The following is a 144179-nucleotide window of genomic DNA, read 5'->3' on the forward strand; positions in this document are numbered from 1 at the left end:
CCTAAATTCATATCAATACATGACGTTATCTTGTTTCTCTCATATATACACTTATGAGCAAAAACAAAAAAAAATGGGCCAAGAGTGAAAGAAGGAAGAAATCGATTTTTCAATATTTTCCTATTAATTTTTTTTAATTTTAACTGAAAATTTCTATTTTGCAGATAATTATTATTACAGCATATAATAATAAGTGAAAAAATGAATCCTAAAAATGGTAAGACCGCATGTTGGTTGAAAATATATATAAAAACATTAATGAAACCGTATTGAAATTGCAATAGTAGAAAACATTTTATTTTACAAACAAATAAAAATAATTAGAAATATTAATGAAACGGTATTTAAACTAACAATAGGAAACAGTTGATTTTTTTTTTTTGACAAATTCCATTTCCATTCTTTTTTTAATTTTAAATAAACTAAAATGTTTCACTTTTTATAGCCAATCGAATTGTGTTACTTAAATATGATTTTAACTTTTTTTAAATTCTTTTACAATAATTATTTTTATACATATTTCAATATCGTTTCGTTAATATTTTTATATATATTCCAATATCATTTCATATTATCATTTCTATTTATCTTCATTTGTTTGTCATTTTATTTATAAAATTACGCGGAAGTGATTCAATAAAAAAACATCTAAACTGCTAAAAATCTCTTTTTTTAATTCCTGTATTTAATAAAAATTATTTAATAAAACAAACATTGTTTTCTAATAGTGTCAAGGTCTTTTTTCTGTTGTCCTTGGCCTTCGGGCTGGGATCAAAGTGTAGTATCTGTTCCGGCAGATACTGCACTTAAGATAATTTGTACCAGTCAATGGAGGGGAAACCCTCTATACTGGGACAATTATTATTTTTGGTAACCAGAGTGCCCCCTTTTTGCCTACTTTTAGGGGAGCTGGTTTTTACCTCACATTAAAAACGACCTTGTGCCTAATTTGCTCAGTGGGGGAGCAAATAAATACCATCTGTTCCGGCAGATACTGCAAGCTATGACTAGCAAAGACCAGATGTGGGGGCAACCCCACATGCCTGACCATTAACCAGCTCCCATTTCCCACCTCTCGGGAGCTGGTCCCCTTTTTCCCTTCCCCCTCCCTTCACTCCTCACATTAAAAATCGGCCTTGTGCCTAATTTGCTCGGTGGGGGAGCAAATAAATACCATCTGTTCTGCATATGCGGCACTTAAGATAATTTGTACCAGTCAATGGAGGGGAAACCCTCTATACTGGGACAATTATTATTTTTGGTAACCAGAGTGCCCCCTTTTTTCCTTCTTTTAGGGGAGCTGGTTTTTACCCCACATTAAAAACGGCCTTGTGCCTAATTTGCTTTGGTGGGGAAGCAAATAAATAGTTTTTTTTTTTCACTATCCAATCAAATGGCATTTTTGTTATCGGTGTCATACGATTTATGTCCCATTTTTTTTTTCTTCTCCATATTTTAGTTTCCTTAAACTGCAAGAGGGCCAAAAGATCTACAAGTTTTGACATCCAAACTACTTTTTAAATTAATTATAACTTTTTCTTAAATATTTATTTAGTAGTAATTATTAATCTAGAATGATCAGAAAAGGGCCAATTTTGAAGCCAAATTTGAAAAAAGGCCAAACTGTTTTAAAAAAATAAAGCCAAATTCGCGAAATTCGGCCTTAAAAAAGCCAACCTGGCAACCCAAGAACAAGAAGAAAAAAGTTCGTTCATCAAAATTTGTTGAAGCGACCGGCTCAAACAAAACGCTTGAACCTCACTTTGAGTCTCGGTGTTGTGTCATCATGATTTCAGATAGCCGATAAACGATTCTTTACAATAACCCCACCACGAAACAAGGTGCTATATATATATATATATATATATATATATATATATATATATATATATATATGAGCAAACAGTTAATGAAATATGTTAAAAAAACACTTTGAAATGAGTTAAAAACATATTTAATCTGGAAAGGAAACACTAGATAAATGGATAGTCCTTAATCCGCGGAGTTTCGAAGAAATACACTCCTTCTCATCAGAGGGTAGGAATTAGCAAAATGCGGGATCGGATTTTGCATGCAGAAGTATTTGATGAAACAACAAATAAGTCAAAGATCTTACTTGAAAACAAAATAAGTTAAGCAGAGGGAATATGGTAAAGAAAAAGGTGATTAAACATGAATGGATAGTCTGGTGGAAGATAAAAAATCCAGTGACGGTAAAATCCAAATGTAAAACTTCAAGGAAGTTAAAAGAATTTCCATTTGTACAAGTAAAGTCCAAGGAAATCCCGTAATTGGAAGAAGATGGTCCATATATATATAATGATGAAAATAATGGAAATAGTATTCCGACAAAATAGAGAAAATAAAAAGAAACAAACCGTATTATGTGTTCATCAACGTTTCGTCTTTATTTCAAAATAAAGACGAAACGTTGATGAACACATAATACGGTGTGTTTTCTTTATTTTCTCTATATATATATACATGTGTGTGTGTGTGTGTGTGTGTGTGTGTGTGTGTGTGTGTGTGTGTGTGTGTGTTGGGACGATTAATCGGAAAAATTGGAGCCTATTTTGACTCTCAAGTATACATCAGTTAATATCTTAGTTATGTTTTTAGATATAATGATGTTGTCCTCAATTGTTTAGCTGTATCTGTGTCGGATATGTACTCGAGTGTCAAAACAATAAGACTATTCTCTTGTCACAGCCCTAATGATTACGTATGAACACCCCCAAAAAAAATGATAATTTGAATTAATTAGTTTCGCATATCAATTAAACATAAAACGATCCTTCGTTTTTTGGGCTATCATAACTTTTTAGGGGAGTTAACTTTTTTTGAAAATAAACAAGCAACAAAACGTGGGTTTGTATTACTGTATACACAGATTCGAAAAAGTTGTCACAAAACAAATATATAACAAATAAATGTTATCAAAGGCAAGATAAGTTACTTTTCTACCCAACTGGATATGCTTTTAGTGTTTATATTTAATGTAACATGTTTATTCAGCTCGAAAAACAGTGTTTACCGATGTATGTATTGGAAAATTCAAAATGGCGGCCGACTCTCTCTGGGATATGGTAAGTTTGGAAAAATGAGTTATAAATAAAAAAAACAGTCAAAATACTGTTAAAAACCCGCCGAATATGTCAACCTATGTCACGGTAACATATATTGAGCGAGTTTCTAACAGTATTTTGTCTGGTTTTTTATTTATAACTCATTTTCCCAAACTTACCGCCTTTAATAGAGAGTCGGCTGCCATTAAAATTTTCCAATACATCGGTAAACACTGCATGTTTTTCGAGCTAAATAAACATGTTACATTAAATATAAACACTATAAACATATCCAGTTAAGTAGAAAAGTAACTTATCTTGTCTTTGATAACATTTATTTATTCTATATTTGTTTTGTGACAACTTTTTCGAATCTATGTGTACAGTAATAAAAACCTCAAAACGTAAATATGTTTGAAAAAATAAAACTTAAATATGCTTGCAAAAACAAAAAAAAACGTAAATATGTTTGAACAAAAATAAGACTTAAATATCTTTGAAAAAAACAAAAAAAAAAAAAAACATGTTTAAAATTAAAATATAACAAAAACATTTATTTTTATTTCAAGGGTCACATTATATACATTTTGTGCTTCCGTAACTGGGTGGACAGGCAGTAACGGCACCTATAGTTAAACGGATGAAACAGGCTCTCTCTTTCTTCCAGATTACCGAATAAATTCATGATTTAAATTTGTAAGTATATAAAAAAAAAAACAAAAAAAACATTTTATTTTCAGTTGCGTGCACTTATGTTACCGAACTAGCGGGTGTATTGTAACTATTCTGCACTTTCATCTAACAATTTAATGAAGTTCATTAAATGAACAATAAGTTATCGTAAAACTTGAAAACACTATTTAAAAAATAGCACGGTAACATAATTGCATAAACACCACTTTATTTTACATATTTCTTTTCCGAAGGACCGTTTGAATAAATTGATTTAAAGTGTTGTGTAATTATTTCTAAATAAATAAATAAAAAATAATGAGCCCTGTAAGTAGAAAGTAACTTTTATTAGTCGTGTGTGTGTGTGTGTGTGTGTGTGTGTGTGTGTGTGTGTGTTTTTGTGTGTGTGTTTTTGTGTATGTGTTTTTTTTTTTTTTTTTTACTTCTTTGCAATTCAATTCAAATAAAACAAACCAAATAAAACAAGAGTGTTAAATTATTTCAACAGAAAACATCTTAAATTTGAATGCACTCAATTCAAAGAATGAACCAGCAGTAAAATAATTTTCCGACAGACAATTTATCCACAAAAACAAACAACAAAAAAGAACACGTATTTAGTTAATTTATATTATAAAATTCTGCAATTTGCAATAAAATGTTGAAGATGTCGGTCTCTGTGCAAGTGTGCGACCGTATTGTTGTCGCCATATGTTATCGTGCTCTTTTTTTAAATAGTATTTTCAAGTTTTACAATATCTTTTTTGTTTGTTAAATTGTTAGGTGAAAGTACAGAATAGTTATAATACACTGTGTCTTCGGTAACATAAGTGCACGTAACTGAAACTAAAATTGTTTTTTTTAATTACAAATTTAAATCATGAATTTATTCAAACTGTCCTTTATCTCGCTAAGTCAACTCCCCCTCCATCTAAAAAATATATATAATAAAATGATTATATATATATAAATTCAAATTTTCGATATCTTGTTAGGTGAAAGTACAGAATAGTTACAAAACACTGGTAACATAAGTGCATAAGGATAAATAAAGTGATTTTTAATATCGTATTCAGCTAAATCCATAACAAGAATTACTTGAATGAATGGTTTATTTTATTGACGCTACATCGTAATCACGTGATTAAAAATTTAGCAGACGAAAAATTGGGAGACAAAAGAGTCCTAATGCTGTTAGAAACTCGCACAATACATGTTACCGTGGCATAGGCTGACATATATTCGGTGGGTTTTTAACAGTATTTTGTCTAAATATTTTTATTTTTAACTCCTTTTTCCAAACTTACCGTGTGAAAGAGAAAATCGAGCGACATTTTTAACTTTCCAATACATCGGTAAACACTGTGTGTTTTTCGAATTGAATAAACATGTTATATTAAATAAAAACACTAAAACACATCCAGTTAGGTAGAAAAGTAACTTATCTTGCCTTTGATAACATTTATTTTTATATATTTGTTTTTTTTTTTTTGACAACTTTTTCGAATCTATGTGTACAGTAATATAAACCCGAAGTTTTTATTTATTTATTTATTTAGAGAAATGGTAAATATAGAGACACGTTATAATAGAACACCGGTGTGTCTGAAACTTTGTGAAAAATATCGAATAATTCGACACCCTGTCTTTCCAAGCTTATAACTACTCGAAAAATGTAATTCAAACCCTAATTTTTTGTTTCAATTAAAGGAGCAAGGACCAAGGTTTCATTAAAAAAAAAAAAAGGTTTTAAACTTCGAACTTTACAGGTAAATTTCTAAAAAAACACTACTTTTTTGTTTTAAATTTTAATATATTATTTATTGATCTTTTATCTTCAATTTGTAACTAAATAAAACTATAAATAGTATATAAAACTTTGGTGAGTAAATTATTTATTTTTTAATAGACATTTCAAAATGTGGGGGGGGTGAATTAAAAAAAATCGTTTGTCTAAAATATTATATTCGGTTTATTGGAAACAGCATAACATTTCACATTGACCCTAAAAATATCGTAAAAATAGAATCAATAGAAAAATTGACAGATTTTTAATGTTTAAAAATTGAAAAATACTGAACTCGTTAAATTCAATTGATTTCATTACTGTTTTTCTTTTTTTTTAATAAAAAAATATTATTTCTATTACTTTTTATACAACTTTAATAGTTTATTTTGGAAGTATAATCTATAAAGAAAATAAACAACCCACTTTTAAAAGAGAAATTACGAGTTTTTTTATATTTTATTCGCAGTTTAGTGTTAGGGGTGTCAAAAATTCCTACAAAAATTCTGATACACCTAGAACACCGACCACTCTAATTTGTTTTTTTTTTATGGGTAATCGAGGTCGCTGACAACGAATCTGAAAATCAAACCCGTGGCAAATTTACCGTTTGCATGGTATTAACCCCTGAACCCACGAACTACTTTCCGCTATTTTACATTGGGGGGGGGGGGTAATGTCGGAAAGATTTTTTTTTCAGAACAGAATTAAAAAAAATTTTTGTTGTTTTCATTGGCGGACAATTTAAAATTAATTACCCATAAAAAAAAAAAAAATTAAAGTGGTCGGTGTTCTGTTGTAACGTATCCCTATATTTACCAGAAAAATTTATAGAAATTTTGTTAAACATGAAAAATTACTCCACCCTCGGAAATTCCTTTAAAATTACCACTCATATGGGTTTTCGGGGTCGCTGAAAAGGAAAATAATGTTTAAAATTATGGCAAACAAGTAGTTTCTAAGATATGAAGAAATTTTAGTTTTAAAAAGTAGGGGATCACTTTTCTATAATAATTTAACGTAAAATGATAACCCACTTTGCAGCCACGATATTTGGGGGGGGGGCTTCCTTTCTACCCTCGGAAAATTACCTGTTTACATTTGGCGGGAGACGATGGAGGGACCGCAAAAACACCCCCCTGCCCCTCCCACTAAATGTAAACAGAATTTTTGTAAAATATTCAACAGTTCTTCTGCTCGGTTAATGTCGGCAAGTTACTTATGTTACAACGGTTAATTAAACTGCATAAGCAGTGAAGCACCTGTTAAAAAGCTATACAAGTTCTATAATTGAACGAAAAACAAACCAGCAGTTAGTTCCCCCCTCCAAAAACAAAAAAATCATGAAGTGAATGCATTTCTACATATCTTGGAAACTATTTGTTTCCAGGAATTTTAAACGTTAGTGGTAATTTTAAAGGATTTTTCGAGGGTGAAAAGAAAGCCCTCTCCCCCCGAAAAAAATTTACGTTACATTATTATAGAAAAGTGATCCCCCACTTTTTTAACTAACATTTCTTCATATCTTGGAAACTACTCGTTTGCCGTAGTTTAAACGTTATTTTCATTTTCAGCGACCCCGAAAACCCATACTAGTGGTAATTTTGGTACTGGTCGCGGTAAGAGTTCCCTGCCGAACGCCCTAAAAAAACAATGACTTCTCCCCGCGCAGCCGCAAAGGACATGTTTTAGTTGCCATAGTAACAACTTTTTATCGACATTGTTTTACTGTTTATGAATATTGAAATAAAATACATTACTACACATTAATAATATCTCACTTTTAATCACTTTTATCGACTTTTTAAAACTTTTTTTTACTCTTTTTAAATGACAACGTTAATGTTTATGAATATTGAAATAAAATACATTACTAAACATTTATCTTTCTTTTTTTTTTACTGTTTATGTGTCAATTTTATCGACTTTTTCTTTTCTTATATTGAAATATTATATATATGAAATATTGAAATTATTCTTATATTGAACATTGAAATAAAAGACATTACTACACATTTATTAATAATATCTTCTTTTTTTTACTGTTTTACTGTTTGTGTCACTTTTATCGACTTTTTCTTTTCTGTTTTAAATGACTACGTTTTACACATTTATTAATAATATCTTCTTTTTTTTTTACTGTTTTACTGTTTATATCTCACTTTTATCGACTTTTTCTTTTTTAATAGCATTTTCTTAAAATGAATATTAAAATAATTTCCCAACTTTTTTCATTTCTGTGTTTTTAGTTTTGTGTGTTGAATGAAACTTTTTTTTCATTACAACAATAGTTATCGACCCCGGTTCTTTGGCTGACAAACGACATCTGTCGGCGGTTCTTGAAACTAAATTACACGCATTCGCTTCATGTTACTGACATGCAGAAGTGCCAATGGTGCCATAGGTGTTATTGTAAATTAACACTCTTAGCTAATTCCGTAAAATGAGATTCTACTTTTTTAGGCGAATTTGCACCCTCCCCATGTTAAGAATGGCTTTTTAAATAATAACGTTATTTCAGCACGAAAAAAACCCATTAAACTTTAAGCTTAGAAATACGATTAAAAATATAGCGCGGATCATAAGTGCACTAGCACCCATTTTCTTATTAATAAATGTTTAGTAATTATTTTTCTTTTAATATTCATAAACAGTAAAAACGTCGTCATTTAAAAAGAAAATGCTATTTAAAAAAGAAAATAACATTGATTAAACGTAAGTAAATTTATGGGTTTGTAATTACTGTACACATAGATTCGAAAAAGTTGTCAAAAAACAAATATATAACAAATAAATGTTATCAAAGCCAAGATAAGTTACTTTTCTACCTAACTGGATATAATTCACGTGTTTTTATTCAATGTAACATGTTTATTCAGCTCGAAAAACATGCAGTGTTTACCGATGTATTGGACAATTCAAAATGGCGGTCGACTGTCTTAAACACGGTAAGTTCGAGAAAAGGTGTTATAAATAATAAACTAGACAAAATACTATAAAAAAAAAAACACCGAATATATGTCAACCTATGTCACGGTAATATATATTGAGCAAATTTCTAACAGTATTTTGTCTAGTTTATTATTTATAACCCCTTTTCTCCGAACTTACCGTGTTTAAGAGAGAGTCAGCCGCCATTTTGAATTTTCCAATACATCGGTAAACACTGAATGGTTTTCGAGCTGAATAAACATGTTAAATTGAATAAAAACACGAAAATTATATCCAGTTTGGTAGAAAAATAACTTATCTTGCCTTTGATAACATTTATTTGTTATATATTTGTTTTTTGACAACTTTTTCGAATCTATGTGTACAGTAATACAAACCCAAATTTATTATTCTATCACCATTTTGTGGTAAGTAAATTTCAAGAACCGCTGACAGATGTCGTTTGTCAGCCAAAGAAGCGGGGTCGATAACTATTGTTGTAATGAAAAAAAAAAAAAAAAAGTTTCATTCAACACACAAAACTAAAAACACATAGAAATGAAAAAAGTTGGGAAATTATTTTAATATTCAAGAAGATATTATTAATAAATGTGTAGTAATGTCTTTTATTTCAATATTCAATATAAGAATAATTTCAATATTTCATATATATAATATTTCAATATAAGAAAAGAAAAAGTCGATAAAATTGACACATAAACAGTAAAAAAAAAGAAAGATATTAATAAATGTTTAGTAATGTATTTTATTTCAATGTTCATAAACATTAACGTTGTCATTTAAAAAGAGTAAAAACAAGTTTAATAAAGTCGATAAAAGTGATTAAAAGTGAGATATTATTAATGTGTAGTAATGTATTTTATTTCAATATTCATAAACAGTAAAACAATGTCGATAAAAAGTTGTTACTATGGCAACTAAAACATGTCCTTTGCGGCTGCGCGGGGAGAAGTCATTGTTTTTTTAGGGTGTTCGGCAGGGAACTCTTACCGCGACCAGTACCGTAATTTTAAAGGAATTTTCGAGGGGGGGGGGATAATTCTTTATATTTACCAAAATTTTTAATAATATATATATTTTTTTTTTCAATGCGTGACAGGATTTATCGACCCCTGTTCTACTGACGCATGGCCTTTATTGGTCGTTCTTGAAACTAAAATGCATACATTCTCCTCATGGCACTGTCATGCAGAAGTGCCAAAATAATATACCATTCGGTACAGACCCGACAATAGAAGATCAAATAATAAATAAACGTGGATTTATAAGATAAAAAAAAAACCTTGATCGCCCTCCGTGGCGCACTCTGCGGTTCCAGGTGAGCATTGTCTGAAGATAGCGGTTTCAATACTAGCCAAAGCCGGCCAGAGGCTTAGTTACCCAGAACGTGGGGAGACGACAACTTTGGAAAACAGTAATTGCTGAGAATGCAGTAAGATTCGGAGTTCCTATTCCGTCGCGGCAACCACCTGACGAAGGCCAGATGAGTAGTTGGCCGAAACGTCGTGAAACAACAACTAAAAAATGAGGATTATTGTCCGCAAGTATCCAGATAGGTAGAAATGTAACTTATCTTGCCTTTGGTAACATTTTTTTTTTTTTACTTTTTTACAATTTTTTCGTGCTTCTGTGGATTGTAATAAAACCCCAATTGCTAAACGGTTTCATTCACGTAAACATGTTTTTTTTTTTAAGGTTCATACGGTCAAGTACCGACTGGTATTGTTTTTTTGTTTGTTTGTTTTTTTTTTTTTGTTTGTTTTTTTTTTTGAATATATTAAATCTTCATTGTCTCCTGACAGATTAAGGAGGCGTGGCGATAAAAACTGGCAAGGGTAATTTTTCCCTTCCTCCTTTTTTTTTCTATACTTTGTTCGTTAATGTCTTGGTGGATGACCAATTGGATTACACTTCCTAAACCGGCGAAACCAATCATATGTCGTTATCACGATTGTGCGGTAGCTTTATAATCCCTCTGAAAGCTTTTTCTTCTTCTTTTTATTTTTTTAATCTCGCTGAAAGAGCCGGAAGTTGTTAGTAACTCAAGTCCGACGTGCTCACTCAGCGATTCATTCAGGACGCGTTTTTACTACGGATTTCGTTACCTTCAGTGGACAGTCTGGACTCGTTTTATTTCCTATTGGATTTTCATACATTGAATTTTTACGGGTTCTTTCATTTTACAAACAGTGTTTGTAAAAGAAAGAAAAAAAATTGTTATATTTTTTTAAACATAGTTTATTTAAAATTTTATATTGCAAAAAAAAAATTTTTTTTTTTTTTTTTTTTAGAGCCGCGTAAAAAAAAACAGTTTCTTGTTTGTTTTTTTTGTTTTTTTTTTGTTGTTTGTTTTTAAATATCAACACGGACAATTGGATATAATGCATGTTTAACAGGTGACCCCTTGGTTTAAAAAAAAAAAAAAGAGCGGTTGTAATTACCATGTCTTCACCCTCAACACACCCGTCTGTAAAAAGTGATACCGTACTAATGGCCACGTACTATCAAAAGGCTAACAATCTGTACCACCCCCATCATGCGTCGTACGGGGGTGCAACCGGTGCCGAAGTTCAACCGGCAACCTTCCACCACCAGATATCCCCGTACGGTTTGGATGCCACCACGACTTCCTATTCGCACACATACCAAACTCACCCGGTTGTACACCACGCACAATCGCATTATTCGCCGACTCTTCAAAACCAAATGAACTGGCCGCAAATCGCCGCTCACAGATACAGCCAGATGGCCGGACCCGCCAATATGACCGCTCATCTTGCCGATTATAATAATAGATTATTCAGCCATGGATCGAATTCGATTCTCCCTGCCAGTGCAGAGACGAGTACCAGTAACCCAAACACAAATCCTCATCGGAATATCCGTCAATCAATCAATCCGGTAACCACATATCCGGAATGGCTAACTACAGCTACGACGGGAAACAGCCACCAACAAGCTATCACCATAACGTCAACAAGCGGCTTAAGGACCGCAGACAGCACGCCAAACAATGATGCTCGTTTAATCGACGTCCACGGTGATTCCATGCAAACCACTCTAGTCTCCCAGCAAGATCACCAGGTGTTACCCGCCTCCCAAAAAAACCCAAACGGTATCCGCATAAACCATTCTCTCCACGCACACAGATACCCGTCCCCGGTTTTTCATCGGACATGCATGGACCAGTCACCACCACCCCCTCCGAATCCACACAATGATTACCTACCGCCAACGCCCAGCGGGACCGACCTGCAAAGTAACAGCTTGAGCAATTCTCCCGCTGAATCTTTTTCGGATATTTCCCTGTCGACGTCTGATCTGGTCCAAGCTCTCCCCCAGCAGCCATCCATCCATCCATCCCTGCAACATCACCCTAGTCTCCTCCACAATACCTGTCACCAACTTAACCGTTTGAACTCTCCGATCGTATCCACACCTTCGAACGGCGCCTATCTTCATCTGCCCCATCATCTGGCGCTGGATCGAAGTGGCAGTAATGATGAGGGACTTTGTTCTTCGGATCCCGATTCTTCGAGTCCCAATCCATCAATGAATGGGTGCCGAGCACCTTACGACTGGATGCGCTCAGCCCAAATGGACAATACATCAAAAATACGAAAAGCAGGTATGTAGCCAAATTTGGTCCTTTTTCATAAGAAAGCCGCATTTTTTTTTCTAATAAAAAGTAATATGAACTACTTTTTATGTTGGTGTGTATTACTGTACACATAGATTCGAAAAAGTTGTCACAAAACAAATATATAACAAATAAATGGGGTTTGTATAACTGTACACATAGATTCGAAAAAGTTGTCAAAAAACAAATATATAACAAATGTTATCAAAGGCAAGATAAATTACTTTTCTACCAAACTGGATATAATTTTCGTGTTTTTATTCAATTTAACATGTTTATTCAGCTCAAAAAGCATACAGTGTATTGGAAAATTCAAAATGGTGGCCGACTCTCTCTTTAACACGGTAAGTTCGGGAAAAGGTGTTATAAATAATAAACTAGACAAAATACTATTAAAAACCCACCGAATATATGTCAAGTTATGTCACGGTAACATATATTGAGCAAATTTCTAACAGTATTTTTTCTAGTTTATTATTTATTACACCTTTTTCCGAACTTACCGTGTTAAAGAGAGTCGGCCGCCATTTTAAATTTTCCAATACATCAGTAAACACTGTATGCTTTTCGAGCTGAATAAACACGTTAAATTGAATAAAAACACGAAAATGATATCCAGTTTGGTAGAAAAGTAACTTATCTTGCCTTTGATAACATTTATGTGTTATATATTTGTTTTTTGACAACTTTTTCGAATCTGTGTACAGTAATACAAACCCCCCCTTTTTTTTCTTTTTTTTTAACTTAGTTTTGGGGGTTTGCACACAGATTCGAAAAAATTTGTCAAAAACCAATATAACAAATGTTATCAAAGGCAAGATAAGTTATTTTTCTACCTACTTGGATATGTTTTTAGTGTTTTTATTTCATGTAGCACGTTTTTTGTTTGTTTTCATTTTTAAGTATTATAAATTTCACTAACATGCTGGAGAAATATTTCATAATTTTCCAGCCCGTTGTCAATTTATCGTACGCCTCCCGATACATTGCTTCGTCAACATGGGACTATTTCATATCTCCCGAAGACACTTCCGTATTTAGAAAAAAAAAAAAAAAAATGGAGGACCGATTTACCAGAACATTGTAACTAAAAATTGAGCACCCCTTTCAAATGTCGAAATGATTTTTTTTTTTTTTTCAATTTTTTCATAATCTAGTTAGTGTCCAATCAATAATAATCCAGTGAAAAAATTTAAAAAAAAACAAAAACTATCAGTATAGAAATTACACATGGGGGTGATGGTTGTACAACTCCGCCTTATAAACATCTCAACTTCCCCATGTTAAGAACGGCTTTTGGGATAAACATCCCCCAACCTCGAAAGTTAACATGGGTAGTTTGAGCGGTGTTTATTCAGAAAGCCGTTCTTAACATGGGGTGGTGGTACGTACGATGCTGGGGCAGGTCGTAAAAAAAAATACCAAACGTAATCTATCCAGAAATTGTTTTTATTTTTATTTTTTACGGCTGTACCCAGCGTAGTGTGAACACCCCCAACCTCCATGTTAAGAACGGCTTTCGGAATAAACACCCCAAATCTCCCCATCTTAAGAACTGCTTTCGAGGTTGGGTGTGTTTTTCAAAAGCTGTTCTTAATATGGAGGTTGGAGGATATTTATACTACGCTGGTTACGGTAATGTTGAAGATTCGCCTTCCTTTGTTTACAAAGCCATTTGGCGGAAGTGACGTCCGACATATTTTTATAACTACGGTTGTTTGTTTTATTTAAAGTCTTTATTTGAACTTGATGGACTTCTTTCTTTTCTTAGATTTATGAACTGTTTTTCCCCATTAATGTTTATGAACGGTTACCTAACTGGTAAAATCCCTTCAGAGCGTATGGTGGTTATGAGAAAATAAAGCTGTGTACGCATTATAAATGTTTCTTTTCTGTGCCTTATGTTATACATTAGAACATTAGGGGTCATTTCGAGTTAAAAGTTTATTTACTGCACCCATCTGAACTAGAGAAAATCATGATTAAAATGTGTATGTCTCGTGTAAATAGCTAACGATGAATATCTATGGCCGACCAGACGAGTGATTAAAAAGTCAGATCGAGCGTACCGGAAAACGAAATATGACCAAATTTACAATTGGCCTTTTTTCTTCTTTTTTTGCATGAACTTTGCGCTTTTCGGATTATTTTACGTTTTATTTTCTTGACGGATATTTTTCTTTGGGGGGGGGGCAGAGATTATAGTTATAGATAATTATGGGTTTGTTTTACTGTACACATAGATGCGAAAAAGTTGTCACAAAACAAATATATACTAAATAAATGTTATCAAAGGCAAGATAATAAGTTACTTTTCTACCTAACTGGATATGTTTTTGGTGTTTATATTGTAACATGTTTATTCAGCTCGAAAAACATAGTGTTTACAGATGTATTAGAAAATTTAGCCACGATTGTACACGGTTTTTTGTCCTCCGACCATCGGTAGCTAAAAATGTCGGACGTCACTTCCGCCAAAGGAAGGCGAATCTTCCACATTACCCTGGTTACGGCGGACCTGAAAGAGCTTGCCCCCAAGAGTAAATGATTTCCTTTTCAAATTTTAATCTTTTCTAAGAATTATCATCAGACTTAACTTCCTGGTTACCAAAAAAATTTGAAAATATTTGGGGTTGTTTTACTACACAAAGATTCGAAAAAGTTGTCAACAAAAAATATATCATATAAATGTTAGCAAAGGCAAGATAAGTTACTTTTCTACCTAACTGGATAATTTTTTAATGTTTTTATTTAATATAACATTTATTCAGCTGGAAAAACAGTGTTTACCGATGTATTGGAAAATTAAATATGGCGCCCGACTCCCTCTTTGACACGGTAAATTTGGGACAAGGAGTTAAAAATAAAAAATAGACAAAATATTGCTAGAAACTCGCTTAATGTTACCGTGACATAGGCGGACATATATTCGGTGGGTTTTTAACAGTATTTTGTCTAGTTTTTTATTTTGAACTCCTTTTCCCAAACTTACCGTGTCAAAGAGAGTCGGCCGCCATTTTAAATTTTCCAATACATCCGTAAACACTGTTTTTCGAGCTGAATAAACATGTTACATTAAATAAAAACACATAAAAATTATCCAGTTATGTAGAAAACTTATCTTGCTTTTGATAACATTTATTTGTTATATTTGTTTTTGGGTTTTTTTACAATTTTTTTTTCGAATCTGTACACTAATACAAACCTAGATAAGTTACTTTTCTACCTAACTGGATAAGTTTTTAGTGTTTTATTGGCTTACGTACACGGTTGCTACTCTAGCGAAATACGCATCGGCTCCGATGTTTTTACGCAGTTCGACAGGGAGCAATTATTTTTACAAGGAAAATTTTTGCGTGTGTGGTCTAGTTTTTTTGGGGGTTTTTTTTAAATTTATTTTGGTTTAAACTTTGCGCTTTGCTTTTTTTATGGATATTTTTTTAGCCGCAAATTATAGTTATAGGTAATTATTAAAAGGAAAATTCGTGTAAGTTCAAATTGGCGATAAACAAAACTTTAGCGTGTACGTACCTTTCATGGAATGTCGTCGATCGAAACACGGTGAAATGTTATTTTGTGCTAGTGCACTTACTGATCAGTGCTATTTGTAATTAGTATTTTCAAGTTAAATTAAAGTTTTACGATACCTGTTATTAAATTGTTAGGTGAAAGTACAGAATAGGTACTAAACACCCTCTCGTCCCCATGTTAAGAATGGCTTTCTAAATGTCATTATTTCAGCATGGCTCAATAAACGCATGAATAGGTGTCAGAATTTTGGGAATTTTTGACACTCTGAACACAAAACTGCGAATAAAATATACAAAACTCGTAATTTCTTTTAAAGTGGGTTGTTTAATTTCTTTATGGAATATACTTCCAAAATTAACTACGGTCTTTTTAAAAAATAGAAATATTTTTTATTTGAAAAAGAAAAAGTGTTTACACAGTGCAGGGGCGCGCGCGCTCATGCAGCCATTTTTTTTTTCCACGGAATGAAATGAATTGAATTTTACGAGTTAAATTTTTTTCATTTTTTTTTTCAATTAAAAATCCATCAAAATTTTTCTATTGGTTCAATTTTTAAGATATTTTCAGGTTAAATGTGAATTTTTATGCTCTTTCCAATAGACGGAATATAATATTGTAGACAAGCGAAAACAAAAACAATATTAATGTGCAAATTTACCTGTAAAGTCAAATGTTTAAAACCTTTTTAAAAACATGTTTTTTGTATGTGAAATCTCACATTTTGAGTATTTTGTCCTGTAAATATTGGACACGTACATCAATTCTTTCTATTTCATTCAATGTTGTTTTTTTTCTTTTAGATTTTTCTGAACGTTTGTATCAATTTTTATCATTTTGGTCGACCTAGACGAGAGGATCCAAAATGGCCGACCAGGACTGAGATATGACACGTGCCGTTGTTTCCTTAATAAATTATTTCAGTTAGAGCCGATGAATTGTCAGATATTTTTTTTTTTTTACTTCGTTTTGTTTTGGTAAGGTTTCATTATTATTTAACATTTATTTGTGTGTAAGTTGCTATTTATTAGTATAAGCTCGAGCCGTTGTTTCCTTAATAAATTATTTCAGCTAGAGCCGATGAATTGTGTGTAAGTTGCTATTTATTAGTATAAGCTCGAGCCGTTGTTTCCTTAATAAATTATTTCAGCTAGAGCCGATGAATTGTCAGATATTTTTTTTTTTTACTTCGTTTTGTTTTGGTAAGGTTTCATTATTATTTAACATTTATTAATACATGAGATATTTCTTCCTAACTGAAATAATTTATTAAGGAAACAACGGCACGTGTCATATCTCAGTCCTGGTCGGCCATTTTGGATCCTCTCGTCTAGGTCGACCATCATTTTTTAATTTCATTATTTTTATGTTCCTGTTTTTAAATTAATTTTTTAATTATTGTTCGAGATTATATAAAAATGTTACGCCAAAAGTTTCACATACTTGTGAGCAAGGAAATTATTAAAATCTTGCATATAAAAATTATGCGAAATCTGTAATTAAAAAAAAAATTTTGCTATGATAATTTTGTGTGAAAATATTAAACAATGCTTAATTCAATGGTAATTTCGGTAGTTCGAGCAATTCATGTTTCGAGTTATATCGAATTCATTAATACGGACTTCAGGAGCTTTTTTCTTATATAATGTTCTTGTAAAAATGTTATTTTTATCACGATGCTTTATTTATATAAAAAAGGGGGTTTGTATTACTGTACACATAGATTCGAAAAAGTTGTCAAAAAAACAAATATATAACAAATATATAACAAATAAATGTTATCAAAGGCAAGATAAGTTACTTTTCTGCCAAACTGGATATATTTTTTTTGTTTTTATTCAATGTAACATGTTTATTCAGCTCGAAAACTATACAGTGTTTACCGATGTATTCGACAATTGAAGATGGCGTCTCACACCCTCTTTAACACCGTAAGTTTGGAAAAAGGTGTTATAAATAAAAAACTATACAAAATACTATTAAAAACCCGCCGAATATGTCAACCTATGTCACGGTAACATATATTGAGCGAGTTTTTAATAGTATTTTATCCGGTTTTTTATTTATAACATCTTTTCCCACACTTACCGTGTTAAAGAGAGAATCAGACGCCATCTTGAATGTTCCAATACATCGGTAAACACTATGGTTTTCGAGCTGAATAAGCATGTTACATTGAATAAAAACACGAAAAATATATCCAGTTTGGTAGAAAAGTAAGTTATCTTGCCTTTGATAACATTTATTTGTTATATATTTGTTTTTTGACAACTTTTTCGAATCTGTGTACAGTAATACAAACCCGATTAATAATATTATAAACTTTTGTATATATATTAATACAAACCCCAAAATACATTTCCACTAAGATTTAATTTAAATCATTTAAATAAAAATAATTAGTTCATTATATTCCGCGATCATTATTTGATAAATACTGAAAATTTCATTAAAATTGGTTAATTTCCTGATTTTTTTTTTTTTTTATTCATTTATTTATTTTTTTAAGTAAAGGGAGGGTTCAAAATGTTTATACATTTTGAACATCGGCATTCATTTTGCACGTACCTAGACCTGGTAATTCATTCCCGTTCGTCTGTTCGTCACTTTTGTCAATAACCACGCTTTGTTTTTTTTTAAATTTTGCACGAACATTAGTCATGGTGAAAGTAAAATTTTCACTCGCTGAGGGGGACCTTTCATGCTTGGCTTTTTAATATATTAAACAGATGATTTAAAAAAAAAAAAAAAAAAAAAACGCAACTCTCGGTCTTGATCCAAATCGCTGCCAAAACGCAACTCAAAAACAAGAATCTCAAAGAATTCGTTTATACGAAACTAAAATATTGGGTTTGTATTACTTAGGCACCGCCAAAAATGGCCGCAAAATCAAGTTGTTTTTTAAAACTAAATTACATTTATTGAATGAAATCCATTATTTCTGAGTAACTTTTTTTTTCCAGTAAGATAAAACCCTGAATTTTATCATATAGAAAACAGAATAATGTAAAACTTTTTCTATTTTTAATTCAATTTTAAATGTTAAATTTTCCCAAAAAGTTAACAATTGACATTTTTTGTCTTGCACAAAAAACGTACTTAAATATTTAAAAAAAAAAGGGGTTTTGAAATAATTTATTTATTTATTGTCTAACTAAGATTTAGGATGATTTTCTAAGAGAATATGCAAAAATATTATAAGTACCTGAATTTCAAATAATTCCACTTATTCATATAGGTAACCAGATATTTCGCGTCGACGTAGAGTTCAGATCGACTCTGTTTACATTTTCGTTTGATGATAAGAAAACTATGGAAGACCAAACAGGCCAAAAAAACTTATTTTTCAGTGACGAAAATTTCAATGTATTATTAACGCTGAGGCTGGCCAGTACCAGATGGGTGACCATTTGTATGAGTTTGGTTTTTAATGTGTATGTGTGTGGGGGCCAGGCTCCCCAAAATGGGGGGGGGGGGTTTAAAGCAGAATAAAAAAAAAATATTTCAGCGCGTTTGGTCCACCGTAGTCGAAAGGCGGCAAACGTTTTCAAACGGGATCGAAAAAAATGATGCTATTTTTAACACAAAGGGCACAATATTTATCGAATTTTTTTTTGTATCGATTATTCAAAGCATGCCCTGTTTAATAATGATCATGCATTATTCGGCTCGCTAAAAAACAATTGTTAATTTATTTATCAAATATTTTAAAATGGCTTTTTTCGTATAAATATTTAAAAAAAAAAATTTTGTTTTGCTTAACTTAAATTAATTATTTTACTTAACATATTCACCGAATTTCACACTTCAAAACTCAAAAGCGGGATAATTAAACACAATCGAAGTTCTGATATTCAGACGTCAAAATAAGGTATGCAAACAATTTTTTTTTTTTTTTTTTTTTTTTGAATCTATAATTCTGTCCCTTACAACAACACAATGTTTTGTTCAGTTTCAGATGATTATTTTAAGCATATTTGTTCCCACTTCAAAACAGGGGGGGGGGGTTGTAAGCAAAAAGAAAAAATATATATATATAAATATCGTTTATGAAAAATAAGTAAACTGTTATAAAGTTCATTCTTCTAATAATTGCTGAAAATCTCGTATTGATCGGATAATTACCTGATTTTTGGTAGATTTTTAAAAAGACGGTCCGTCAAAAAGTACTGACCTGCCCCCCCCCCAGTTTTGGCGGTGCCTATTAGATTCGAGAAAGTTGTCAAAAAACAAATATATAACAAATAAATGTTATCAAAAGCAAGATAAGTTACTTTTCTCCCTAACTGGATAATTTTCTAGTATTTTTATTAAATGTAACATGTTTATTCAGCTCGAAAAACAGTGTTTACCGATGTATTGGAAAATTTAAAATAAAAACTAGACAAAATATTGTCAGAAATTCGCTTAATGTTACCGTAATATACGCTGACATATATTCGGTGGGTTTTTAACAGTATTTGGCATATTTTTTTAATTAACTCCTTTTCCCAAACTTACCATGTGAAAGAGTTGGGCGCCATTTTAAATTTTCCAATACACCAGTAAACACTGCTTTTCGAGCTGAATAAACATGTTACATTAAATAAAACACTAAAAACATATCCAGTTAGGTAGAAAAGTAACTTATGTTGTCTTTTGATAACATTTATTTCTTATATATTTGTTTTTTGACAACTTTTTCGAATCTGTGTACAGTAATACAAACCCAAAATATTTTATGTTCATTTTCTGAAAAAAAAGACATTTTTAATGAGCGTATCCAGCGTAGTATAAACATCCCCCAACCTCCCCATGTTAAGAACGGCTTTCGGAATAAATATTGCCAACCTCGACAGCTGTTCTGAACATGCGGAAGTTGGGTGTTTATACTACGACGGGTACTCGTAAAAAAAATGCCAATAGTTTAATGGGGAGGTTAAAACGAAGAATTTAGGAAAACTCGTCCCGGGAAAACTCGTCTCCGGAAAACTCGTCCCCTTTCGCTAGGTAGGAAAACTGGTCCCTTATTGAATAAATATCGATTGAAAACACATTTTATGATCGTTCTTGAAGGAGATATTTTTTTTTTAAATAAACTATAGCCCCCCCCCCATAATATTAAAAAAAAAATATTTTTACTTGTTTAATGTTTTTTAAATAAAATCGATTTTCTAAGTGTCCGTTTTCTACCTAACTGGATAAGTTCTTAGTGGTTTAACTTATTTTAAAGCGTTTATTATGTTCATACAAAGTTAATTACAAATTTTTTTTTGTTGTTATTTTAACGATGTTTTTTGGAGTCATAAAAACAATAAAAAAAACAAAACCCAAAAATTAAAAAACAGGGAGCGATTCGATTCTTCGTTACGCTTTTGGTTTTGTTTTTTAATTATGATAGTTTTTTGTTATGTTTTTGTTTTCTGTCATACAACATGCACGCACTCATGCGTTATTTAAAATTATGATTTTATCAATTATCAACATTTATTGTCGTCCTGTCAAATTTTGCAAAAATTAACTAATAAATTAAAAACGAAATATTTTTTTGGCGCGAGAGATGCCATGTGCTAACAATCTCTCGTTAACTCATTTTTAATTTTTTAAATTTTTACTTCAAAATTCTAAAATCAATAAGAAAGAGAGAAAGTAATCACTAAATAAATTTATTAATCAATTTTATTGAAAACTCCGCTATCGTTTATCAAGAATCTTTTTAATTTCATTTTTTGTTGGTTGCTTTTCGAAGGGAGATATAGGTTTTATCCCCCTCTCTCTCTAAATTATATTTTTTAAAATATTAAAATTTATTATTTTCTTTTTAAAACCAAATCTCGCTCAGTAATTTCTATTTTTTAGCGATTATCAAGACCCCCTAAGATGTGATTTACCGGGCATTATTTCTCGTTCTCCCGTAACACTCGACATGTTTTTTGTTTGTTTTCTGTTTTTTTTTTCTTTACCAAATAAACGATTCCAAATAAATTAAATAAACAACATAGTCGGCGAGGGAGAAAAATCGATTTTACCCTTTTATAAACAACAGTATATAAGTAAATTCTTTTTATATTAATACTAAAAAAAAATATGCGGTCTCGTTTATGAACATAATAAACGCTTTTATTAAAAACACAAAAAAAAACATTAAACAAGTAAAAATATTATTTAAAAAATATTGGGGGGGGCTATAGTTTATTTTAAAAAACAATATATCCTTCAAGAACGATCATAAAATGTTTTCAATCGATATTTATTCAATAAGGGACCAGTTTTCCTACCTAGCAAAAGGGGACGAGTTTTCCGGAGACGAGTTTTCCCGGCACCTAAAACGAAGAGAGGACGTAGGATACAAATAGATACTGAAGATAAAGTTGAGCTCAATGGTTAAACCTTAAGCTCAGAGCTAGGTGTATCAGAATTTTTGTAGGAATTTTTGACACCCCTAACACGAAACTGCGAATAAAATATTTTTAAAAAACTCGTAATTTCCCTTTTAAAAGTGGGTTATTTATTTTCTTTAATAGTTTATTTTGGAAGTATAATCCATAAAGTTGTTTTAAAAGTAATAGAAATAGTTTTTTTTTAAAACTAATGAATTTTCCTAACTCAATATTTTTCAATTTTTAAACTTTAAAAATCTATTGATTCTATTTTTACGAAATTTTCAGGGTCAATGTGAAATTTTATGTTCTTTCCAATAAACCGAATATAATATTTTAGACAAACGTTTTTTTTTTTTTTAATTCACGGCCCCCCCCCCATTTTCAAGTTTATATTAAAAAGTAAATAATTAATTTACTCACAAATTGAAGAGAAAAGGTCAATAAGTAATATATTCAAATTTAAAACAAAAAAAAAAACGTAGTGTTAGAATTTTACCTGTAAAGTTTGAAGTTTAAAACTTTTTTCTTTTTTTTAAACCACGTTATTTGTTGTTTTTTTTTTTTTTAATGGAACCTTGGTCCTTGCTCCTTTAATTGAAAATAAATTAGGGCTTGAATTACATTTTTCGAGGAGTTATAAGCTTGGAAAAACAGGGGGTCGAATAATTCACGCCTCCCATTTTGAAATGTCTATTAAAAAGTAAATAATTAATTTATGTAACAAAGTGTTATATATCACAAATTGAAGAGAAAAGGTCAATAAATATATTCAAATTTAAAACAAAATGTTTTTTTTTTTTTTTTTTTTTTTTTTTTTTTAGAAATTTACCTGTAAAGTCCGAAGTTTAAAACCTTTTTTTTTTTAAAAACTTTTTTTTTTTTTTAAATGAAATCTTGGTCCTTGCTCCTTTAATTGAAAAAGAAAATAGGGACTGAATTACATTTTTCGAGGAGTTATAAGCTTGGAAAGACGGGGTGGAATTATTCACTATTTTCACGAAATTTTGTACACACCTAGCTCAGAGCTCATATATAATTCGGTAGAATACAAAAATTGAGATATATATTTGGTAATTTATCCGAAAAAGTCAACGCCATTGTTGAATTTATCGTAGCATGATTACAAAATATAAAATGTCAGATTTTGTATTCTGAATTTTTTATGTAGGTTATCCCAAAAGAAGCTGACGGATTTGAAACGCAGCAAACTTCATCAGTATGTAGATGAACCCTTCCGTCACGTTTTCAGATATAATAGGATATCATCGTCCACTTATTCTAATTTTATTTACAAAACTTAATCTAGAGTACGTTTTCACGAAGTTTTAGTTATGAAAAATGTTACTCTAATGTCCACCATTTTGATTTCCATACTCTTGTGCCCTCTTTAGGGCATTGTCAAGCACATTACTTCATGTTTCAGGGATTATGACCGTAATTTCTTCCATGTTTTTTTTTTTTGGGGGGGGGAGCATTTGTTGTGCCTAGTTTGTTTGCGTATACCCGCTGTTTTATTTATTTTTTTATCTCCATTGGAGTATTCAAGCCTTTTGTAGGTCTCTTGGCTGAAGCTCTTGCACCAATTGGATTTTGTACAGATCCTTGATGATATTGAGCCACCATGTTTTTAATTGCATTTGGACTGTAGGAATTTCGGGTTTGTATTACTGTACACATAGATTCGAAAAGGTTGTCAAAAAACAAATATATAACAAATAAATGTTATCGAAGGCAAGATAAGTTAACTTTTCTACCAAACTGGATATATTTTTCGTGTTTTTATTCAATGTAACATGTTTATTCAGCTCGAAAACCATACAGTGTTTACCGATGTATTGGAACATTCAAGATGGCGTCTGATTCTCTCTTTAACACGGTAAGTTTGGGAAAAGGTGTTATAAATAAAAAACCGGATAAAATACTGTTAAAAACTCGCTCAATATATGTTACCGTGACATAGGTTGACATATATTCGGCGGGGTTTTAATAGTATTTTGTATAGTTTTTTATTTATAACACCTTTTCCCAAACTTACGGTGTTAAAGAGGGTGTGAGACGCCATCTTGAATTGTCGAATACATCAGTAAACACTATGTTTTTCGAGCTGAATAAATATGTTACATTGAAAAAAAACACAAAGAATATATCCAGTTTGGCAGAAAAGTAACTTATCTTGCCTTTGATAACATTTATTTGTTATATATTTGTTTTTTGACAACTTTTTCGAATCTGTGTACAGTAATACAAACCCGGAATTTCTTGCTTTTATATTGGCGCCTTCAACCGAAAGTACCACTCTACGATAAATATCCGCTCCTCTTTGGTAGGGTTACTCTATCTAGATGCTCTGAATAAAGAAAAATATTAAAAATAAAGGAAGTTATGAAACATTTTATCCATCAGCTTCTTTTGGGACTGTCTAGGGTCTGCCAAACGATTGTGAAGAACGAAGCGCATGATCCCGTGACGTCAGACTTGTTAACTATACGAAGTATGGAAAAGCAGAAGCGACTAAATGATTTTTTTTTAACTGCAATTAATTAATCTTTGTTATAATTTTGGGTATTTTTTTTAGATTAGGTCCACCTCCACCTCTGCAATTTTCTTTTAAATGACGACTTTTATAAGTTTTCTACTATGCTGAATACGGAATTCGCATTGAAATCTTGCATAAATAAATAGTTATCGAGATATAAAAAGTTGTATTATGCATTGTATTCTTTAGCAGCCATCGTTTTTACGCGCGTGCGATCGCACTCCATAAACAAATCTACGCGCGTAACAAAGATGGCCGAAAATAATACCATGCATAATTTTTTATATCTCGATAACTAATTATTTCTGCAAAATTTCAAGGCGATTTTCGCATTCAGCATGGCCGAAAACTTATAAAAGTCGTCATTTAAAAGAAAATTGTGGAGGGGGGCCTAATCTGAAAATTTACCGTTTTACTAAACTGTTCATTTGGTTAATTACAGGTTTCCATACTTTATTTACTAAAAGATATAAACTAGATATCGCAGTGGTCTACAAAATGTTTATTTGTGCAATCCGTTTTAATCTGGCAATAAAATAGCTGGTAAAAGTCATGTTTATATTATAACTAAATATTTTTAAAATCTATGTTGTTCTAAATGGAATTTAATCATTTTAATTTTTAAAAAATTAATTTTTAGGAAGTTTCTTTTTCTTTGTAATTCAACTGATAAATAGTTTATATTGATTAGAGAAAAAAAATCTATTTAAAAAAACAAGTTTATATCAATTTTTTAATTGCAATTTCAAGGCAAGTTTTTGTTCAATTCGTGTATTCAAACTTTTAAAAAATACGTTTTACTTATTTGAACTCCTATGTTTCGCAATAAATATGAATTTTGAAAAAATAAATAGGGGGTGAGTGGGGAGACATGCACTAAAATGTAATTCCCCTCATATTTTACGAAAACTGGGAATACCGAAAACAGTATTTTATATGTAATTTCATTCTAAAATGGATAAGTATCGAAAATTTCACGAAAATCTGACCATTAGTTGATTTTTGCTAGATTTATTAAATACGAGTATGTTTTCACATTCGGAATGCTTACTACATGGGAACGTTATTTTAAAGAGTCAGTTATATAAACGAGATTTTCGTCTCCCAATTTCATTATTTTCGTACGATAAAATTTTTTCTAGTTGCCCTTCTTTTAAATGGTACAAAAGTTATATTGATAACATTGACTTATAATAAAATTACATCGTGTTACATATAGGTGGGGGTTATTCTGTGGTGAATTTTGGAGGCGCATATAACACCCTGTAGAAATGGATTTCATTTGAAAATTCATAAAATCTGGTATATCTGAAGAGATTCCTTTTTACATAACTGATTCTTTTATTGTTGAAACGAATTAGGAAAAAAAAACTTTTAAAAAAAAATCAAGTTAAATTTTGGGTTTGTATTACTGTACACATAGATCCGAAAAAGTTGTCAAAAAACAAATATATAACAAATAAATATTATCAAAGGCAAGATAAGTTACTTTTCTACCTAACTGAATAATTTTTTAGTGTTTTTATTTAATGTAACATGTTTATTCGGCTCGAAAAACAGTGTTTACCGATGTATTCGAAAATTGCAAATGGCGGGGGGCACTCTCTGGTAAACGCGGTAAGCTTGAAAAATGAGTTAAACCTAAAAAAAAAAAAAAAAAAACTAACAAAAATATTGTTAGAAACTCGTTCAATATGTTACCATGACATAGGCTGAGATATATTCGGTGGGTTTTTAACAGTATTTTGTGTATTTTTTTAGTTTTAACTCGTTTTCCTACGCTTATCGTGTTTACCAGAGAGTGCCCCGCAATTTGCAATTTTCAAATACATCGGTAAACATTGTATGTTTTTCGAGCTGATAAACATTTTCCATTAAATAAAAACACTAAAAAATTATCCAGTTAGGTAGAAAAGTAACTTATCTTGCCTTCGATAACATTTATTTGTTTATTTGTTTTTTGACAACTTTTTCGGATCTGTGTGTACAGTAATACAAACCTTAATTTTTTTTTTTATTCAGTAACATATGAAATATATATTACTAGGAGGCCATCCAGAGTTGCCCCGTCTATTTTAATACGATTATATATTTTAATTTGTGCATATTTCGTATGTATTATTACTATATAAACGATTCTCTTAATTATTACACAGTACTCAAAATATATTAGCGATTTGAAAAATAAAATGATTTGAGTGCCATGAACTACAATCGAAACCAAAACAGACAGCTCTCCAGCCTTATTCGTTACTATTTTAAATCTTAAATTACATTGTAAAATTTACAAATGTATATCTGCGCATGCATAGAAGAGCAATTTAAGTAAACCTACGCATGCCAAATGCCAGTTTTTTTTTATTTTTATATTTTCAATTCTTCATCTTACCGGCGATTGTTACCTAATCGAATTTGTTCCAAAGTTACAAATCCGCTCTATATAACAAGTTTATACCGAAAATTGACAAGTTTGGTAGACCGTCCTCCATATAATGCCACTTTTACGTGTGTGTATATATATATGTGTATATATATATATATATATATATATATATATATATATAATATAATTAGGTAGGAAAACTGGTCAATTATTGAATAAATATCGACTGAAAAACTCATTTTATGTTCTTGAAGAAGATATTGTTTTTAATATATATATATATATATATATATATATATATATATATATATATAATTAGGTACGTGCCGGCTTATATTTTTTTTAATGTTTCCAATTACTTTTGAAAGGGTGCTCGAAAAACTCGTCAATCTTCACTAGGTAGGAAAACTGGTCAATTATTGAATAAATATCGACTGAAAAACTCATTTTATGACTGTTCTTGAAGAAGATATTGTTTTTAAAGACGATTCCGCGCTCCCATAATATTTTAAAATGTTTTAAAAAAATAAACTTTATCACGGAGTCACAACACGAAAAATAACTAAATTTATTTTTAAAAATTAGTTTTAAAACTTTTTGTGTTATTACGAAACAAAAATGAAACACTTATGTACTATCAAAGAAAGCTTATATTTTATTCAGAAGAATTTAGTTTGAACAATTCTTGTGTTATTGCGAAAAAAAAAACACTTGTATTAAATTATTATAAAATAATTTATAAAATTATGTTAGTGTTAAAACTAAATTATTTGGAATAAAATGTTTTATAAGAATTTTTTGTTTGAGTCATTTGAGAGGGGGCACTTTTGCAGTATGCAGACGGCGGCTATTGTTGGGGGGGGCGATAACTCCTATTTCTTCTTGGTCAAATAACGCGGTAAATAAGTAGCAAGCAATTTTTTTTTTTTTTTTTTTTTTTTTTTTTTTTTTTTTTTCGACAAAATATTTGAAAACCAAAACGTTTATTGTATAAAAATGTAGTAATATATAATTGTAGAAACATTTAAGCCTGTAAGAAAATATAATTTTGATAAAACAATTTTGTAATGAAAAAACATTGGATTTTTATGAAGTAAAATAGCTTTTTTTTTCCGAACTAAGAATTTAAATGAAACATTTCTTTAATTAATTTGATTAATTAAATCAACTTTGAAGAGTCAACAGCAAATTAATAATTTAAGTGTTTTTTTTTCACCGAATGGCGTCACCTTGCGACAATTTAGTGAAACGCAGCAAGAAAAGATGGCCGCCGTCCGCATACTACAGAAGTGCCTTGTTTCGTGAACACAGTGTTAAAACTAAATTAATTTTTTCTAAGTAAAATATGTCTTATTTGATTTTGATAATACAAGAAGTGCTTTTATTTATTTTATTTTTATTTTTTTCGCAACTAGCAGTTCAGCCCGGCTTTGCTCGGGCTCTATGTACTGTTCATAACTTTGTGTGTGTATATTATATATATATATATATATATATATATATATATATATATATATATATATATACCACAAGTTTGTAGCTTAGTAATAAGGATGATAAAACAAGGTGGAGATAAAAATAAAATATTTAAACAGTTAAATAAAGCATTTGTTCGTTATCCTGATGCTTTTGAATCGTTTAAGATAAACCAGACTATATTAATAAAGGAAATCCAAAACTATATTAGCAATGTATAAAATGTATTTATAATTACATATAATAAATTTATATATAAAAAAAAAATGTATATCTGTAAAAATAAAATATTTTTAACCTTTATATATCTAATTTTAAATAAATAAGAATGTAAATATACAAACTACTAATTATAGTGGGGGTGATAAGTAGTTAAATGGATTAATCCAAATTGATCAACACTGCTGGGGAGCCATGATGTAATATACTGTTTTGTTTTTAAATCCCCGAAACAGTGTTTCATGGTAAACAACTGATGATCCCTTGAAAAATAAAAAAAATTGGTATTATAGTAAATTCGAGAGAGTTGATGCAGTGATTGCAGGTGATTAAATGACTTACTGACTAGATGGTTTTTTAACGAATGATAAAAAGTAATTTTTTGTATAGTTTTAAAAGTTAAAAACTTCAAAGACTATATATATATATATGTTTGACTCGTGTCAATGTAACTTACATCTATAATTTCAAGCGTTAAAACCTAAATTTGGCAGCAGAGTTTGGTAAAGTCTGCAAAGGTCAACTCTTTCAACTTGGCAGCCACATTTTCGCCCAGAAACTGAATAAAAAGCTTGCATGTGTGAATACCCTTCATGTAAAATTTCAAATGTTTCGTCGCAAAATTGGCTGAATAGTTTGCTAGAGACCGCAATAGTTAAATCTTTTGAGCTTTGTACTCTTGCCAGCGAAAACTTCGGCCAAAAACCGATTAAAAAGCTTGCGCCATGTTTGAATACACTTTATGTAAAATTTCAATTGTTTAAACTAAAAATTGGTAGATCGCAGAGGTCAAATTTTTTAAACTTTGACCACAATTTTGATCCCTTAACATTTATTGTTTTGGGCTCAAATCAAATTAAAGTTTGATCCATGTCTAAGTAACCTGCATTTAAAATTTCAAAATTGGCCGAGGAGTTTGGTACGGTTTCAAAGGTTAAATCGTTTAAATTTGACCCCTTGACAGCCAAATTTCTGGCCGAAAACAGATTAAAATCTCAATACCCCTTATGTCAAATCTCGAGTCTGTAGACTGAAAATTGACAGTAATTTGGTAGGGAAATGTACACACACACACACACACACACACACACACACACACACACACGCAGACAGTTTCACTTATATAGATATATAGATAATACAAGAAGTGTTAAAAACAAGTCTTTGTTGTTTTTTTTGTTTTTTGTTTTTTTTGTTTTTTTGTTTTTGTTTTTGTTTTGTTTTTTTCTGATAAATACATGGTTTCATTACATAATCAACCGTATCCACTTCCGATTGATCCCCCCCCCCTTCCGGAGCGGTGATCTTGGACATTACCTAAAAATATACAAATTTATTTTCTTTTGGAGGGGAGTGGCTCGTTTAAAAACTATATCTCAGTATTTTCTTTAATATTCTATTTTGGAGCGATCATCGAGACTCTAAAGGCGTGATCATCCTGATCCTCTCATGTCGGACATTTTTTGTTCAAAAGTAACACCGACATTACTTTTCTTTTTTTCTTTCTTTTTTTTTTTTAACTAAAACTCTTGAAAACACTAAAATCCTACAAAGCTAGGTAGAAAACAAACACTTGGAAACATCAATTTTATTAAAAACAGTAAACAAGTAAAATATATTTTAAAAAATATTATGGGATATGTATTCTTTGAAACAATCTTCAAGAACGGTCATAAAATGTTTTCAATCTATATTTATTCAATAAAGGACCAGTTTTCTTACTTAGCAAAAATGGACGAGTTTTCCTAAATTCATATGGGGGTTTTTGTGTATTGATATTCATAATAAAAACACAATTGAATAAAAAAACAAAACTTTAATTAAACTTGGAAATACGATTTTAAAAAAAAATAGCGTGGAGGATCAGTAAGTGCATTAGCACCGAAAATACAACTTTATTATATATGGGCCGTACCTATTTACTATGCCTCCCCACGGGACAGAGTTAGACACTAAGGTCGTTTTTTAACGTGGAGAAAAGGTACAAAAATAAAAATTGTCTCAGTCGTGAAGGATTTCTCCTCCACCGAAAGAGAACAAGAAATAGAAGTGCAGCATCTGAAGAACAGATACTACACTTTGATCTTGTCCCGAAGGCCAATGGGCCGTAGAATTGCAAAAGATCTAGCTAATTTGCATATTCTTTTAAACACTCATTTAATTAATTCCCAGTTAGTTTTTGTTTTCTAATGGGATACTTAGTTAACTATTACGTGTAATTATATTCATGCAGATATTCTACATGATTTATACTTGCGTAATATTTGCCTAAAAAGGTTATAGTAAACACAAACGTTTTATACACACACACACATGCGTATGTTTAAAAAAAAACTTGCCTACCAGGTTTTGGTCTACAGACACGAAACTTAATACATGCAAAACTTTATATTTGCGTTTTAGCCGGGGAAAATCGGTACAAAAGTGAAAATTAAAAAAAAAAATGAATTTGCCAGGTGATGGTAGAACGACGTTATTACGAATATGCATGCGTAACGTAATAGCTATTGGTTCATATTTTAATTTTTAGCCTCGCAGCAAACATGTCTTCATAGCTCAGGCATAACGCCAAATGAAAAAGTAAATCCTAAGCTAAACGTTTTGGTTTCGATTCTCGGTGGTGGCGCACGAGTCTTTTTTTTTTTTTTTTAACGTTTTGAATCATTACTATATATTGGGTCCAATATAATATAATACGAAATCCGAAATCTACATTAATAAAATATATTTAAGTGTATTTTACGACCTTACAATGCCGGGCGGCCTGCTAGTGTTTGTGTATGTACCGACGGTACCGATGACTTATCTAAGCTTTCTGTAAACAAAACATAAATAGTACGCTCTTATTTTCGGATTTTGAGCACTCAGTTGTAACCCTCTTTTTTTTTTTTTTTTTAAATATAACTAATTATATATGTATGATCCCTTAAATATAGTCCCCCTTAAATAAAAACAATTCACTAAAATTCAAGGAATCAATTAATTTTAAGGACATTTTCAGTATTTAATTATGATTTAATGAACTCCTTTTCTTTTGATATTGGTGAAACTGCATTATCTTGTGTAAAGAGCAAAACAAGTTTGCTGCTAGGCTAAAAATTAAAGCATGAACCAATAGCTATTACGTTACGCATGCATATTCGTAATAACGTCGTTCGACCGTCACCTGGCAGTTTATTGAGATCGTCGGACTGACTTCATCTTGGTTGTTAGTTACAACGTTTCGGTCGTTTTTGCCCTCCGGCCTTCATCAGGTGTTATGTATCGAACTGGGAAACCGTTTGTTTGGAGTCTCGAACCCAACCCTTTATTATTATTACGGGGGTTCCCCAGTTCGATACATAACACCTGATGAAGGCCAAAGGGCAAAAAACCAAGATGAGGAAGTCAGTCCGACGATCTCAAATGAAAACACCTCATCTCAAAAATACAGACGATTACTTCACCTGGCAAATTGCATTTTTTTTTTTTTGCATCGATTTTCCCCGGCTAAAACCCAAATATAAAGTTTCGCGTGGGTTCGAGTACCGCATATATAAAGTTTCATGTGTGTAGACCTAAAACTGACAGGAGTTTGACAGGCAACTTTTTTGTTAAACATATATATACGCATATTAAAGTAAACTTTTAACTATTTAAAAAAAAACGCATGAACTGATGTTTTAATTTTATGAAAACAAAGCATCATAGATGTTAACAATTAAGTAACGTTTTAATATTTCTTACACACTACGAAAAAAAATCCCATAAAGTCCATTTTAATGAAATCGATTTAACTAAAATAAAAAAAACAATCGAACTAACGATGTTCTCATTGGATTAAGCACTGTTTAACATTTTCACCAAAAAATATAATTTCAAAAATATTTCATGTAAATTGAGGTTTAAGGGAAATTTTTACATGTGAAAATCAAATATTTCTTTTGTACGCATGAACTGTACAAGCATGAAAAAAAAATTATTCTTGATATTAAAAAAAAATTCTATTTAATCATTAATAAAGAATTATTTTAGCTTTTTTTATGAATAATATGTAATTTATGAATATGTAATTACTGCGCAATTTTAGAAATTACAGTATGCACTTCATATATTAGTGATGGGAGGATTCCAATATTTTTCCCGATTTCGATTTTTTGTTTTTAATTTCCAAATAATTATCTGCTTATTTTTCTCCGATTGTCGTAAAACACAGAAAATATATTTTCTCAAACGCAAAGACAATTCTCAGGGCGTGATCTATAGATTTTAGTTTTGCTGGAAGTTTTATTCCATCATTACAAACAATGAAAGATTTTGTTCCAAATAAAATCAAATTAAGAAAAAATAATTAAAGGAATCGTTTTTCCCCCCCCCCCGATACCGATTTCGATAACCCAAAAAGTTTCGATTTTTCCCATTAATCGTCCCAATATGTATATTAGTGATGGAACGATTCCAATGTAAGTACCGATTCCGATTCTTCTTAAATTTGTAAATATAGACTTGCAGTTTCAGAGGAAGGGATCAGTTTACCATAAGTAATGTAATATCTGCATATATTTTCGCAAACGTAAAAATACACTTGTGGGGGTTAATAATTTCGCATTGGCTATTTTTTGTAACATATGACAGGTGTCTGCCATTTGCCATTGTCTGATACATTTATTATCGTGACTTTCGTATTTGAACCCTAATTAACATCCATTCGGACTTAGGTTTAGTGTTAATTTTTAAACTGTCCTAAAACGCTAGAAAAACCTAGAAACGGTAATTGTTAATTTTATATACGAAACTCTGATATCGCATTCAATAATAATAGCAAAAAATATTTTGATGTTCAGTGGATGATTTTTTCTTTTTCTTTTTTCTTCGTTTTTTCCCCCTTTTTTCTTTTCCCCCTTTTTTCTTTTTTCCTTTTTTTCTTTTTTTTCCTTTTTTCTTTTTTTTTTCCTTTTCTTTTTTCTTTTCTTTTTTCTTTTCTTTTTTCTTTTCTTTTTTCTTTTATCTTTTTCTTTTATCTTTTTTTCCTTTTTCTTTTTTTCCTTTTTCCTCTTTTGCTTTTTCCTCTTTTCCTTTTTCTTTTCTTTTTCCTCTTTTCTTTTTCCTCTTTTTCCTCTTTTCTTTTTCCTTTTTCCTCTTTTTCCTCTTTTCTTTTTCCTCTTTTTCCTCTTTTCTTTTTCCTCTTTTTCCTCTTTTCTTTTTCCTCTTTTTCCTCTTTTCTTTTTCCTCTTTTTCCTCTTTTCTTTTTCCTCTTTTTCCTCTTTTCTTTTTCCTCTTTTTCCTCTTTTCTTTTTCCTCTTTTTCCTCTTTTCTTTTTCCTCTTTTTCCTCTTTTCTTTTTCCTCTTTTTCCTCTTTTCTTTTCTTTTTTCCTCTTTTCTTTTCTTTTTTCCTCTTTTCTTTTCTTTTTTCCTCTTTTCTTTTCTTTTTTCCTCTTTTCTTTTTCCTCTTTTTCCTCTTTTTCCTCTTTTCTTTTTCCTCTTTTTCCTCTTTTCTTTTCTTTTTTCCTCTTTCGAATTGCGACTGAACGCTTTATTTAATTCACGGGTGTAGATTGTCCTCGTCTCGTTAGCCATTACCAAGTAGAATTATTTTTCTTTTAAACTTCAGTTTTTATTAATATAAAGGGAGGGGGTTGATGCGCTATAAGTCGTTGGAAGTACTTTTTTGCCATTTTTCTTATTTCCGATAGTTATGGTAGCGAAAGGGAAAGACGATCCAAAATTAAATTTTTCTAACCGAACTTTTCTAGAAATTCAAATCAAGTTCAATAAAATAATAAACCACACTACTACTACTACTACTACTAATAATAATAATAATAACAACAGTTTGTTCTGAAATTAATACCCGACAATTTCGGTTAATCCAACAGTCAAAATGTTTATTTTTAGCGATTTTACATAAATTTCTTTTGATAAGAATAAGACTTGTAACAGCCATTTATGAAAATTTCGATATTTGCATTTTAAGCTTAGTTTAAGATGTACAATAGGTACCTCCAACATGCGCTCAAAATTTACCCCAACCATATTATCATCCAAATTTTTTTAACATTTTTAAAAGAAGCTGCGGGTTTGTTTTACTATACACATGGATACAAAAAACTTGTCAAAAAAACAAATATATAACAAATAAATGTTATGACAAGCAAGATAAGTTACTTTTCTACCAAACTGGATATGTTTTTAGTGTTTTTATGTAATGTAACATGTTTATTCAGCTCGAAAAATAGTGTTTACTGATGTATTGTAAAGTTAAAAATGGCGCCCGACTCTCTTGAACACGGTTTGGGAAAAGCAATTGAAAATAAAAACTAGATAAAATACTGTTAAAAACCCACGGAATATGTCAACTAATGTCACGGTAAAATATATTGAGCGAGTTTCTAACCGTATTTGTCTAGTTTTTTAATTATAACTCCTTTTCCAAAATTTACCGTGTCAAAGAGAGCCGGGCGCCGTTTGAAATTTTTCAATACATCGGTAAACACTGTTTTTCGAGCTGAATAAACATGTTACATTAAATAAAAAAACACTAAAACTTTATCCAGTTAGGTAGAAAAGTAACTTATCTTGCCTTTGATAACATTTTTGTTTTTTTGAGTTTTTTTTTACACAAACCCAGAATTCGTAGCATCGTGCCGACATTAATGGACTTTTCCCCCCCAAATGTTTAACATATTTCAGACTGATATAATTTATTGCACAATAAACATAATTGGGTTTGTATTACTGTATACATAGATTTAAAAAAAATTGTCAAAAAACAAATATATAACAAATAAATGTTATCAAAGGCAAGATAAGTTACTTTTCTACCTAACTGGATACTTTTGTAGTGTTTTTATTTAATGGAACATGTTTATTCAGCTCGAAAAAACAGTTTATTTATATATTGGGAAATTTTAAAATAATTAAATTAAAACAAAAATAATTTAAAACAAATTTCCTCTATTTCGAATTATTTAATCAAGTAAAATTGTCTTTTTTTTTTCTTTTTTTTTTTTTTTTACTTTAATACTAAATTTTGGTGCTAATGCATAGTGATCCGCGCTATTTTTTTTTAAATATTTCCACGTTTAATTAAGGTTTTATGTTTTTTTTTTTTAATTCAATTGTAAGATTCAAGTACAGAATAGGTACAAAACACCCTCCCCTCCTCATGTTAAGAACGTCTTTTTAAATAATAACGTTATTTCAGCGCGGATCACTCTCTGCATGAGTACCCTAAATTTATAAAGCTTTTTTTCTTTTTCTTTTTTTTTCCTAGTATTTTCAATTTAAATGAAGTTTTTACGATATTTTTTATTAAATTGTTAATTTACTAAATTTTAAGTTATTCTAGCAATCAAGTAAAAATGGATTTTTTTTTTATTTGATTAAATAATTTGAAATAAGAAAAATGTTTTGTTTTTAATTATTTTTATCGTGTAATAATTTATATCATTGTTAATAAACGTTTTTGGTAAAAAAAAAAACAGAACAAAACAAAAAAAAAGTCCGGCACTTATGCATGACAGTTACATGAGGCGAATGTTTGTATTTTAGTTTCAAGAACCGCCGACAGATGTCGCTTGTCAGGGGTCGAAACTCTTCCTTTTCTAAAAGTTAGTGCAAACTTATATTATTTTTATATATTTTTATACAATCTTTCTGTTCAAAAATAAACTTAAACCTCTAAATGTTTCGTGTTTCTTAAATTATATTTTGCTACATTTTTATACAACCTTACCGAAAAAAATAATTCTATAAACAATCTATAAATGTTTCATATTTTTATATTTTATTTTCAGTTATGAATCGCTCATTGAAAAAAGATACATTAAAATTATATTTTGATAGATTTTTTATACAATGTTTTGATTTTCATATTTTTTATTTTATATTTTTGCGTTATCGTAAACACTTATTTATATTTGAGGTTCATATAATGGCCGGTAGATGGCAGTTCTCTTTCTAATAACAGGGATCGATAACTCGTCGCTGGTGCTAATGTCACTGTAGGCTCTGCCAAAACATTGAAGAAAGGAGCGCATGATCCCGTGACGTCAGACTTGTGTTAACTATACGAAGTATGGAAAAGCAGAAGCGACTTAATGATTTTTTTTTAAGCTTTGGTTTATCTTCAAACTGCAATTAATAATTAATCTTTTTTTATAATTTTGTTAGGTTTTAAGATTTACAGTTTAACGATTAATATTATAAATATTTGTATATTAAATATGAAATACGATTTTACTAAACTGTTTATTTGGTTAATTTAGAGGTTTCCATATTTTTGTTTGGTAAAGAGAGACAAATTATATAAGAGTGCTATAGAAATGTTTTTGTGCAATATTCTTTAATCGGTTTTAATCTGGCGATAAAATAGCTGGCAAGGGTCATGATTATATTATCACTTAATATTAAAAAAAAAAAAGGGTTTGTATTACTGTACACATAGATTCGAAAAAGTTGTCAAAAAACATATATAACAAATAAATGTTATCAAAGGCAACATAAGTTACTTTTCTATCTAACTGGATATGTTTTCAGTGTTTTTATTTAATGTAACATGTTTATTCAGCTCGAAAAACATACTGTGTTTACCGATGTATTGGAAAATTTAAAATGGCGCCCAACTCTCTCTTTCACACGGTAAGTTTAGGAAAAGGTGCTATAAATATAAAACTAGACAAAATACTGTTAGAAACTCGCTCAATATATATTACCGTGACATAGGTTGACATATATTCGGTGGGTTTTTTTTAATAGTATTTTTCTAGTTTATTATTTATAACACCTTTTCCCGAACTTACCATGTTAAAGAGAGTCGGGCGCCATTTTGAATTTTCCAATACATCGGTAAACAATGTATTTTTTTTTTTTTTTTTAGCTGAATAAACATGTTACATTGAATAAAAACACGAAAAATATATCCAGTTTGGTAGAAAAGTAACTTATCTTGCTTTTGATAACATTTATTTGTTATATATTTGTTTTTCGACAACTTTTTCGATTCTGTGTACAGTAATACAAACCCCCCAAAGAAATAAACAATTAAAAATCTGTAACGGGACATTTTTAATGGAATTTATATAAAAAAAAATGTTCTTTCATTATTTTTTTTTTTTTAATCAGAAAGTAAAGTTTGTAATCGATGAGATTAAATTGAAAAAAGTGTAAATTGTGGAATTTACTTAAACGTCCGCCAAACCTTTTATTCGGTACGAAAAACAAGTCGTGTAAATTAAATCTACAAGATGGCCGACAAGAACATGCCGTCTCTGGAGTGTCGTTTATGACTCAAAACGTGAAAAATAAACAAAATATTGATAGAATACCATCCAATAAGTTTCACTGTGACATTTCTTGGTGGATTTCTATTAGTATTTTGTCTTATTTTTAAGGGATTATCAAGACTTCCCTGATGAAAGTCTGATGTTGGCCATCTTGTAGTCGTTATAACTGAAAAACTGGACACTAATTGTGTTAAAAATTAAATAGACGCTTTAAAATATGTTAAACCACAAAACTTATCCAGGAAGGTAGAAGAGGAACTTATTTTTCCTTTGGTAATTTATTAAATACCTACAATCGACAGATTCGAACCCAGCAACAGAAGCCATCTCTGGCTTCATTAGCAAGAACCTAATCACTTTTGGCTAGCGTTAACTGCAAAAAATATTGCTAAAACAAATTTAAACATTGTTTTTTTTTTTTAAATGCTTTTTAACGTCTTTCAGAGTGATGACCTGCGCATATGAGGTTAATTGACCGACTTTTTATTTCGACTGAAAGTGCTCAACGATAAGAAACTAGTTTCTTAAATACCTACAGACACTGTTTCATCCTTTCGGGTGTCAGAAATTTCGTGAAAAATATTGAATAATTCCACCCCGTCTTTCCAAGCTTATAACTCCTCGAAAAATGTAATTCAAGCCCTCATTTTTTTTTCAATTAAAGGAGCAAGGACCAAGATTTCATTAACAAAAACAAAAGAAAAAACAAACAACGTGGTTTAAAAAAAAAAAGGGGGTTTAAACTTCGAACTTTACAGGTAAATTTGTAAAAAACACTACTTTTTTTTTTGTTTTAAATTTGAATATATTATTTATTGACCTTTTCTCTTCAATTTGTGATATATAAAACTTTGAGTACATTATTTACTTTTTAATACACTTGAAAATGGGGGGGGGGCGTGAATTAAAAAAAAAACGTTTGTCTAAAATATTATATTCGGTTTATTGGAAAGAACATAAAATTTCACATTGACCCTGAAAATATCGTAAAAATAGAATCAATAGAAAAATTTTGATAGATTCTTAAAGTTTAAAAATTGAAAAATATTGAGTTCGAAAAATTCATTACTGTTTAAAAAAAAAAACTATTTCTATTACTTTTAAAACAACTTTAATAGTTTATTTTGGAAGTATAATCCATAAAGAAAATAAACAACCCACTTTTAAGAGAAATTACAAGTTTTTTATATTTTATTCGCAGTTTCGTGTTAGGGGTGGCAAAAATTCCTACAAAAATTCTGATACACCTAGTGCAGGGACAGGGTGTCACAATTAACATCAGGCGATAGATTCGAACCCGGCAACAGAAGCCATCTCTGGCTTTTTTTAACAATGTCATTTTCTCGTAACTACTGCAAAATTCCTTATATTTTCATTGGGTTTGTATTACACATAGATTCGAAAAAGTTGTCAAAAAGCAAATATATAACAAATGTTATTAAAGGCAAGATAAGTTACTTTTCTGCCAAACTGGATATATTTTTTGTGTTTTTATTCAATGTAACATATTTATTCAGCTCGAAAAACATACAGTGTTTACTGATGTATTCGAAAATTCAAGATGGCGTCTCACACCTTTAACACCGTAAGTTTGGAAAAAGGTGTTATAAATAAAAAACTATACAAAATACTATTAAAAACCCGCCGAATATATGTCAACCTATGTCACAGTAACATATATTGAGCGAGTTTTTAATAGTATTTTATCCGGTTTTTTATTTATAACATCTTTTCCCAAACTTACCGTGTTAAAGAGAGAATCAGACGCCATCTTGAATGTTCCAATACATCGGTAAACACTGTATGTTTTTCGAGATGAATAAACATGCTACATTGAATAAAAACACGAAAAATATATCCAGTTTGGTAGAGAAGTAACTTATCTTGCCTTTGATAACATTTATTTGTTATATATTTGTTTTTTGACAACTTTTTCGAATCTGTGTGTACAGTAATACAAACCCTTTTCATTTTACACATTTTGAATTTTTGCTAGCATGATTTGGCTCTCCCAAAAAAGAAAAACAAAACAATGCTTCAGGCGAGTTAAAGCGCACTAGTCTCAAAATAGATAAATGTAATCTTATTAGTTTGCCTCCCCACGAGAGCAGAGTTAGACACCAGGGTCGTTTTTTAACATGAGTAAAAGGAATAAAAACAAAAATCTCCGTCGTGAAGGATTTCTCCTCCACTAACCGAGAATGTAATGTTTTCGATTGGGAGAAGGGGGTCACTAAATTTATACTTGCTATGTAAAGCTAAAAAAAAATACTTTTAACACAGGATTGAACTTCTGTTTAAGCTGCAAACCTCTCATCTTCATGTGAGAATCTTTTTTCTAACCCAAGCTGCGACATTTTCAAACTCTTAAGTTGGGTCGTCGCCCCCCCCCCTCTCGCGCCAGATGTAAAAAGATCAAAGCCTTCTCCCATATTTCCGACCCTTTCTCGTCGCTAGGACTAAGAAGTTCTGGCGCCACTGGCCGCGTGCTCGTGGCGTTAAACTCCAGATCCGTATCAATAGCGACTCTATCAGCGGCAAAACCTCAAAAAGATAGCCGCACGGCTAACCCCCTTTGACCAAATGACCGTCGCGAAGGTCAAGCTGTTAAAAGAAAAACAAGTTTTAACAACTCCATAGCAGGTCAACGTTTTACTTTTATATATATTTTAACCAGAGCCTTAAGAAATAACCTCTTGCGTTCTTGTTCCCTAATATATATTTACACTAGCAGGTCGCCCGGTCGGTCGTAAATAAAATACGCGTAAATATATTTTAATTAATGCAAAATTTTTATTAGAAATACTGTAAGTATTAAGCATAATATTAAATTTCTTTAAAAGTTTGAAGTAAAATACTGAGACCTGTGCATGCAAGTATTGGTTTTGGTACTTATACAGTTTAATCAAAACGTTAAAAATATGAAAATATCGAAAAAGTTATATTGTATGTATCCGTTTTGAACTGAAGATCTCAAGTCCAACGTTAACAAATTCCTAATGAACCGCCCCCTTAAGTAAACACTTCATCAAATCTCCACACTAACATAATGTACTTGCAATAACCCTTATCCCTGAGTGGCTTCCGGGCCTTGATAAGTGGTGATCACTGTGTAAAAAAAAAAAAAAAAATCTCCGAAAAAAAAATTTCGGGTTTGTATTACTGTACACATAGATTCGATAAAGTTGTCAAAACAAATATATAACAAATAAATGTTATCAGAGGCAAGATAAGTTACTTTTCTGCCAAACTGGATATATTTTTTGTGTTTTTATTTAATGTAACATGTTTATTCAGCTCGAAAAACAGTGTTTACTGATGTATTGGAAAATTCAAAATGGCGCTCGACTCTCTCTTTAACGCGGTAAGTTTGGGAAAAGATGTTATAAATAATAAACTAGACAAAATACTATTAAAACCCCACCGAATATATGTCAACCTATGCCACGGTAACATATATTGAGCGAGTTTCTAACAGTATTTTGTCTAGTTTTATATTTATAGCACCTTTTCCCAAACTTACCGTGTTAAAGAGAGTCTGCTGCCATTTTAAATTTTCCAATACATCGGGAAACTGTATATTTTTCGAGCTGAATAAACATGTTACATTGAATAAAAACACAAAATATATCCAGTTTGGAAGAAAAGTAACTTATGTTGCCTTTGATAACATTTGTTATATATTTATTTATTGACAACTTTATCGAATCTATGTGTACAGTAATACAAACCCGAAATTTCATTTAATTTGATCGAATAGTTTTTTTGTTTTACAGCGGAAAAAAACGTTTTTATGAAAGTGCGTTGAAGGCAGGCATCTAGGATTTTTTTTTTTTTTTTTAATTTTTGTTTGGATTTTAGAAACTTCACGGAGATAAGTCAGTTGAAAGCGCCGACACTCCCTCCCCAACTTTAATTCTAGCCTTTCTTCCTAAAAATTGAACCTTTTGCTCGGTATCATAACAAATTGTTTTTTTCGCTGTAAAACAAAAACTACTTGATGAAATTAAGTGTATTTTTTTTTTTTTTCGGAGAACTTATTCCATAACAGATACGTACAATTCAAACTTTTTTTTTTTCAGTATTTTCATGTTTTAATGTGTTGATTGTACAAGTACCTTTTCTTTCTACAGTTCACTTCTTGTAAGCATATATAAAAAAAGCTCGAAACCAAAACCTAAAGACAGTCAAGTAAAATAACCATTAGGCCATTTCGATCCGATCTATAAGAAGTGCTTTCAAACCTACTTATGTTAAAAAATAAGTAATCTGTCATGTGAACGATTCGCGCATTCGTGACAAAAAAAATCTGATAACCCAACGAACCAATTTTTCAATTTTGACCACTTTTTTTCGAATGAAAACCGATTAAAGTTTTCCAAATGTCTGAATACCCCCATATACCAAATACTGCAGATCAAAAATACGTTGAGTATATAGGTTGAGAAGTGTCCTCGTACACACATACATATATATACTCATTTTCAGGGGACTGAGAAGTTCATCAGAATAAAATGTATCGCAGTATTCACTTCAATAGTGCTCAATACGTAAATAGAGCTAAATAGTGAATTATGAAAATATATAATCATGAGGGGCGTTCCCAAAGTAATGCCTTTTTTTTTTCTCCGAATGGATCAGAGGAAATTGCAAATTGCAATATGTTGTTGGAACTTATGCATTTATTATCTGAAACTTTAATATGCCTGTTTCAGATATTGACGGTGTGAGACCCTTAGGAAACTACCCTTATCAGAAGCACAGATGCGTTATTGAATTCCTGGCATTGAGAATAATGGTGACTATGCAGAAAAACAAATTCTGGGGCATAACAAAGCTTCTTTCTTAGAACTGCACGCCTGTGGAACTCTGTTCCATCTGCCTGCTTCCCTCCGGACAACTTGGTTGTCTTCAAGTCCAATGTTAACAAATTCCTAATGAACCGCCCCCTTAAGTAAACATATCAGCAAATCTCCTCACTAACGTAATGTACTTGCAATAACCCTTATCCCTGAGTGGCTTCCGGGCCTTGATAAGTGGTGATCACTGTGTAAAAAAAAAAAAATAAATAATAAAAAAAAAAAAATAAGAAGTCGCTCGTTTTAATGCTACCATTACTGTCTTTGTAGGTTTTCGACATTTTGAGTTTTAAAAAAATGGGGAGGCTTTACTTTTGAAACGATCCTCATGTGTACATACGATGCTCAGTAAAAATAGCACCGGGGGGGGAAACAAAAAAAAACAAAAAAAAAAAAACGGCAAAAGTAAATAAATAGATAAAAATGACATTTTGACAATAAAAAAAGCAGGACCATTCGAAGAGCGGGCTAAGAAGCTCCCATTCTCCTTGTTTAAAGTATGGCTAAGCTCTTTGAGCGTCAGTTTAGAAGTCGGTTTGGTTTGGTTCAAGTTCTGTACAAGCACTGAAAAAAAAATGTATTTAATATTTATTTCATAATGAATATTTATGTATAATAATCTAAAAAAAAGTCTATATAGAATTTCGCCGCTCCGTATTTATCTAAATTCAATTTTTTTTTTTTTTTTTTTTTTTTTTTGTCTTGGAAATAGAAACTCAATTCATTGACTGGCGGCCACTACTTTTAATTTTCTTTCACCAAGTTTTACTTGTTTAAAAAAAAAAACATGTTATATAGAAAATTGGCCAAATTGATTTACAAATTTACATTTCTAAATAATTAAAAAAAAAAAAAAAAAAAAAAACTTTGTGGTAAATTTTTACCTGGTTTCCACCTCAATATTTTCTTTTAAAATGACGACTTTTAAGATGACCACCAGAATAACATAAATGACATTGTTTTATATCCGGAAAACTACCTATTTACGAAAAATTTTAATGCGATATTCGTTTTCAGCATACAAGACATAGGCCTCATTTTAAAGAAAAATGTTAAGGTGGAAACCAGGTAAACATTTGCTTTTTTATAATCGAAATGTTGGTTGTTTTACAATAGACTTTAAAACGTTTATTCGGTTCGAAAAACAAATAGTGTCGAGCGTTGTGAGATTAAGAAAAAATTACCGACACGATAGGGTCATATCTTTCGAGTCTCGATAATGACTTAAAAATAAAACAAATTACTGGTAGAAATCCACCCAATAAGTTACTGACAGTGCTGAAATATTATTTAGAAAGCCATCCTTAATATGAAGAGGAAGGTTTTTTGTTTACTATTCTGTACTTTCGCCTAACAATTTGATAAATAAACTCGAGAAATTCAAACACTTGCTGGAAGTTAGTACTGATGAATTTTAATATCAGGAAAATAATCTCACCAAATACCGTTTGCTGCTAACTTGGAATCGGGTACTCTTCTGGTCTACCAATATTCATGAAATGATCAGTACTTTTTTTTATTTTTGTTTGTTTGTCCCTAATTCGCAATTATAACTTTTATGAAAGAAAATTAGCTATTACTAGCAGAAAGGTTCGGCGTTGCCCGGGATTGAATGATAATCAGAGAATGTTTCACACACTCCCATGATTTTGTCATCGAAATCGGTAAAATCGTCAATTTTTCAAACAAATCCATTGATTGCCTGCTCCAGCTGGGGATCCATCGCGGTTCACCGGAAGGAAACCTCACATGCCTTCCCACAGTAACTTAGTCCACAGTACATTGTAGTCTGCTTTACAATGTAAGGAATCAACTGTTGGTTTTAACATTCAAACGCTACCGTGTTTGAATATATGGTTAAGTGACAGTTTTAGTCATTTAGAACTGCTTTAAAGCTTCACCGCTCACTCATTTTTCGACCAAATTTCAAACAATTATTACAGTTTATAGATCACCTTCTCAGCTATATTGAGAATAAAACAATATTTTCAATTTCCGTTCAGTAAAACAAGTTATGAATGTTCTGGTGTTCAAAATCGTTAAAATATGTAAGGTAAGCGTTTTTCCGATTGGTTTCCATAGCAACCACGTCGCTTCAGCGACTAATGTTGCTACTAATTCACTGCTGTCGCAGAAAGAGAATTAACAAGTGAAACAGAATGAAAGCATGAAAAGGAGATAATTGGGGGATTTTATTGAAAGCAGACGAGTGGCGTACATTATTATTACATGTGTTCATGGGGGCAAAAAAATAAGACTGAAATTAAACAAAGAACAAGTGAATTTATTGGAAGCCTAGAAAAATCATGGATTACAATAGAAAAAATGCGAGCATGAAAAGTAATATGGTTAAGCTTAAACATAGAAAAGTGAAGGACTAGTTGTTAAAACTTGAAAAAAAAGGACAAGATATTCTACTAAAAATATAAATATAACTTAAAATATGACAGCATTAAGAATTTTTTAATTCAATTTATAACATATAATCAATTCTTTATGCTGCAATATTTTAAGTTATAAATTTATTATATTTTTACTATAATATCTTGTCCTTTTTTTCCAGTTTTAACAGCTACTTTACTTTTCCATGTTTAAGCTTAACCATATTACTTTTCATGTTCGCATTTTTCTATTGTAATAAAATTATATTTTTATATATAATGCCTTGAATTAAAGTTTAAAATGCGAATGTCAAGTATCATGGTTCAATTGTGCTATAAACAGAACGTTCGTGTTAGACGCGCCCCCTTCATATCAAATAACCTGTTGATTTTGAATTTAGGAAAACTCGTCCATTTTTGCTAAGTAGGAAAACCCGTCCATTATTGAATAAATATCGATAGAAAACACATTTTATGACCGTTCTTGAAGGAGTTCTTGTTAAGAGAATAGACATCCCATGTTTTTTTTTTTAAATATTTTTACTTGTTTACTGTTGTTTAAAAAAGAAATTGCTTTTTCTAAGTGTTTCTTTTCTACCTTGCTTTAAGTTTTTAGTGATTCTACTTATTTTAAAGCGTTTTAGTTTAAAAAAAAAAAAAAAAAAAAGTAATGCCGAGTGTTACTTTTGAACAAATGTGCGACATGAGCGTATCACGTCTTAGGAGTCTCGATAATCGCTGAAAAATAGAAAATTAAAGAAAATACTGAGGTAGATATAGTTTTAAAACGAGCCCCCCCCCCTCTACCTCCAAAAGAAAATAAATTTGTAAATTTTTTAGGCAATGTCTAAGATCACTGCTCGGAAAAAAATCAAGCTACCGAAAGTGGAAACGGTTTATTATGTAACGAAACCGAACGGAAAACACTAAAAACGAAACCATATATTTATTAAAAACATTACTTTAGTTTTTAACACTTGTGTTATTACGAAACAAAAAACACTTCTTGTATTATCAAATAACAAAACAAATATTTTATTTAGAAAAATTAATTTAGTTTTAACATTTTGCGTTTACGAAACAACAAAAGGCACTTGGCAGTATACGGATGGCGGCCATCTTTTCTTGGTGCGTTAAACTGTCGCCAGGTGGCACTTCTCGGTCAAAATACATTTAAATCATTTTGTTGTTGACCCTTCAAAGTTGTTTTAATTAGAAAAAAAAAAAAAAAAGTTTCATTTAAATTATTTGTTCGAAAAAAAAAAAAAAAAGCTATTTTGCTTTATAAAAATCCAATGTTGCTTTCATTACAAAATTGTTTTTAAATATTTTCTTCCGCAGACTTTTAAATGTTTTTACAATTATATATTGATACATTTTTATGCTATAAATGTTTTTGTTTTCAAATATTTTTCTGTTTGGAGAAGAAAAAAAATCTTTATTTGCCGTGTTATTTGACCAAAAAGAGATTAGTTATCGCCCACTAACAATAGCCGCCGTCTGCATACTGTAGAAGTGCTCCCCCCCCACATGACTTAAAAAAGCAAACTTTCTCATATTATCAAATAAAACAAATATTTTATTCAAAATACTTAATATAGTTTTAACACTAACATAATTTAATAAGTTATAAAAATTTAATATTTGATAATACGAGAAGTATCTTTTATTTCGTAATAATACAAGAATTGTTTAAACTAAATTCTTCTAAATAAAATATTTGCTTACTTTCATAATACATAAGTTTTTTTCTTAATAACACAAGTGTTTAAACTAATTTTTTTTTAAATAAATATATGCTTTCGTTTTTAGTGTGACTCTTTGATCAAGTTTATTTTAAATGAGTAAACAAGTAAAAATATATTTTTTTAAATAAGGGGGTTCGTAGTCGCTAGGGTCTGCCAAACAATTGTGACCGCATGTTTCCGTGACGTCAGGTCTGTGTTACCTATACGAACTATAGAAAAGCAAAAGCAATTTAATGATTTTTTTAAAACCTTTGTTTATCTTCTTCAAACTGCAATTAATAATTAATCTTTATAATTTTGTTAGGTTTTAAGATTTACACAGTTTAACGATTAATAATATTATAAACATTTGTATATTAAATATGGTTTTACTGAATGTTCATTTGGTTACCTACAGGGTTCCATATTTTGTTCGGTAAAAAGAGACAAACCAAATAAGGGGGGAGGGTACAAAATGCTTAATATTTGTGCAATAATTTCAAATTGGTTTTACTCTGGCGATAAAATAGCTGACAAGTCATGTCTATATTAAAACTTTTAATTAAAAAAAATAAACAGTTAAAAATCTATGTAACTGAACATTTTGAAATAATGGAATTTTAATCGTTTTAATCTTTTAAAAATTAATGTTTACGAAGTTTCTTTTTCTTGGCAATTCAAGTGATTATAGTATATATTAATTCGAAAAAAACGCTATTTAAAAAAAATAAACATTAAGTTTATATCAACTTTTTAATTGTAACTTCAAGGTAAATTTTTGTTCAATATGTGTATTTAAATTTTTTTTAAAATAAATGTTTTACTTTGAACTCTTGTTTCATAATAAATAGAAATTTCGATAGATTTAAATATATTTTGTTCGAATTTCGAAAAAATAAATATGGGGGGGGGGGGCACGCACTAAAAAAAATATTTCCCCTCGTATATTTTACGAAAATTGCATTTTATATGTAATTTCATTCTAAAATGGATAAGTATCGAAAATTTCACTATTGGTTGATTTTTGCTAAATTTATTGAATACGGGTATGTTTTCACGTTCAGAATGTGTACTACATGGGAACGTTATTTTAAAGCGGCAATTATGTAAACACGATTTTCGTCTCGCAATTTCATTATTTTCGTTCGATGAAAAAAAATTTTGTTTAATTATTACTGGTTTATTTTGCCCTTCTTTTAAATGGTACAAAAGTTATACTGATAATATTAATTTATAATAAAGTTACATCGTGTTACATATAGGGGGTGGGGTAATTCTGTGGTGAATTTTGGCAGTCCCAAGTACTCGCCTTTAAAAACAATATCCCCATCGAGAACGGTCATAAAATGTGTTTTCAATCAATATTTATTCAATAATTAACAGGTTTTCCTACCTAGCAAAAATGGACGAATTTTCTGGGAACGATTTTTCAGGGCACCGGCACCGTTGATTTTTATATCTCTAGCCTTTTCGCTTGTGCTGTGGTAACGGCTTTGCTAGGGTTATAAATTATTATGAATAATCAAAGAAAACATAGTATTTACCGATGTATTGGAAAATTAAAAATGGCGCCCGACTCTCTCTTTGACACGGTAAGTATGGGAAAAGGAGTTAAAAATTTAGAAAAAATACTGTTAGAAACTCGCTCCATATATGTTACCGTGACATAGGCTGACATCGGTGGGTTTTTAACAGTATTTTGTTTATTTTTAACTCCTTTTCCCAAACTTACCGTGTTCAAGAGTCGGGCGCCATTTTTAATTTGTCAATATATCGGTAGACACTTTTTCGAGCTGAATAAACATGTTACATTAAATGAAAACACTAAAAACATATCTAGTTAGGTAGAAAAGTCACTTGCTTTTGATGACATTTATTTGTTATATATTTGATTTTTGGCAATTTGTTTTCGAATCTGTGTATAGTAATACAACCCCAAAATAGCATAAATGAAAATCTTGTTTCTCAAAATATTCGATACAATAAAGGAAAAACCTCGTTTTCTTTTATTATTAAAAAGTAATATCTGCATCTAAAAGTAGATTAGGACCCGCAATTACATCCTCCTGAAACTAGGATTCTACTTCTTTTTAAGTGATTACGTGTGAATTCGATGAAAAAATATTTCAGAATTTATAATGGAGGATTCTTTTTGCAGCCTCATTTCCGGGTCTTTCTTTTAATTTATTACACTACCTTGATTACGATTGATAGTCGGAAGGTCACACAAAATTCTCCTCCTGCAACCTCTCTCCCACAGAAGGGACGTTGCGAATCTGTCGTTGTTTCATCGTTATTTCCATGGAAAGTGTTCGTCTGAGCTCCAATCTCTGGTCACTCCTCGCCAATCTTTCTCGAAAAACATCTGTCTAGCTGAAACAACCGTCAGTAATTTTCCCCACTCTTTATCTGTGCCTAAATCAAAACGTAGATTCCATGAACAAAGTTTCTTTCTTAGAAGTGCATGCCTGTGGAACTCTCTTCCGTTTGCCTGTTTCCCACCTGACTATAACTTGGATGACCTCAAGTCCAACATAAAGAAGTTCCTGGTGAACCGCCTCCTTAAGACACTTTATCAAATCTCCATTACTAGCGATTACTACGATATTATCCCATTGATTACTGTACACGCAATAACCCTTATCCCCGAGTGGCTTCTGAGCCTTGATAAGTGGTGACTTCCTTGTAAAAAAAAAAAAAAAAAAAAAAATTATCTCCCTTAATGAAAAAAGAATGAACGGACCTGTACGAGTGTCCATCTCCTAAAAATGCGTATTTTTCACTTTTTTTTTCTTTTTTTTAGTTCCCCCGCCCCCCAACGATTATCATAGATTAAACTTACTAATCATAAAAAATTTAATGACTTTTAAGGGGTTCTAATCACGTGATACGTCGGTAAAGAAATGGGCAGTAAGTTAGGTAGCAATGAAATCGAACGTTATAACGAGAAAGTGAACCCCCTTTCTTAAACTATTTTTTTTTCTGTTAATATAATACTTAAGTCTGTAATCTATGATAATCGTTAAAAAAAGTTTTAAAAAGGGTATAAAACACATTTTTAGAGGGTGGGCACTCTCGTACAAGTCCGCCATGAATGGTTATCTCTTGAAACATTAGCTTTGCGTTAAATGTATATACGAAACGTTCTAAAATAATTAGTTTTTGTATGTACGTGAAATTTAATGGAAGGACTTTTTTTTCTTTTTTTTTTTTTTGTCAATTTCTGGTTACCTCTTGAATTTTATGTTTGGAAGATTCACACCTAAGGGTTAATCTCTGAAAGGAAAAATATTTTTTACATGTGAAAAAAAAAATGTAATGAAAAATGTTTTCACGGCGGTTTCGAAAATTATAATTTAGCAAAATTTGAAAATTGAATAAATTAATTGTAAAAATCCCTTTAAAGATAAATATTAATTTTCTGGAACAATTTCAGATAGAATTGATGAAGTTTTAAAGATATTGGAATAATAATAAAAAAAAAAAAAACCTTTTTATTAGAAAAAAAAAAAAATGCTTAATTAGCCTCCCAAAAAGCGAGTTTATTAACGGATCCAGTTTCGTACAATCAAAACCATCGACAGCGTCGCGCGCATAAGTTCTACGGAAGCCCAAAATGTCAGAAAGTAAATTTTATTTTTAAATTTATAGAGGAATTGGAACAACCCGCATTAATTTTCAAATAAAAGTATAAGTATACTTTAAGTGAAATTTATTTAACAATTTATTCATTAGAAAAAATTTCAAACAATTTAGTAATAGAATTCAGCGGATGAGATGCAAATCCTGTTTGTTTATTGATGTATTACGCTGTTGCCCATCCGTATTTCTCTAAATTAATGGTTATTAAAAATACCATTTTTCTTTTCTTGGTGATCCGGATCTCTTTCTTTTTTATTTTCAAGGTTGTAAAAAAAAAAGCTGATTTTTTTACACCATCATGCGTACAAAAATATTGCATTTGGAATTTCACGAGCATTATTATTAAAATAACATTTTATGATTGTAATAACAATTACCGCGAAAATTTATTTATTTTATTTTTATTTATTTATTTTTTTTTTTTTGCAATTATATTATTTGTGACAATATTGAATAAACAATGCGTAATTCAATGATAATATTGATAGTTCGATAAATTCATTTTATTTCGGGTCATACTGATTTCATTAACACGGACTTAGCAACTTTTTCGTAAAATGTTCCTGAAATATAAAAGAAAAATATTTTGATTGTTAACATCTATAGTGCTTTATTTCCATTAAAAATAGAAAATATAAATTTATGCGTTATTTTTAATACTTAAAATTTTTAATTTATCAAAGGTGTTTTTTTTTATTTATACAAAAATCATCTTTTCACTTAACTAAAAAAAAAGATAATAGGTCATTAATATTTTATGATCATTATATAATAATGAAAATTTCATTAAAATTGGTTGAGTTCCTGAATTTTATTGAATTTTTTAAGGGGGGGGGGGTCAAAATTTTTATACATTTTAGGGAACGGCCATTCATTGCATGTATCTAGTTTTTTTTTTTTTACCTTATTCATGGTTTTGAGTTTTCAAGATGTTCATGTGTACTCGGTGTATCAGAATTTTGAGGGAATGTTTGACGCCCCTAACAAAAACCTGCGAATAAAATATTTAAAAAAAAAACCCTCGTAATTTCTCTTTTTAAAGTGAATTGTTTATTTTCTTTATGGAATATACTTCCAAAATAAACTATTAAAGTTGTTAAAAAAATAATAGAAATATCATTTATCTAAAAAAAAAAAAAAAAAAAAAAAAAAAAAAAAACAATGTTTACAAAGTGCCTGCGCGCCTTCATGCAGCTATTTTTTACGTAATGAAATCAATTGAATTTTACGAGTTAAATATTTTTCAATTTTTAAACTTTAAAAATCTATCAATTTTTCTATTGGTTGAAAAAAAAAAAACGTTTGCCCGAAATATATTTGGTTTATTGGAAAGAGCATAAAATTTCACATTGACCCTGAAAATATCGTAAAATATTTTCAGAGTCAATGCGAAATTTTATGCTCTTTCCAATAAACCAAATATAATATTTTTGGCAAACTTTTTTAATCCCCCCCCTTTTCAAATATCTATTAAAATTTTAATTTATGTACCAAAGTTTTATATATCACAAATTGAAGATAAAAGATCAATAAATAAAATATTCTAATTTAAAACAAAAAAAAGTTTTTTGAAATTTACCTGCAAATTCCAAAGTGTAAAACCTTTTTTTTTTTCCCCTGCTTTCCAGCCAACTGCCATATGGTTGTCTTCAAGTCCAACGTAAACAAGTTCTTGATGAGCCGGCTCCTTAAGTAATCCAATTTAACAAATTTCTGCTACTAACGATTACTTACGATATTGTCCCATTGACTACTATACACTCATTAACCCTTATCCTCGAGTGGCCTCCGGGCTTTGATAATTAGACTTTTGTAAAAAAATAAATGAATAAATAAATAAAAAGCCTTTAAATTTTGTAAATATTGATTCTGAGTAAAGTAGTCTTTTCGTCTGTTAAACAGCAGCTTTGCTCAGTCGATATTTACGCGTATTTTTAAGGTTTATAACTATTTTTGTTTTGAAAATATTTAATGCAAAAATGGGGAATAGAAAGCGGATTTTGAGTTTACTTTCGACCGCTGCCCTTATTGATCGCCCGACAAAGGAGGGATTGGACCAAGTGATTCACTCCTGTTCCTCCATTCACACTTTTATCAATAACCGATTTTTTTTTGCACAAGCATTGATCATGGTGAAAGTAAATTTTTTTGTCAGAACAGTTTCTCCGGGATAAATCTGATTGTCTCCCCCCCCCCCCCCGGGCGGGGGCATTATAGGATTAAAATTGCTCCAAAATCATTCGTCTGTTCTTTTGTTTGCTGTTTTGTCAATAACCACTCTTTGAATTTTTAAAAAAAATTTTCACAAACATTAGTCATGGTGAAAGTAAATTATTTTGCCAGAACGGATTTTCTGGGATAATTCTGCCCCCCCCCCCCGCCAGGGAGTATTATGGGGATAAAATTGCTTCCAAATAATTCATTTGTTCACTTTTTTTTTTTTTTTCAAATAACTACGCTGGGATTTTTTGACATTTTTGCACAAAACATTAGTCATAGCTAAAGTAAACTTTTCATTTGTGGGCAGCGACCTTGTTTGCTCGGCTTGTTTCTTTAGTGATTGCATTTCATGTGTAATGTTTCTGACAAAGGGGGAAGAATTGCTGTTTTCTGTGTCAAAATCTATCCATATAATTATCGATGGTTAATTTTTGACTTTGAGTTTGTTTTTTATTCGACTCCTTATGTGGCTTCATATCTTTTCTGAATTGGTTTCTATGAAAAAATAAGGCGCAAATAAATAGGCAAATTAAAATAAATTTGTGTATTTATTTATTTTGGACTATTATCCTCATCTTTTCTTAGTTGTTTCACGTTTTGGCCAATATTCCTCTGGTCTCTGTTAGGTAGTAATCGCGACGAGATAGGAACTCCGAGTCTCCTAACTGCATTCTCAGCAATTACTGGCATCCATAGTTGTAGTCATCTCATCACGTTTTGGCCAAGTAAGCCTCTGACTGCCTTTGGGTAGGATTGAAACCGCTATCTTCAGACAATTCTCACCTGGAACCATAAATATTCAACGTCTCTATCCACTGTGTACAGACTTACTTGACCAAAACGTGAGACAACTATGGATGGCAGTAATTGCTGAGAATGCAGTTAGATTTGGAGTCACTACCTGGCAAAGGCCAGAAGAATAGTTGGCCGAAGCGTTGTGAAACAACTAAGAAAGTATGAGGATAATAGTCCGAAACAAATAAATTTATAAATAATACTCATCTCAATAATGAATTCCAACTAAATTATAATAAATTTGAGTGTGTTTTGCAATACAGATTCAAAAAAGTGATAAAAATTTCAGATATTTAATAAATGTTAGCAAAGGCAAGATTAGTTACTCTTCTACCTACCTGAAAAAAGGTTTTAGTGGTTTTACTCGCTTTAAAAACGTTTATTCGGTTCAAAAAAGTGTCGAGTGTTATGTAAGAAAAAAAAACTGGTCATGAATTGACAGCTAAATATTGGAAGTCTTTAAAATGATAAAACAAAATACTGTTAGAAACCCACCCAGTACGTCACAGTAACATATATTGGATGGGTTTCTAACAGTATTTTGTGTATTTTTTTATTTTAAGGTGTCAATTCGTGGCCATTTTTCTTGTTCTTACCAAGCGCTTAACACTTTTTTTTTTTTTTCGAACTGAATAAACGTTTTAAAGTAACCTTTCTCCAGATAGGTAACTTATCTTGCCTTTGATAACATTTGTCAGATATTTGAATTTTTTACCACTTTTTCGAATTTCTGTAGATTGTAAAAGATACTCATGAATTCTTTTTGACTAATTCTCAATTGTATTTAGTTAGTGGAGAAATCCTTTATGACTGATACGTCTTTTTTATTTTTGTTACTAACCAGTGCCCCTTTTTTGGAGCTGGTCCCTCCCCCCTATATTAAAAGCATACCTTGTATCTAACTCTACCTTTATGGGAAAACAAGTAAAAAAAAAAAAAAAACAAAAACACCTGTATTTCCCTTAAAATAATTTATGTCGGTAATATTACCCTTTTTTACCAAGTGATTTAATTTGACGTTAAATGACACAAAAAGATGCTGGATTGATGCAACCCAAAGAACGAGCTTTGAAAAGCAAAACTAAAAAGCGAGACCCGTGCAACGTCGGGTAGCCCAGCTAGCAGATATATAAGGTGCCTATTGGAAAATCTGAACATTTCAAAGTCAGGAGTTTGGGGTAGTCGCCACAATCTTGAATACACATGCATTCGTTTTTTCTTTTTGTTTCGTTTTTTCTTTTTGTTTCGTTTTTTCTTTTTGTTTCGTTTTTTTCTTTTTGTTTCGTTTTTTTTTTTTTTTTTTTTTTTTTTTTTATAATGGTTTAAAGTTCATTGTCCTGCTATTTAAACAGGATTCGAAAGATGCTTCAAGGAAGATGTAATACTCTTGATATGTTTTCTCTGTCTGAGGAACGGTCTCTAAAAAACACTCGATTTTTCGTCTGAAACTTGAAACTTCATATATGGGGGATTTGGACCTGAGGAAAAAATTCGATTTGGTTTATAGCCGATAATAGACACTAAGGGAGCAAAATTGAAAAAAAAAAAACAAAAAAAACTGAAACTTGGCAGGCGTAAGTGACTAAACGTCACTTTTATGCATGCGCAAGTATACATTTAAATTGTTATGAACGTTATTTAATTTTTTCAATTTGGTGCATGTATCGATTTAGGTCAGACGGTAATGAATAAGACTGGAAAGCTACAGTAGCGTCCAAAACTAAGGGACAAAATTTTAAAATCTGTTATTTGTTAGAAATAACAACTGTGAAAAGCTGAAATTTTGACAACTGGTAGTCTTTATCATCCATAATCTATAATTATAAAACTCAAATGACCTTATAACGGGTGTTGTAATCCGACTTCCGGTTGCGCATCCGTACATAAACAAATAATCAATGCGACAATAAAACGTATTGTTTTACTGTGTAGGTTTTCAGCGTCCCAATTGTTTTTTTTTGTTGTTGTTGTTTTTTTTTGTTGTTTTTTTTTTGTTTTTTGTTTTTTTTCGCGTTTAAATTATCCAAATAAACAATACTTTCTGCGTTTTTTTTTTTTACATCGTTCATTTCTGTATTACGTTTAAGTTATTTTAACGCAATTTCTTACAGATAAATCTACTTTAACCCGTTGACACCATAAGAGCATTTTACAACGGCGATTTACCCACCGCTTTCATTTTTTTTTTTTTTATTCTCCATTTTTTAATACACCTTTCTTAAAAAACATTCATACATTTTCTTCTATACTACCAACATAAATGAATAACCACGAAAATGTTTTTAATTTGCGTTATAAATAATCAACGCGACAATAAAACTTGTTTTACTGTGTACGTTTTTTTTTTTGCGTTTGAATTATCCAAATTTTTTTGTTTTTACATCGTTCATTTCCGCATTGTCTTAATTAGTTTTATTGACCATATTATTAGCATATAAATTAAATATTTGACCCAATGGGTCATGAATGTTTGACAAATGAAAAAAAAGTTAAATTTCATTTTCTATTTAAAAAGCGATTCTTAACATGGGGAGTGTTAACTATTCTGTACTTTCAACAAACAATTTCATTTATAAAAAAATATATAAAAATTTGAATTTAACGTATTATGGTATCTGTTCAGTGCACATTTACCTATGAGTATGGCAAACCACTTATAATTCAATGGCTGTAAGTTTTTTTTTGTTTTTTCAAAAATAAACAATTATAAACAGAACAACCCATAGACATCTATCTATATTCTTTTTTTTCATTTTATACTTTCATAGAAATGTTTCTGTTATGTCACAAAAGAACTATTTTCTTTACGTCACAAGTGTCACGCTCATACATTAATTCTATAGCTAATACAACATACTGACCCAACGGGTCACGGATAGTCTAGTTACATACTAAAATTTGAATCATTTGCAAAGGATAGAAAAAATTCTTCTACAATAAACAGTTAGCGATTCCTTGGCTTTAAGAATAGTCTGTCGGTGTCCCCTACTCCATAAACACCCCGTTTTGCGTTACTTCCCCTACCCCCAATATCAAAGGACTGCCCCCAGGAGGGCAGTACCGCCCACTTTGGGAAACGCTGATCGACATTGCAATGTAGACTAAAATTTATAGTTGACTATCACTGCGGACTAGGTGTGTCAGAAATTTCGTGAAAATTCCAAGCTTATAAATCCTCGAAAAATGTAATTCAAGCCCTATTTTTTTTTTTTTCAATTAAAGGAGCAAGGACCAAGGTTTCATTAAAAAAATAAAAAAAATTAAAAAAATGTGTTTTTTTTTTTTTGTTTTTTTTTTAAAGATTTTAAACTTCGGACTTTACAGGTAAATCTCTAAAAAACAGTACGTTTTGTTTTAAATTTGAATATATTATTTATTGACCTTTTCTCTTCAATTTATGATATATAAGACTTTGGTACATGAATTATTTACTTTTTAATAGACATTTAAAAAATGGGAGGCGTGAATTATTCGACCCCCTGTCTTTCCAAGCTTATAACTCCTCGAAAAATGTAATTCAAGCCCTAATTCTTTTTTCAATTAAAGGGGCAAGGACCATGGTTCCATTAAAAAAGAAAAAAACAAATAACGTGGTTTAAAAAAGAAAGGTTTTAAACTTCAAACTTTAGAAGTAAAATTCTAAAAAAACACTACGTTTTTTTTTGTTTTAAATTTGAATATATTATTTAATGACCTTTTCTCTTCAATTTGTGAGTAAATTAATTACTTTTCGGTGAGTAAATTATTTACTTTTTAATAGACACTTGAAAATGGGGGGGGGGGCGTGAATTTAAAAAAAAACGGTTGTCTAAAATATTATATTCGGTTTATTGGAAAGAGCATAAAATTTCACATTGACCTTAAAAATATCGTAAAAATAGAATCAATAGAAAAATTTTGATAGTTTTTTAAAGTTTAAAAATTGAAAAATATTGAGTTCGTAAAATTCATTACTTTTAAAAAAAAAAATTTCTATTACTTTTAAAACAACTTTAATAGTTTATTTTGGAAGTGTAATCCATAAAGAAAATAAACAACCCACTTTTAACAGAGAAATTACGAGTTTTTTTTTTTTTTATATTTTATTCGCAGTTTCGTGTTAGGGGTGTCAAAAATTCCTACAAAAATTCTGATACAGCTCGTGCACCGCTGTGGGTTTCCAACTACAGCAGACAATTGAACGATTTGATTGAAAAATAGGAGCTTTCGCCGATTTCGATGACAATAAAATATGGGAGAGTGAAACATTTGTTGATCTTCATTCAATCCCAAGCAACGCAAAGTCTCCCTGCTAGTGTGTATATAATATATATATATATATATATATATATATATATATGTGTGTGTGTTGGGACGATTAATCGTAATAGGGAACATTTGTGGTATCGAAAACGAAAGATTCTTTCGGGGAGGGGGGGGAATTTGCTATTACTGATTATGCTTTAACGATTCATATCTATTGGTTCTAAACTACTAGTAATATTAAAATGCATAGCTCGCCCCCTTTCACACACACGCATACACACAAATGTATTTTTACATTTGAGAAAATGTATGAACATATTACAGTAATCCAAAACGTAAAATAAAGTTATAAATTAAATATAACTAAATATTCTAAAGTTTTAAAAAGGGTCGATATCGGAATCGTCGCATCTCTCTCATCCTTAACAATAAATGCACGGTTATAATGTACTAGCAGGGAGACCCGATGTTGCTCGGGATCGAATGATGATCAACGAACATGTCACTCTTCCATATTTTTATTGCCATCGAAATCCGTGAAATCGCCCAGGAGGAAGCTTCACATGCCTCCATGCAGTAACTTAGTCCAAAATATGTTATTCTACATTGCATTCTAGAGAACCTACCGTTTCTTTTATAAAATTATTTTATATAAAATCCAGTTAACGAAAAATATTTACATGCGGAGTTTGAACCTACATACATCATGCAAAAAAAAAAAAAAAAAAAAAAAAAAAAAAACAAAAAAACACATAAATTTTCAAGTCTTGAAAAATTCTTTGCAGTTAATGGAAAAGAAATTTACGTGCGGGGGTTTGAACCTACAGACAACGTCATGCAAAAAAAAAAAAAAAAAAGGCTATCAAATTACCCACAATAGAATTTTCACGGCCCATTATTCAATCATTGTTGCTAAGCGACGACATAGAAAAATGGCTTTACCGATAATAGATAAATTAAAATAACGGTTTCGATTATCGGGGGGTATTTTGAGACAAAACCTAACTAATATCACTCAGACTGTAAAATTTAAAGAAAATCTGTTCAGCCGTTTCTGGGTCTATAAGGAACGAACTCTCACACACAGACGAAGTTGCATTTATATAATTGTAGAGATACATTCAATAAGGCAATCTTAAAATTGAAACGGTTTATTAAGCTCAACAATAATGCATTTACAGTTTCGGAGCGTATGTAACTTGATTAATTAGGCAAAAATCACAGGAATATACACTTAATTCACATTCATATTGTTTAAATTACTGCGTCTTACACGTGTTTCATTGAATGGTATAAACCAAACAAATTATCAGAGACTTTAAATTAGTTCATCAAATGTACATATTTTTGTCGTTTTCCATTTATATATATATATATATATATATATATATATATATATATATATGAGAGAGAGAGCTGTGGAATTATACTAGCTGAATACGAAATCTAATTCGAAATGACACAATCGCCGATCCTACAACCAGCTGGTTGCTGTCAGTCTCAGTCAGGATAATCCGTCGCGCTCAACTCTGCGCTTAAAAAGTCCCATTAATCAGATGTGCCAGAAAAAAGGTGTCCAACTGACTGGCTGATCGTCTGCCCGTACAACAAACGCTTTCGTGAATCCCGTTCCCCTGGTCATCGTTTCGCTTTTGATAAATGTTAACACTTTCTATGTGAGTCTCGTCGTTAGTAGACGACATCGCGTCGTTGACAACCGTAATCTACACCGATTGACCTTTCTCTCCTCGAAGAAATTTGACACTAAACCGAGATGTGCGTAATCTTTTATATCTATGAAGTTAAGTTTTTTTTTTTTGTTTTGTTTTGTTTATTCTCGCTCTGACATTTATATTAAAAGCCTATATTTTTATTGAAAAATTATTAAAAGGAATTTCTTATTATACTCAGTTATGGATATGAGAGCGACTTTATGAAGGTTAACTAATTTGCATATTTCTTTGAAAAGCGAGCATTCATTAATTATTTAATTTTTATGCTGACTTCAGAGAGGATTGGTTTCATTTCACTATTACGCTGAATTTTTATGCATAGTTTCTACATTCTGATATATATATATATATATATATATATATATATATATATATATATATATGTATAGTATATACATACAGTGACTTTGCTAGTGTGTATGCGAAAAATCTCTACTAAAATCCTCTCTGAATAAGTCGACTAAATCAACTCTTTGGCCTTTTGGCCAACATCAAAGTGTAGTATCTGTTCCGGCAGATACTGCAAGCAAAGACCATATGTGGGAGCAATCTCACATATAAGACCTTGGTCAATGTAGGGGCAACCCTTCATACCAATTGTCACTATCCAGCTCCCCTACTCCCCGTAGAGTTGGTCCCAATTTCCCCTTCACTCCTCACTTTAAAAATCGGCCTTGTGCCTAATTTGCTCAGTTGGGGAGCAAATAAATACATCAAAGTGTAGTATCTGTTCTTCAGATGCGGCACTTCCATTTCTCGTTCTTTCAGTGGAGGAGAAATCCTTCACGACTGAGACAATTTTTATTTTTGTACCTTTTCTCCACGGTAAAAAACGACCCTGGTGTCTAACGCTGTCCCGTGGGGGAGGCATTGTAAATAGGTACAAAGTTGAAATCTGATATATAGGGTATTTGGACCTGTTGTACACTTTCGGTTGGGTTTTTAGCTGCCAATAAATGCGGTTACCCTTTCAGTAAGTGGATGATGTAAGAGCAACTATTGCCCAAGGTGTTTAAATTTTTTGTTTAAGCAAATAAATTATTTTCACACCTTTGAGGGGGGGGGGGCAAAAAATATAGCTTTCAAATATAATTTTGTTTGTTATTGCAGCGAAATTCAGAAACAGATGTTTGTTTTTTTGTTTGTTTTTTTTTCAATGTATTTAACAAGGAGTTTTTTTATTTGAAACTCCTGCTCAACTGAACACATGCGTACAAACATGCATGCACGAACCGTATAGCATTCGAACAGTTACGGAATTGAAAACAAACTAACGGAAGAAAGATAGAAGTACAATAAAAGAAATATGTAAATTTACTGAATATATATTTATTTTTCTCCTGAGAAGTATTTTGGATGTTTATTTACTTTTTATTTTCCTTACAGATTTTTTTACAAAAGTTGTTTTTTGTATCAGACGCATTGCCGGGCCAAATTATGTCTCTTAGTGATGCCATATTTTTATTTTAGCAATCGTTCGTTTATAAGTTGATGAATTGGATTCCGGAATACAAGAATTTTCAGAGCTCAGCTAATCAAAATGAACAGAATTTGGTAAAGGAGACTTTATTATTTATGAATTGGAAATTTAAAAGATTATTTTAGGTCTGTGTCTGTTAGACAGTTACGGTCGGTGTAAGCACAATATCGGTGGAAAATGTAGAATTGGTCCCGGGGGACAACTGGTAGGAGTGGTAGGACTAAATATTTAGAGAGAACCATAGGAACTCTTTCCTCTAAAGATATTGTGATGGTGTTGCTCGTCGGATGCAATGTAGCATTTTCTTATCACGACTGAATGTGTCTAAAATGGTGTTCGAAAGCTACATCTATGCATATATATCTAGGCATGGTCAAAAAATGGGAAAAAAACAAGTTAGTTTTTTTTTTAACTAGTTAAAATCCAAATATTTATATGAAAAGCAGAATAAAACGTTTTAATGTCTACTATTTTAAATCATAACTTTTCGAAAAGAAAAAAAACATTCACCGCGATTTTTGTTTCTATGCGTAACACCTTTAAATATTTTAGAAAGGTTTTTGAATCAATCAATTTGATTTCTTTTTTTTTTTTTTTTTTTTTTAAATGAAAATTATGCAACGGGGATGAAGTTGGCTTTTTTTTATTAAACGAAACTTCATCCTTTGCTTAATTTTTATTTTTTTTAAATAATATGCATGTTTTTTGTTCTTCATATATATTTTTATGTTTATTTGCTAGATAAATGTATAAACATTCTTGTAAACATAAATTTTATCCTTTAGAAAAAATAATGCAGCGGTACGCCACACAGATTTATCAAAAATTAGTTTTGTTTTGCAATCGAAAAAATTGACTTCTGCTCCATTAAAAATAGTAACCGTGGTTTTTCATATAATTTTATGTTTATTCGCTAGATAAAAATGTAAAAATAAGTTTTTCTGTAGAAAGTCATGACGCAATGAAATTTGGTGCGTGGCGTACTTTTTAGCGTGCCAAAAAAGTACCCGTCTTTTGAATACAAAAATGCATCTTCTAATAATAAAAAAACTGTTCACATAATGACATGAATAAATTAAAAATGTGGAACGTAGATTGGTCAAACTTAATTTTATATTGAATATGGTTAAATTTGTATTTATTTTTGCATAAAAATACTAATCCCTAACTGTACATTATGAACAGATACCATGATACTTAGTTTGCTGCACCTTAGTGCGTTTTGCCTTAAAGTGCAGGAAAAAATGATTATAAAAAAAACCTACGGCAGTGTTGTATTATTTTTGGTTTTCAGTTGGGAGCTTTGGAGAGTGCATAGCAGGGGCAGACAAGCTTTCGTCAGAGACAGAAAACTCTATTTTGTCTAAGTTTCTTTTTATTTATTTTAAATCAATAAATATTTAACATAAACTTCCTCAACAATAAACACATTCGAAAATTTTTGCTTAAAATATTTTAAATCTTTGTTTGAAAATAAATTTTTTAAAAAAACTCATTTATTTTGAAATTTTCTATTTGGTCTTGAAATTAAATTTGTCTGTCCCTGCTATGCAATCTCCAAATGTCCCAATCGAAAAGATATTACTTTCGCACTAGTGCACAAGTGTCAAAACTATTTTTTTTTTAGTTCAATAAAAACGGGCAAAAGTTATAGCCCGTTGACTTGGAATTATTGCTTTATGCTGGATTAATGGTTGAATATGGTTAAATTTGTATTTATTTTTGCATAAAAATACTAATCCCTAACTGTTCATTATGAACAGATACCATGATACTTAGTTTGCTGTACCTTGTTATATAATAAAGATCAAGATGATAGTTTGGCCAGATTAGCAAAATAGTTGTGGAGAAAAGTGGAACGGATAAAGAGAAATACAAAATAGATGAGATTTTTTTAGAAAAATGAGATGAGAGAATGGTAGCTTTTCCTTTTTTTTTTATTTCATTGCAAATTTAACAATTGTTTTTAGCATCCCAACAAATTTGGGGTGCAACTACATTATAATAGCGAAATTCGGAAAACGGAAAAATCAATAAAAAAAAGAAAAACAATGGTATCTACTGAAATTTTTTTTTTTTCAATTTTAGCTAAAAGCAATATCTACTTAATTGGCATGTCAGAAGTACTTAAATATTATTTAAATAAAACACGAGTAAGTAATAATCCTACTATTAACAATCCTAACTTACTGACTGTCGTTTATGTACCCAAGTTATATGGCTATATTTTGCGATTTTAAATAATCGCAAAATATAATATAATATATAAAATTCAATAGAAACATAACTCTATAATAATATATACGAAATCTGCAAGAATTCAAATATCATATATAAGCGTACTTTACGACCGGACTACGCCAGGCGTCCCTGCTAACTTGAATACTTTTACAGTTTTAACAAAAGAGCTACAATAATATGAGGCGCGTGCAATAAGTAATGCCCCTGACCCACTTCCAGTTGTCTGATCTAGCTGAAATTTTGCATGTGCAATAATTTATATCTCTACGGGTTATGTGGCAAATTACAGCTCTGAACTAATTGTGGTTTCTGTTTTGCAGGTGTTTGAACCGAGTCAGGTGTGAAATGGAGTCTATTGAATGTCGAGCAGTGATTCGGTTTTTGTATTTGAAAGGATGCACACCACAGGAGACTTTTGATGAAATGAAAGAAACTTATGGTGATAATGCCCCATCAAATGACCTTGTAAAACGCTGGCATCGTGAATTCAAACATGGCCGGAAGTTTGTGGAAACAGCTCCCAGATCTGGCCCCTCCCTTTTTGCTCAAGGATGAATTTGGAATCATCACCTCCAAAGAAGGCAAGGGTGCAGTCCTCTGCTGGCAAAGTCATGCTCAGTCTTCTTGTACCAGGATGGAGTAGCGATGGCAGATTTCCTGGCAAAGGGTACCACAATTACAGGAGCCTATTATGCTTCACTTTTGAGGAAATTAAGGGAAACTATCAAAATTAAGAGACGGGGCAAGATCAGCAAAGGTACCCTCCTCCTGCAGGACAACGCTCCGGTCCACAGCTCGCATGTCGCCAGATCAGAAGCACAGGCGTGTGGTTATGAAATATGAAATCCTTCCCTACTCTCCTGACCTTGTACCCTCTGACTTTCACCTCTTCCCAGCCATGAAGTTGTTTTTGAAAGGAAAGCGTTTCCCAGATGATGAAGCCTTGATTTCTGAAGTCACGTCGTGGTTGGAGGACCAACTTGGGGTGTTCTACAAAAACGGTCTCCAGAGCTGCATCAAACGATGGGAGAAATAAATAACTTTGGGTGGTTCCTATGTAGAGAAAGACTAATAACTGTGCCAAGTTTCGTTACTCTACTGCTATGGGAAGTGGGTCAAGGGCATTACTTATTGCACACCCCTCGTATCGGGGCGTCTCCATTTACGCTGGACATCTACAGAATGTGAACATCAATATATTACAGATGAAAGAGTCCACCGCGGAATTTCCACAAGTCCCACTAGTTATAAATAAATATATCTGCGAAGTTAGCCGAAATGGAAGTCTTTAATAGCTATGTCAAGCAGTAAAGCCCATATTTACTGATTTGTGATTGTTTTTGGAAAATATTTACGAAGATAAAAAATACAATACCTTCATTCGTTTGTCTACTTGTGCTCATAAGTCACATCATTTCAACACCCGGTTCTTTTTTTTTTTTGTTTTTGTTTTTTTTACATAAAGATTACCACTTATCAAGGCCAAGAGGCCACTCGAGGATAAGGTTTAGAGTGTACAGTAGAAATGGGAAAATATAGTAATCGTTAGTAATGGAAATTCGGTAAATTTGTTAACTTAAATAAATTCTTTGTATTGCTATAGTCTTCTTATATTCTTACATATTTATTTACCAGAAATGCTTCAAGCAAACTATCTTTTTTTACCTTATCTTTATATTTAGAAAAGCGAGATGGTCGCTGTTTTACAATTTGTCATTTTGCGGAGGGAGAAAACTCTCGTTTACTAAGGAATTCGTTCATTTATTCATAGCATAATTTAGGACGCTTGAATCAATATTTTTTTTTTTTTAATCGAAACATAAAAAAAAAGCTGCATCGATTTTTTTTTAACGTAACAAAGTTGATAACAGTAATAATACAAAATGTTGTCTTCACGCGACTGTTAAAAGAATCGTTTCTGTTTTCATGGCATAATTTACGACGCTAAAACCAGCGAACCATTTTCTATATTTTCTTACAAATTTTTAATTAAAAAAAAGTAAATGTTATAAGGTTTTAAAAAAAGCCTTTAACCTTAACACAAATACAAAGAATGAAACTCTTCAATAAAACACGCCATTAGAATGTGTGATGACGATTCTCAACTTATATACTTCACGAATTTTCGTTCTACAAACTTGAAATTTAGTATGTAGGGTATTAAGACGTTTTATAAACGTTTTAATCCGTTTTCATCCGAAAAAAGGGCTGTTAAGGGGTCAAAATTGAAAAATTAGTACGTGGGAGGAGGGTGTCATCGGATTTTTGTTTGTCAACCGTTTCACAAATGCGTATGCGTGAATAGTTCACATGACAGATTATCTTAATAAGTGGGTTTGAAAACACTTTAAGATCGTATTAAGCTGGCCTAATGGTTATCGTACTTGACGCACTGTTTTTAAGTTTGGATTTCGATCTCATCTCGAGTATTTTTTTTTTCTTTTCACTTACATGAAGTAAACTGTTTAAGAAAAACAATACTCGCGTGCTCGTGTCTGTTGCTGTATAAATTAAAATATGATTGTTTTACGACCGAGCAACGCTGGGCGGTCTGCTAGAGTGTGTGTATGTAAATAAATAAATATATATATATATATATATATAATGGAAATATTATTCCGACGAAATAGAGAAATAAAAAGGAACAACCCGAGTTATGTTCATTAACGTTTCGTCTTTATTTCATCCAGAGGAAGTTTCGAAATAAAGAGGAAACGTTTGAACACATAACTCTGTTTGTTCCTTTTTAATTCTCTGTCTATCTATAATATAATTCAATGGACACTAAAGATTATCATGATCATCCATTGGTACCCTTGGTTTCACGGATTGGGAGTCACACTATAATTACATCAGCTGATGAACCGATCACATTTGGTATCTTTAATCCCGGGAGTTGAGCTCCGGGTTTTTCTTTACGATCAAAGTAATGTATCGTATCCATTGAAAAAAAAAAAAAAAAAAAGCTTATATATAATTAGTAAGTTTTGAAGGTATATATTTATATGGCAATTAAGTTACACACAATTGTCTGCGTTTCATCCTCGTGAAGATTCTTTAGGTTAATACATAGAATTGGTGTTGCTTTGTGTGTTTATATATTCAGTAAGTTTCCAAGCTTTTTTCGTATGCGCACTTTTATTGATAGTACACACATAAAACTCTAGTTCACTTCGAAGTAATCTCCTTCGGCTGCAATGCACGTATTATTCCAACAACTTATCGAAACTCCCATAGAAGTCCTCTTGTGTGAGCGTGTCAATGACACTTGTCACAGCTTCTTTCATCTTAATTGTTTCATAACAACCTCTATTTTTTTTTTAAGCTAAAGGAATAACCAAAAGTCAGGTCTGAACTATAGGGAGAGTAAGGAACTGTCTTTGATGCCCATCGGTCAAATAGTCCTGACAAGGATGGAGTTGTGGACTGCACTCTTAGAACAAACTTTGCGCAAATCTCCCGCATCTTCAGTTCCTCATGAATAATTGTGTGTACAGTTCCCACACTGACATCAAACTGGGTACTTATTGTCTCTAGACACACGACGGCCCTTATTCATGAAATTCTTTATTTGGTCAATCAACTCTAGTATTCTGACTTCCTTACTTCTCCCAAACCTCATCATCCCTCACAGACTCCCTGTCTTCTTTAATCTCTTATGCACACTTCTATTCATGCAAGATGGTCCAAAAGCAGTTTGGAACATTCTATACGTTTCTGTGGTATTTTATTCAAGTTTAAAACAATTTATTTATTTATTTATTTTTTTTTTTTGCATATCGTTCTTCTAGAGTGTCCTCATATCCAGATTGTATTTTTGAAATTCGCCAGCTGTGGTAATGAGGCTTTAGTAGGGTGTATTCCAATTCCTGCTGTTGCTGCTCATTTGAACATAAAATCTTAATTGGTCAGTCTCATCTCATAAGAAGTATAGCAATAGCATGCTGAATTTTCAAGAGTCTTAAAAAAAAGTCTAGAAACTTATTAATGGCACTTTTTTTTACATGTGGGGGTCACCACTTCTCGAGTGGCCTCTGGACCTTGATAAGGGTTAATGGGTATACATTAGTCATTGTGATTTTAGCGTCGTAAACATTAGTGGGAATTTTGTAACTTGGATTACTTAGGCAGATGGTTCAATAAGAACTTGTTCACGTTGGACTTGAAGACAATCAGATTGTAGTCAGCTGGAAAGCAGGCAAACGCAACAGAGTTCCACAATCGAGCAGTTCTAAGAAAGAAGCCCTGTTCATGGAATCTACGTTTAGGTGTAGGCACAGATAAAGAGTGTGGGAAATTGTTGATAGTGGTTCTGGCTAGATGAGTGTTTTTCGTGAAAGTCTGACGAGGGGGGACCATGGATTGAAGCCCAGTCGAGCACCTGCCATGAAAATAACGATGAAACAGGGACCTTCAAAATTTACTACCTAGCTCTACTTGCGTATCGAGCACTGAAAATATTTACGTAAAATATAAATATAAAAGATGAAAATAGATATTTTCATTTCGGAAAGCAAATGGTTTAAAACCTGTTGAATTAGTATGCCACTCGAGCCATGATCAGAGCTGAAAGTTGAGGGTCCTCAACCACACGGATGAACATTCGCTGAATTAAGATAAGATGTCCAAATAATACGTTGGGAAATATTTACTTTCATTTTTCTCGGAAAAAAAAAACATGTTTACTTTGAGTTCTTTCGTTTTCGACCATATGTACGACGACCAGGTGTCGTTAGTCCCGTCTGCTCTCCGAGCATAACGCCATTCTTACAAAAGCAATACTCCTCTACTCTTGGGTAGCCTAGCAACATTTCTTTTTCCTCCACTTGTATAGTCTGGACAAGACGGGTCGATTAGTACAAAAGTCACTCTCCTTGTAAAATGTTATAATGTCTACGACACTGACTTTGATGTAGTTTCAATTTGAACTAGCGAAATTAAAACCGGCCTTGTAATGGATCCAATCTACTATTAAAGTCGCTAAAAATCGTTAAAAAAAAATTATATATATATATAATAGTTGTATTTTTTCCTATTGGTTGTGATATGCTCCTCGTCCTGTTCTATTCTAGAAGGTCCACCTTCTTCTAGGGCCTTGGTTCTTCAATCTCACTTTTTTTTTTACACGGTGGTCACCACTTATCAAGGCCCAGAAGCCACTCAGGGATAAGGGTTATTGCAAGTACAGTACGTTAGTGTGGAGATTTGATGAAGTGTTTACTTAAGAGGGCGGTTCATTAGGAATTTGTTAACGTTGGACTTGAACATATCCAAGTTGTAGTCAGGTGGGAAGCAGGCAGACGGAACAGTTCCACAGGCGTGCAGTTCTAAGAAAGAAGCTTTGTTCATGGAATCCACGTTTTGATTTAGGCACAGATAAAGAGTGGGGGAAATTTTTCACAGTGGATTCAGCTAGACGGGTGTTTTACGTGAAAGATTGGCGAGGGGGGACCTGAGATTGGAGTTCAGATGAGCACCTGCCATGGAAATAACGATAAAACAAGGATAGGCTCGCAACGTCTCTTCTGTGGGAGAGAGGTTGTAGGGTAGAGAAAAAGCCACAAAGTCTATTTTGTACTCTGTCAAGGCAGGATAGGCTGTTTTTAGCAGCTCCTGCCCAGATATGGCAGCAGTATTCCATCCTCGACTCTAGTGTCACATGTCGCCATGCGAAATATAAATACATCACACCTATAATGCTATCAAAATAGCTCATTTTTTTTAATCAATAATACTTGCGCATTTTGCAGTGAAGTTAAATAAAAAGGGATATATATATATATATATTACTAAACGAATTTTTTTATCTATGGATTTGAAATTCGGTATATAGGATATGTGAAAAACTTTAATTCATTTTCATCCGGAAAAAAGGGGCTGCTAAGGGGTGAAAAGCTGAAAAATTGGTACGTAGGAGGCCACTGGATTGTTACGTTTTCAACTGTTTCTCGACTGCGCATGCACGGTCGTGAAATCTGACAGCTTATGTTAAGTACGAGTTGGTTTGAAAACACTTTTTGATAGTCAATCTGGTGTAATGGTTATCGTACTTGACTCGCTGTCTTTAGGCTTTGGTTTCGATTTCAGCTCGAATATTTTTACTTGCAAGAAATGAACTGTTTAGAATAATAATACAACTTGCTTATTTAAATTTGACGCCCCTAAAGCGATTGTTGCTCCAGCGATGGTAAGGATGGACTTATTTGAGAGGGTGAGGCTTAAAGTTACGTTCTTAATATGCGTTGTTTATTTATTTATTTATTTTCACGGCACACACAGCACGCACGTTAATGAATGTTTTGCGGCAGAACTTCCCAGGACACCTCATTTATTTGGGGGGCGATCTGAATTGGCCATCACGGTCCTCTGATTTATCACAATGTGACTATTTTTTTATGGGAATATCTGAAATCAGTTGTTTACTAAGATCATCCTAGCGCCTTGATTCACCTGCAAAACAACATTCGAACTGTCGCCAACATACACATCGATATGCTGGAAAGAGTTCGATTAACTCAATGTATAGAGAAGAATGGACGCTATCTTACTATCGTCTTTAAAACTGATTAAAAATCAAATTTAAATATTGTAATAGTTGCAGTTCAAAGAATTACATGTATACAGGATGGAACAGAGCACCTTGCTTATTTGGAATATCAATTAAAACAAATAATGCAGGTATACATTGTATACCTGCATTATTTGTTTTAATTATTCCAAATAAGCAAGGTGCTCTGTTCCACCCTGTATATTATTCCTACTACTAAATAATAATAATAATCGCATTCACGTGTTTCAGTTTGTCAGATTTTTTATTTTTTTGTTTGTTTGTTTTTGTGTGTGTGTTTATATATATATATATATATATATATATATATATAAATAGGATAACAGTACACAAAAATAACACTAAACATTAATTTGTTATAAACTGTTTAAAAAACTTATGCAAATTAGCCATACAAATAGCCATGTTTAGGTATTTGTTCTCCATTAATTATACAGTATTTTAAAATATTATGTTGTATTATATATTTTTCCATAATTTTTCACATGTTACTATTTAAGACATAACAATTAACTATTTGTTTTAATTGAAATTTAATATTTCGAATTTCGTTCGTTCAGTGTAGAAGCACCAATAAATGCAACTATTCTGCCTAACCAGATAAGTTATGTTGTGTTTAAATTATTTAAAGGTGTTTCTTTCTTTTTTACATTTTGTCAGATACTGTTAGTATGAAAAAAAACGTGGCGACAGGCGATCAAAATTCATCAAAAACACTAATAAATGTACAGTTCAGTTGCCATAGATTTTCGCCTAATTTGTAATTTATTGCTGTTTAATTTTCGACTTTTGAGCGATACTTGAGACCTCACAGTCACTTGTCACCATCTTTTTTTATTCTAACATAAATGCTTCAAAATAAGTTAAAAAGCAAAATCATATCCAGTTAAGAGTGACTTATCTTGCCTTTGGTAACATTTTTGAAGCATATTTGTTTTGCTTTTTAATCCCATTTTCGTTTTGCTGACTTCACTGCAGATTATTTTACTTTTTTTCTCTGACGGTTTAATTTTTTTGTTGCTTCGACTACCAACATGCATAAATGTAATGTGAACAAGCACCTTTTTGCACACCTCCCCACTTATAATCCTTCCATTAAAATGTAAACTCTAATAACGACTAAATAACCCCCAAAACGGTTCATATGCCGTAAAGCAGTAGCAATATACCTTGAGACGAATAAAATAATGCATAGTACAACATATTATTTTAAAATACTGTATAATTAATGGAAAACAAATACCTAAACACGGCTATTTGTATGGCTAATTTGCATAAATTTTTTACAGTTTATAACAAATTGTTCATTTTTGTGCACTATTATCATATATATATATATATATATATATGAAAATGTACCTATTGCTCTGGTTCGCATCAGAAAAACAACTGTCCCGCATACAACAAACCCTATACAAACTGTGGAAGAAAGGGCATTATGCATGAATATGTTGAACACAAAAGAAAAAATTATACAATGTGGACAATCATACAACTCAGACCACGTGGAGTCAGACCAGTTTAACTTGGACGCCATATTGAAAAAATATACACGTGCTCCAAACTGACAAGTGGAAAATAAAACTACAAGGTAATGAAACATTAATTTTAAAATTGATACAGGAGCTGAAGTGAATTTAATACCAGTAAAGATTTACAACACAATAAAACCTAAATTAACGAAAACAACGATAACACTAACTGCATACAATAGTACAAAAATTCGGATAATAGGAAGCTGGATGATACGGCTTCAAAACAAAAGACATAAAAATGAATACCCAGTTTATAGTAGCAGATACGAATGCAAATGAAATAATTAGTACAAACACAGCGGAAAATCTGGGATTGATAAAAAGAATACATGCGATAAATAAGACTGATATAGAAGCTCGAATAGGAAGACACCAAGATTGCTTTGGTGACATCGGAAAATTACCGGTCACGCACCACATAACTATAAACGCAGATATAAAACCCGTTATAAATCCCCCAAGAAATATCCCATTTGGCATAAAGTCAAAATTAAGGAACTTGAGAAAATGACAAAAATGGTTATTACGATTTATTTCCAATATCCTTATAGGAGTCTGTGACATATTTCCATTGTATGGACGCCCGGTGCGAACGCAAACCCCACATTATAATACCATCTTTAGATAGAACAAATACTGGCTTTGGATCCTAGCCAGAAGACAAAGAAGGTATATTTTAGTTTTGTGAACGGCCTAATAACTTCTTTTTTTTCTTTTTTTTTTTTCTTTTTTTTTTTTTCTTTTTTCTTTTTTTTTTCTTTTTTTTTTTCTTTTTTTTTTTTCTTTTTTTTTTACATTGCGTCTTCGATGATCGGGAGATCCTATTTATAAAAAGGTGGGATAAGTGATAAAATACTACGAACATTAAATTAGCGTATCTACATACTCGTTTAATATTCGTAGTACGTTTGTCACCTTTTTATCCTCCTTTTTTTTATAATCTGGAAATCGTGACACATACTTTTAAAAGTTCTACGGTATTTGTATATATATGCTATAAATTAAAAAATGTACGTTTTCTTTCTTTCCAGGTCGAACTCGGACGAAAGACAAGTATCGTGTTGTCTACTCGGATTACCAAAGACTTGAACTCGAAAAGGAATTCCACTGTAGTTTTTATATAAACGTGATCCGAAAAGCGGAACTTGCTCAAGAACTCGGGCTTTCCCAACGACAGATAAAAATTTGGTTTCAGAATCGCCGGGCCAAAGATCGGAAGTTACGACAACGGGAAATGGACAAAGGACACATCAAATGCGAAACTGGTTTGAATGATTCTAGCCTCTCGGTAGAGTGTTTATCGCCATCGACAAACTCTCCGCATCAGTTGTCTGGTGAAGAAAATATCACTTCATAAAAAGATTTTTTTTTAATTATTATTGAGACCGTTTTTCTATTTAAGAAAGCTTTTATTTTACTTTTTTTTTTTTTTTTTTTTCAAATTAGAAATTCTACTAACTAAATATTTTTGTATTTTAAATTTATATTAAAACGGCTGAGGTTTTTAAATTTTCTAAATTTTTTAAATATAGTCTATTTGTATAAAATATATTTCTCAAAACGAAACCAACACACACAAAAAGAAAGCAATATTGATATTTCTTTTGAAGAACCTATTAATCTTTACGGAATACATCTTAAGATGCGTCCATTCAATTTGCGCCTTTAGCAATGAAAATATTATTTAAAGCTATTTTAAGGCGTGAGAGATCAAGAGACAGATCGGCTTATGTGAAGATGCATCTGAAATTATTTCAAACCTGCATGATAGACCACCGAAAATGTTCTTGTTTGCTTGACTCCCCACGAGGCCAGAGTTAGACACATGGTCGGGTTTTCACGTGGTGAAAGTCCAGCTCCCCAAAGAGGGGCACTCTGACCTGCAAATAGTGCCTGAGCAGCCCCGTCGGCATCCCCCTGGCGAGGGCACCTCAGGTGATTAGCAATAAACTAAGCCCTCTCTTCAAAAAGAGAACGCAAAGCCTGGGAAGGTGGACCTCCTAGAACTGCACAGAACTTTACTCCGAACACAAAATCAACAGGGACTGGATTATTACAGTAATGGTCTAATCTCTATTGATTTGGGGAGCTCAGGATAAAAATCCCTAGCCTAGTTCTTATTTACTTGCCTCCCCACGAGGGGCAGACTTGGACACAAGGTCCGTTTTTAATGTAGAGAAAATCCAGCTATCCAAAAAGGGGCACTCTGGATGGAAACAAAAATAAAAATTGTCTCGATCATGAAGGAGTTTTCCTCTACTGACTGAGGACAGGAAAGGTGGAAGTGTAATATCTGAACAGATACTAAACTTTGTTGCTAGCCAAAAGGCCAAGTAATAAATTAATGATGGACAAACCAAATCTTGCTTCTCTGATAATTGGAAAATTACCTCTGTGGTACCAATTTTGAAAAACTCACTTCGATAAAAAAAAAAAAATATCGTTTCCCTGGCTGTACCAACATTCAAAAATTTAAATGTAATGTGAACAAACTTACTGCAGAAATCCCCACTTGGGATTCCCCTGTATAAATCTGGTTCCTTAGTTCTTTACCTCTCGGTGGTAATATACCTTGTTATGGATGAACGAAAGTGAAAAAAAAAAAAAAGAAAAGAAAACATGATCTCATTTCATACTCTTTCTCTAAACTCACTCCTGAAATATTTCTCCCACTTCCTGCTGCTATTGTCAGAACGTTGTTAGAGCACGTTGCCCAGTCTTCTGCCCCATATCCAATGTGTAACATCCAGAGAGAGTTCAACGACTGACTACTCGAACATTGCACGATCTATTTCAGTGGTTCTCAACCTTTTTTTTTTTTTTTTTTTTTTTACTCATGGACCTCTTTTCCCTTTTTATCTTGGTGGACCCCTTCATAACTATTGGCCATAAGACAATCTTCTATTTTTCACTCATAAATTTTGAGGTTTTAATAATCAAAGAAATATTATATAATTAAGCTTTATTTTTAAATGAAAACTAATTTCATGCAAATAAAGTATTCTACAACAACTATAATAATTATAATGATAAGTAATAATAATAATAATCTAAATTAGAGCAATAATAATTCTTTACCAATATTTTGTATTACAATATTACTTCCATGGTCAAGCCGATGGAGATTAGATAGTAGAAATTAAATTTTTAATAATAAAAACTATTATTAGTTCGTTTTCTTCATGGACCACCAAAATATCGTTGTTGATCCCCATTCTTATGTTTTGCCTATGGACCGCGGGTGAGAACCCCTGATCTATTTGATCTGCCCTACAAAAGTCAACTCAAGGAGCCTTATCTATATGTAACTATACATCTGCGTGACCCTGATGAAAATGTTAATTTAAATGTCAACGTGACAGACCACAGGAACATCTTTAAAAAAGAATGGATGTTCGTCCATTCGAACGACAAGTACCATCTGATCATCTTGGTGGGGGGGGGGGGTAATGGATGACAAACTTTGAACTGTCAAGCAAGGGTTGCACAATCCTTAACCACACTTCTGAATCGGCACTACTGGCAAGAAGGCCAGGATAGGTGAAAACAATGCCAAGATAAGCGGAAAGCACATTCACCATCTGGTATTATTTTAGTAATGAACAGGCTCAATGATGCTTAACTTTGGTGATCTAACGGGAACTGGTGTGTCTGCATGATTATCTATTATATAAATCTCACCTGTCTTTTTAAATGTATATATGTATGTATGTTTGTATGTCTTCCTAAAACTTTCACAGGGGCAATGGATTTTCATGAGATCAATATCGTTTTGAAGCTCGACCCTTTGGACGACAAATATCGAAAAATTTGCTAAAAACATTAATTTCTTCACTCTCAACTGGGCACTTTTCTACAGGGAGGGGTCGCTTTTTTTATGATATTTTCGAAAGTCATCCCCTCTTTTCGATTGGTTAGCCTTAATTTAAACTGTAGTCACTTCCGGTTTGGCGATGGACGCAACAGCAAAGACGTCACTTTTTTTTTTCTTCATGTTCTTTTCCTCCGTTGCAGTACGGATTCGAGCCTGCCTGCCTACTACTACTTTTTTTTTTTTTTTTTTTCTCAACACACATCTCCAAACACCCAGGCAACGCTGGGTACCCAGGCTAGTTCAATATAAATCAAAAATACAAGGCACTGTACCCTCTTTTTGTGGAGTAATTTTTATTTATAGGTGTTCTTATTTATGTAAACCGTGTTGGAAATCGCTGGACAAATTTTTATGACGTCACAAAGGAGATAGCGTCATCTATTGAAATATAGATGACCCGTAACTCAAGGTGTGTTCGTGTGTATAGTGTAATGTGATTTTTTTGTTTGTTTTTTTTTCTTTTGTTTTTTTTTCTTTTGTTTTTTTTTCTTTTGTTTTTTTTTCTTTTGTTTTTTTTTCTTTTGTTTTTTTTTCTTTTGTTTTTTTTTCTTTTGTTTTTTTTTCTTTTGTTTTTTTTTTCTTTTTTTCCCCCTTTTTTGTTTTTTTTTTTCTTTTTTTTTTTTCCTTTTTTGTTTTCTTTTTATATGCCACTCTAGAAGGTATCCCACTACCAATGCAATCTTCTACCTGTGTAAGAGCCAAATAGGTTCCAGGATGAAGTACTTTTGTCACCTCTGGGGAAGAGCTGCTCATAGCACCTTTTCCTGTCTTGGCATGGTTCAAAAGCGACTTTGAAATGTACATTACAACCCTTTAATCACAGAAGAGACGTTGCAAGTCTCCCTGCTCTATCATTATTATCATGACAGATGCTGGAGATTCAATCTATTCACAGCAATCGTCTAGCTACAACCACTGTCAATTTTCCCTACTCTTCATCTGTGCCTAAAACTAAATGCAAATTCCACAAGCAAAGTTTCTTTCCTAGAACTATAGTGCAGGACTGCTTCCCAGTATGTTATGCTGCCATGCACCTTAAACTCATTGACCCTTATCCTCAAGTGGCCTTCAGGCCTTGATAAGCGGTGGCTCCCTTCTAAAAAGGAAATGAATAGATATCTTTGTAAAAATGAAGGAGAAATGACCAGAATGCTCAATTACTCATGCAAGGGCACATCTTACGTATTAGATCAATTCCTCTGAAATATTTACCCTATTTTAGGCCTCGCTTGTCAGAACACAGTTAAGAGATTTCTGTGCTATACCAAATACATGCGGTAAAACTTCAATAATTAGCTACTCGGATAGTGCAGGAACTATGAGATCTGCACTATGAAAGCCAACTCGAAGAACTGAACGTTTTCTCCCTGGTACACTGACGATTACATGGTGATCTCGTTTAAGCCTACAGTCTTCCTACTAACCATTGCGATCTCTCTAACGACGTATTGTTTACTTTACCCATTTTCTCAAGCTCTTTTCGTTGCATCCCTCTCTTTATCACTCTCTCATCTCTCCGTAATGCATTCCGACAGTTTTTAACGCAAATATTCAAAGAATTATTTTTTATTTCTAAATTTTAGATATTTTTCTGATGATATACTGATTTTTTATCTTGTAAAAAAAAAAAAAATTAAAAAAAAAAATTAAAAAAATTTTAGGGGTTGGTTGTGTATTTTTTTAAATTTAGCTGGACATATAAACGCACAAAACATCCCTTTATATAATAGATGTTTCCGTTGCGTGAATGTTCTAATTTTGTTGACGGCATATCCACCATTTGCTAAGTTTTATATATATATATATATATATATATTTCAGAGGAAACATAATTTAATTTAAATACAAAAAAAAAAAAAAAAAAAAAAAACGGGCAGGTGGAATTATTAAAATTTCCTTAAGGCCTTATCGTCACCCTCTAAGAGGAAACGTCAGAATGATTAATTAAAAACTAAGAAACGAATGAGGAAAGAAGGGAATTTGGTTTCAGTTGGAAGACCAGTGAGAAAAAAAAATCTCACTGTTCAGGTGGTTTTAAATCAATAAATATCTCCAACTGATGTTTCAAAATCTTTTGTCTACACAGGCTAGGTCGAGAGTTATTAATGACTAACGCCTCAATGATATTGAGATGATAGTTCGACCTCGCACTGTATAAAACAGAAAACCACCCATCGGAATATTGATCAGAACACCTATTTATACTCATCAGGTGATTACCAATGGCGGACTCATGAGTTTGGGAGTGCCCGGATGTTCTCGAAACCTGGTGTAGTCGAATATCCCGAGGGATATGTTGGGATATTCTCATTTCTAATCTTTGGGATGTTTTGCCAAGGTTTCGAGAACATCCGGCACTCCCAAGCTCATGAGTCCGCCATTGGTAATCACCTGATGAGTATAAATAGGTGTTCTGATCAATATTCCGATGGGTGGTTTTCTGTTTTATACAGTGCGAGGTCGAACTATCATCTCAATATCATTGAGGCGTTAGTCATTAATAACTCTCGACCTAGCCTGTGTAGACAAAAGATTTTGAAACATCAGTTGGAGATATTTATTGATTTAAAACCACCTGAACAGTGAGATTTTTTTTTTTTTTTTTTCTCACTGGTCTTCCAACTGAAACCAAATTCCCTTCTTTCCTCATTCGTTTCTTAGTTTTTAATTAATCATTCTGACGTTTCCTCTTAGAGGGTCAGACGATAAGGCCTTAAGGAAATTTTAATAATTTCACCTGCCCGTTTTTTTTGTTGTTTTTTTTTTGGTTTTTTTTTTGTTTTGTTTTTTTTTTTTTTGGTATTTAAATTAAATTATGTTTCCTCTGAAATTTCTCCTTCCATTTTGCTGTACCAAAAATTTACTTACATATTTTCGAGGTCGGTACAGCCCACAATTTATCAAAACGTTAAACAAAGTTATACGTACTAAAAATAAGTTAATCGTTTTGAGGTGTAGGATGGAATTTCTTAAATCTTGCCGCCTAAATCATGTAGCTCCCGGTTATATCTGTCATCGTATTTCTAAAATTAAATGGAGAAATACATTGGCAGTTCAACGTGTTTTCCTACAAGATGAAATCCTATTTAATTCCGATACATATAATTCGTTACGTAGTAAACACCTTTTACTTTGGGCCATGGTTTGGAAAGAACTATCTTTCTTTGATAAACTCCGTTTTTCCAAGTTTTTATCCAATGGCGATAATTTTACCCGTAATAAATGTACTTCTTCTTGTGATAAATATTTAAAAAATTTAATTACTAAGAAGTTTGGGATTATAACAAATTTGGATAAACATATATTTAATTATTCTTATGTTTTGTCCAATACGGAAGAATTTGTTTTATCTGCTGGCTTACAATTTTGCATTTCTCCCCTTTATGTTGATAAAATTTCAATATTTAGTGAAATTGAATTATTATATACTCAATTAAAACACCATTCGCCTATCTCTACTGATGAATTAACTAGTGTTAAAATTCAGTTGGGCGAATTAGGTCGGAGGTTTTCTGCCATAAATACTAAATCTAGTGATTTTGTTTGGCAGAAAAATCATTTTGAAGCGGCAAAATTAATTAGGTCTAATTCCGACATTTATCTTTTCTCGCCCGGATAAAGGATCGGGCGTTGTTATACTTAACAAAACGGATTATATCTCCAAAATGTTACAAATCTTGGACGATAAAAATAAATTTCTCCGGTTGGGTGATTTAAGCCATGATGACACTTTTCGTATGGAAATAAAAATCCAGAAAAGATTTCTTCAACTTTATAAAAGCGGGTTTATTTCTAAGGAGATTTATGATAGAATCCGACCCATTGGCTCTCAAAGGCCTAGAATGTACGGTTTACCCAAGGTTCATAAACCTAACATTCCTCTGCGACCCATTTTATCTATGTTGGGTTCTGCACAACACGAACTTGGGAAATGGTTGGTTGATCTTCTTAAACCTGTGCTTTCTTTTTATTCGGTCCATTGTATCTCGGATTCCTTTCAATTCGTGTCTCATATACAAAAATTATCTTTATCTAAAAATACCGAGTTCTTGGCTTCCTTTGACATTAATAGTCTTTTTACTAATATACCTTTGGATGAAACCATTGGTATTTGTGCTGACTATCTATACCGTGGCCCCTCAAAATCTCCACAATTTCCTGAACGAATTTTCGTTGAACTGATGGAACTTCCTACTAAATCAGTCTCCTTTAGTTTCAACAACATTATGTACCGGCAAATTGACGGAATATCTATGGGTAGCCCTCTTGGTTCTTCGCTAGCCAACATTTTCGTTGGATTTTTGGAAAACGAATTATTTTCCAAAATTACTAAGCCAACATTCTATACACGCTACGTTGATGACACTTTTGCATGCTTTCCCTCACGGAGTAAAGCTGAACAGTTTCTTCGTCTTCTTTGCAACTTGCATCCATCGTTACAATTTACTATGGAGGTCGAGGACTGTGGCTCTCTCCCATTCCTCGATGTTCGTGTTTCTAAAGTTGGTTCTACGTTTGAGACCTCTGTATATAGAAAACCTACATTTACAGGGCTCTATCTTAATTGGTTTTCCTTTGCCCCTCAGTCTAGAAAAATAAACCTCATTAGCGCTCTTACACATCGTGCACTTATGATTTGTTCACCAAACCGTCTTGATACGGAACTTGGTGAAATCACAAATATTTTTCTTAGCAATGGATATCCCATAAATATAATAAAAACTACTATTGAACGTAAAATTGCTACATTTAATAGTGTTAAACGTATTGGTCCATCACGTTGTCCCATTTATTTAAAATTACCATGGTTAGCTCCTGTTGGCCTTCATATTGTTAAAAGGATTTCTTCTGCTACTCAACGTTGTTTTCCAGCTACTATGCTTAGAGTAGTTTACACAACTCGAACCTTTTTCTCTTCTTTTCGTAAAGATGTTTTGCCAACCATTCAAAAGAATTCTGTTGTTTATAAATTTGTTTGTCAGTGTAGAGCTGACTATGTTGGCAAAACATCCCAAAGATTAGAAATGAGAATATCCCAACATATCCCTCGGGATATTCGACTACACCAGGTTTCGAGAACATCCGGGCACTCCCAAGCTCATGAGTCCGCCATTGGTAATCACCTGATGAGTATAAATAGGTGTTCTGATCAATATTCCGATGGGTGGTTTTCTGTTTTATACAGTGCGAGGTCGAACTATCATCTCAATATCATTGAGGCGTTAGTCATTAATAACTCTCGACCTAGCCTGTGTAGACAAAAGATTTTGAAACATCAGTTGGAGATATTTATTGATTTAAAACCACCTGAACAGTGAGATTTTTTTTTTTTTCTCACTGGTCTCCCAACTGAAACCAAATTCCCTTCTTTCCTCATTCGTTTCTTAGTTTTTAATTAATCATTCTGACGTTTCCTCTTAGAGGGTCAGACGATAAGGCCTTGAGGAAATTTTAATAATTTCACCTGCCCGGTTTTTTTTTTTTTTGGTATTTAAATTAAATTATGTTTCCTCTGAAATTTCTCCTTCCATTTTGCTGTACCAAAAATTTACTTTTATATATATATATATATATATATATATATATATATATATATATATATATATAAAACTTAGCAAATGGTGGATGGATATATATATATATATTTATATATATATTATATATCATCCACATACAGTACTGTTTTGTTGTATCACAACTCGTCAGTGTGGCTAGACATGCACCTTTCCCCAGCCGTGGATCGAACCTACAACCGGCGCATTGATAATCGACAGCCCTAAACATCGGACCACGAACCAGTGCTATAAATATTTCTCCTCGGGTGTGTATTAAATCTACACCCGCTCATCACTTACAGTGCTCAAACCATCATTTGTTTACAAACAGTGGGCTTTGCTTAAATATGCGTCGGGTAAAAATATATTTACAAAGTGCTTAACCCAAAGAGGGGGAGATATATATATATATATATATATATGTGTAACCCAGATATAAGAGACTTCTTCTCGAGTCCCTACAGCTCACTTTCATCTGGGTTCTTATATCCGGGTTACACTGTATATTAACACAGGCTCTAATTTGGGACTAGAGAAAATTTCTCTTATATCCGTTTTTCTTATAGTTGCATCTTATATCCGTGTTATACGATGTGTGTGTGTGTGTATGTATGTATATATATATATATATATATATATATATATATATGTGTGTGACAGTTGTCTGTATGTCCAAACTAAAAACTTGTAATCAAAGATCACATAGTTTATATTTTCTTCATCTGCGCTGTGCCATTGCATTTTGACAGATTCTAACGCAAATATTCTGACAAATTTATATAGTTAACCATGAACTTTCCTCATGCCACATCTGCGCAACCCTTGCCTCACAATTACACGTGCAGCTATCCTTACACGGGGTGTCCATTGTCTTCTAAGACTGAATGCAGACTTCCACTTCCATCATTTCTCTACAAAGAAAGCGGGGAGGAGAAATTTAGGTTTTAGCAGTACTCTAGAGGCACCCTTAATTTTTATTTGGTGCTTTCAGTAGAACTCTTAAGATCTAAATTTTAATTTTCCACTCTTCACAAAATAAAAGTGAGAAAGTTAACACTTTAACAACTTTCTGTCTTTCTTTTTTTTTTTTTTTTTTTTTTTTGGACTCCGGCCAACGCCGGGTAGCCCTTCTAGATTGTGACTATTTTTTGATTCGATTACATGTTTAACTTTATTAAGCAATTTTGTCTCCAACTTTTCTTTACTTAGTGAATCTATATCTAGGCAATTGACTCGAACCCAATGACCTCATGATCCTCAATCCATAAAAAAGTGCGAACAATGTGTCGATTATATCAGAAAGTTACGATAAAAGAGGCAAATAAAATAAAAAAAAATACCGTTGCCTAGCAATGTGTTTTGCTGGAAGTATTCTGTAGTCTAACAGATGCATTGTGCGCAAGTAGATGCAGAAATGCAATGCATAAACAGTTATTATTATTATTATTATCATTAACTAGCTGGACTACCCGGCGTTTCCCGAAATTAATAAAAAAAAAAAAAAAAAAAAAAAGCTAAATAAATAATGTTAACCTTTTCACTCCTTTTCTTTTGTGAAGAGTGAAAAATTAAAATTTAGATCTTCAGAGTTCTATTGAAAGTGCCGAATAAAAATTAAGGATGCCTCCAGAGTACTGCTAAAACTAAATTTCTCCTACCCGCTTTCTTTGTGGAGAAATGATCGAAGTGGAAGCTTCCATTCAGTCACGGAAGACAATGGACACCCCACGTAAGGGTAGCTGCACGTGTAACTATGAGGCAAGAGTTGCGCAATCTCTTGAATCAACACTGCTAGAGTCCAGTGGCAAGGAAAGGTCTACGGCGATTGGAAACAATGCTGAGATAAGCGGAGAGCACATACAGCACCTGGAATTCCCAAATGGTCACCTATTTTAGTACTGACAAGGAAGTACATCCGGAGTTACGTCTTCTAATTTGAAAAAATACTAATTCATTTCGGAAAATAAAAAAAATTACTTGTTTGAAATTTATAAATATATTTCGGAGTTAAATTCCATCCTCAGTATGCTTTCCCCCCCCCCTTTCTTCTCTTCTTTCTTGCCATGTTATAAAGTTGGAAATATATTTATAAATTATAAATTTCAAACAAGTAAAAAAAAATTTTCCTAATATTACGTTGTGATTTGGCTTTCAAGCGCACTTGATGCGTATTTTATTCAAATTAAATCAACGTTTCTATAATGGAACTCACACCCTTAACGTTAATTCATTTCATCCATCGTATGTTAATACATGATAACAGTAAAAATTATGTTGAATTCTTTATAACATTCAATGATACAAATGGCCATTTGATCCCCTCCACCTTAAAGAATTAAACTTTTTTTTAAATATTATTTTTTTTCTGGGGCTACGCAAATAAAAAAAAAAAAAAAAAAAAAACATTTTTGTGTATTTTTGAAGTTTTATCTGAACACACATTTTCCTTTATATAACATGTTTACGTTGCATGAATGTTCTGATTTGTTGGTCCCCACCCCCACCCGACAAAGGAGTGATTGGATTATTATTTATTTGAATTTTTTTTTTTTCTTTTTTTTCTTTCTTGCTAATTAGTCGACCGGGCAAATTATTTCTCGTAATATATCATATTCAATAGAGCATATATAAAAATACATACGCACTCTGCATAAAATATCATGTTTAAGCGTATTGTACGACCGGGCAACGCCAGCCGTCCAGCTAGTCTGTTATATAAAAGCCTGTTGTCTGTATGTTCAAAGTAAAAGTCAAAAACTACTAACCAGAGACTCACAAAGTTTATATTTTTTTTGGATCGGCGTTGCCCCGGATGTTTTAGTTTTGGAGTGGGGGGGTCGACACAAAAAAGGAAAATAAGTTGGGACGGTTGAGAGGAGAGGGACAAAAACTGTGATTTCAGAAATTTGGCAGACTATAGAGTTTAATGCCGTAAGGAAAAAATTGGACGGCGTTCGTGTTGGAAGAGATAGTGAATTGAATCGCTAAGGCGGGCAAAAGAAAAATAATTTAAGGAAAGGGTGTTGAAATGGCTGTAGGAAAATTGATTTTAAGAGGCAATACTTTTGCCTGAAAGAGTTTGTTTCCCTCCCCCCTCCCTACATTTCTTACTCTTAAACCGATTTTTGTCTCAAAGGATCAAGGCAAGCTAAACTTTTGTTGCCATTTAATGATTTACGGGGCACACTTTGATAATTGGCTCGTCAGTAGGAACTATGATCTTGAATGGATTTCACACAAATAGCATGCAGAGATCTGGTGATGCCCGTGCTTTGAATCTACGCCCCTCTCGTAAATTCCTGTACAAGTTCTGTTATTGAGAATTATCATTAGAAAGGGACAAAGTTTCAATATGATCGGATGTCTGGGATCATTGCCCCCCCCCCTCGAGTTTCTTCTCAGCACGCTACGGCTTCATATCCGCTGACACTTAATCCCCCCTAGATTTTCATATTTGGAATTAAAAGACAATCATAGTAAGAACTAGGGCACTGCCAAAAGAGAAGTGTCTGTTATTGAAAATTGTGCACGTTGTATCTGTGGTTGTTGTTTGTTTGTTTTTTTCTGAGCGATACAACAAAGACTGTTGGGTATTTATGACTGAAACTTGGTGGACAAGTCGGCATAATATAATACAACGCAAGCTAATTTGTCATTCTCCTTGATGACTTTTTTTTTTTTTTTTTTTTTTTTTTTTTTTTGTAATAATAAAAAAATTGGTCACATAAATAAAATTATTTTTGTATTAATTATGCATTTTGTTAAATTTTATTTCAATATGTCATCATCATTGATTTAACGTCTGGTTGCTGACATGTGTTGGACGGCTTTTAGATTTTTTGTATGCAAATCGCCTCAAACAAGGCAGGAAGATACTTGATGTAAGGAGCCGGAAAAATACCACTTCATGGTAAAATAGTAGCCAGCAATAACGTTATATGGATAGAATTTTTTTTTTTTTTTTAATATTTTAATTATAAACATCAACGATATTTCATTTTCATAAAAAAAGTAAAAATAAATTCATGCATTTTTTTTTTTTTAAGTACTTAAGACTATAACTTTAGTAAAAGTGACTTTTGTTTACACAAAATAATCCATTTTCAGTAAGTTTTCTTTTTTAATAATGGGTTCATTATATTCTGTGGTCATTAATTAATAAATGCTGAAAATTTAATTAAAATTGATTTCCTGATTTTTTTGTGTGTGTGAAGAGGTGAAAATGTTTATGCGTTTTGGAGATCGGACATCAATTCGACACGTGCCAGGATAAAATAAGGGAAGCGATAGTCACAAGCCTTCCGAGAGTAAAGCCATGGCCCATTTTCTACTGTTTTTAAGGATTTTTAACCCGCCCCCCCCCCAATCAAGATATTAGGCCATTCCTGTAATGATCCGGTCTCTGTTGAATTTGCGATTGCTAAGTTCTGTGCAGTTCTAGGAGGTCTACCCTACCAGGCTTTGCCTTCGCTCTTTGTTTGAAATTCCATGATTTTGCACTCGTGTGTGTTTATGTGCCATAAACTACTCGATTGGAGTGCAGCTTTTTTCTTTTTTTTTTTTTTTTTTTTTTGCCAGGAGTCGGAAGTTAGAGGATTTCAGTTGTGTTAGACTCACAGAAAATGATTAAGCTATTGTTGACCTAATATATATGCTTGATATTATTAAATTATAGTTTATCAAGAATTGTTATATTTATAAGTGAGAATGTATGTATTTGTGTGTGCGAAGACAATTCTCAACCTATATATATCAACAAATTTTTTATCTACAGACTTGAAATTTGGTATATAGGGTATTCAGATATGTGGAAAACTTCTTAATCAGTCTCACCCGGAAAAAGGTCTGCTACGAGGTCAAAAGAGGGGACGTCGGTGTCATCAAATTTTATCTGTCTGTCAACTGTTTCACGAATGCGCATGCGTAAATCGTTTACATGACAGATTTCTTATGAGAATAAGTAGGTTTGAAAACACTTTTTAAAGAACATGTCAAGCTGGCTTAATGGTTATCGTACTTGACTCACTGTCTTTAGGTTTTGGTTTTGATCTCAGCTTGAGTATTTTATTTTTACTTACAAAAAGTGAACTGTTTAGAAACAAACATAATACTCGCATGCACATCTCTTAATTTCTCGTTTAGACCCAAAATTGTCGGAGGAGTTTGGTAGAGTTCTCAAAGGTCAAATCGTTGAACTTTGACCCCTTTAAAGCCAAATTTCTGGTCGAAAACCGATCAAAGATTTTCCCAAATCTCAGTACCCTGTATATCAAATTTCGAGTCTGTAGACATAAAATTGAGTTATTGCGTAGGGAAATGTACACACACAGACACACACACGTTCACTTTTATATATATATATATATATATATATATAGAGAGAGAGAGAGAGAGAGATAGAGATAGAGATTATGTTTCTGAATTTTTTTTTTAGACGAGGTTATTTGAATTCTTCGGACTACTATCCTTGCCTTGAGTGTCATTTTCACAACGTTTCGGTCGATGTAACCTCCTACCTTGTAAATTATTTAATTTAAAATTTGTATAGTCATAGAGAAAAAAAGGGGGAAATTTTCGATTATTTGTTTAAAAATATATTTTTAGCTGATAAGTATTTTATGGCAAAAAGGCAATAGGTTAACTTTTTTTTTCTTTTTTTTTTTTTTTTTAATTTCCAGTGGCCACTGATGTACGCCAAAAAATTGCGCATTCAACAATGGCTACCACTTATTAAGCAATGTTATTCCTTAGGTTATATCTGGAAAACTACTTATTTGCAGAAAGTTTAAATGCGATATTCGTTTTCAGCATACCCGAAAACTTGTATACGTCATCATTTTTAAAGGAAAATATTAAGGTGGAAACCAAGTAAAAATTTACTAAATAAATACACATTAGTTTTTATTATACAGTGGAGGATAAACAAATGAATGAACTTTGTTGAACATTTTTTTATATCTCAGATTATTTTGTTTCTATTTTACTTGCAAACCACTGATGAAACATGACGCAGATACAGAACATTCTTAGACGTGTGTTTGTTCATTAAAAATCATGTAAATTGTATTCTTTGTTCGTCAGTTATCCATCACGCTTACCTTGAAATAACATTCTATCTTTCTGTAATGCTTAAGTTTGAAATAGCATTTTCACCGTATTATTTGGATTCTTCGGACTACTGCTCTCAACTTGAGTGAAATTTTTACACGGTTTTGGCCGATTTAACCACCGACCTTCTTTAAGTGTATCTTATCGAATTCGCCGATCTGTACGGAATTTCGAATGGAACCATTCATTTAATCAATGGGTGTTAATTTCTTATTGCGCCATCAGCCACAACCGAGTAGAAGTCTTAAATAATTCGCAATTATATTCTTAGTGTCGTCTGCTCTGATGATTAAACCTTGCTAAAGGATCAGTGACATAACGTATGAGGTGCCTTAAATAAGTTTCCAGACTTTTTCGTATGGGCATTTTTATCGATAGTACACACATGGAACACTATTCCCCTTCGAAGTAATCTCCTCCGGCTGCAATACATCTGTTGTACCATGCCAACAACTTCTGGAAGGACCCATGAAAATCATCTTATGTGAGTGTGTCAATGACACGTGTCACAGCCTCTTTCATCTCCTCAATTGTCTCATAACGACAGCCTCTTTAAGGTTTTCTTAGAGCTTAGCGAATAACCAAGTCACAAGGAGCAAGGTCTGGATTACGGGGAGGGTGAGTAACTGTCTTGATGCTCATCTTGGTCTGTGACAAAAATGGAGCACTCTTGGGACAAACTTCGCACAAATCTACCGCATCTTCAGTTCCTCACGAATAATTGTGTACAGTTCCCACACTGACATCAAACTGTGCATTTACTGTCTCTATAGACACACGGCGGTCATTATCTATGGAAGTTTTTATTTGGCCAATCAACTTTGGTGTTCTGGCTTCCTTATTTCTCCTACACCTTTTATCATACTCCACAGACTCCCCGCCTTTCTTGAATCTCTTATGCCACTCAAAAACTGATGCTCAATTCATGCAAGATGGTCTAAAGGCAGTCTGAAGCATTCCATACGTTTCTGTGGCTTTTTTTTTTTTTTTCAAGTTTAAAACCGAATTTTATCGCATATCGTTCTTCTAAAGTGTCCTTACGTTCAGATTGCGTTTTTTGAAAATTCACCAGCTGTGACAAACAGCTGTAGCTGTTCATTTGAACCCGAAATCATAAAAATTGGTCAGTCATCTCATAAGATGTATAGCAATAAGATACTGGATTTTCAAGCGTCTGCGACAATTTTAAATGTATGTAAACTCATTGAAGGCACCTCGTAAAATTCAGTTCTGAGTGACGCACTTATGAAGATTGAAGGTTTAAGAATACAGTTGCGAATTACTTGGAACTTTTAACCAGTCGTGGCTAACTGGACAAGAGCATGCTTACCTCATGGATTAAACAAATGGTTCTGTTTGAAATTCCGTGCGTATTCCTGATTTCGACAAGATACGCCTGAAGAAGGTTGAAGATTATATCGGTCGAAACGTTGCGAGAATTAACACTGTACAGATGAAAACAAGAGTCTGAATAATACAAATCACCAAACATCGCCTCATAAAAATCAATGATTTAACGTCAGCATTTTATGACGTCATCAGTTGCATTCCGATGGGTTAAACCTTAATATTTTATAGCAGGGTTTCCCAAACTTCAGGACATCATGGCGGCCCTGAACAGCGCACAGGTTTTTCACGGAAAAATCATTGAAGATGAAACATTTTCATTGATACTTTTGTGCTTATTAATTTTCAAGAATTTCGAATGTAACCTTTATTTAATCCATAGGTGTTAGTTTCTCATTGTGCCATCAGCCACGACCGATTAGAAGTCTTAATTCGCAATTGTATTCTTAGTATCGTCTGCTCTGATAATTAAACCTTGCTAAATGGGTTAGTGGCATAACGTATGAAGTATAAGGTGCTTAAAATAAGTTTCCAGACTTTTTTCGTGTGGGCATTTTTATCGATATTACACACATTAAACACTATTCCCCTTTAAAGTAATCTCCTTCGACTGCAATGCATTTGTTGACGTCACCAGTTGCATCCAAATGGGTTAAACCATAATAGTTTATAGCAGGGTTTCCCAAACTTCAGGACACCATGGATCCCCTGAGCAGCGCAAAGGTTTTTCACGGAGCACTAACAAGATAATTTCTAAAATAAATATAAAAAACATTAATTTCAACTCTAACTAATGATAATGTTTTACAACATTTTTTGTTTTTTATTATTCAAAAATTGTTTATTTTTTATTTTCTTTTTCATGAACCATCCTGAAACTCTTTACACCTGTAGTTATGTATCATGTCTCTTTCCAGTAAAAAAGATCAATCATTAAATGTCTTCAGCCATTTCATTTTTCAATGTAAAGCATTTTAATTATCTTTATAAAATGGCTTCCAGATCCCCTCAACCTCACTTACGGAGTCCCGGGGCTCCACGGAGCCCACTTTAGGGAATTCTGGTTTATAATGTCCAAATTTGTTTCCCCAAACCAGTAAAACAATGAACAATCAACTTTGCTCGTATATTTGTGCTGCGTTGAAAACAAAATTATGAGTCTTTATAATACCAATGGTTGTTGTATTGTGGGTGTATATAACGTGTATTGTGGGTGTATATAACGTGTGCATATATATTAGTGATAGGATGATTCCAATATTTTTCCCGATTCCGATACAATTACCGATTCCAATTCCAATTCTTTATAAATTTCTAAATATTTAAATATAAAGTGTTATTTTGTCCCCATTACTGTAAAAACACACACACACACACACACACACACACACACACATCTTCAATGTCCCTATATTTTCTCAAGCGTAAAAACACACATTTGTGAGGAGGTGGTCTAGAGATTTTAGTCTTACTGGAAGTTTAAATCATCAAATATTTATTATTTTATTATTACGACAAGCAGTGGGAGATGTTTCTTAAACCAAAATCAAATAAAAAAGATAATTTAAGGAATCGGTTTTGGCATCGGAAAATAGGCTCAAATTTTTCCGATTCCGATACCTCAAAAAACTCCGATTCCGATTAATCGTCCCAACACTAATATATATACGTGTTCAAGCCAATCTAGTGTGCATAAAACCTATGCTCGTATCGTCTAGTGGTTATAAATGTTCGTTGTGGGTTTACACATATTCAAACTGATATGTTTGCGTAATATGGATAAAGTAACAGTCATTAATCCGGAACATGTTCAACACATATGACACATAAGCACAGAATAGCCATTTGATAACGGACTACTAACCTTACGTTGTGGCTCCCTTTGTCTTTCGGAGACTTCAAGAAAACATTTTACTGTGAAGCAGTTACAAGAGGACTTCTCTTTTGGTTTTCCTCGTTTATCTCCATTCTCAACAGTTAAGTGTTTCTCTCATGTATTTACGACGGTTTCCTTTTTTAGTATTTACATTGTTTCTTAGTTAACTCAGTTGAATGCTTCCACGACTAACAAAGTCAATTAGCTCTCGTCAACGCTTCTGATCTCTGACTGATCAAATCATCATATCTTTTCCCAAAACTCTACCTTACGTCCACGTCACTTTAAAATAACTATATAAGAATCGTCAAACTCTAGCGGTCAATATATTTTAAAATTATTGTTTATGTTCTACATTCTTTAAATTATTAAACATCTTAACATAAAAAATTTTCTCTGTAAGTGATTATTTTGCTATAATTTATCTATATTTATAAAAGTGAACGTGTCCGTGTGTGTGTCTATGTACGTTTTCCTACGCAATAACTCTGTCAATTTTTAGTCTACAGACTCGAAATTTGATACACAGGGTACTGAGATTTAGGAAAATCTTTGTAATCCGTTTTCGGCCAGAAAGTTGGCTGTTAAGGGGTCAAAGTTCAACGATTTGATCTTTGAGAACACTATACCAAACTCATCCGACAATTTTGGGTGTAAACATTTGAAATTTTAGACATAGGTTCCTTGGACATGGATCTAACTTAATAACTTGATTTGAGCCCCAAACAATAAATGTTACGGGGGTCATAATAGTGGTCAAAGTTTTAAAAAATTGACCCCTTTTTTTTTTTTTTTTTTTTTGCTCTTGCTCAACATACCCCTCCAAACACTCGGGCAACGCCGGGCTGAAATGCTAGTAGATTTATAAAAGTAAAACTTTTTATTTTGATTTGAGACCAAAATAATAAATGTTAAGGGGTCAAAATTGGGGTCAAATTTACCTCTGCGGTCTCTACGAAATTACTCGGACAATTTTTGGTATAAATATTTGAAATCTTACATAAAGTGTATTCACACATAGGGCAAGTTATGAACAGTATATAGGGCCCGAACAACGCCGAGCTGAACTGCTGGTAACATTTTATTTTCACAAATACGATCATAACAATCGTAGACTAGCAATACTTTCGGTGTTGCCCTGCTATATCTAATATAGTGAGACTCGACGTTGAATGAGGATCCCTAAATGTTGCATGCTTTTATTGTTATCGAAATTTGTGAAATCGACCATTTTTCAATCAAGTCGATTGATTGCCTACTCTCGTCGGGAACCCATCGCGATGTACTGGGAGGAAGCTTCACATTCCACAATACATTGTAGTCTACATTGCACTGTAGAGAATCTACTGTTGATTTTTATAAAAAAATTTTTTATATAATGGCTTGAGTTAAAATTTAAAATGTAAAAGTCAAATATTATGATTCAGTTGTGTTCTAAAAAGAAATATTTATTTCGAACGTGCCCCTGTGATATCAAAGAACTTTCCGTTTATTTTTATACGCCGGGGCCTTTCTGCTTGTCTGTTGATAAAACTTCTTGAATGCAAGTGTGATGTTAGGCTGTATAAGTTGTTAACTTTGGTCCAAATCTGACTGTATTTTTTTTTTCTTTAATCGAATCTTTTCGATTTTCAATACTTATCGGAGGCATTCCGATACAAAACCCATCTAAGAACACTCGCAAACACATCAAGTACATTTGTGTGAAATTTCAAAGATATCGGCCCAGGTGTTTCGGAATCAATAGAAAACTCTCTCTCTCTCTCTCTCTCTCTCTCTCTCGTTCTCTTACACACACACATACAGAGACATACAAACTGTTTGCTTTTTTTATGTAAAAGTTTCGCTTTGAAAAAAGGCCAAATATAATTTTTGAAGTTCAAACTGCTTCAAAAAAAGGCTTAATGCACGAAATTCAACCCTGGAAAATAATATGAGAGTGACCTCACTTGGATGTAGCATCGTTTTCAAATAGCAGTTTAACAATATATGATCAGTGTTATAATAGTATGAGAAAGGAACTCTGGGTTTGTATTAAAATTGAATGTAAAATTGTATTAAAATTGAATGTAAAATTAAAAATGGCGCCCGACTCTCTCTTGAACATGGTAAGTTTGGGAAAATGAGTTAAAAATAAAAAATATACAAAATACTGTTAAAACCCCACCGAATATATGTCAGCCTATGTCACGGTAATAAGTTGAGTGAGTTTCTAACAGTATTTTGTATATTTTTTTTATTTTTTACTCATTTTGCCAAACTTACCGTGTTTAAGATAGAGTCGGGCGCCATTTTTAACTTTCCAATACATCGGTATGCACTGTATGTTTTTCGAGCAGAATAAACATGTTGCATTAAATAAAAACACTAAAATCATATCCAGTTAGGTAGAAAAAGTAACTTATCTTGCCTTTGATAACATTTATTTGTTATATATTTGTTTGTTTTTTTTTGACAACTTTTTTCGAATCTATGTGTACAGTTATACAAACCCGGAACTCTTACTAATTTCGACGTGAAAAGGTTCTTCACTGAAGAAAGAAGTCAGTGAAACATTATCTAAACAAAGGGAATATTCGAAAGAAACCCACCGAATATATGTCAGCCTATGTCACGGTAACATATTTTGAGCGCGTTTTTTCATAGATTTTTATTTTTAACTGATCTTCTCAAACTTACCGTGTTCAACAGAGAGTTCGGCGTCATTTTAAATTTTCCAATACATCGGTAAACGCTATGTTTTTCGAGCTGAATAAACATGTTACATTAAATGAAAATACTAAAAACTTATCCGGTTAGGTAGAAAAATAACTTATCTTGCCTTCGATAACACTTATTTGTTATATATTTGTTTTTTTGACAACTTTTTCGAATCTGTGTGTACAGTAATACAACCCCTAAATGTTTTCTATAGTGCTAAATGATTACCCTCCACCCCCCCCAAAAAAAGCCAATGAAAAGTAAATATATCAACAAATTATTTAATTCCCTTAAGTCTCGGCCTGTCATTCTGGAAAAAAATGTTTGTTTTTTTCTATATTTTCTTCAGGTTTATCTTGTTGACCTTGGGAATCTAGAAGGAATTTCGAACGGAATCCTTTATTTACTTTACGGAAGTAGCATGCTCTCGTTCCGTCAGCCATAACTGGATAGAGGTCCTAAGTAATCGCAATTGTATTTTTCGGTCGCTCACACTGAGAATTGAAACTTTAATCTATCATAGAATATCACTTGAACGATTGATTTTTTTTTTTCAAGTACTTTAACCACTACACCACACCACCGGTCCTCACGTTTTGAAATTCCGTCCAGATTCTCGAGTTGGACAGAAATTTTTCAGAGTTCAATAAGATATTCTTAAAGAAGGTTGGAGGTTACATCGACCGAAAAGTTGTGAAAATGACATTCTAGATGAGAACGGTAGTCTGATGAATCTAAATAATACGAATAACCAACCTCATCTCAAAAATTTTAGAAACGTATTGATGTTTCAAGTATTTTGAAGCGATCGCGAGCTGACAAATTCTGTCAAAAAATATTTTGTCCTTTCAAAAGTTATGACCGAAAAATAACGTCCCCTCGGGAATAAAAGGGTTGATCTTTATGTTTTTTAAATTTTATTTGTTACAAGGAAGTCATCGTTTTAGCAAGGCCCGGAGACCACTCAGTTAAGTTGCAATAAGTGTCAGATTGCCAGTGAGGCAACAGCGTGATGATCAGTAGTGGTGGAAGTTGAGTCGAATATGATTAGTTAAGTGACTGACTCAACAAGAACTTGTTTGCATTGGATTTGAAAACGACTGTGTTGTAATCAGCTGGGAAGCAGCACCGCAGTATTGTTCCACCAACGAGCAGTACTAGAAGAGAAACGTTGCTTATAGATTTTTCCCTCCTTTTCTTTGTGTATTTTTTCTTTCTCTCCTTTTTTTCTTCTTCCTTAATAAACATGGTTCTAATTCACGGTAGCCCTTTACGACTCAGTAGCAATGTGTCCTGTTTGGGATTAAAAGTAACACTATCATTTTCCTCGTTTTTATTTATTTATTTTTTTATCCATAGCGTTTTTTTGTTTGTTTGTTTGTTTTTCTTCTCTCCTCGTTCGTCTATTTCTTTATTTTCTTTTACTTCGCCCTCTCCTCATCCTCCCCTGGATTGTTTTTGTTTTCTTCTTTCTTAAAAATTCTTTCTCCTTTTATTCTTTTTCGTCATATGTAACTATTTTTTTTTCTCTTTCCTTTTGTAATCTTCCTTCCATATCTTTCTTCTTCTTCTTTATCGCCCCTTTCATAATAAACTAGACAAAATACTGTTAGAAATTCGCTCATTATATGTTACCGTGACATAAGTTGACATATATTCGGTGTTTTTTTTTAATAGTATTTTGTCTAGTTTATTATTTATAACACCTTTTCCCAAACTTAACGTGTTAAAGAGAGTGTTGGGCGCCATTTTGAATTTTCCAATACATCGGTAAACACTGCATGTTTTTTTCGAGCTAAATAAACATGTTACATTGAATAAAAACACAAAAAATATATCCAGTTAGGTAGAAAAGTAACTTATCTTGCCTTTGATAACATTTATTTGTTATATATTTGTTTTTTGACAACTTTTTCGAATCTATGTGTACAGTAATACAACCCCCATTTTTTCTTTACATATATTTGAAAATATAAAGCAACATCGCAGGATTCGGCATTAAACAGCCCAAAAGGATGGATGTGCCGTAAAACAAAATACACGATCACCCTAACTTCCAGCTTTCTCCTCCCACTACCTTTATAAGTGATTATTCTCCTCCCACTACCTTCCACGCTCTCCTCATCTGTCGGCACGTTTGATGCTTGACTTGCTACCCTTCTCATTTACTCGAAAGTGCTTTTAAAAGATGTAAGATGGAGGATAGAGACAGATGAGACGGGATTATCGCTTAGCAGTCTTTTAGCAACTCGGCGCTAAAAATGCGCCCTTCCCCGGCTTTTTCTTTCAAAGGTGTGGTGCCCCATAGCCACACCCCTTGCCATCAAAAACCTCCCCCACCGTATCCTTTGCTTTCAACCTCGCATCATTTCTTTCTCGCCGTCTAAGTGGTCAACGACTGGTCTGCCAACCTGGGTGTGCTGTTCGAATCAATCCTGTAGAAATGAATGTAGAATGATGAAATACTTTCATAAAAAAAAATTACCCCTGACCTTGGCTAACCTTCCGGAGACGTTTTTTTTTTTTTTTTTACAGAGGAATCACAACTTATCAAGGCTCGAATGCCACTCGAGGATAAGGGTAATGAGTGTACAGTGGTGGTAAACGATAAAGAAGAATAAAAAAGAATGAAGAATATTTAATAAAAAAGAAAACAAGAACTATAAGGTGCAGGATGAAGAAGGGGCGAAGAAGAAAATGAAAATAAAGAAGTAAACGAACAAGGAGAGAATATAAAAAGAAAAAAAAGCTATGATAGCGTAGTAATCGTAATCGATGAATATCTATCTATCTATCTATCTATCTATCTATTAATTATACAGTGTTCCAAAAATCGTGAACAGTTGGACATTAAATATATCAAAAACTATTAAGGATATAAAAGCATGCCGATATGTGTGTGTGTGTGGGGGGGGGGGGGTCTGCCAAACCATTGTGAAAAATGGACCGCATGTTTCCGTAACGTCAGATTTGTGTTAACTATACGAACTATGGAAAAACAGAAGCGACTTAATGATCTTTAAAAACCTTTGTTTATCTTCTTCAAACTGCAATTAATAATTAATCTTTGTTATAATTTTGTTAGGTTTTAAAATTTACACAGTTTAACGATTAATAGGGTTTGTATTACTGTACACATAGATTCGAAAAAGTTGTCAAAAAACAAATATATAACAAATAAATGTTATCAAAGGCAAGATAAGTTACTTTTCTACCAAACTGGATATATTTTTCGTGTTTTTATTCAATGTAACATGTTTATTCAGCTCGAAAACCATACAGTGTTTACCGATGTATTCGAAAATTCAAGAGGGCGTCTCACACCCTCTTTAACACCGTAAGTATGGAAAAAGGTGTTATAAATAAAAAAAAAAAACTATACAAAATACTATTAAAAACCCGCCGAATATATGTCAACCTATGTCATGATAACATATATTGAGCAAGTTTTTAACAGTATTTTATCCGGTTTTTTATTTATAACATCTTATCCCACACTTACTGTGTTAAAGAGAGAATAAGACGCCATCTTGAATGTTCCAATACATCGGTAAACACTGTATGTTTTTCGAGATGAATAAACATGCTACATTGAATAAAAACACGAAAAATATATCCAGTTTGGTAGAGAAGTAACTTATCTTGCCTTTGATAACATTTATTTGTTATATATTTGTTTTTTGACAACTTTTTCGAATCTATGTGTACAGTAATACAAACCCGATTAATAATATTATAAACTTTTGTATATTAAATATGAAATACTGTTTTACTGAATGTTCATTTGGTTACCTACGGGGTTCCATATTTTGTTCGGTAAAAAGAGACATAAAAATATGAGGGGGGGGCTACAAAATGCTTAATATTTGTGCAATAATATTTTCAAATTGGTTTTAATCTGGCGATAAAATAGCTGACGAGTCATGTTTATATTAAAACTTAATATTGGAAAAAAAATTAAACACAATTAATTAAAAATGTATGTTGTAACGGAACATTTTGAAATAATGGAATTTTAATCGTTTTAATCTTTTAAAAATTAATTAATTTTTAGGAAGTTTCTTTTTCTTGGACATTCAACTGATTATAGTATATATTAATTCGAAAAAAAAAACGCTATAAAAAAAACATAATAATATTAAATTTATATCATTTTTTTAATTGCAACTTCAAGGTAATTTTTTGTTCAATATGTGTATTTAAATTTTTTAAAAATAAATGTTTTACTTATTTGAACTCTTATGTTTCATAATAAATGGAAATGTCGATAGATTTAAATATATTTTGGTTCAAATTTAGAAAAAATAAATATAGGGGAGGGGGCACACACTAAAAAAATATTTTCCCTTATATATTTTACGGAAACTGCATTTTATATGTAATTTCATTCTAAAATAGATAAGTATCAAAAATTTCACGAAAATCTGACCATTAGTTATATTGATACTATTAATTTATAATAAAGTTACATCGTTTTACATATAGGGGGTGATTCTGTAGTGACTTTTGGTAGTGCCTATATATATGTCTGTGGAAATATATATATATATATATATATATATATATATGTGTGTGTGTGAATTTAGGTAAAAATGGCACCGGTAAAAATGGCACAAGTGAATAAATAGGTAAAAATGGCACCGGTAAAAATGGCACGTAATGGATTAATGAGAAAAATGACAAAACGAGAACATGCATGAATATCTCACAGTATATTAAAATGAGAAAACGTGCGAAATTTGTCGAATTAAAAAGGGTGCTAGACGACCGATCTGGTCTCAAATTTTACCCTCGTTTTGAGTTTTCCAAAAGTTAGGTCATGTACTGCGACGTCACCGGTGTTACAGAAAATAATGAGAAGTTTGTCAAATTTAAATAGATCCTAAATGCGAATCTCGTTTTTGAGATTTCCCAAAGTGCTATTACGTCACAGGTGTCAGAAATAACTTTTTTCATCTGTGTGGTAATTCATTCACCTCTTCTCCCCTATTATAAGTTGAACACTGGGCAGAAATAAACTTTTAAAAAATCTCCCTTATTTACAAACAAGTTCCTTTTATTTTAATTAGTTACTTCTATTTATTTGTTTTTTTACCATATATTCGATTCGATGTCTATACTAATAGATGCCTTAAAAATAAGAATTATCGAACATTTATTACTATAGACAACAAAATGAAAAAGTAAAATATACAACAAATAAATGCTACCAAACGCAAAATATGCTAAAAGTAAAAATAAAATAAAAATAAGCAGTTTATATATTTTTCAAAAATGCAAACAAAATAACTTAGGCATAAACAATTATAGCGAGGAACAGTCCATTTGATGACGGCTTCTGATATTGAAATCAGAAATCAACATTATGTTATTCGTTCCTCGTAATTTATGTACACTTAGTGTTGTTTCTTTTTTATGGAACTCCTGCATTGCAACATGTCGGCAGTGGAGACGAATTATCGACCCCTTTATGAAACTCAAATATAAAGAAGTTTCTTCATAAATATTTCATGTTTTTTAAATTACTACATTGATGAATTAAAATTATATTTTGATACATTTTATACAACCTTAATGTAAAAACCAAAAAAAAAAAAAAAAATACTAAAAACAATCTATAAATGTTTTTAGCATATTTTTTTTTCAATTATGAATCACTCATAAAAAGAAATATTAAAACTTTAAAATTATAGTTCGATACATTTTTATACTTTAAAATTAAGTACTCCTTGTGCGTTGAGTCTTAATATTCAACCTAAATATTCAATATTCAGCCTAAATGTTCAATGACCTCTCCCCTTGGTGCGGAAATAAACTTTTTTATTTTGTAAACAAACGAACGTATTGTACTTATGGATGTTTGATACCGAAAGAAATATGAACTTAAAAAAATAATGTTACTTTTATTTCATTAAATTGTTAGGTGAAAGTGCAAAATAGTTCACCCCACCTCCATGTTAAGAATGGCTTTCTAAATAGTTATTATTTCAACGTTGTTTGTACTCTCGGGGTGTCAAACATGTATAAGTACCTATTTTACTGTTATTTATATTGGAATCAGTTTATAATTTTATGTCAGAAATATACTCAGTGACCGATTGACCCCAGAAATGTCCCCAGAACGGTTTCATACTCAACTGTGAGCATGAAACTGTGAGATGAATTGGTCATAAAACCTTTTCGCACGTATACGCGATAGCACGTGTTATCTTTCACTTTAGTTTATGTGTCTGTTGAATTTGTTAATAAGGCAATAAAACTATTTTTGGTAATTAACAGCATTGATACAGTTTAGCTTTGAGAATTTTGTGTTACTGTTCCCATTCCAGCTTTGGGCTACTATTCTCATCTTGAGTATTCCTATTTACTTGCTTCCCCAAGAGGGCAAAGTTAGACACAAGGTCGTTTTTTTTTTTATGTGGGCAATATCCAGCTCTCCTACAAGAGGAACTCTGGATCAGAACAAAAATTAAAATTGTCTCTGAAAGGATTTATTAATTATTATTAATTTAAATTGTCTGAAAGGATTTATTAATTCTTCCTTGAACGGGGAGATAATAGGTGGAGTGTAGCATCAGAAGGGATACTACACTTTGTTAACGTATCAGTCGATGCAACCTCCGACAGAAATTCTGTGCAGATTCTCGAGTTCAACAGAAACATTCCAGAGTTCAATATTTATTCCATAATAGCAGTTTTGGATAAATAAGAAAAAATGGCAAAGCCCAACTTATCAACGATAAAATACATTCAATGATAAAATAAATTTAGAGTGCACCAAAATTAGTTTTTTCTTTTATCAAAGATAAAAGCCAGTCGAGGATAAGTGTCAACCAGGGAGCTTTTAATTACACTAAATAAAGTGCATCTTTTCTGGATTATTTTTATTTTGTTTTGTTTTAGGGAAAAAAAACTTATCCCCGTGTGTGTTTTATCCTTGATAACTAGCGATTCATTATGAAAAAAAGAACCCAAAAATACAACTACAACTTGTCCAGAAAAGATGCATTTTGTTTAGTGTAATTGAAAACTTCCACATTAACCCTTATCCTCGAGTGTGTTTTATCCTTGATAAGTTGCGATTCATTAGTCCTAAGTACCCCATTTTGGGGAGCTAGATAGTCACCAGATTAAAAACCGACATTGTGTCTAACTTTGCCCTCGCGGGGTGCAATTAAATAAGAACCTTTAGATAAACAATGCTTCTAAACTGAGGTAATTGTAATTTTTTGTTCCGATCGAAAATGCCCCTTTTTGGGGAGCTGGATATTCCCCAGATTTAAAACCAACCTTGTGTCTAACTTTGCCCTAGCGGGGTGCAATTAAATAAGAACCTATAGATAAACAATGCTTCTAAACTGAGGTAATTGTAATCTTTTGTTCCGATGAAAACTGCCCCTTTGGGGGGGGGCTGCATATTAAAAATCGACCTTGTGTCTAACTCTGCCTTCGTTGACGGCAAGAAATTAGGAACTTTTACAAAACCCAAAATGAGGTTAGAATTTGGGACCCCATAGCTTCAGTAGCACCTTTTGGTGCCATTTTTACCTAGTTATTCACTTGTGCCATTTTTACCGGTGCCATTTTTACCATTGCCATTTTTACCGGTGCCATTTTTACCATTGCCATTTTTACCGGTGCCATTTCTACCGGTGCCATTTTTACCGAGCACCATATATATGTATTATATATATATATATATATATATATATATATATATATATATATATATATATATATATATATATACATGTGTATGTATGTATTATATATAGAAATTTTGTTAAAGCCAAAAACAATGCGGGGAAAGACCGGAATTATGAAAGTAAAGAAAGAAAAACAAACAAATGTAGACGGGTATGCTTGAGTAGAGGAGTGCCTAGCCGTTTATTCGTCTATCTTTCCTCACCTCAATGTATAATTATTTATAACCGAGTTGCTGGTATGTCCGGTGTATGTAAAGTCCGTGGGTGGTATGGAACTTTGATTAATTTCAAAAGAAAGGGACCTCTCTTTTTCAAAAGACAAAAGTGGATTCAAGATGGCGGAAATCTCATTCATTCCGCACATGTTCTAATTAATAACAACAAACTACTTTCCTCACGAATTACTTTCCTCATGGGAATTTTTTTAAGACAAACTCCGGCAGATAAAACACAAACTCTAAAATAATCTCATTTTTTTCACACAGGACTTTAACCTTCTAAACTCATTAATTCCACGAAGGACTTTCATCGAACATTTCAATCATGGCTTCGAAAGAACTTTCACCAATTGGACCTTTGTTTATTCATTGTTAAAAAATAAACGCAGTGCATTTAAATCAGAAGGAGGTGTCGTTTTGTTTCATTTTTTTTTATTTTGTTTGGGGCAAAGAAATTTTATTTTACTTAAACTTCTGCACCACTACAGTACTACACTGCTGTTTTTAAAAAGGCAAGATCGAATTTTCTACCAGCGTTTATTCGGTCAAAAAAAAAAAAAAAAAACAGTATCGTCGAGTGTTACGTGAGAACAAGAAATAATGTCCGGATCACATCTTAGGGGTCTTGATAATCGCTAAAAAAAAATAGAAAATTAAAGAAAATACTCGGGAGATTTAGTTTTAAAAAGAGCCCCACTCTCCAAAAGAAAATTGTTTTTAAAAGAGACTATACTCCCCATAATATTTTTAAAAATTATTTTTAGTTGTTTTGCTGTTGTTTTAAAAAAATTAAATTGATTTTTCTAAGTGTTCGTTTTCTACCTAGCATTGTAAGTTTTTAGTGGTTCAACTTATTTTACAGAGTTTATTTAGTTAAAAACAAAAAAAAAGTAATGTCCAATGTTACTTTTGAACAAAAAGGATTACGTCTTTGGAGTCTCGATAATCGCTCAAAAATAGAAAATTAAAGAAAATACTGAGGTAGATATAGTTTTAAAACGACCTCCCCTCCAAAAGAAAATAAACTTGTATACTTTAAGTAATGTCCAAGATCACCGCTCGGAAAAAAATCAAGCTACCGGAAGTGGATACGGTTGATCATATAACGAAACCGAACGGGAGACACGAAAAACGAAACCATATATTAATAATAAAAAAATTACTTTAGTTTTTAACATTTCTTGTGTTATTACGAAAAAACCAACAAAAAAAGAAAACATTTCTTGTGTCATCAAATAATGAAACAAATTTTTTATTTAGAAAAAATAATTTAGTTTTAACACTTTTTGTGTTCACTAAACAACAAAAGGCACTTGTGCAGTATGCGGACGGTGGCCATTTTTTCTTGGTGCGTTTAACTAAATTGTCGTCAGGTGGCGCTTCTCAGTAAAAAAAAATTAAATTATTAATTTTGTTGTTAACCCTTCAAAGTTGCTTTTATTAAAAAAAATGTTTCATTTAAATTATTTATTTGTTCGAAAAAAAAAAAAGAAGCTATTTTACTTCATAAAAATCCAATGTTTTTTTTTAAACAATATCTTCTTCAATAACAGTCATAAAATGTGTTTTCAATCGATATTTATTCAATAATGGACGAGTTTTCCTACCTAGCAAAAATGGGCGAGTTTTCCTAAATTCTTTTTAACATGGGTAGGGCGTAGACATTGTTAACTATTATATGCTTTCCTTCTATGAATGAAGTTGAAAATTTATTTTAATACCAAAAATTTGGTGGGTTATTAAATTGATTTGCCTTACTGTAAAAAAAACAAAAAAAAAACGAAAGATGATTTTCATTATTATTATTATTATTATTATTATTATTATTATTATTATTGGCTCACATGGAGCTTTCACTCAAGTCAACAAACGATCTGATTGGAGACCTGTGGTGTTCTCTGGAAGCTGAGTGACAACAAGTCTCCCCAGACGTCCAGCTCTCTCCATCTCCTTCGATAGCATTTGCAAATAAATTTGCATCATCGCAACAGCCTCTCGCCATTGATTTCTCGCTGGCAGTGGCCATTGGTTTATACTGGAATTTGAGTGACACTAAGCCTCCCCAAGATCCCAGTTCTCTTCGCGCTTGTCCAGTGCAGGTCTGGCCAGTGCTCCCTCCTCGGTCTTTCCATCCTCCTTGACCCTTCTCGGCTCTTTGGTATAACTTTTCTATTGGTGGAACGGTGATGAAACAATGATGGGGGTATAGAACTTGTAGATCTGCAGCTTCGATGTTCTTCATCCCCTCTAACGCTTCTTCATTATATTGTCTTGTGTTATTCTCTATTTCCTTAATATTTCCGCCGTTTTCATTATCGTTAGGCATTGTATTTTTTGCAGCTATTTCTCTGATTCCAATTTCTGCCATTCTTTTTTCCAAGTTTTTCGGAATTGTTCCTAGTGCTCTTACTATTATCGGTACTATTTTGATTTTCTTCATCATCCAAATCCCTTTTAACTCTCTGGCTAGCTCTGTGTATTTGCTTCGTTTCTCTTTTTCTTTCATACTCACCCTGTGGTCAGCTGGGACAGCAAAGTCTACGATTTGACAGGATTTCTCTTTCTTAACATTAATTAACAAATTATTACGACATCTGGTCTTCTTGCTTGGATGGGTTTGTCCGTTTGTATGTCCATGTCCCATAGGATTTTATGGTTCTCGTTTTCGAGTGCTGTTGTGGGTTTATGCTTGTACCATTTATCTGTACGCTCAAAATGTAGCCGTTTGAACAATTCCCAGTGCATCGCCCTCCCCACTTGGTCATGCCTGTTTTTGTATTCCTTTTGGGCCAGTTCGCTGCATTCACTTACTATATGGTTTATCGTTTCGTCTCTTCGTCCACAGAGTCTGCATTTGCTGTTTTCTTGTGTTTTATCGATCCTTGCTTTGATATGGTTGGTTTTTATCGAGTTATCTTGTGCTGCAGTTTATAGAGATTCAGTTTCTCGGTTTATATGTCCTTTTCACATCCATGTCCAGGTGTTTTCGTTATTCTCATCTTTTGTCATTCTTATGAATCTTCCATGGAGTTGTTTCTCTTCCCATTTTTCTTTTCTCGTTTTGTCTTTTGTCTCTCTGTTTTATGTTTTGTTGGGTTTCTCCGTGTCTCTCGTTGCCATAATTATCCTTTCAGTGTTTTGCATTATGTATTTTTCTAGTTCTTTTTTGTGTCCTTCATACAGTCTTCTATACAAATCAGTCCTCTCCCGCCGTCTTTCCTTTTCACGTAGAGTCTGTCAATATCTCCTTTGGGTGTAGTGCATTATTCATGGTCGTGAGTTTCCTGATTTTCTGGTCGAGCTGTCTCTGTTCTTCTTTTGTCCATCCTATAAACGGTCCAGAGTATCTTACTAGTGACGCAGCTCATGTATTTATACCTTTTATTAGGTTTCTACTATATAATTTAGTTTCCAGGAGTTTTCTTATTCTCCTGAGGTATTCCTTTCCAATTTTCTCTTTCATTTCTGTTGCTCTGATGGTGTCCGCTTCCAGAATTCCCAAGTATTTATAGTCGTCTTGTTCCCCTAGTACCCTCATTTCTGTTTGGTTGGGTAGTTCTATACGTTCTGTCGTTTCCAGTTTTTCCCTTTTTTATAACTAGTAGTGCACATTTTTCCATTCCAAATTCCATTTGGATATCTTGACTGAAGATCCTGATAGTGTTAATTAGTGTCTCTAGTTCCCTTTCGGTCCTTGCAAAAAGTTTCAGATCGTCTATGTACATCAGGTGGCTCATTTTTTCCTCTGTATTGGAGAACTTGTATCCGGTTTGGCACTTTCTCAGAGTACTATTCAAGGGTATCATGGCTATGATGAACAGTAATGGTGATAATGAGTCTCCTTGGAAGATGCCTCTTTGTATGTTAATTTCTGTTATGTGTTGTCCATCAGCTGTCAGTTGCAGTTTCCATGTTTTTATTGCATTTTCTATTACGTTGGTGATCCGCTTGGTATTTCATACATTTTTAGGCATTCTATTACCCATGCTTGGGGGATCCTGTCGTACACTTTTTTGTAGTCGATTCATGCCATGGCTAAATGTTTCCTCCTCCTTTTTACCTCCTTTAGGATCTTTTGATTAACATATAGCAGATCATGTGTTCCTCTTTTCCCTTTTTGGCATCCTTTCTGTTCCTTGGGGATGAGTCCACGGTTATTCAGTGAGTGGTAGATTTGTTCCCTCAGTTGTGCTGTCAGTATCTTCCACATGGTGGGTAAACACGTGATTGATCTATAATTGCTGGGGACGGTTCTTTTCTCCGTGTCCTTCTGTAGCAGTGTGGTTCTACCTTTTGTCATCCGGTCTGGCACGTTTGCTTCCTGTATACATCTTCTCAGATTTTGGGCTAGCCTTTCATGTAAGGTTGTGAATTTTTTGAACCAGTATGCATGTATCCCGTCGTGCCCTGGTGCTCTCCAGTTTGCCATTTTTCCTATGGTTTTCTTTAGGGTTTCCTTGCTGATTTCATTCACTGTTCCTTCTTCTATTTGTTGTAACTCTTCTTTCATGTCTTTCAGCCACTCGGCGTTTCTATTGTGATCTCGTCGCTCTTCCCATATTTTACTCTAGTAGAGTTTTGTTTCTGTCGGATTTGGTTGTTCTGTTTTTGTTTTTCCTCCGTTCACATTTTGGTAGAATTGGCTTTCATTAGTTTCAAATGTTCTGGGTTTTTTTTTTGGTTTTTTTTTTTTTTGCATTGTTCAGATTTATATCTATATCGTTTCAATTTCGCTTCTTTTGCTTTTATTTTTTGGTCCAGTTCTTCACGTTTCTTGTTTAGCCTTTCCCTGCCAGTTACATTTCCAATATTCCGTTTTCTCCACATTGCTTTCTTTCTGTTGATCATTTTGGTTTCTTTTTTTATGTTTCTGTATTTGGGTTTCTAGTCTTATTTCCCATCCAGGTTTTGTCGGTTCGCTTGTCCTCGATTGTTTTTCCGATTTGAGATTCCTACTTACCATTTTGGTGCCTGCGTAAATGAGGTTGTTTAAATCTGTGATTGTGTTTGTTGGAATGTGTGGGAGGAGTTTGTTAACCTTCTCTGTTTCTGTTTTTAATTTCTTCTGCCCTTGGTTCCTTAATGATAGGAGCTTTGTTTTTTCCTCGTTCATGAACTTTATTATTTTATTTATTTCATTTGCTTCATTCTCTGTTAGTTCTTTTTCATTGTTCTCGATTTCAACGTTTGTAGACTTCGGTCTTCGTAGGTCCTGGGCCTTTAGTGTTTTACTTGTGAGGCTTCAACTTGTGGGGTTTTTCTACGGGAAGTTCCGTTGGGGGGGGGGGTTCTTGTTCAGTTTCATCATTTCAGTAGTCACTGGATAGGTCCCATGGTTCTTTTATTCGTTTCCGATAACCTCCATTTCTATATTCAGGATGACTTCTATAATAGCATTCCATTACGAGTCTATTCTCTTTTGTTGTCCATTTCTTTCTTCGTTTTTTTTTTCCTTTCGATGATTATCACGGCTGTGCTGTGTTTGTTCGGTATCATTTTGTTCCCTGAAATTAGAGGTTATGCTTACCTGTTCAGCGTCCATGTTATTTGAGTTTCTGAAATTAAGAAGTTGGCCAACATTCGCAGGATGACGATCGGGTCCCCATGCTGGCTACCGAAGGAGCACCTGCCGATCATGACACCCAGATCTTTCTTCTGGGGTCCCGTGTTGAATTAGTTATACTTGACATTTTTCATATTTTGGTGTTTGTGGCAACACCGAACCCAGAATTGTTTTACCTGTGGTTCTGACGCAGGTATAGTGTTTGGCTCCCAGGTATACAGGAGGTATCGTGCACTATCACAATACATACAGGGCATAAACAGAAGTTTAAAAAAAAAAATAAAAAAAAAAAAATAAAGAAATAAAAAATAAAATAAAGAAATAAAAACAAAAAATAAATAAAAATATTTTTTCATTATTAAAAAAAGGTAAATAAAAATTTTAACTAAGTATTCTACTTAGTAAAAGTCGGTAGTAATGCTCTGAAAGAAGGTGTTTGATGACAGGTCTACCTTAAACCATACTGGTTAGCCGCTAGAAATGTTGGATGGGAAGAAGACGAGGAAGGCAATTTCCTCTGATGCTGTGGTAGTATTTAATTCCCTCGTTCTAAGACAGGGCAATTTCTACGTTGATATCGCAAAAAGGATTGCTTCCGGTTATAAGTTCGGAGTAACATTTAGCCAAGTAATTCGCAAGTCGCCCACTTGGCTATTTTTCGCATTCATGTTAGAGGATTTGCATTAGTGAAATTTGAATGGGCAGACAGAATTATACATTTATATCGCAATAGAGACTGCTTCCTGAAATAAATTCGGAGTAATAATTAACTTTTTTTGTTGTTTTTAAAAAAGACAAACTCACATCTCGTTCCATCTTTTTAGAGAGTTTCGTGTTAAATCATCTCTATTAGGACTCGTGTTAAAGTTAATATCTAGTCGTTGGCCAGTTAGAGTGTCACAGCTCTTTGCTAGTATAAACATACACGCATGTATAAATAAATTCGAAGTAGTAATAATAATAATTATTATTATTATTATTATTATTATTATTATTATTATTATTATTATTATAGTAGTAGTAGTAGTAATTCTGATTTCGTTTATCAACGTCTCTCTGGAAAGGGATGGGATTAATTTCCAGGGGATTTCCCTCAATCCCGGCTCCAAACCAGGGGTTTCAAAGATCAAGGGTTTTTCTAAGGATTTTTTTTTAATTACATTTTCACCCCAAACAAGGCATATTGCAACTTTGATGTAGGGGGCTACTATCAGGGACCTAAGTTTCAGGGGTACTATGTAGGGAGTTTAGCAGCAAGATGTCTATTCACATTACACTTGAACTTCTGCATGTCAGTACTGTTGGGGAAGCAGGAAACCTAAAGAGAATTCCAAAGTCCTGCAATTCTGGGAAAGTAAATGTAAAAGAGTAAAAGGCTTTCTTACATCTAGGGATCTCAACTGTGTAGGGGTGGGACTTTGCTTCTTGTCGGGTTTGTCGGGGGAATTTTCGTCGAGAGGGTACAAGTGTTTGTAGTTCGTCAGAGCATCCACCATTAAAATACTTGTAGAACGGGCAGAGGGATGCAACATTTCATCAGTGGGACAGGGGCTGAAGTTTAGATGACAATTTAGGACCTATTAGGTTGGCGGTTGGTGGTACCTACGATAGCAGAGGTCTGAAGGCCGCCTAAAACATCGGGGATTTGTAGGGGTTTTTTTCAGTTGTCCTTCCAAACGACTTGATACTACTCCTAGCGTACCAACTATTATTATTACTATTATTATTATTATAATATTATATTCGGTAGAAATGAAAAGGAAATGGAGAGACTGGTAGAACTTGTGGGGACATACTCAGAAGACATTGGGATGGAGTTTGGGATTAGTAAATGTGCGGTGCTGGTGATGAAAAGAGGATTAAAGGTTCATTCGAATGGAATAGTGCTGCCAAATGGAGAAATCATGAAAGAAATAGAAGATACAGGATATAAGTATTTAGGAGTGCTGGAGGGTGTAGGCATCATGAACAGAGAAATGAAAGAAAAAGTCAGGAAGGAATATATCAGAAGAGTGAAACTAATTGCAAAGTCGAAACTGTATGGAGGAAATCTAATGAAAGCAGTAAATGCATGGGCAGTCAGTGTTTTGCGATACAGTGCGGGATTTTAGAATGGTCTGACAAGGATTTGATGCGATGGATATCAAAACAAGAAAAGTTTTAGCAATGTTTGGTATATTTCACATTCGAAGTAGCGTAGCAAGGCTGTATCAAAAGAGGAAAGATGGTGGGAGAGAATTGAAAAGTGTAAAAGATTGTGTTAGAACCGAGGAGATGTCGTTGAAGGAGCATGTGGTGGGGAGTGGATGCTTAAGGTTGTGGCCAATGAAGTGGAGGTGTGTGAGACCAAGGCTGATTATGTGAAACGTATGGATAGAGAAAGGGCAGAGGAACTGGCTAGGAAGAAAATGCATGGAAGGTTCTTCCAGGGTATAGCAGAAGTGGCTGATGAAAGATCATGGCAATGGCTTAGAGCTGGGTATCTGGCTAAGAGTACTGAAGCTTTTGTTTGTGTAGCACAAGAGCAGGCATTAGGAACACGATTGTTCAAAAAAGACGTTCTAGGAGAGGAAATTGCTGCAGAATGCCGGATTTGTGGTAAGACCTCAGAATTAATTGCACACCTTGCAGCAGGGTGTAGTGGACTGGCCCAGAGAGAGTACCGCAAAAGACACGATCGCATGAGACTCCAGATATATTGGGAGGTGTATAAGAGGGTTTGGGTGAAGTGTGCTGGAAAATGGTTTGAGGAGGTGCCTGATGAAGTAAGGATGGCAAGGTAGAGGTATGGTGGGACAAAAGTGTCATAACGATCAAGCAATTGGAACATAATCGTCCGGATTTGGTCGTCATTGACAAAGTCTCAAAAAACTGTCAGATTGTAGACTTCTCAGTACCCTGGGACAGGAATGTGAGCGAGAAGGGGAATGAGAAGTGGAGCAATTATGCTCCATTGGCCTTGGAGATAAGGCGTATACACGGGGTTAAAACACAAATAATCCCGGTCGTAGTTGGTACACTAAGAGTAGTATCAAGTCGTCTGGAAGGACAATTGAAAAAACTACAGATCCCCGATGTTTTAGGCGGCCTTCAAACCTCTGCAATTATAGGTACCACCAACATCCTTAGGAAAACCCTTGATCTTTGAAGCTCCTGGTTTTAAGCCGGGATTAATGGAAATCCTCTGGAAATGAATCCCATCACTTTCCAGAGAGACGTTCATAAACGAAATCAGAATTATTATTATTGTCGTCGTCGTCATAATAATAATAATAGCAGCAACAACAATAAATTTGTAGATTTACACTCTCAGCTAAATTTCGATCCCAAAATGAAATATTACTTAAAAAAAAAAAAAAAAAAAAAAAAAACTTGATGGAATGAAAAACGATCATTTTAGTATTTAGGGTAGATGACCAGTTTCGAATATAAATTTAACGTAAAATAATCGATAATATATATCTGTATATATATATATATATATATATATATATATATATATATATATATATATATATATATATATATATATATATATATATAATCATGAATATTAAAGTTGAACTTGACAAACTTTTCTTGAAAATCATGTCACTTTCATTTAGCATATATAGTTTAGTGAATTTAGGAAGACTCGTTCATGGAAAACACGTCTTTAACCTATAACTGTTGCCATTTTTACTGTAGTCATTTTTACCGTTGCTATTTTTATCGTTACCATTTTCACCGTTGCTATTTTTATTGTTGCCTTTTTACCGTAGTCATTTTTTCCGTTGCTATTTTTACCATAATTCATATTCCGATTTATAATTATATTAAACAGGATAACCGGCGTTTCCCAGAGCCATAAAATAAATAGAATTTGAATAGTGTCTGCAAAAACTTATATTAAAATCTCTCTCTCTCTATCTATCTATCTATCTATCTATCTATCTCTTTCTCTCTCTCTCTCTCTCTCTCTCTCTATATATATATATATATATATATATATATATATATATATATATCTCAATCTATCTATCTATCTATCTATCTATCTATCTATTTAGTTTCAAACAAAACCTTGCCCAGTTTACCTTAATAAATATTTTTCCTAGATTTTAGATATTATGGATCTGGGTCAACGCCGATCAAAAAACATAAACTTTTAAGGTCTTTGGTTAGAAGTTTTGAAGTTTTTTGCTGGATATATTAGAATACAAACACACAGACAACTGCTCTGTATATAATAGATAAATAATCTGAAAAATAAAGTAAAAAATGAAGAGAGTGTAGAGAGGATATCTATGACATCACAATGTATTATGATTTTGTGAAATACGTTGACTTTGTAATCGTTGTAAAAACATGATTATAGACTAAAGTTTGAAAAATATTCCGGGTTTGTATTACTGTACACATAGATTCGAAAAAGTTGTAAAAAAACAAATATATAACAAATAAATGTTATTAAAAGCAAGCTAAGTTACTTTTCTACCAAACTGGATATATTTTTCGTGTTTTTATTCAATGTAACATGTTTATTCAGCTCGAAAACCATACAATGTTTACCGATGTATTGGAAAATTCAAGATGGCGTCTGACTCTCTCTTTAACACGGTAAATTTGGGAAAAGGTGTTATAAATAAAAAATTGGATAAAATACTGCTAAAAACTCCCTGAATATATGTTACCGTGACATAGGTTGACATATATTCGGCGGGTTTTTAATTAATAGTATTTTGTCTAGTTTTTTATTTATAACACCTTTTCCTAAATTTACCGTGTTAAAGAGAGAGTCAGACGCCATCTTGAATTTTCCAATACATCGGTAAACACTGTATGGTTTTCGAGCTGAATAAACATGTTAAATTGAATAAAAACCCGAAAAATATATCCAGTTACGTAGAAAAGTAACTTATCTTGCCTTTAATAACATTTATTTGTTATATATTTGTTTTTTGACAACTTTTTCGAATCTATATGTACAGTAATACAAACCCAATATTCTTAAAGTTAAAAAATATTCTTAAAGTTTAAAAAAAATATTCTTCACTTTTTAATAAAGACTAATGTACATTTATCTATATCTATATGTATGCGTGTGCGTGTGCGTGTGCGTGTGTGTGTGTGTGTGTGTGTGTGTGTGTGTGTGTGTACGTTCTATCACTCAAAAGCGAAATTTTGAGATTTTTTTTATTAGGTGCAATGTCCCACCCTGTCGTCTTCTCTGCGACCTCTCTCTTACAGACGTGATGTTGCTAGTCTCAGTCTTTCATATAAATACTATTACGACATGTCCTGCACCATAATCATGTGATTAAAATTTCTCAAGATTAATAGCAGATTATACCGACGGAAACATCTATTACATGAGTTCCAAAATATCTTTAAATAATAAAAAAGGCACTTTGGTTAATGTCTAGTGCTTATATAATATAAAATGAATCAATTGAAATAAAAAAGAAAAGAACACGAAGGTGATTGAATGACCACGCGGATAAAAAAAAAAAAAAAAAAATGACGAGGCACACCGGTCGTATAATACCACGTGACCTAAAGTTTTCAAGGCCAGAAATTTGATACTCATCTGATACAAAAATGTCATTTCACACTAATAGTGACAGGCAACCGACAACCGGAGCCTCTACTACGGATGCTTGGACGGGCCCTAGAAGTCTGGCGTTCATAAATAGATGTTGTGTCCCCTAACAATGAGACTTCCCCCTGTTAATCTAAGAGGGTTGGCTTGTTAAATGATCTGTCAAGGGCTTGTGAGTGTAAGAAACGAATTAGTCCCGCCCATAAACAGTAACTTCATATCTTGAAAGCCGATAGTGTTAACAATCACAAACACACACACCTTCTTTGTAAAGGAAAGGTCAAGGGGTTAGGAGATCAAAGGGTTTTATTTTGTCACGGGTCAAAGTCAAAAATAGGAGAAAGAAATTAAGAGAATATAAAAAACAAAATGGCTGCGCAGTTGGAAACAAGAAGAACTTTCATAAGATGCGTCACTATTTTCTTGGCCTTTTTGGTCAAGATCAAAGTGTAGTATCTGTTCTTCAGATGCTGCACTTCCATTTCTTGTTCTCTTTCGGTGGAGGAGAAATCCTTCACGACTGAGACAATTTTTATTTTTGTACCTTTTCTCCACGTTAAAAAACGACCCTGGTGTCTAACTCTGTCCCGTGGGGAGGCATAGTAAATAAAATGCTATTTTTATCCTAAGCGTGACGGATCGAAAAATGCTATTTCAAACTTCAACGTTACAGACCAATAAAAATGCTTAAGTATGATAGAAAAACGAAAATGCCGTTTGAAATTTAACTATGACAGAACAATGAGAATGCCATTTGAAATTTCAGTATGACAGATCAACGAAAATGCCATTTAAAATTTAACTATGACAGACCAACGAAAATTCCATTTGAAATTCAGGTGTGACAGACCAACGAAAATGGCATTTGAAATTTAACTATGACAGATCAATGAAAATGCCATTTAAAATTAAACTATAACAGACCAACGAAAACGCCATTTGAAATTCAGCTGTGACAGACCAACGAAAATGGCTTTAGAAATTCAGATATGACAGACCAACGAAAAATTATAACAGACCAACGAAAATGCTATTTAAAATTTAACTATAACAGATCAATGAAAATGCCATTTCAAACTCAAGCGTGACAGACCAACGAAAATGCAATTTGAAATTTAGCTGTGACAGACAGACCAATGAAAATGCCATTAGAAACTCGAGTAGGACAGACCAACAAAAATGCCATTTGAAATTTAAGTTTGATAGACCAACGAAAATGCTATTTCAAACTTAAGAATGGCAGCCAAACGAAAATGACAGTTGAAACCTAAGTATGACAAACCAAAGAAAATTGCCATTTAAAACCCAAATGTGACATTCCAACGGAAATGTTATTTCAAGCTCAAGCGTGACAGACAAACGAAAATGCTATTTTAAACTTAAGCAAGGTTTACAGAGTGAAACTTATACTTCAAAGTTTGTCCAACATTTATGAAAATTATATTTCAAACTTGAGCGCGAAAAATATTATTAAAAAATTATATTTCAAATTTGAAAAAAGATCGGCAAAAAATTATATTTCAAATTTGAAAAAAAATCGGCAAAAAATTATATTTCAAAATTAAGTGTGAAGAAAAAACAACAAAAAATTATATTTTTAACTTAAGTCTGAAAATCCGACAAAAAATTTAGCGTAAAAAACAACTACAAATAATTATATTTCAAACTTAATCGTGAAAAAAAAAAATGACAATTTTAAGTGTGAAAAAGTCGACAAAAATTATATCACAAACTTAAAATCGAAAAATATATATATTACATTTAAGCATGACAGATCAAGGACTTTTTTAACGTATGTTTTGACAAACAAAACAAAAATTATTCCAGGCTTAAGCATGACAGACTGACGAAATGTTTTTTTAATTTATGCTTTGACAGACCGACGAATTTTTTTAAGCTTAACTCTAAAAAAAAAAAAAACTCTTAATACGATAAGAGCAGATGCTCTTGGCCCTGGGGCAAGACGTCCACCAGCACGAAAGAGTGAATGTGGTATTATGGTGAAAGAAGATACTAGCTAAGAGGAATTTTTTGTTTAGTTCTGGAGTGATAAGGATGACCAACGACTCCCTTACCGCCCCCCTTTGAGTTGGCCTTGTGCCTAAGTTTTTTGTTCAGTTGAAACTTAGTTTGTAATTTTATCTTGAATAAAGAATTTACTATTTCAAAGTGTAGTATCTGTTCTTCAGATGCTACACTTCAATTTATTGTTCTTTCTAAGTGGAGGAGAAATCCTTCACGACTGAGAAAATTTTTATTTTTGTTCCTTTTCTCCAGGTTAAAAAATGCAAAGGCATTGTAAATAGGAACTCTGAAAAAAAAAAAACGACAAAAATTGTTTCAAACAGATCTACAATTTTTTTTTTTTTTTTTACTTAAGCTTTACAGAATGACAAAAATTATACTTGGCAACTTAAGTCGGACAGACCGTACTGTAATTTTTGAACCTGTCTAAGATAAATATGATCAACAAAAATGAAACGGGCACAAGATACATTTAATTTGCGCGTTTTGCGATGAAATTTCTGTTTCAAGTAGTAAGCGTTGTAGACCGACGGACGATTCCCCGCAAAACAGTAATGTATGTATGTATTGTGTGTTTGTACGCACGTTGTAGTTGAACGACGTCGTGGCAGACCAAGTTGTAGATATGAATGACTTTTATTGAGATCAAAATCTTTTGATATTCCTTTCGATAAGTGTTAATAGGTGATTTAGATTTACATGACCACTGGTCAACCCAGCGACAAAATGACTTAGGGTTCAAAGGAAAAAAAAAAAAAAGAAAAACCTTTTTATTTTAATTTTAGACCCGGTCTTCAGATAAGGATACTTACCCCGTCCATCTCCGGGGACGATAAAAGGCTCAATGTTATGAAAGTACCGCCAGTTTCGCCTAGCATTAGAGTCCGGTAACTTTACAATGATAGGCGGACAAAATGAAGCTTACATTCAATTATGCATAGATATGAACAGGAATGGGTTTGTATTACTGTACACATAGATTCGAAAAAGTTGTCAAAAAACAAGTATACAACAAATAAATGTTACCAAAGGCAAGATAAGTTACTATTCTACCTAACTGAATATGTTTTTAGTGTTTTTATTAAATGTAACATTTTTATTCAGCTCGAAAAACATACAATGTTTACCGATGTATTGGAAAATTTAAAATTTAAATTTCACACGGTAAGTTTGGGAAAAGGAGTTAAAAATAAAAAAAATGTGCCAAATACTGTTAAAAAAAAACACCGAATATAATATGTCAGCCTATGTTACGGTAACATATATTAAGCGAGTTTCTAACAGTATTTTGTCTAGTTTTTTTTATTTATAACTCCTTTCCCCAAACTTACCGTGTCCGGACGCCATTTAAAATTTTCCAATACATCGGTAAACACTGTATGTTTTTAGATCTGAATAAACATGTTACATTAGATAAAAACACTAGAAAATTATCCAGTTAGGGAGAAAAGTATCTTGCTTTTGATAACATTTATTTGTTATATGTTTGTTTGTTTGTTTTGTTTTTACAACTTTTTCGAATCTATGTGTACAGTAATACAAACCCCGAAGAATAAGGAAACGTCCCCGACAATCCGTCCGACAGATTCTAGGATATTTGAATTGGGTAGCCTTTTGGCCTTTTGATGCTTATGCAGTTTAATTTGATTTCAAATAAATTTTAGGCCAAAACACTGTTACGTACTTACTTGTCATGTCGAAATTAGCAAAAAAAAAAAAAAAGAAATTCTCCTAAAAATTGCGAAAAATGATCGCGTAGAAAAATAATTACAACTAAAAATGAAATTTATCGAACAATAAAGTTTTATCGCATTTGTTAATGTTCAAGAGTTCTTAATATCCAGGGGTGATAACTGCTGTCTATAATTTTGACAAAATATCAAAATCCGTATTTCAAATAGAAAATGGCTGATCGTTAATTGATATATATACATATATATGTTTAAAAGATATATATATATATATATATATATATATATATATATATATATATATATATATATATATATATATATATATATATATATAATTGGCGTTTCACTCCAAACAACAAACAAAGCACAGGGCCACTTAGTCGTGGAGGGGCGGAGGGCTGCTATTTGGGGCCAGATTTACAGGGATACTATGTAGGGAGTTGGGCAGCGAGATGTCTGTTCACATTACATTTGAATTTCTGTGTGTCAGTGCAGTCAAGGGAGCAGGGGCCCAGGAGGGAATTTCAAAGTGCAGCATTCCGAGGAAAAAAAGCTATTCGAGTAGAAGGCTTTACGGCATCTAGAGATCTCTACACTACAAGGGTGGGATTTTGCTGCTTATTGAGTTTGTCGAGGATGTTGTCGCCGAGGGGATACTAGCGCTCGGAGTTCGTCAGAGCACTTGCAATTGAAATACGTGTAAAAGAGGCACACATATGCCACATTTCGGTGATGGGATAGAGGTTGGAGTTTAGTTGATAGTTCGGATCTATTAGGTTGGCGACTTTTTTTTTTAACCTCGTCTCGGAGCGAGAGACTAGTGGCAGGTGCACCGGCCCAGATGTGGCAACAATACTGCATGTATGAACGAACCGTGGCATTGTATTAGGTTAGTGCAAAAATAATGACGTTTTTTGTCAGATATAGAGGAAGCTCTACCCGATTAAGAGACGCAATTTATAAGAAAAGATAGAAAGATAAAAATTAAAGTTACATTAGAACCTTATTACATTATCATGTCTACAAGGATGAGGGTGATTACAATAAGGAAAAGGGAAATCTCTTAAGGCCATGGCATTTCAAAGCTAAATGTTTCTCATTAATAGAGGAAAAAAAAAACAGTGTGGTACCTATATCTATATTCCTATATTTTTTCTTGATATTCATATTAAACATCTTTTTTTCTATTTATTTAAAAAGAAAATACAACTTTGTTATATGTTGGTCGTGGAATTACATTCATCTGCAAAAGATCTAGCTAAATTGCATTGACCATTCATTTTAATTAATTCCCTATTAGTTTTTTTTTTCAGTTTTCTTATGGGATGGTCATCTATTACGTGTAATTATATTAATGCAGATATTCTACACGATTTATACTTGCGTAATATTTGTAATATTTGCGTAAAAAGTTTATAGTAAACACAAAACTCTTTATATATATATATATATATATATATATATATATATATATATATATATATATATACATACATATATATATATATATATATATATATATATACTTCATTTATAAAATTAATATACGAAAGTATAAATTTATGTGTAAACTTTAAGTATTTACTTCAAAAGTGCTCAATACGTAGGTAGAGCTAGTTAGTAAGTTATAAAATATATATGGCGATTAAGCTACACTGAATATTCAGCCTAGAGTGGATGAAACGCGGAATATTCAGTGTAGCTTAATCGCCATATACATTTTATAACTTACTCTCTCTCTCTCTCTCTCTCTCTCTATATATATATATATATATATATATATATATATATATATATATATATATATATATATAAAGCTGAACGTCTCTGTGTGTGTCTGGTCACGAATAGGCTCCTATATGGCTGACTATTATAGAAAACTGATCACATATAATGATAGAAGATGTATCGAGACACAGGAATGGGTATGTTTGATCTGGCACATTGATGATTCATTAAAATTGTGGGGTCTGCGTACGCGCCTGGTCCACAAAGTATGGAAATAAAAAATTTAAAAATTAAAAAACAACGTTTACAAGTGTTTTTGATATAGATGTACATAATAATTATTTGATAAGTATGTTTTAACTTAAATAGGGATGGTATAATAAAATTGTGGGGTCTATGTTCGTGCCTGGCCTCCATAGAATGGAAATAGGCACAAACTTTAATAAAGACTTTTCATATCTATCTGTGTAAGTATACTTTGATAATTATGTTTCAGTTTGAAGAAATATGGTATAATAAATCGCGCCTGACCTCCATAGAATGGAAATATGTCACAAAGTTTAACAAGGGTTTTTAATATAGATCCACAGAATATTGTGATAAGTGTTTCAGTGTGAACAGGTATGGTATAATAAATTATGGGGTTTATCTATTTTATTTTTACTTTCATCATATTTTGCTTTGGTTTTCATATCCCCAAATTCGAAGTTATTTCTTTACAACCCTTCCTTTTCATAACCTATCATACTTTCATAAATCAGAGTCCATTTTCTGTAGGCTGTTTTTGAACCCAGTCCACGACTGGTACATTTGCTAGTATATATATATTTGCTAGTATATATATATTTGCTAGTATATATATATATATATATATATATATATATATATATATATATATATATATATATATATATATATATATATATATATATATATATAAAACATACAATAAATACGAAAAAGAAAAATGAAAAGGTAACCCATAATAAAACTGAAAGAGAAGTTAAAAAGAAAAATAGAAGGAAGAGCCAGACGTGGTTCAATCCACCGTTCAGCCACCATATAAAAAATAAATTTCCCGCAAGATAGTAAACTAAGTAAGATAATTAATAAAACACTTTTAAGCTATCCTTCTCAACGTCTGCTTACTTAACAAATACCATAATTGGCTCAAATAACACAAAATTAAACAAATTTTTGAAAAACAGAAATAGGACAGAAAATAAATCTAACAATGTGAAAGAATGTAACTGCCTGGACCCTTATGAATGTCCAATGAGGGGGAACTGTTTAACTTCAAACGTAGTATACAAATGTGAAGTTATAACAAATAATGAAACTAAAGTATATCTGGGGAGCAGCGGAACTTGCTTTAAGGACAGATATCGTAATCACCTAGCATCGTTTAAAAATGAAACTGAGAAAGAAAAGAAACCAAAATAACAAAAACGACAACAATGTAAATAAAAATGAAACAACGGTAGAAAGGATTATAACAATAGTGACAACCACAACAACTATAACGAAAATAGAAACAGAACCAATAGTAATAGCGAAAACAACCGGAAAAAAAACAAAGAAAAACTCAACCACTTTAGCAGTATGGATTAAGGAATTAAAAGAAAATAAAACTGAATATAAATTAAGATGGTCAATAATTGATAAGGGGGAAAAATATAAACCTAGCAAATCGAAGAGATGCAACCTATGTATATTAGAATCTTACCATATATTAATATCAAAAGAAAAATTATTAAACAAAAGACAAGATGTAATTCACGGTTGTTTGCACAGAAACAAATATTTAATTTCACGCACTAGAGCAGATTAAGAAAAAAAATGCAAGAGAGATAATCCTAGATAAAAAATGATACCACGAGAGTGACTTCCCCTGCATCGGGTAATATAATACGGATTCAAACACTAAGCAAAAAAAAAACAATACTAAAATAAACACGCATAAATATAGGAATAAAATTATATGATAATTGGAAAAAACAAGTAGGAAAAACAGGGAAAATTAAAACAAAAATAAATAATTAATAAATAAAAAATAAAAATACGGAAGTACGGGTTAAAACGAAAACTATCTTTACATAACACCAAAAGATGGAGGAAATGAGGAAGCATGGCTGTGGAAATCTTTTTACCCAAATACGATGTCCAGCATGTTAAAAATATACCATTTGTTGTAAAGATCCAATGGATAAACATCTGAAACTTCTGGTGGGGACAGGATATTTATACGGAAACATAAATCGTAAAATTGCCACTCATTAATGAAACAGCTGTAATGAAAAAATCCAGGAAATAAACGAAGGTTATAAAAAAGAAAATGTGAGTCTTTGAATTTTCAACAAAACTTTGCACTATATATGCTTTGTCCCTATTAAATAGACATATTGAGCTTAACTCACGGTGAATGGTTTTAAAATAACAATCTGGACCCGTTAAACAAAAACGGTATACATTGAAAGTAACGACATTTCAAAAACAAACTTAAAAAATTACATATATATATATATATATATATATATATATATATATATATATATATATATATATATATATTAGACCATTCCTCCTTACAAATTTGTTCCAATTGTTTCAGATTACTGGGTTGACGTTTACTGACCCATACTTTGAGCTCTCGTCACAAATTCTCGATCGGATTAAGGTCCGGGGACTGACTGGGCCACGGCAACACGTTCATTTTATTTTCAACAAACCATTTCTGTGTTAATTTTGCACAATGCTTTGGGTCATTGTCCTGCTGGAATATCCAGTGTTGACCCAAGTTCAACATTTGAGTAGATTCGAATAAAATTTTCATCCAAATGCCACTGTTTATACGTTCTTTAATGATATGAATTTTTCCAATGCCGCTGGAAGAAAGCAGCACCATTATGTTTCCTCCACCGAATTTAACAGTTGGGATGGTGTTCTTCGGCTTGAATTCTTCTCCATTCTTTCTCTAAATCTGGCGTTGGTGGCTATGATTGAATAACTCTATTTTGGACTCATCAGACCAAATTACATTGTCCCAGTTGCTTGCAGGTTTTGATAAGAAATTATTTGCAAATTAAAGCCTGGCTCTGATTTGTCGTTTGGTGAGAAGAGGAGTTTTCTTTGCCGCACAATGCATTAGTCACTGTGCATTTAGTTTCTAGCTCATTTACCAATTCTTTGCGAGTAACTTGAAGATTATCTCAAACAGTTCTGGTCATCCTATTCAATGCTCGATTCGAAATTTACTTTGGGGCAACAGCCCGAGTAAGATTGACAGTGATATGATGCGTTTTCCATTTCCTTATTATTGAACCTACTGTTGAAGGGTGCACATTGAACCGTTTTCGAATTAATCTGTACCCTTCACTAGGTGTGTCAGAATTTTTGGGGAATTTTTGACACCCTGAACACAAAACTGCGAATAAAATATACAAAACTCGTAATTTCTTTTTTTAAAGTGGGTTGTTTAATTTCTTTATGGAATATACTTCCAAAATAAACTATTCAAGTTTTTTTAAAAATAATAGAAATATTATTTTTTATTTAAAGCAAAAGTGTTTACAAAATGCGTGCGCGCGCGCTCATGCAGCCAAACGTTTTTTTTTTAATTCACCCCCCCCATTTTGAAATGTCTATTATAAAGTAAATAATTAATTTTCTCACCTCAAATTTATATATCACAAATTGAAGATAAAAGATCAATAAATAAAATAAGCTAATATAAAACAAACAAAGAACAGTTATTTGCAAATTTACCAGTAAAGTCAAAAGTTTAAAACCTTTTTTCAAAAAAAAAAAAACACGTTGATATTTTTTTAAAGTTAAACTTCACATTTTGAAAATATCGTCCTGTACAAATTGGAAACCTACATTATTTTTTTCTGTTTCATTCAATGTTTTCTTTTTTTTTTAGATTTTGGAAAAAAAATTCATTGTAAAAAGAAGAAATAAAATATTTTAAATCAAAAACTACTATAATTCTTTAAGAGAATTAAAAAATGGAAAATTTGTCGGCGTTTTTTTTTTTTTAAGTAAAATTTGATGAGTGTAATGTAATCATTTTTCAAATACGGTGACCTATTCTTGACTAATTTAATTATTGACAGTAACCACATGTCAGAAATTCAAAGAAGAGATAAGACAGATATCAGCACTTCAAATGTTTGTTTCTTTATATAGTTACTACCGGGATATATATTTGGTCTAATGTGCTGTTTTTACGTTTTTGAAATAATTAATTATGGCGCTTTTCAGCCTCCGTATTTGTCAACTGGAAGAAAGGGAGGCAACTCCGCTCTATGACCACATGTTATATTTGAAAATTGCAGTCTTTTCAAATGTTTGCTTTAAAAATTCTTTTATTTAAAAAGTACATGGAATATAAAATATAAATATGGACAAGTTCTTATAAATGAAGAATGGAAACACCCATTGATTAGTATTTTTTATAGGTAAGTTATTTTTTTGGAATTTATATGTATTTATTATAACTAGAATAAGTTAAAATTCGTTGAATTTCTTGAAATCTTTTTTAAAGAAAACCGATTTTTAAAAAATATTGCATATTTTTCTATCAAAACTTTTATTATTTTAAATTTGGTCTTTGCTCTTTATACTGAAAAAAAAATTAGGGTTTAAATTACATTTTTCAAGTAGTTATAAGCTTCGAAAGATAGTGAGTCTAATTATTCAGATTTTTATCACTTATTTTTAATGGCGACATCTGATACTGCTAACCCTTCACCACACTTATTGGGATCAATAATCGTGTTTCGCAGATCAACACTATGTTCTTGGGTTTTAACCATTATTAAAAATGTCAGATAAGAGCAAGGCACTGCAAATGTCTTCAATGCACGAGTCACACCTACCAACGGAAAAATTCGCGACCAAGATTGATTTTTTAAATAAATTTATTAAATAGCGAAAAATCCAAAAGTTGAAGAAGCCAAAATTCTATGTGGTATTAAAAAAATCTAATATTTGAAATAAAAAAAAATACTGCTACAAATGGATAGAATAGAGACACACTCTTAAATACGAAAAATTGACTTTAAAAACGCATTCTGGTTGAATGTCAACCGGTGTCAATTGGAATATGCCCCTTCTCGTTGGCACTTGAATTGGGGTCCTTATTCTAGACTAGATCCAAACAGAGAAATGGATGAAATTAGGAAATTTCATTAATTTGTTACTATATATCGAATACTGTTTCACTAGCGATTTCAGAATTTTCATTTTGATATCTTTTCTAAAATGAATATGTTAACTTTCCGAGTAGTAATATGCTCGTTATGATGCAAAATTTATACAGTTAAAATTTTGTTTTGAATCCCATATTATAAGTGTTTATTAAAATGAAAAATAAAATTTTCCAGCATGTATCGAATATTTATTATCCCCACTATATATATATATATTGTAGAAACTAGTTCTAGCAGATAATTTTCCATAATTTTTTAAATATTTAATATTTTCGACATGATATGTAAGTACGTAATAGTGTTTTGTTTTTTGTTTTTTTTTTTACCTAAAATGTTTTTCTTGAAATCGAATTATACTGCACAAGCACCTTTTTTCTGTCAAGCTGGATGTGGTTCTGTGCAGTTCTAGGAGGTTCACCTTCCCAAGCTACCTTCTCTTTTCGAGAAAAGATTAGCTCATTGCTAATCGCCTGGGGCACTCCTACCAGGCATATCGACAAGGTTGGTCAAGCATTTTATGAATGCCAAAGTGCAAATGTGTCTTGTACGCTGATTTTACAATCGCCACCTTCCGACCTTGTGTCACATGTGCCCGCGCGACTGAAGAAAATACCTGACTTTTGCTGCAATGCTCTACCTATACAACGTGTTTGGAAAATGAATCGCATAATTCCAGGATTATGTTCTACTAGCAGGAAGACCGGGCGTTGCCCGGGATTAAATGTTGATCAATGACTTTTTCACACACCCGTATTTTTTTACTGTCATCGAAATCGGTGAAATCGCCCATTTTTCAATCAAATCGGTTATTTATTTGCTCTAATTGGAGATCCATCGCGGTGGCCGGGAGGAAGCTTCACATGTTTCCCAGGCATTGTAGTTTCCGTTGCACTGTAGAGAACCTACTGTTGATTTTATAAAAATTATCTTCTATATATAATAGCTTAAATTAAAGTTAAAAATGCAAAAGTCAAGTAATATGCTTTAATTCTACTCTAAACAGAAACATTCATTTTGAACGCGCCCCTGTCATATCAAAGAACCTACTGTTAATTTTATATGCCTGGCATTACTGCTTGGGCAGTAGCAGTGGCTTGAATTTAAGTTTGAAATGATGAAGTCAAATGGCATGGTGCAATTTTGCTTTAAACAGAAACATTCATTTCGAACGCGCCTCTGTCATATCAAAGAACCTGATTTTATATATCAGGCCTTTTAGCTTGTTTGGTAATAAAACTTCTCAAATTCACTTGTGATGTTAGGCTGTGTAAGGTGTTTACTCTGGTTCAAATCGCCTGTTCCTTCTTTCATCGGATTCTTTCGATTATCGATTTTACAGAAGATATTCCGATAAAAAAAACTATGCAATAAACTTCTATTGAAAACTTATATGCAACCAACACTCTCAAAAAATTATCCTTTGACAGTGTTTGCAGTTTTATTCATACAAGATGTTAGTCGAGTAAAATGAAAATCATTGTAAATTGGAAGGTTTTAAGAAAAAAACAAAATGAACAAACATAAAAAAATATATATACAAATTATTTTTCAGTGACGAAAATTTCAATGTATTATTAAGCTGAGGCTGGCCAGTACCAGATGGGTGACCATTTGTATGAGTTTGGTTTTTAATGTGTATGTGTGTGGGGGCCAGGCTCCCCAAAATGGGGGGGGGGCAATTTAAAGCAGAATAAAAAAAAATTATTTCAGCGCGTTTGGTCCACCGTAGTCGAAAGGCGGCAAACGTTTTCAAACGAGATCGATAAAAATGATGCTATTTTTAACACAAAGGGCACAATATTTATCGAATTTTTTTTTTTGGTATCGATTATTCAAAGCATGCCCTGTTTAATAATGGTCATGCATTATTCGGCTCGCTAAAAAAAAATTGTTAATTTATTTATCAAAAATTTTGAAATGGCTTTTTTCGTATAAATATTAAAAAAATTTTTTTTTTGTTTTGCTTAACTTAAATTAATTATTTTACTTAAAAAAAACAAATACTGATGTGCATTTTTTATTTAAGCAATATATATGTATATATATATATATATATATATATATATATATATATATATATATATATATATATATATATATATATATATATATATATACACACACACATTCACGAAAACTTTTCAAACAAATCTAATATTCATGAAGTTTATCCTTTGCCTTAGATATGAAACCCGGATCGTTTGTTTTTGTTTTTTGTGGCGGAGGAGGCGGATAAACAACCAGTTTTGTCTAAAAGTCGTTGGATTTAACCCTACACTAGACATTATCACCAAAATACCACATTCACTCTGCGGCTTCATCTTACTCACTCCGATTTTTTTAAAAAAGGATTTTATTTGTCAAAAAATTCATCGTCGGAAGTAAGACAACATTTGCAGATAGTAAAAAAAAAAAAATCTTTAATCTCCTCATCTGTCCATTTCATCGCCTCTCACCGTCTGCGTTATTCGGTTGATCAATTCACATCCCCATCTGCTCCGAGCAACAGCTTGTCTACAACTGTCCTCAACTGAAAACTGTCCATAAATGGTCGCAAACTCAAAACTGTCCGTAAATTGCCCCTAACTATCGTAAAACTCACTTCCACTACTAAAACTCTCCATACACTAACTCTAAATATATTGATCGCTATGTCAAGTCTTTTGTTACAGTGACCGGCACACCTTGCTTAACTCTTCCTTTTCAGATGCTTTTTGTGTATTCTGAACTACTTCCTCCTCCTACCAACCCTCTGTTAAATATTAGGTCACTCAGTTTTTTTTTTGGGGGGGGGGGTTATCGGGTGCCCTGAAAATAAATAGGTCAGTCTCTAGATGGAAGTGGGGACTAAGTGGGATGTCAAAAATGAAATATACCTTATTTATAGTAAACATCTGACACGTACAATGTCTGTGATACTGCACTGTTATTTCTACATACGTTATAAATAATCATTTTAACATCATACCTGTGACAGGATTACAAATAAAATAATATTGGCTTGGTATTTGCACAAACACATACGCAAACAAAACTATAAGACAAAAGTGTTAGCAAATAAATATAAAAACCGTGGGGATCAGAAGAAATATCTAAGCTCCATGATCGGTAGTCACTCATTTGACTTCAGTTACCAATTCAATATGACAAGATGGTTTAACAATAGGAGAGGAGAGAAAGGAACAGAGAGACATCACTATTCACTGAGCAATAACTTGCTACATGTCATCAAACCAACAAGATTTCAGATAGCAACAAATGTGATACGGTAGCTTAACAATAAGAGGGTAGAGAAAAGTACAAAGAGACATCACTATCCACTGAGCAACAACTTAATACAAGACTTAAGCTGCGAATAAATATGATATTGTATAGGGAAAGAAAAATACAAGGGAAAGAGTTTAATACATTTAGTTTATTTACAGTTTCTAAGGACAAACATAAAAAGACGTTGCAGGCATAATACATCGAATAATTAATAGAAATGAAATCTAAACACGAATATAATTGCTCCATAATTAAACCACATGACAACAACGCTATTTCCGGGTTTTTCTCTTTCATTTTCTTTTCTCTTCGTTTCTTCTTTTGTTCTCGTATTGGCCGTGTTGTCGTCTCTCACATATTAGGGACTGCCAAGGGCGAGCACTGGTTCGCACATATAAAAAAAATAACAACGCAAGAGAAACAAGAGACAACATAAACTTTAACAAATTCTGTAGATATCAATTGTACTCTGTGACACCATCAACCCTCCAAACACTAACATCTGCATCTTTGTCATCTGTCGAAGCTTCTTTGTCATCGATTGATGTTTACCTCCCCATCTGCTCCGAGCCACAACCTGCTTTCAACTGTTGGTTGACATCAACTCATTTCACCCCTAAAGCTCTCCCGATCTGGTCCAAGTCATAATCTGCCTTCAACTGTCCCAAGCTGAAAACTGTCCTTAACTGTCGCAAACTCAATATTGTCCGAAAATTATTTCAAACTGCTGCAAAACCTACTCCTACTCCTAAATACTGTTACTACTAAAAAACAGTGTAAATATATTGACTTTCAGAAAAAAAAAAACATCTAAGCATCAGGATCGGATGTCACTCCTTTAATAGTCAATATGTCGGATCTGGTTGGCATTCTGCGAATGTTGGTCCTTTTTATTTCAGGTAACAGAATATAGAAACAAAACAGATCAATGAATATTACAAATCTCGTTATAAAAGAAATCAATCAGAAACAAAATTAAACGAGTAATGGTTCATTGTGCCAAGACGTGCGTCTTTTCAGTCAACAACAATCGCCCACGCAGTGAATTTCTTTGCTTTAATCTCATCCCCTGGCAATTTCGTCGTCTCTCACTATCTACGTTATTCGGTTGATCAATTCATATCCCCATCTGCTCCAAGCCGCGACTTTCCTACAATTGTCCCAAACTGAAAACTGAAAACTGTCTATAAATGATCGCAAACTCAAAACTGTCCATAAACTGTCGTAAAACTTACTTCTATTTCTAAAACTGTTCGTAAACTCTAAATTTATTGACCTCTAGGTCAAGTCTTTTGTCCCAGTCATCGCTACATCTTGCTTAACTCTCCCTTTTCAGATGCTCTTTGTGTTTCTTGGTGAACTATTTTCTTCGTCTTTTTTTCTTTCTACTAACCATGCTCCCTATACTTTTGTTCTGCTAATCAATTAGTTCCTGTGTCTGTTATAGTTTTACTTCTTTCTTTATCTTTCTAACACTTTAGGGGGCAACTCATAGTGTTACACCATGATAATTCAAAAGTTGTTAAAGAGGCAAAAATGAAAGCGTGTTTTCTTGTGACACAAGTTCGCGTGCACTTGCTAATTTGCATACGTGCTTTAACAGTTGCTGCTGCTAATACCTTTGCAAGCGAGCTATTCCTTCGCTGCTGCTGGTTCTCTTACGTGCGCCCATATGTTACAAGGAAAGATTCCCCTTTTCTTGTAAGTAAGGAAGACATTAGATAAGTGAAAATGAGATTAGGATAGACCGAGGTTCGAACCTCATAAGCAAGTTTCAGAAATGGAATTTCGCATTGTTCAGTTTCACATAAAATAGTTTAGATATGTTTGCTTGCAAAAAAGGAATTTAATTGTTCAATTCTTTTTATGAAAACTGAATTAAAATAAGGTCAGCTAGAGAAGAACGGACAATAGCAATTTAAAAACATATTGAAAAATAAGTTAGGTCAAAAAATAGGTTAGTGAGAATTCTTTATTTGCAGAAGTGTGTTTTGGAAATGCATGTTTAAGCCACGTAAGTTCCCCACGTGAGTGAGTAACGTTGAAGCCATACATGACGTCATAGCAAAAATGAATTCTCAATAATAGAAGCTAGGATGAGCAGAGTTAAACAGAGTGGGAGACGAAGATCGGAGGCAGTCGAGTCCGGATCGAAGTCAGCACAGTCAGCCGGAAAGAGCTGACATAATCAGAGGAGGGTCCCTTTAGAAGCTAGGGAGAAAGTTTAAACATGTAGAAACAACTTTGAATTCCTGGATGTCATCGTCATTTTGACCGGTCAAATGGAATAAAAGCACATCATCATATTTTTGTAACTGCCGCCTTCGTGTCGTCATTCTGAAAATTAAAGGTAATGTGTAATCATCATATATGAACATTGTCTACCTCATCGTTATTAATGAACTTTGTATAACCCATTCTAAGTAATGTGCCTCTCCATCATAAGTAATGACTGTGGTAAAAGACCTGATCACACCCTCTGTCTCCCCCCCCCGTGAAACAGAACTGTAATACGTATAAATGTCTTCTGCCCCTCATCATTGTAATATATATGTCCGCCGTCTCTCTCCAATATGAATGTACCCTATGCAACACATGCCCGTTCTGTTATACTACGACAAATATGCTGTGACACACTGTCTTTGATTAATCTATTTTAGGCTTGTCGTCATGTAATGAAATTTGACAAAAGCTCCATCTTTTAAGAAATTGAATTTTTGGAATGTCTGGTTCTTTTGCACCAGTTCCTGTCACGTTTTTGATAAACAATCCTATTTTAGATTACTTTTGTGTGCGTTTGTGAATCACTTTCCTCATTGCTTTTCCACTGTTGATTGACTTATTTCTTCTTTTGTTATAGGTTTTCCTCTTCTTTTCAAACACTTTGGGGAAATGTCGATAATGTAACCCAATGGGATCGGTTGTACACACAGACAACATGTGCATTAACACTAAGTCCCGGTGGAAACACTTTTGACTTTGTCTAGTGTTGATCTGACCCTACCGGACAGGTATCTTGGCTGGCAGTTTGATGTCAGACGTTATTGTTGAATTTTTCCTCCGTAAATGCTCCGGTATTGGTTGATATGCCGCTTCTATCCGCTAAAGTCTTGAGTGCTGGATATTAGGATAGGTTTGGAAACAACTGAGTTATTTTCCAATCAACAGGTAATTTATAATTAACGAAACATCGGAGATCATTTTCTTATCAAAATATTAATAATTTGCGTCAAATAATTTAATATATAGTGCGTACAAAAAAGATTAGGTAAGTCGGATCTTCTCTAGAGCTAAGCAGAACAAATTGTTTTTGGGGTGCATTCTTTCACTTAGCAATTTCAAAGCTAATGCTCAAGATTATTTTCTAATAGCTGATCAGAAATTGATCAGAAATTAAATTAAACCAGTAATGGAGTCTTATTGTGACAGAACGTGCCCCTTTTGTAAGCCGGCCAAAGGAAGTAAAAGACACTTGGCTTTTATGAAGTCAACTATTTCTGCTTCCATTTATGAGATCACCGTCTCTCCTCTCTTTCCTCATCATTTTTTCTTCTGTCTCCATGTTTCCATCTTTGAGACCTGTCTTTATCCCTTCCTCCTCCCAAAATTGATTATCGGCTATCTTGTATTTTTACAATCTTTTTTCTAGCGTCATTTAAATTACTTCCTATTGTAACGTTTTACACGTTGTACACACGTTGTGACCTCAGTCGCAAAGTGGCAAAGTGGACAAAAGACAGTTCGCTATCAGATGAATAAATGCGAAATTTACTACTCCTATATTTGTGTTGCTATCGTTTGCCAGAGAGTGCCTGGTTTGTATGAGCCGTTGGGGACTGCACGAGAGTGTTTGATAAGGTCCTATACACGGCAACTAGCTCCCCTGGTTAAACACTATAAAAGTGAAAGACACATCCCCTCCAGATGAAGGTCTTGGATATGACCTTAAACTATATCCAATGGTGAGGCCCCAGCTTGCAGGCCTTAGGGAGTGTGGAGCCACCCTTTAATTGCCATTGCTCCCAGGTCCACTCTGATCCGGAGTGGTAGTACCTGTTAGGATCCCAACTATGGGTTGAATAGAATACGACTTAAAAAAATATATATACTATATTAAAAAATCGTTCACCAGATTCGGCATTAAATAACCTGAAAAGGGTTGATATGCCGTAAAACAAAACAACCAACCAACCTCCAGATCAAGAGGTTGATATGTCGTCCACTACATCTGCTTGACGAGACTTGTGTCGAGTTCTCAGCATTGTTAGGCGTCATTAATTTGTTCCTAAGAATTAATTATCTGGGCCGGAATTTTTGTAGCTAGCATTGAACAACAAGCGAACAACGTGAAAGCTGGGGCTTCCTCAAAAGAGCTTTTTTTTTTAAATCAATGTGCGACATTATTATCAAAACGGATTACTTTTATTCAAATCACTAATACAACATAACATTTTAAAAACTATAGATATAGTATAGACGAAAGAAGAATAGTGTCAATGGAAGGACTTTTATAACTATTTTTAAACACTATATAATAGATTAATGTTTAGTGTAACTCATTTGGAATTTTATTATCCTATTCTACTTATTTATATATATATATATATATATATATATATATATATATATATATATATATATATATATATATATATATATATTATGGGTGATTAAAATAGGGATTAATTCCCGGAGAAAAACTATAGACAATCTTTCATGACCTTTGTTATGATAAGGTGCGGCGAACTAAGTGTTATGGTATCCGCTCGATGACAATTCGGGATTTATATGGATTGACTGAAATTAGTCGCCACGATACCACATTTACTCTGTAAGTTTTCTAGGAAACTTCTGAATTGATATGCATGTCCCTTTTTTATTATAAGGCGCAACGAACTAAGTATTATGGTGTCCACTCAATAGCAGTTAGAGATTAATAGGGACTAGTATTTGTACATTTTAGTTTTACTAATAGTTGAAAATAAATAGATATTTAGATATGCAGGAAACCGACTATTGTATTAGTGTGACCTAGGGACAAAAATGGTCAAATGAAAATGATCCTATTTGTTTTTGTTATTTTAATCTTCGTATATCCATTTATTTTTCAAGATAATCCCAATACAAATTAGTAAACATGGACGTACTGTTTGATACAACCGGGAGGATGGGAGTTTTTATATTTCGAGAATAACATTTCCTTTTCAAAATGAAATCGACGAAAAATAAAGTTTTTAACAAAAAGTTGTTTTTTTTAATTAAACAAATTTCGAAACCGATCTAAAAAAAAATTCGATTTTTACGATTGCTGATTCTGATTTTGATTAATCATCCCAGTACTCATTATATATATATATATATATATATATATATATATATATATAAACTGTGTTAATCGCTTTATTGCAGATTAGTTAAAATATTTCATTAAATACACGTCACAAAAAAATTAAAATTGTACCATCAAAGGGATGCTTTAAGGTTAGTTATTTCCAAAAATTTAATTCAAATTCATACTATATTTACGAAGTTATGACATTTTATTTATTATCAAGGAAATTATACTGTCCATCGCTTTATTGAAGATCTCTTCAAATGCCAAAAAATCAGGCGATTAAAGGTTATCGAAAAGCAAGGAATAGTTGATGGACTTGCAGAAGGATTGTCCATACAAGATTTAACCACGGAGCTGGAAAGAAGCCCCAAAACCTTGGTTTCATTCTTGATGAACATGAACACAAAATCCAGAAAAATAAGGGCACCAGAAGAAACCTTTTAGATCGTGATATTCGGAAAATTTGTAGGGAAGTCAACCGAAACACAAACAACACCAGTTCTTTCGTTTTTGCAAAAGCTGGAATCGCTCCAAGATCCAGGCATGCCCGATACAATGTGTTGAATGAGATTGCAAGGAACATCAAACTTCTTCCAAGACTTCCATTGAGTAAACAACAGAGGGAAAAACGAATGGACACAGAATTACATGAAAATGGATTTCCAACAGGTCCTATTTAGGGATGAGGCCCATGCTACTTTTGACGGTCTGAATAGATAGACCAAAGTTTGAAATCCGAACGGAACTCCGACTCGTTACAGAGTTCATCGCCACCAAGGAGGTGGAGGCATCATGTTTTGGCCGGGAATCATTGGGGATACGTTGGTTGGACCATTCCGCGTGGCAGATGGTGTAGAGCTTACCAGCACTGCGTACAAGGCCTTTTTGGATAATCATTTGTGAACATGACTAGATGACCTACCATTATCACATCGCTTTCAGATGATTTTTATACATAATGTACCATCCCATTCTGCTTGGGGTTTTTTGGGGAACTCTAATGACCTGACCACCGTGTTCTCCAGACCTTAACCCCATTGAATATCTCTGGTCAATATTAAAAAGAGGAGTTTATGAGGAACGAGACCAATTTACTTCAAAGGATCTCTTGTGGAGGAACACAGTTGATGTTGCTAGAGCCATAACTCCTTTTAAGATCAAAGAATTGACTTCCTCGGGGGCCAAAAGGTTGTTTTAAGTTATTAAAAAAAAGGTGGATATGTCGATTAATAAGTAATTTATATGATAAATAATTAATTTATATGAGGCTTATACCTAGGATATGCTTTTGTTTATTATTCTTTGATAGGAAAAATGTAATAAAAAGTAAAGTTCGCAAGATAAGACTTTGTATTTTTGCCTTAAAACATTTTAAGAAACCTGCAATGGACAGTAGAAATTCATTGATAATGAATAAATGTCATAACTTTGTGAATATCGCATGAATTTGAATAAAAATTTTGGAAATAACTAACCTTAAAGGAGTCGTTTGATGATATAATTTTCATTTTGTTGTGACGTATATTTAATACAATATTGATATTTTACTAATCTGCAATAAAGCAATTGACACAGTATATATATATATATATAATTTAAGACAAATTAAAATAGATATTAAACATATGAGCTTATTTATCAGTTCAATAAGGAGTAAACACCATAGATAAACAGAAGTTATAAAAGCAAAGCTATTAATGTCATGGAATTACGAAGCCTAAGAAGAGGACAAATTGGCTTCATAGATGAGTCCCTATATAAAGAGTCCCTATATAAAGAATTTATCCAAATTCTTTAAACTCTCTTCACACACACACACACACACACACACACACACACACACACACATATATATATATATATATATATATATTCATAAATCAGAGTCCATTTTCTGTAGGCTAGCTTCGAATTTGGGGGTATCAAAACTAAAGCAAAATATGATCAAAGTAAAAATAAAATAGATAAACACCATAATTTATTATACCATACCTGTTCACACTGAAATATTTATCACAATATTCTGTGGATCTATATTAAAAAACCTTGTTAAACATTTTGACGTATTTCCATTCTATGGAGGTCAGGCGCGAACGAACACCCCATAATTTTATTATACCATATTTCTTCAAACTGAAACATAATTATAAAAGTATACTTACGCAGATAGATATGAAAAGTCTTTATTAAAGTTTGTGCCTATTTCCATTCTATGGAGGCCAGGCGCGAACGCATATCCCACAATTTTATTATACCATCCCTATTTAAGTTAAAACATACTTATCAAAGAATTATTATGTACATCTATATCAAAAACACTTGTAAACGTTTTTTTTTTAATTTTTTTAATTTTTTATTTCCATGCTTTGGGGACAAGGTGCGTATGCAGACCCCACAATTTTAATGAATCATCATTATGCCAGATCAAACATACTCATTCCTGTGTCTCGATACATCTTCTATCATTATATGTGATCAGTTTTCTATAATAGTCAACCATATAAGAGCCTATTCGTGACCAGACACACACACAGACGTTCAGTTTATATATATATATATATATATATATATATATATATATATATATAACTACTTAATTTACTCACATAAAATTAATATACGAAAGTATAAATTTATGCGTAAACTTTAAGTATTTACTTCAAAAGTGCTCAATATGTATATATTTTATAAATTATTATATATATATATATATATATATATATATATATATATATATATATATATACCAGTAGATATATGTTTGTGTTTGTCTATAAGTGAATAGTTGACCGATAAACTCTTAAACTACTGGTCACATAACTCCGAACTTAACAGAACATAGTAATCATAAACCACGACAGACATAAGTTGAAATGCAAAATGTTCATTTCAACTTGCCGACATATTATTACTTCTTTCTGTGTATGTCCAAATTCAATTCATTTCAAATCGTTTAATATTAAATCTTTCTTACCTGTATCTACGTCGTTAACAGACGCGACTGGAATGCTGTTTTATTAACGATTCTAGCTGATGGCAGCCAAATTTTTTTTTAACATTTTATATCACTAATATATATTAGGTACTAGCAAGACCCGTTAACCGGTGTTGTCCGGTCTTGCCCGGTAATGTCTGCAAAAAAGTTTACTACGTTTGTTGTTGGTGGCAACTGTTTTCGCTGAACAATTGCGGACCGTGGCCGAAATGTAATAATCTGACTTTCACTTTTGGGGCGATAACATGCAGGTACTGTTTGAATTCAAAAACAAAAAGTAATTAAGGGAATGTATAAATCATAAATAAAGTGAATGCATTAATAAAAATACGAAAAATAGTCTATTAGAATAATAATGGAAAGTAAAAACAGAAGTTTTAGAGGTTAGGAATTCTCACTATATATGGATTGTTTAGTATTAAAGTAAATTTCAGTTTTATGTCGTCTTTTTTTAACGTGTAAAACAAAACAATTACGACTTTTTTCACTTCACTTCTTTTCTTTGAGTATTGCCATGTTAAGAACGGCGTTTATAATAGATATCCCAAACTCCCCATGTTAAGAACAGCTTTTGGAATAGACACCACCAGCCTCCCTATCTTAAGAACGGCGTTCGGAATAGAAACCCCCAACATTCCAATGTAAAGAACAGCTTTTGGAGTAAACAACCACTTTTTATTTAACCGTGATAATCGTTGTCAGCATACCTACCCGTAGATGCAAAAGAATAGAGGGATGACAGTGTCGGTAGGAGAGAAGTATATTTGTTTATCGCGTGTGCGCACAAACCTGTCAGCCAGTGAATTACTGTGCATAACACAGGTCTTTATATAGCTTTAAGTACTTGTCTTGAATGAGATTTTCTTAATCAGTATAGTTGAAAACGTGTAGAAGTCGTCATTCTAAAGAAAATTGTGGAGGTGGACCTAATGTACAAATGTTAACTTGTGCAAATGTCGAGAATCCAGTAGATTATATTACCAAATCATTTATTTTTAATTTGGCGATAATTGTAATAGATTGCATAAGTTTAAACAAAGTGCATTTAAATAAAGTACATATAAAAAAACGTAACTATGTCTGGAAAAGATATAATTAATTACTGGAACAAATGTACAAAGCGGCCGAGCAAGAGAGGGACGAAATAAGTGTTTGTTGCTTTTTCTTCGGCATCGCCGTGAAGAAATGTAGAAAGTCAGCGAGAGATAGAGAGAGACAAGGAGATAGCGCGGGCAACAGAGAGAGAGAGAGAGAGAAAGAAAGAAAGAAAGAAAGAAAGAAAGAAAGAAAGAAAGAAAAAGGAAAGAAAGAAAGAGTTGGGAAAATATTTACAGAGAGAGATAGGGAGGAAGAGAGGGAAATGCAAACTTACGCTGTTAAATGTAAGAAAATGAACGCAGCAATTTACTCAGAGGGCAAAAGTAGGTATCACTACGCCATATTTAAATGGTACATTAGTGTTCGTTTAGCATGCGAATCCTGTTACTCCAGAATATAGAAATGGTAAGAAGCCAGCCAATCAGATTGAGCGAAATTAGTCTAGGGAGGCTTTATTATTTTTTAATCGGAAAAGAAAAAGACTATGTTATGTCTATAAGTTCCTGATCCAGTTACAAAGGGTGAACCCCCATATCTGTCGAAAGTGCAGAAATCCTCCCAGTGATGACTGGGGGTGGTAGGATGACTCGATATTTAGAGGGAAAAATAGGAACTACTTCCTCTAAAGATGGTTGCCATTGTGATGATAGAATTAAATGTAAGATTTTATTATAACGACTAAATGTGTCTAAAATGGCGTTCTAAAGTTACATAAGATAGTGGATAATAGTCTAGACATAATAAATTTGTATGTGGCATCTATTGTTCAAACGTACGGTACTTAGGTCCAGAAGGGAATTACTGCAATCAAGATATTATATATGGAGATATGATATTCAGTAATAATATTTAATTTTGTTTGTTCTTCTATTGCCGGGTTTGTATGGTATTATTTCTGGGGCGGGAGTGTTGTTTTTTGAGGTGGAATCTTTTGAGATGAGGCTTTTCTCCTTTAGAAGAAAAAGTCGGCAAAAAGAATGAATGCATAAATCATGAAGTCTCATCTCAAAGGATTCCAAAAATCGGGAAGTCTAAAAGATCCAATATATTTATGGAGTAATTCTGGTTTCTGATTAGTTACTAGCAGAATGTGATTCCATTTGTTTGGTCAGTTCCTATCGCCAGTGTCTATAAGTAGAACCTTCTAATTTTTTTCAATTATACCCTCATAATTATATTAAAAAAATATTGCAATACTGCCCCTCTTTTCCCCCCCTCATCGGTTGAGGTCTTTATACTCTATTTGATCAAAAAAAATATTATTTCGATATTTTGCCTACTTCTCGTCATTGTTTGAAACATTACGTGGGACAAAAATTCTTTATTTGTTTCAATTACTTTTAATTTTACTTTCTCTTCTCTTCTAACTCTCTTTCGTTTGCCTGTTTCTCACATGAATACTACCTGGATGTCTTCAAGTCCAACATAAACAAATTCCTGATGAACCGCCCGCTTCAGTAAGACTATTTATCAAATCCACAATACTAACGATTACTACGATGCCATTTCATTGATTACTGTACACGCAATAATCCTTATCCTTGAGTGGCTTCCGGGCCTTGATAAGTGGTGACTACCATGTAAAAAAAGGGAGAATTGCACAATACCATCATGGAGAAAAGACTACACTTGTACGATTGTATTGTCTTTTCATATCCATTTAATATACTATTGTTCAATGTTCAAGTCTGGAAAGGGATAGCGTAGTATCTGTTCTGTTGTTATGATACTATCCTCCCAGAGATTACCTTTTTCGTTTTAGGAGTGGAGGTAGTATAGTAAATGTTCTTTCGCCATGATATAATCCTCCCAGTCATTACTTTCTCCTTTTCGGAGAGGGGTAGTGTAGTATTTTCTCTATTGTTATAACATCGTCGTCTCAGGAATTGCTTTATCCTTTTGCCGGAGTAACGTACGTTTGTAACGTAGTTGTCAATCTCTTTCGACTGTGTCGTTGCGTATTAACCCTCGAACCCATACGTTGTATCTGAGACCGTCGCAAAGGAAAACAAAAAGGAAAGAAATTCCACTCGGCTGAAATGAAATGCATTTATTTATGATTATTCCAAAATAACGCTCTGCCTCTCGTTTTAACTTTTAAAAGTCTCTCGCCGCCGCGGGCCAAACGTTTATTTTCCTTGGCACGCATTTTTTTTTCTGGTGCCTGCCACGTGGTGCATTTTTTTCTTCTCTTCGTTCTCTACACGTCAACAAGCAATTATGGCAATCGGCTGTTCGTTAACAAAACAAGCATCTACACACATCTCTCTCTCTCTCTATATATATATATATATATATATTATTTTTAAAATATAATTATCCACTGATACATGTTTCGTCGTCCACGACCATATATATACATATATATATATATATATATATATAAGAACAAGTAGTTAATAAAACATGTTAAAAAACACTTTGAAAAAGACTTAAAAACATATTTTATTTTTATCCACTTATTTTGTGCTCGCTTTTTAAAATTAAATATGTTTTTAATTCTTTTTCAAAGTGTTTTTAACATATTTTATTAACTACTTGTTCTTATTATAAGCTCTATTTCCTATTTGGTTTTATCGGGCTTTTACATCTGGTTGAGATTACTTTATAAATATTAACTCTTCAATATTTATAATATACTTTAGTTTTGCCATCTTGGATTATTTTGGTAAACTTAACTGTAATTCTTTCTTCATTATATATATATATATATATATATATATATATATATTGTTTTTAAAATATAATTATCCACTGACACGTGTTTCCTTGTCTTCGACTCATCAGCGCGGCTGAATCTAGCAAGATTCGAAATCGAGACCCTACAGTAAGAAGCCTGTTAACTAATCTGTACTTTCACTTAACAATCAAGGAAATAAAAGAAACCATAAAAAACGAAGTATTTATGCAGAATACAGGCCGCGCTAGGTTGAGATGGGATTTTCAGGCAACATTTTCGTTTTTTAAGGAAATCGCCCCAGACAAGGCATGGAGCCACTTGATGTAAGGAGCTAAAAAAAAAAATAGTACTTGCTAAGGATAAGTATTAGACTAAAAAGATTCTGGCCCAGAAAACAGCAATTCTTACGCCTTTGTCAGAAACATCGCTCCTGGGATGCGGGGACTAAAGGATGCGTCGTTGTTGTTGCTGTTGTTGTTGTTTTGTTCTTTTAACCAATTTTCGTTTTGTTATGTACACTGCAAAATGACCGAATTGCCATTGCTAAACGCGCAGACCGAATTGGTTCATCTCAAGAGTTATCTGTCCTTGTTTTCACAACAAGGCGTTGTCCAAACATTTCCATGCCCCCCCCCCACCGTCGACATTTTTTTGGATTGGATTCATCAAATTGGATTTGTCTTCAGTTTTCTGATGCTTTTATTTTTCGTTCCGTTTTGAAGATCTTGTGCAAATATTAAAAAAGAAAAAATAGACAAGCTGAAAACTAAAAAGGAAATATAAAAGTTTGGCGAACAACGAACGGACACAAGTGCGTGATTTATGGCGTCCTCCATTGCGTCCAATTGTGGACTTAGTGTGAAACTATGAAGATTTATAACAGGCATAAAATTCTCCAAGTCACTTCTTCCACTTGGCTTGCAACGTTGAGAGGAGAAAGCGTGAGGCTAGCGACGTTAGGGGACGAACAGAAAGGCTACACATTCGCTGGTTGCAATAATAGTGTATCATTGTGTCTGGCTGTGACCCACACCCATGCTCGAGTTAGTGGTGTCAGTGTCGCAAAACGCTGGCAAAGCAGGTGGTGTCTGTGTGTGTACTGTTTGTTAACTCCGTATCTAATACAATACACTTAAAAGTGTTTCAGCTGCAAGTTTAACATCAATTAAAACGTATACTAGCTGTGGACTTAACATCGCCTAAAAGACTGTTAGGTAGATAACAGTATGATAAAAGACTGTAAGATAATAGTATATTAATAGACTGTTATGGAGATAATAGTATGATAAAAGATTTTTAGATAATAGTATAAAAATAGAATGCTATGTAGATAATAGCAGGATAAAAGACTGTTAGATAATAGTATAATAATATACTGTAATGTAGATAATAGTATGATAAAAGATTGTAAGGTAATAGTATGATAAAAGACTGTTAGATAATAGTATAATAATAAACTGTTAGGTAGATAATAGTATGATAATAGACTGTTAGGTAGATAATAGTATGATAATAGACTGTTAGGTAGATTATAGTCTGATCAAAGACTGTTAGATGATAGTATGATAAAAGACTGTAAGATAGTAGTATAATAAAACACTATTAGATAATGCTATGATAAAAGACTGTTCGATAATAGTATGATAAAAATTGTTTGATAATAGTATGATAAAAGACCGTTAGTTAGATAATAGTAGGATAAAAGAATGTTAGATAATACTCTGATAACAGACTGTAACATAATAGCATGATAAAAGAATGTTAGGTAGATAATAGTATGATAAAAGACAGTTAAGTTGATAATAGTATGATAAAAGACTTTTAGATAATACTATTAAAAAAGACTGTTCGATAATAGTATGATGAAAGACTGCTAGTTAGATAATAGTAAGAAAACAGACGGTTAGATAACAGTATGATAAAAGATTGTGTAATAATAGTATAATAATAGACTGCAATGTAGTATATAGTATGATAAAAACTGTTAGATAATACTATGATAAAAGACTCTTAGATAATATTATGATAAAGGGCTGTTAGATAATAGTATGAAAAAATAAGGTTAGATTATAGCATGATAAAAGACTGTTAGATAATAGTAGGATAAAATAGTGTAAGATAATACTATGATAAAAGACTGCTAGTTAGATAATAGTATGAAAAAAGACTCTTAGGTAGATAATATTATGATAAAACTGTTAGATAATAGTATGATGAAACTGTTATATGATAGTATGATAAAAGACTGTTATGTAGATAATAGTATAATAAAAGACTATTAGATAATGCCATGATAAAAGACTGTTAGATAATAGTATGATAAAAGACTGTTAGTTAGATAATAGTATGATAAAAGACTGTTAGTTAGATAATAGTATGATAAAAGACTGTTAGGTAGATAACAGTCTTTTATCATACTATTATCTACCTAACAGTCTTTTATCATACTATTATCTACCTAACAGTCTTTTATCATACTATTAGGTAGATAATAGTATGATAAAAGACTGTTAGATAATAGTATTATAAAAGACAGTTAGATAATAGTATGATGAAAGACTGCTAGTTAGATAATAGTAAGAAAACAGACGGTTAGATAATAGTATGATAAAAGACGGTTAGATAACACTATGACTAAAGACTGTTAGATAATAGTATAATAATAATAGACTGTCATAAAGATAATAGTATGATAAAAGACTGTTGGACAATAGTATAATAAAGGACTGTTAGTAAGATAATAGTATGAAATAAGAAGGTTAGATTATAATATGATAAAAAACTGGTAGATAATAGTATGATAAAATACTGTTAGATAATCGTATCAAAGAAGATTGTAAGATAATAGTATAATAAAAGACACTCAGGTAGATAATATTATTAATTAATTCTATTATTATACTATCAAAGAAGATTGTAAGGGAGATAATAGTATGATACAATACAGTAGGTTAGATAATAGTATGCTAAAAGCCTGTTAGATAATAGTATTATAAAAGACTGTTAGATAATTGTATAAATAACTGTTAGGTAATAACAGTATGATAAAATGGCAGTTAGGTAGATAATAGTATGATAAAAGAATGATAGATATAACTATGATAAAAGACTGTTAGATAATAGTATAATAAAAAAAACTGTTAGGCAGATAATATTATGATAAAGCAATGTTAGATAAGAGTATGATTTTTTTTACAAGGAGGTCACCACTTATCAAGGCCCGGAAGCCACTCAGGGATAAGGGTATGATGAAAGACTGTTAGATAATAGTATGATACAAGACCGTTAGGACGATAATGTAATGATAAAAGACGGTTAGATAATAGTATAATAAAAGTTGTTAGGTAGATAATAGTATAATAAAAGAATGTTAGATAAAAGTATATTAAAAGAACTCTTAGATAGATAATAGTATGATAAAAGACTGTTAGATAATAGTATGATAAAAGACTGTTAGGTAAATAATAGTATGATAAAAGACTGTTAGATAATAGTACGATAAAAGACTGTTATGTAGATAATAGTATGATAAAACACTTTAAGATAATACTATGATAAAAGACTGTTCGATAATAGTATGATGAAAGACTGCTAGTTAGATAATAGTAGAAAACAGACGGTTAGATAATGGTATGATAAAAGACTGTTGGATAATAGTATAATAAAAGACACTCATGTAGATAATAGTATGATAAAAGACTTATGTAATACTATGCGAAAAGATTGTAAGAATGCTATGATAAAAGGCTGTTAGGTATATAATAGTATGAAAAAAGACTAAGATAATAGTTAGGTAGATAATAGTATGAAAAAGACTGTTAGATAATAGTATGATAAAAGACTTAGATAATATTATGATAAAGGACTGTTAGATAATAGTATAATAAAAAGACTTTAAGATAATAGTATGATAAAAGACTGATAGATAATAGTATAATAAAAGAGTGTTAGGTAGATAATAGTATGATAAAAGACTGTTAGATAACACTATGACTAAAGACTGTTAGATAACAGTATAATAATAATAGACTTTCATGAAGATAGTAGTATGATAAAAGACTGTTGGATAATAGTATAATAAAGGACTGTAAGCTGGATAACTCTGGAATAGAGGATTGCAAAGTAGAACGTGGCTTTGACCAGATCAAGAGAGTTTTAGGAGATGAAGATGAGCTGATGCAAAGTGATGGATTATGGTCTTGTCATAACGTAGATGTGATCCTTAGCGTGTTGAGGCTCGATGGTGTCACACACACACACACACAGAGTGAAACCACAATTTGTAGAACGTTTTGGAGTGTGTATTTTTTTGTTTTTTTATTTAATTTTTTAACTTGTGAACCTATGCACCACTAATCTGAAAGATAATGACACGATCAGAAGAGGACACAAAGAAGAAGAAGACCACGGAAACAAGATTGAGGCTGGTGCTTGTTGTCGAGCGGAGTTTCACATTTGTAGTTCTAATGTGTGTGTCAACATTATGCAGCAGTCTACATATTAATGTCCAAAACATAAAAGAAAACTCATTTTCATATTTATTTTGTTTTAAGCCATTTCACGCTTATCACTAGGGATATGACAACAGAATATTCTTTTCATTGTTTTGACTCTCGAGTATATATCCGACACAGAGACAATTAATCAACCAAGAACCACATCACTCTATAGAAAAGCATATCAACGGATACACACTCGAGAGTCAAAACAATGAAAAGAATATGCTGTTGTCCCAGCCCTACTTATTACACTGGTTGGGTGGGGGGGGAGTGTTGAACCATCGATATCCATGATAAATAACATCCTACCTGAGAATTCTTCCTTTAAACTCCTTGTCCTTACATTCATGAGCAATATGAACTGGAACAAACACATTGAGGATATTGTCAAGGCTGCTGCAAAGAAGATGAGTTACCTCTATCGAGCTAGAAGACTACTTAAACCTTAGAGTATCCTGTACCTCTACAAGGCCACCATTCGCCCATGCATGGAGTATCGTTGCCACATCTGCGCTGGTGCATCTACCACTAGTCTCTCCCTCTTGGATAGGCTCTAAAAAAGAGTTTTCAATCTAATAGGTCCCACTTTGTCAACTAAGTTCCAACCCCTGTCCCATTGCAACAATGTTCCATCTCTGTGCCTGTTTTACAAATATTTTAATGGAATGTGCTCTTATAAACTTGTTTCACTTGTGCCTCCTTGATGTACATATCCCCATCATCTTAGCAACAAAATCTCACCCCTTCACTGTTGAGTTCTCTAAAATGCCAGAAAGCCTTTTACTCTAATAGTTTCTTCCCTCAAACAGCTAGACTTTGGAATTCCCTTCCTGTTACCTGCTTCCCTGACTGTACTGATATGCAGAAGTTTAAATATAGCGTAAACCAACATCTTATTAATCTTTCCTATGCATGGTCCCAAATAGTAGTCTCTTACGTCCAAGTCGTGATATGCCTTGTTTGGGGTGAACGTGAGTAAAAAAAGAAAAAAATTACATGTTATAATTATCAATAAAATGCTCTTTGGATAAAGAGCAAGTGGTGAGAGTCACCAAAGCCTTTGAAATGTGTGTCCGTCCCGATACGTTTCTTAAACCAAAAAGAGCAACTAATTTTTCTTTTCTCTTTACAGACTTCCAGAAAGCGACGTCACTTTCCGAGAAGCCACAACATCATATTATTACAATCACGCCATAAGTAAGTCAAGCTGTTTTAGAGTGTAAATGTTTAATTTTAATTAAATTTTCAACATTTATCAATAATATAACATTCATCCAATAAATCATATATATACTAGCAGTTCAGCCCGGTTTTGCTCGGGCTCTATGTACTGTTCATAACTTTATGTGCATATATATATATATATATATTAAAAAGTTTGACTCATGTCCAGGCAACCTACATCTAAAATTTCAAGTTTTTAGACCCAAAATTGATGGAGGAATTTGGTAGAGTCTGCAAAGGTCAACTCTTTCAAGTTTTACCTCTTGGCAGCCAAATTTTCGCCCCAAAACTTATTAAAAACCTTATTACATGTCTGAATACCCTTTATGTAAAATTTCAAATGTTTAGACCAAAAATTGGCTGAATAGTTTGCTAGAGACCGAAAAGGTCAAATCTTTTGAACTTAGACCCCTTGGCAGCCAAATTTTCAGCCAGAAACCGATTAAAAAGCTTGCCCTATCTCTGAATACACTTTATGTAAAATTCAAATGTTTAGACCCAAAGTTAGCTGAGTAATTTGGTAGAGATCACAATTTTTTTAAACTTTGACCCCAATTTTGATCCCTTAACATTTATTGTTTTGGG

The 144179-nt window shown here is 32.4% G+C and overlaps 1 protein-coding gene across 1 annotated transcript; it reads left to right on the forward strand.

Annotated features, from left to right (window-relative positions):
• Positions 1–10270: 10270 nt before the first annotated feature.
• Positions 10271–73029, forward strand: LOC145259038 (uncharacterized). The gene is made up of 2 exons (XM_080116664.1): positions 10271–12103; positions 72340–73029. Exons 1-2 carry the CDS (start codon positions 10918–10920, stop codon positions 72663–72665), a joined length of 1512 nt encoding a protein of 503 aa, XP_079972790.1. The 5' UTR covers positions 10271–10917; the 3' UTR covers positions 72666–73029.
• Positions 73030–144179: the final 71150 nt, after the last annotated feature.

Source organism: Euprymna scolopes, chromosome 34 (assembly GCF_053919585.1).
Source record: "Euprymna scolopes isolate OS-2025 chromosome 34, ASM5391958v1, whole genome shotgun sequence".
In the NCBI taxonomy this organism is placed as follows: Eukaryota; Metazoa; Mollusca; class Cephalopoda; order Sepiida; family Sepiolidae; genus Euprymna; species Euprymna scolopes.

Excerpts from the sequence above, each read along its gene's own strand:
- LOC145259038 (XM_080116664.1), top strand. The coding sequence starts at position 10,918 with ATGTCTTCACCCTCAACACACCCGTCTGTAAAAAGTGATACCGTACTA. Across the intron at positions 12,104-72,339 it reads ATCAAAAATACGAAAAGCAG|GTCGAACTCGGACGAAAGAC; the intron begins GTATGTAGCCAA and ends CTTTCTTTCCAG.